The sequence below is a fragment of the Narcine bancroftii genome, unplaced genomic scaffold (genome assembly GCF_036971445.1).
Source record: "Narcine bancroftii isolate sNarBan1 unplaced genomic scaffold, sNarBan1.hap1 Scaffold_165, whole genome shotgun sequence".
In the NCBI taxonomy this organism is placed as follows: domain Eukaryota; kingdom Metazoa; phylum Chordata; class Chondrichthyes; order Torpediniformes; family Narcinidae; genus Narcine; species Narcine bancroftii.
This window is the reverse complement of record NW_027211900.1, coordinates 1,926,751-2,068,624: the sequence shown is the minus strand read 5'-3', so window position 1 is coordinate 2,068,624 and position 141,874 is coordinate 1,926,751. Positions and strand designations below refer to the sequence as shown.

At 42.2% G+C, this 141,874-nt stretch overlaps 4 protein-coding genes across 10 annotated transcripts; 2 read left to right on the top strand and 2 right to left on the bottom strand.

Moving 5' to 3' along the window:
* Nucleotides 1-36,624: 36,624 nt before the first annotated feature.
* On the bottom strand, nt 36,625-65,430 carry LOC138750532 (microtubule-actin cross-linking factor 1-like). Of its 3 annotated transcripts, none has more exons than XM_069912621.1 (8): nt 65,102-65,430; nt 55,669-55,878; nt 51,160-51,388; nt 50,611-50,927; nt 49,580-49,747; nt 44,364-44,487; nt 42,719-42,814; nt 36,625-37,867 (listed from the first exon to the last, which is right to left on the bottom strand). In XM_069912621.1, exons 1-8 carry the CDS (start codon nt 65,297-65,299, stop codon nt 37,860-37,862), a joined length of 1,350 nt encoding a protein of 449 aa, XP_069768722.1. In that variant the 5' UTR covers nt 65,300-65,430; the 3' UTR covers nt 36,625-37,859. The 3 variants fall into 3 exon arrangements, with proteins under 3 accessions (XP_069768722.1, XP_069768724.1, XP_069768725.1); XM_069912623.1 differs by lacking the exon at nt 65,102-65,430 and adding an exon at nt 62,637-63,278; XM_069912624.1 differs by lacking the exon at nt 65,102-65,430 and adding an exon at nt 61,280-61,847.
* Nucleotides 65,431-78,169: 12,739 nt separating this feature from the next.
* LOC138750547 (microtubule-actin cross-linking factor 1-like) lies at nt 78,170-117,043 on the top strand. Of its 3 annotated transcripts, none has more exons than XM_069912637.1 (8): nt 78,170-78,414; nt 93,408-93,617; nt 97,740-97,968; nt 98,183-98,499; nt 99,360-99,527; nt 102,153-102,276; nt 103,782-103,877; nt 108,750-117,043. In XM_069912637.1, the coding sequence occupies exons 1-8, from the start codon at nt 78,274-78,276 to the stop codon at nt 108,755-108,757; spliced, it is 1,293 nt and encodes a 430-aa protein (XP_069768738.1). In that variant the 5' UTR covers nt 78,170-78,273; the 3' UTR covers nt 108,758-117,043. The 3 variants fall into 3 exon arrangements, with proteins under 3 accessions (XP_069768738.1, XP_069768739.1, XP_069768741.1); XM_069912640.1 differs by lacking the exon at nt 78,170-78,414 and adding an exon at nt 87,593-88,079; XM_069912638.1 differs by lacking the exon at nt 103,782-103,877.
* Nucleotides 78,782-87,214, bottom strand: LOC138750546 (endogenous retrovirus group 3 member 1 Env polyprotein-like). 2 transcript variants are annotated; one of them, XM_069912636.1, is made up of 2 exons: nt 87,099-87,214; nt 78,782-81,325 (listed from the first exon to the last, which is right to left on the bottom strand). In XM_069912636.1, exon 2 carries the CDS (start codon nt 81,012-81,014, stop codon nt 79,311-79,313), a length of 1,704 nt encoding a protein of 567 aa, XP_069768737.1. In that variant the 5' UTR covers nt 81,015-81,325; nt 87,099-87,214; the 3' UTR covers nt 78,782-79,310. The 2 variants fall into 2 exon arrangements, with proteins under 2 accessions (XP_069768737.1, XP_069768736.1); XM_069912635.1 differs by lacking the exon at nt 87,099-87,214 and adding an exon at nt 86,377-87,049.
* A 610-nt stretch (nt 117,044-117,653) lies between the features above and the next one.
* On the top strand, nt 117,654-124,723 carry LOC138750536 (uncharacterized). 2 transcript variants are annotated; one of them, XM_069912628.1, is made up of 2 exons: nt 117,654-124,019; nt 124,125-124,723. In XM_069912628.1, exons 1-2 carry the CDS (start codon nt 123,672-123,674, stop codon nt 124,539-124,541), a joined length of 765 nt encoding a protein of 254 aa, XP_069768729.1. In that variant the 5' UTR covers nt 117,654-123,671; the 3' UTR covers nt 124,542-124,723. Both variants share the same exon structure in this region; 1 of them encodes a protein (XP_069768729.1).
* The last annotated feature ends 17,151 nt before the right edge of the window (nt 124,724-141,874 follow it).

The following is a 141,874-nucleotide window of genomic DNA, read 5'->3' as shown; positions in this document are numbered from 1 at the left end:
CCTTCGGCCCTTCCACTTACTACTACCCCAACTATCAAATCATTGGGAAACACAGGATCACTTTGTGCTGGCTCCTGGATTCCTCTGATCTCAAGAAATACATTGTACCCCAACTACAAGGGAGACTATTTATTATCAATCGCTCCTTCATCTTTATTACTGCTTCCAATTTAATAGAGGACATAAGTGTTGTGTCAGCCAGCAGGACCGCCTCGGGGAACCTCATGGAGCAGGCAATCATGGTGAGAAGGCCCCGTTGGAGGCCGGTAGTGACCCTACAATGTCAATGTAGACGTGGCTGAAACTATGTGGTGCTGACTTGAATGTCTGGGGGTGATGCCTTCACGTATGTCTGCATTTTGGTCATCTGGCAGAGTGTGCAGGTCTTGGCCCAGTGACAATCTGTTTCCGGAGTCTCTGCAAGACAAACCTACTGACCACCATTTTGACAGGACTGATGGCTGGGTGCGTTAGGTTGTGCATCTCATCAAAAACTGTCATCTCCATGCTGCCGGCATGATGAGGCAGGGTTTGCCATTGAAATGTCGCAGAGGAATGTCTACTTATCAGGGTCGATGGCAACATCCTCCAGCCTGAGCCTTGAAACTGCTGTGCTGCATGCAAGGATCTCAGGGTCTTCCTGCCATCACCTGCCTAGGGCGAAATAGTCTATTCCCTGGGACAGGGCCTGGACAGACTTGATTGCGAGGTGAGGTAGTGCGTCACCCACGATGTGTTGAATGTCTGTCGTGAACTCAGACTCATATGAGAGGAGTCGCTGCTGCCTGGCCGACCACGGGTCCAACACTTTATTGAAGGCAAAAGTTAACGGCTTCTGGTCCATGAAGACTCTGAATTGTCTACCGTCCAAAAAATACCTGAGTGCCTGACAGCCAGGTACAGCACCAATTGCTCTCAACCAAAGGTGCTGTAGTTGAGTTCAGGTGGCCAGAGGTGTCTGCTAAAGAAGGCCAGGGGCTGCCATTGCCCTTCGATGAATTGCTCCAGTGTGCCTCGTACTGGTGTGCTGGAAGCATCTACTGTGAGAATTTGGGTGTTTCTGGCCTGGCGTGTACCAGAAGGGTGGTGTTGTCCAGTGCGTCCTTGGCCTTCAGGAACCCCTCCAAATCCTCATTGTCCCAGGTAATGTCTTTACCTTTCTCCACAAGATGCGGGCCACTAACGATATGAATCGTTGATAAAAATTAATCGTACCGGTGAATTCCTGCAACCCCTTCACTGTGGGGGGAGGTTTGTGGAAGTACAGAACAGCCTCTACCTTTTTAAGCAGGGGTTTAGTTATGTGCCTATTGATTTGACGCCCCAAGAAGTTGAAAGTTTCCAGCCTGAACTGGCACTAAGCAAGATTTATAGTTAGTCCAAATTCCTGCAGACGGGCGCACAGTCACCTTAGATGGTCTCTGTTTAGCTTCATTGCCACCACTTTGACACCTTGTGGTTACTGCCACCCTCTGCTGTTGGAGAATATCCTCCTTGGTCTCAGTCCCTCAATGTGACTAAGAACCCCTGAAAAGCACCTAATGTTTGGCCTTCATCACCACTCCTGGCAAGGCATTCCTGGCTCCCACAACTCTGGGTAGATACCCCTGATATCTACCCTAAACCTTCCTCCCTTTGCTTTGGGCAAATTTCATCATGTTTGCTACCCCCATCTGGATTTCAGGCAGACCAAAGGGCATCTTTCACCGAGTTTCTGGTCTTCCAGCAGCTCTGGATGCTCTGCTCAGGGAACCACCCCTATGTATCCCATCGAATCCTAGACTCTCTATGTCAGCAATTCTCTGCTGACCATTGCCTGATGCCCTTTTGGTCAAAATTGTTTGTCAATGAAACCATTCCCAGGAAGGTGATGTGGCAAAGTCCTGCTGACTGGGACATTGTGTGGTACCAGGGCCAGACAAATCTTTCGCAACACCTGAACCAGGTAGAACCTCAGCACATAGCAGCTTTTGGTGCCCTTGCTCTTTGGTTCCACGCACAGCCACACACAATCATGGCCATGCCGGTTACAATCTTTCCCCCATTGATTGATGACGAACATGGTCCTTCTCCAGACTCTACCCATTTTGGACCCCCACATGAAGAGGAAGACTGTTTTGGGAATTGCCAGGGTGAAGGTGTGGGGATGGGCCACACCTGCCCCACGTGCAGCAGTACCGAGAGTTCCTTGCACCTTGCACCTTGCACCTGGCACCTGGTTATCAGATTTTCGCCAATTGATAGAGATGGGCATCTCTGTGGTTCTCGCTGTCTCCTGGATCTGGGGGTCTCTGTACTGCTCCTGGTCTCCTGGAGCTGGGGGTCTCCAAAGTGCTCACCATCTCCTTGAGTTGGTGCATTTTTCTCCACCAGCCCCACATGACAACCAAGACCCCTGGATGGAGGGCAGAGGCACAGAGAGATCAGAGCGAACACGGGTAGTTTCAACAGGTTGGGGTCAATCCAGGTGCCTGGTAACGGGAGGAAACCAAGGGGGAAGGAGGATGCAGGTCATTCGATAGCAGGACATTACGAGAGAGTGGATTCCTCGGACTCTTGAGGAGGGAAGGCGCTGGTTGATCCATCGGTTTAGGGGGGGAAGGGTATAGACATGGCAGCTGACTGGAATTGTCAGCGGGGTACTGAGACCTGGTGGAGGAGGGGAAGGAGGGTGCAGTTGTATTCCGACGAGAGGGTGCTAAGGGAGAGGCAACATGGGTGGAACGTCAAGACAAGGGTCCCCTGATTGTTTGCAGGAATGGGATTTGTGAAAAGACTCATAGATATCCAGCACAGAGCATCTTTGTCACCCTGCCATCAGGAAGGAGATGTGGAGGTATAAAAGCAGAGCAGCCAGGCAGGGAAATAGCTTCTTCTCACAGGCCGTGAGATTGACAAGGCAACATGAGCTGGATGGGAGCAAAGAATGAAAAAGGGGAGAGGAATATGGACTGATTACAACAGCCTAGCCAGCAGGAGAGAGGGGCCGAAGGGCCTGTTTGTGTGTTGTCTATCTGGACCAGCCTTTTGTGTTCAAGCTTTAAAAAGCCAACCCATTTTTTAATTTAATAACAATGGTACAGAATGAATCAAGAGACAAGACGTCTGTCCAGCAGCGAGCATCGAAGGCACTTCCTGAAATGGAGGCTCTGGAACCATAGGGAGGTTCTGGCTGCAATGAGGCCTGGCTTCTTCTGCAAGGAGGAGAGGAGAGGCAGGGGAAATGCAGGGGAACAGGTGGTGAGGGAGGGGATAGGGATGCCTTCCTCCATTCACCTCCCATTTCCTCTACTCCGTAGCCCTCCTCATTCCCCTGCCCGTTCCCCTCCCCAACCCCTCAACACCTGGACTGGTCCCAACATCCGAAGCGAGGCAACGACTGCACACTTGTAATAGGTTGTCGGGGCGCCGGTAGCAGGTTCTCCACCTCCCCCGACTGAGACATTGGTTGGAGTCTAGAAGTTCTTCTTCTTGCTGAGAGATATTTCCACCCCTCAGAGAGTCTCAAATCTCAGCAGTGGGACCATGGCTTATATTACCCAAAAGTTTGTTTACTTATAGCTTATCTCTTTGAATAACTGATTTAATTATCTTCAAGGTCTCCTGACAGTCTGTGACCAACAAAAGACAACTGCATCTCTGGGCCTCATGGTGGAATTTAGATCATGTCTTCTGATTCACATGTATACATTCTTGCATAAGCTGGTCGAAATCCTCCATTACAATTCCATAGAATGAATTTGTGATGTGATTTATAACCACTCTCTAACCTTGTTATGTGAGTGAGTCCCACATTCTGAACTTGTTATATCAGTGAGATCGACACTGAAAATGTTATGAGAGTGAGTTCCACAGTATAATCTTGTTTTCTTAGTGAATCCCACATTGTTAACGTTATGTTAGTGAGTCCCACAGTGTAAACTTGTTATGTGAGTTATTTTCGCAGTGTGACCTGGTGATGTGAGTGTGTCCCACAGTTTGACATTGTTGTGTCAGTGAGTTTGATATTGAAAATGTAATGTTAGTGAGTTCCAGAGTGTAACCTGGTTATTACACTAACCTTGCTCTGTGAATCAGTTTAAAGTGTTACATTGTTATGGAAGTGAATTCCTCAGTGTCGTCCTTGTTTAGTTAATGAGTCTCAGAGTGTAACATTGGTATGTGAGTGAGTTCGACAGTATGACCTTGTTATGTGCGAGATTCCCACAGTGTAAACTTGTTATGTGAGTGAGTTCCACATTATAAACTTGCTATGTAGTGAGTTCCACAGAAACTGTAGAAGAAAAACTAGTTGTGAATTCTTTCTTCACTGCTGCAATGTGGAACGCTGGTCAATCGTTCCAGACTGTTGAGTTGAAGTGAATGAATAAACTCCCCTGGATCACGTGATCTCTATTGCCAAATCAGCTTCCTGTAGATCTTTTCAAATCCAACTGCCTGAGTCACCTGACTCCAGGTGCTGCTTTCAGATAAAATCCTTGCTGACATCTGATAAATGATTGATGTATAAAGAATTATACTGAACCAATTTATTTCTTACATTGAGATCCTTATATGGATCTGCCCATATTAGCCAATCATATACAATATTCAGATCCATTACCCACCTTTATCTTGACTCATGAACTCCTCATTTAAAAGTTCCTACTTATAATAAACAGGACATCAGAGAAGTAAATTTTTTAACAATTCGTCTTTATAAGGAATTTCTATTTCAGTACAACATAGTTGGTCCAAACTTATCCTTCAAATATGCTCTTCATTGGAAATAGGAAAAAAGATTGCTATGAGTTATACGATATTTATTTCTCAATTGCTCAAAGGACATTAATTGACCCCTTTCATAACAATCTTCCACATTTATAATCTCCTTACGAAACCAACTATCCAGAAATTGATGATCCTTTGAAAAAGAAGTGAGGATTTTGAATCAAAGCTATTCTGGGTGATGTACATCCACTTACACCAATTTCATCATTTATTTTATTCCATATATTAATCAAATGTTTCAACAATGGTGTATCTTTATCACCAACCATTAATTTCAATTCCCACTTTTATATAAATTCTTCTGCTTTTCACTCTCCTATTTTATTTGATTCTATTTTAACCCTTTCAAAAAAGAACCAAGAAATCTCATTTGAGCTGCTCGATACTAATTTTTTAAATGAGGAAGCTGTAATTCTGTCAATGTAGAATTTGCATTGAGAGAAACGCAGCGGTCTTTAGCGATCTTATTGAATTGGTTAAAATGGCATAACATGAGAGCAAATATTCCGGAGGAGTGTGGGCCACGTAACATGGGATTCACTCGGAAATGGGTTCACATAACATAAAACCATGATGCAGAAGAGGTTGTCTTGGTCTTCCGCATGATATAAATCACAAGATATAAGAGCAGAAGTAGGTCCATCGAGTCTATTCCACCATTCTTCCACTCAGCCCCACTGCCCAACTTTCTCCCCTTAACCCATAATTACTTGACTAATCAAATACCTGTCAATTTCTTCCTTAAATAAACCCAATGACCTCAGTTCCACAGATTCACGACCCACTGACAAAATTTGTTTTAAATCGACACCCTTTTATCCTGAAATTATGCTCTCTTGTTCTAGAATTCCCTACCATGGGAAACATCTTTGCCATATGTACTCTGCTCAGGCCATCCAGCATTTGAAATGCCTCTGAGGTCCCCCTTATCCTTCTGTACTCCAACTAGTACAGTCAAAGTGTCAACAAATGTTCCTCATACACTAACCCTTTCATTCCTGATATCATTCCAGTAAATCATCTCTGAACCTTCCCCAACACCAGCACATCTTTTCTCAAATACGGCACCCAAAACTCTAAATCTGATTGAATGGAAAGGTAATTCTCCAACGACACATAAACAACAATTAAATGATATTATGTCTGTCGAAATTTACAAAAAATTATTAAAGAGTCAAATAATAACTTTCAAAAGATGCCGGAGCCCATTTATGGACAATTATCATAACCTGAAGCTTGGTGCTGTGTTACGAGAACAGAGGATCCCCAAACCCAGCAGCAATAGATATTCACCAAGACAAATGGTTACTTAAACAAGAGTTGATTTTAATTATCTTTAAACATGAAAACAGAATTACACTTTAACTGATCACTATTTTACTACTTGAATTTACTTTATCTAACTTAGCCCCCTTCTAATTCTAAGTGCATGTGTGTGTAATATGTCTGTAAGTTCAGAAAAGTTATTAGGTTCACAGTTCAATCTCACTTCTCATTCCTCCAAGTTCACTGGTTGCAGGCCATTCTTATACTGTGTATAGAATTTAACATATATAAAGTTCACCAGGCTTTGGTGCTCTAAAGGTGAATGATTACCACTCGGAAGGTTCTTGTTGGTTTTCAGAGAGAGTTGTTCAGGGAAGCATTAGTGTTTTTTTTGACAACGTACCAGCATCTGAAGACCGTTATCTCTTCAGAAAAGCTCTGATAGCTTAAGAATGGAGCAGAGCTGAGCCGGGACTTTTCAGGTATTTAAGGGAGTGTGTAGGCAGGGTTTGTTCTGGACCAACAATCTCACCAAATGACTCTGCTTGAAATCAAGATTCAAACCATTTTGAGGAATACAACAGGAATGGTTCAACAAGAACCTGGTGTTCCCTGATGAGTTTTCTTTCAATAGTGGAAATGATTTTTTTTTAAAAGCCCGTTAATTTTCCTGATACAGATCTTTGTGTTTAACTTTCAGGTTGCTATCTGTTGTTAACTTGGAGGCCTTTAATGGGGTGACTGGGTGGAATCTTTGCTTTAACCAAGCAGTTCTATGCAATTTTCCAGCTGTAGGATGAGGTGCAGTTCCTTGCAAGTTTAGCAAGTGGGATTATGATGTAAAACTGCAAGTCACAGCGCCATTTTTGTTTTTGAAAATGCAAATATGAAAATTTTAACTTTGGTCTCCTTGGTTTGCTTAAGTTTACAGAGGGGATGTTGGGTCAAGCTGAGAAGACAGTGTTGGATGATTTGGCGAATCTGCAGGGCAAAACAGAAAGTACAAAACAAGGGACTGAAAAAATAATGAAGCAGACTGAAGAGCTGTTGCAACCAAACCCAAGTAAAGAATTTAATTTTGTGCAGCGTACTTTAGAGACCAAACAATTTCGGCTTTTAGTGGTGACCTATTTAAATGAACAAAATCTTATTAGAATTGAAGTTTATGGAATGTTCAGAAGTTGCCACAAAAAGAAATGAGCATATAAATTAGATATTGTAATTAAGATAAATGAACAATACAATGAGCATGGTGTCACAGTATCTTCCTCACTCTACCATACATTACCGTTAAAATTTCTCCCCAATATGAACCGATGTCAAAGTATATACCAGAATTTATCATACCACACTGTTAAACCTTCTCCGCATTGTGAATCCGGTGTCACAGTATCTGCCTCAGTCCTCCGTACATCACCATTAAACCTCTCCCCAATGTGAACCTGGTGTCACTTTATCTGCCACAGTTTATTTTACATCACCATTAAACCTCCTTCTTACTGTGAACCCAGTGTCACAATATCTTCCTCAGTCATCAATACATCAGCATTAAACCTCTACCCACTGTGAATCTGGTGTCACTTTATCTGCCACAGTTTATTTTTTTAATCACCATTAAACCATATTCCCACAGTAAACCTGGTTTCACAGTGTCTGCCGCAGTTTATTGTATATCATTTTTAAACCATCTCATTACTGAAAATGCGGAGTAACAGTATCTGACTCAGTCTACCGTACATCAACGTTAAACCTTATACCCACTGTGCACCTGGTGTCACAGTATCTGACACAGTTTATAGTATATCACTGTTAAACCTTCTCACTACTGTAAACTCGGTGTCACTGTATCTGCCAAAGTCTACTGTACATGAACGTTAAATTTTCTCCCCACTGTGAACCTGGTGTCACAGTATCTGACACAGTTTATCGGACATTACTGTTCAACGTTCTCACTGCTGTGAACCCAGTGTCACAATAACTGTCTCAGTCTCCCGTACATCATCGATGAACCTTCTCCAACTGTGAACATGGTGTCACTGTATCTGCCTCAGTCTTCCGTACATGACCATTAAATTTTCTCCCAACTGTGAACCTGGTGTCACTGTATCTGCCTCAGTCCTACCATACGTCACTGTTAAACCTTCTATCTTCTGTACACCTGGTGTCACATTATCTACCTCAACATACCATACATCACCGTTAAACCTTCTCCCCACTGTACTCCTGGTGTCACATTATCTACCTCAACATACCATACATCACCGTTAAACCTTATTCCCATGTGAACCTGGTGTTACAGTATCTGACACATTTCATAGTATATGACTGTTAAACCTTCCCACGAATGTAAATCCTATTATAAAATAATGCTCCCCTTCTAAATCTCGCAGTATTCTAATCCCCACCTATTTAAAATATTCCAAAAAAAAGAGAAAAATCAATCCCCAAACGAGCTACTCAAAAGTAGTAGCTCCCTAAAAATCTGGGTGTGGTAAAGTCCACAAGTGGAGGTGACTAAAGGACTCAGTGTCACCCACTCCCCCAGTCAGACTTTCACAAAGTATTGAAACAAAAACATTCAACCCAGTGATTCCAGTCCCAATGATTGTTCCGGATCTTCAATATCGAGAAGACTTTGCGTCAATTCAACTTTTTCATATTCTTTCCATATTTTCCAATCTTCCCATTTCCATTACCATTGACCCTTCTCTTCGGTGACATTGGTGACGATCGCCCATTTCCTTGCATGCATCATGGTCATTTTCAAAAAACTGAGATTGAAAATTCCCATAAAAAGCTTTCAATACTGCCGAGTAGTGAAAAGCAAATTTATATCCCTTTCTCCACAATACTTTTTAAGCCGAATTAAATTCTCAGCATCTTCTGATAATTTCTTGACTCAGATCTGCATTAAAAAAAAACCCTATTATTTTGAACCATCGTTGGAGCCTGATTTTGCCGTGCTTTCTGCACCGCCAATTGGAATATCATCTTCCTGTCTTGATATTTAAAACAGCAAATAAAAACTGCTGGTGGTAATTGGCCTGGAAATGGTTTCTTCCTTAACACTCTATTTGCTCGATCTAATTCCAGTCCATCCGGAAAGAATTCCCAGCCCAACACTTCCGGGATCCATTTCTTAAAAAACTTCACCGGATCCGAACCTTCCATATCTTCCAGAAGACCAACTATCTTAACATTATTTATTCGACTTTGGTTTTCCAATGAGTCAAATTTCTTCAATAATTCCTTCTTCTGAATCCCCCAATCTACAAAAGGATCTTCCACTTTTTCCATTTTTTATCTATGACGCTCCACTTGACTCTTGCATTCAAGAAACCCTCCTCAATCTTTTTAAAATGATCTTGCACAGTATCCACTGATCGTGTCCATCTCGTAACATCACTCTTAACTGCATTAATATCTTCCAGAAGAGTTACTTCTTCACAAACAGAGTTCATTTTAGTTTTCATTTCCGAAAATCCTTGAGTCATCTGATGAGACATCTGCATTGACATATTTGACATATCGTCCATGAGCTGAGCAATCCCTTCCAGAATTGGAAACACAGAATCCAGTCCAGGATCGATCACCTCCCTTGAGGCCGACCTTCTTTTCCCTCAGTCCTGAGTTCTTCAAACTCTAATGAAGTTGCGCTTTCTTCTTCCTCCAAAGCAGTAGGTCCTCTTCCAGTGCGGCTGCAGGTCTGGACACCCAACGACAGTGTGCCAACCTCATCAGCTCACCGTCGCTTGGGCTCCCCCACAGCCCACACCTTCTCCAAAGGTCCGTGGACCCTTGACGCATTGCGCTTGCCCGGTAGGTCTACCCATACGCAGGTGCGTCATCCCCGGACCACCAGGCAATGCTGTGGGCTCGCGGGCCTGTCATGCGCCCGGGTTCACGAATACACGATTCAAAATTGGGCAAACTCAATGCTAAACTGGCGTAATACTTAGCTGGGCAGGAGTTCTCTGAGGCTTGGAGACTCCAGTCGACAATTCTGTTGCTTCAACTTGATAGGTAGGCCTCAATTCTTTAACACTTTTGTAAGGTAATTTCTTCTGTAACTGAGTTTTCGATTTTTTTCACATTTGCAGCCGTTTTGATAGTTCACTATTCCAACGTCTATGAACAGTATTTTAATCACTTTTACAACTTTAAAAATTGACCATTTTATAGTCTAACTGGGGAAGGTGGCTTTTTGTCACAGTAGCTGACACAGTTTGGAGTAAATCACTGTTAAAGCTTCACATTACTCTGAATGCTGTCTCACAGTTTCTGCCTCAGTCTACCGTTCATCAACGTTAAACCTTCTCCCCCTGTTAACTTGGTGTGAAAGTTACTTTTTTAAGTTTACCACACATCACCATTAAACCTTCTACCCACTGTAAACCTGGTGTCACAGTATCTGACATCACTGTTAAACCTTCTCACCACTGTGAAAACTTTCTCACAGTTTCTACCTCAGTTTAATGTACATCTACTTTAAACCTTCTCCCCCTGTGAAGCTGGTGTTACAGTATCTGCCTCAGTTTCCCGTAGATTACCAGTAAATCTTCTCCCCATTGTGAGACCAGTTTTACTGTATCTGCCACAGTTTATCGTACATCACTATTATACCTTCTCATTACTGTGAAATCGGTGTTACAGTGTCTGCCAAAGTCTACCGTACATCACCAGTAAACCTTCTCCCCAATGTGAGCTTGGTGTTACTGTATCTACCACAATTTCTTGTAAATCACCGTTAAACATTCTCCCTTTTGTGAACCTGGTGTCACTATATTCGCCAAAGGTTATCGTACAGCTCTGTTAAACATATTCCCCACTATTAACCCGGTGTCACAGTAACTGCCTCAGTTACCCATACATCACCAATAAACCTTCTTCCCAGTCTGAGCCCAGTATCAACGTATCTACGTAGTCTCCCTTACATCACCATTAACCTCTTCCCCATTGTCAACCAGGTTTCACAGTATCTGCCACAGTTTATTGTAGATCATTTTTAAACCTTCTCACTACTGTAAACCCGGAGTCACCTTATTCTACTGTACATCTCTGTTAAACCTTCTCAGTACTGTAAACACGGTGTCACACTATCTACCAAAGTCTACGGTATATCACCGTTAAATATTCTCCCCATTGTGAACCTGGTGTCACAGAATCTGATACAGTTTATTGAACATTACTGTTAAACCCGCTGGATAAGTTCCAGATAGCAAAAGAGTAGTTCTCGCATCTGCAGGAACTGGGGATCATTCGACGCTCCGACAGTCCTTGGGCTTCACTGCTCCACCTGGTCACGAAAGCCTCCTGTGGCTGGCATCTCTGCAGAGATTATCGATGGCTTAATGACATGACAATACCTGACCGTTACCCCATCCCTCACATTCAGGACTTTACAGCCAATCTGCATGGCGCGAGGGTATTCACCAAGGTCGACCTGGTGTGCGTGCATCATCAAATCCCATTGCACCCGAGGACATCCCCAAAATGACCATCATCACCCCCTTCGGCTTGTTCAAATTTCTACGCATGCCTTTTGGGCTCAAGAAAACCGCCCAGAGCTTCCAGCACCTCATGGATAAGGTGCACAGGGATTTTAATTTTGTGTTCATTTATCTGGATGACATTCTTGTCGCCAGCAGAGACTGGGCACAACACAAGTCTCACCTGCACACCCTCTTCTCCCGACTGCCCAAATTCGGCCTAATGATCAACCCAGCCAAATGCCAGTTTGGAAAAGAGTCCATGCAGTTCCCGGGCCATCACGACCGAAGGAGCTACACCAGCTGCTATGAAGGTCACTGTAATCAGAGAGTTTCCACGTCCAGACAACCTCAAGGAGCTACAAGAGTTTGCAGGTATGGTCAACTTCTATAACCGATTCATTCCAGCCGTTGCACACATCATGCAGCCACTCTTCGCCCTTATCGCGGCCAAGAACAAGATACGCCTGGACTCCAGAGGCGACGAAAGTTGCCCTCGTGAAGACTACCCTACTCGTCCCCCCACACACCGACCTTCCTATGTTGCTCTCCGTCGATGCCTCTGCCACCTCCGTTGGTGCCATCCCAACGGTTAATGGACAGTGAAAACCACTGGAATTCTTTAGCCAACTTCATCGTCCGCCAGAACACGTATAGTGCTTTCAACCATGAGTTGCTGGGCATGTACCTTGCTGTGCCTCATTTGCACTATTTCTTGGAGAGGAGGCCTTCACCATTTATACCTACCCCAAACCCCTCACTCAGGCTCTCGCTATGGCTAGAGATCCCTGGTCGGCCTGCCAACAGCGTCACCTGTCCTTTGTGTTGGAGTTCACCGTCAACATTTGGCACAAGGCGGGGAAAGACAATGTGGTCGCTGACACGCTGCCTGACTATGACCAGCTTGCCCTGGATCAGAAGTCCGATGATGAGATGCAAGCCTTCAGGACGGCCATCACGGGCCAGCAGTTCCAGGTCCTCCCGATTCTTCTCGGTGATTATACCATCCTGTGCGATGTCTTCATGAGCACCCCATGACCAGTTGTTCCCCAGCAGTGGTGCAGGCATGTCTTCCACCATATCCACGACCTTTCCCACCGTTCCATCAGGTCCAAGGTTCATATGGTGGCAGAATGCTTCATTTGGCACGGGCTTCGAAAGCAGATTGCAGACTGGGCCAGAACCTGCACCCATTGCCAGCTTTCCAAGGTACACAGGAACACCAGAGTGCCTGTGCAGGATTTTGAACACGTCCGAGAATGGTTCAGCCACATACATGTGGACATTGTCAGCCCTTTACCCGTTTCCCGAAGTAACCGTTAACTTTTCACGGTGGTAGACTGCACCACTCATTTGCCTGAGGTTATCCAGAAGCCTCCACAGACTCCTGCTCCCGAGCACTTTTGACCGGTTGTATTGCCTGGTTCGGCATGCTGACCCACCTCACCAGCAAACGTGGCACGCAGTTCACCTCTGCACTCTGGGCACAGCTCACCAACAGACTGGGACTGGTCGAACGATTGCATTGCCACCTGAATTCGGCACTTATGGCCCGCCTCACCGGCCCCAACTGGGTGGATGACCTGCCTTGGGCATCTACTTGACACCCAAAAAGGTCTGCAGGCGTTATCGGCTGAGCTGGTCTATGGTGCACCACTAGCCCTGCCTGGTGAGTTTATCAATGCACCTCACAACATGCAACAGGCACCGCATGGTTTACTTACCATCTCCGGGCCCAGTTGGAGTCCTTCACACCCCCACCACCGCCCAGACATGGCACACGCGCCTCTTACCAGCCCAGTGAGCTGTATTCCTCAGAGTATGTTTTTATCAGATGAGACCCTTCACAGCACCCCTTCAAAGACTGTATGAAGGGCTGTACAGAGTCATCCAGCATTCAGGATCCACCTTCACACCAGACATTAATGTAAGAGGGAACTGTTTACTGTGGACAGATTAAAGCCAGCACACCTCAACCCCAATGAGCCAGTGGTCGCAGCTCAACCCAAGAAGCGAGGCTGCCCGACAAAAAAGGCCATTGGCACCAGTTCTGGGGGGGCTGTGTGGCGGCATGCCATTAGGCATGTGATCCAGCCCCTCATGTCATGCATGCGGTGGGGCAGCCGTCCAAAATGGCACCGTCGCGGGTTTCTCCCCTACCTCGGCACCAGGCTCAGAAGCCTGTGAACTGCGGCCCACGTGACCCCCCGGTACGCTTCTCAGCCAAGTCTGGGCTGGGAGCATAAGACCAGCCATGCAAACCTGAATAAAGGAATTTTTGCTCACTGAACTCAACCTGTCTGGTTGTTTCTGCCGCTACAGTAGTATCTTAGTTTCTTTTCCTTTCTTTTCTTTTTTATATATTATCAACATATATTTGTAAGCTCTGTAACATTGTGATTTGATTTTAATTGTTATAACTTTCATATATATGTTGATTTAAATAAAATATTCAATGAAAGAAAATTCTTCAAGAATTGTGCAGAAGAAAATTTGGATGGGATGAAACTATCCCAGAATCCATCGCACAAGATTGGAGAAATTGGATTGAGTGTCTTCAAATACTTGGACGTTTGAAGTCAACAGACTTTGGAGTGGCCACGTTTGCTGTTACACCATTTTGCTGATGTAGTGAAAGTGATTTTGATCCTGTCAGTTACTGAGTCCTGTGAAAACCAAGTGTGAGTACATGGTGGATTTGTAATGGGAAAAGCCAGAGTGGCTCCATTAAAGTCAGTCACCAGACCTTGAATGGAATTGACTGCTGCTACGGTGAGCAAAATGGACACTATGTTAAGCAGAGAATTACAGATGGAGTTAGCAGATTCTGAGTTTTGGCCTGATAGTACATCAGTGCTTAAATATATTAATAATGAAATCATGAGGTTTCATATCTTTGTGACTTACAGAGAGAATGAAAACCTGGACAACAACAAATGTCAGATTTACCACAGGCCAGAGTTTCACCTGATGAATTCCCTTTTACATACGTGGAAGTTGATTATTTTGGTCCTTTTATATCCCAAGATCTTCCCATGATCTTCCAGTTTAGAGTGTAGTGTTACCAATGAAATTGCTGGGTCTGTCAAACATATCAGGACATCATCTGCAAATAGATTAATCTCATCTTCTTCCTGGTTTATTTACCCACGATCCTTTAATGTCTGGATCTCAGTGAATATCTTCCACCAACGGTTCTCGAATCAAAATGAAGAGAGCTGGAGATAATGGGCATCCCTGCCCACTAGACCTGGTTAATGGGAATGCTGAGGACATTTGTCCATTAGGTACAACCCTAACTTTGGGCTTATAATATAATACCCTGATCTAATTTATAAAATTGGACTATTGTCTGATTATTTTAAACCCTTTTCTGTTTATTTAATAAATACATAAAAGCCCTTCAGGTCTGTAATATTTCAATATTATCTATCTATTATAAAAGCCCTCTCTGCTCAGCAAGTTTCTGCCATTAAATACTGGGCCAAAATAACAAATTAAATCTTGCTTTGGATCCTGTTTTTATTGGATCATTTGATCCAAGATAGACCTTTGCTCCAACTATGAACTTTACGGCCTGTGTGAAGAGGGGATAACAGAGCCAGTTCCTTGTTACTAGTTGTAATTCCCCAACTTCTGCTTGGAATGTAATAAATGGAAAGAGTATAGCATTTGGATCAGGCTTGCTTTAGATAATTTTGGAAAAATCAGTGAATCGCCCTTCATGGGCCATGACAGAATTACAGTTTTCCAAAAAAGTTCTACGATATTACCATTTTCCAAATTTGACACATAATCCATGATTGAAAAACTGATTGAGAATTTTGGCCAATTTAGGAACTGTTTTGGGCTAAATGGTTTTTCATTGGGCAACCCTATGATAGATAACCATCTTTTTCCACCATCCTTGTTGGATGTAGATTTCAAGGATGGTATAGAATAGGTATTCAAAGTTTCAATTACCCCTTTATTTCAGTTAATTTTGCCACGTTCTAACAATCATCAACTAAATTTTGAACTTAGTTATCACTCTTTTTTGACATTGAAAAATTAGACATTTTCTTCAATCTAAGATTTTGGATTTTCCGTGAATTTCTAAGACTAATATTCTTCATCTATTTTTTTAAATTTACGGCTTTATGTTCATGGTGGATTAATAGCATGTATTTATAATAATGTATTGGGTTTAAAATCCAAGATTAAGAGCAGTTGTGAATGAGATTTAAATATAAAATTTCCAGAAGTAGCTTGGTATTCTATTCTCAATTGTATTAATGACTCTTCACTTTATGCTAGGCATTGATTTTTACAATTTAAGGTGGTACAGGAATACATATGTCCAAACTGAAACTATCTCGCTTGTATGAAGATGTTGATTCACTATGTGAGAAATTTAAAATTTTCCAAGTCTCTTTAATTCCTCTGTTTTGGGAACGCCCAAACTTAGAGAAATTCAGGAAAGGCATTTTTCAAACTTTATCAATGGTTCTTAAGATCAATTTTGAACTTGTCCGTTAAATTGCTCTGTTTGGTTTTTCTCGTGATCCAGATAAACCATCGTCGGCAGCTCAGAAAAAATTTTGAGCTTTTGCTACGTTAATAGCCAGATGAGCAATGTTATTGAAATGGAAAGATGATTCTTCCCCGACTCATACACTGTGATTACATGATGTAATGTCCTTTTAAGTTTAGAGACAATCATATCTTATATTAAAGATAGAAAGTTCCAATCGATGAAATAATGGGGCACATTCCTAGAATTTTTCTACAATTGGAGGAACTAAATGTGTGGTTTGGCCATTCATCGCCTGTTCTCTGGGGGCTACCAGTGGTTCTACACTATTCTTCTTTTCTTCATTACATAAGATAACTTTGATTAGAGGGAGAGGTTGGATTAGACCTAATTTTTAGGTTTTTTTCGTTTTAGCAGTTAATTTTTTTTCGTTTTAGCAGTTAATTTTTTTTCTTTTTCCCTTCTATTTAATTTATTTCAGTTAATGGGTTTGACGGTGTTCTATAGATTATTTCTGATCAATTGTTTTTGAGGTTAATGAAACAGTTTGCCATTGTGTTCAAGATGGTTAAAGGAGAGAAAGAGTAAACACTCTTTATTCTGAATAAGATGGTATCTAAAGGATAACATGGTTGGTGTGGAAACACCAACACCTTTACAGCACCAATGGTTGGGACCGGACCTGGGTTCGGGTCCTGCACTGTCTATAAAGAGTTTGAAAGTCTTCCCTGTATCTGCGTGGGTTTTCCTCAGGGGCTCTGGTTTCCTCCATCCATTCAAAATGTGCAGGGGGTGTAGGTCAATGGGGTGTAAATTGGGCAGCATGGCTTCAGGGCATGAGATGTTCTGCTACCGTGCTGTATGTCTAAGTTAAAAATTAACCGAATATGCAATATAAACGTAACTCATTTTATGGCATCGCGCGCTCATGTGCCTTCTCATAACATTTACTGGGTGATCTCTAAAATTTCTTGATTGATCAAGAACAGTCTCTACTCCTTTCTGAAACCTCTCATGCCTGGGTTCATCCCGATATCCATGTGTGTGTCCTCTCACCAAATTGTTTAAGAATCAGTGACCATAACTAAATCTTTCAGGTTCACATCCTTCCTCCCAGTTTTGTAGTGGAGTCTAATTCTTTGAATGATATTGCCATTACATGTACAATATAGATGTTGTATTTAAAATATAAAACAATCCACATCAATCATCAAGCTGCCATTTACACCTACCTGAGGGATGTGAGAGGACATCAGTACCCAGAGGAAACCCATGGAGTCAAAATTGTAAGGTTTGGAGTAGAGTGGATGAAAAACCAGAAGGCAATTGATGTGTAATGTTGTCTTCTGTTCAATGGATGAGCCTGGCTCGACATTTATCTCGATGCAGTTTTTTTGGAAGTTTATTTAAGAATTTTACAGAACCAAGAAAAAATACAAAGTTTAATCTAAAACTACCCTCTACTACCTCCCTCCTCCCCCTTCTAATCTATCCCAGCCCCTATAACCCTCACCCCTACGAAGCTTATATTAAAAAACTCAATAGCATCGTCTCATAACAGACTGTTATGGTGTGACATCCATTTACATCTTGCAACACGTATAAGGCTTTTACTTAACATCTCAACCCATACATTCCAAATACCAACTTCACATCTTTATAAAAAAAGAATAATTATTTTGCAAATTATACGTTATTTTCTCTAAGTAAATACATGATTGAATTTCATTGTTCATCTATAAATTCTCAATTCGACATCATTTTTCCAAGTTGCAGCTATACATTTTCTAGCCACTGCTAATTCTAAACGAATATATGCGATTTGAGGTTTCTCCAAGCGTAAATTTGCCATAATTGTATTCATGTATCCCAGTAATCATACCCATGGATCCACATATAAATCTATTTGAAAAGAACTCGCAAAAATGTAATCACTTTTTACCAAAAGGGATTCAACTTTAAACATTCCCACGCTGAGTATAAAAAAAGTACCTGTCTGATCACCAAATCAAAAACACAAATCTGACCCACTAAATCCATATTTTGCCAGTTTTTCAGGAGTTCAATATAACTGATGCAGAAAGTTATAACTAACTAAACTATATCGTACATTAATTAATTTCATAACACTAACGAAACACATGTAAGACCACTCATCCACAGAAATAGGAACACATAAATCCTTCTCCCATTTATCCTTTATTTTAAATATATCTACCTTTTTCATCTTTTCTTGTAATAACACATCATTTCGGAAACAAATCCCTTTTTTCCCCTTATCAACAATTAATCTCTCAAATTTCATTTGACCAGGTTATACTAAAATTTCTACCAAAGCATTCTAATAATAAATCTTGTACTTGATAGTAAGCAAATAAAGTATTTTGTGATATTCCAAATTTCTCTCTGTCTATTAAACCAAAGAAGTGAATCTACTTCAAAACAGTCCTCCAATCATATCACTTCTTTTGATTCCCAATCTTTCAAATAAGAATTATTCATAGAAAATGAAATTGTCTGATTCTGATATAATGGTGTCTTAGCTGAAATCTTACCTTTCGATCCTATAAACTGATTCCATTTATACCATACTCCTATCAAATGTTTCAATACTGTCAGTTGATACTACTGCAAAAGCAGAGGATTCCATTTATATATAAAATAATGTATTGTTCTTTCTTGTATTTGATCCATCTCCACATTCACCCACATCGGAGGTTGGTCAATATCAAACAATCTATTCATAAACTTTAATTGTGCTACTTGATAATAATTTTGAAAATGTGGAATTGATGACCTCCCAAAACATACCTCCATGTCAACTTTTGCATAGAGACTCTAGACAACTTACCTTTCAATAGAAAGAAACAATCTGCTTTATTTAATTCCTGAAAGAACTTTCCCGGTATAACACTCAGAATAGATTGAAACAAATACTGAATGTGTGGATATATACTCATTTTAATACAATTTACCCGTGTTAACAGTGACTCCTTCCATCTATTTAAATCAAACTTAATCTTATTTAATAATGGTACATAATTTAAGCTCTATAAATTTTGATACTCTTTATCCATTATTATGCCCAAATAATTTTATTTGACCATTTAAACTTCATAAGTTGTTTACAATCTGAATAATCTCCATCTGATATTAGTAATATCTCACTTTACTTTATAGCCTGACATTACCCCGTATCTTTTCAACAAATTTTGTAATGGTTCGAAAGAATTCTTAGGTTGAGACAAATATATCAACACATCATCTGCAAACAGATTAATTTTATACTCTTGCCCACCAATTGTAATTCCCTTAATATTCATTTCTTGCCTAATTGCTTGGTTCTATAACTAATGCAAATAAGGCTAGTGACAGCGGACGACCCTGTCTAGTGGATCTAAACAAATTGAATGCCTGCAAAATCTGTCCATTTGTCACCACCCGAGCAGGAGTATTAGTATATAATGCCTTAACCCAACTGGTAAAGAGTGGTCCAAATTTATATTTTTCTAACACCTTAAATAAAAATTCCACTCCACACCGTGGAAAGCCGTTTCCACGTCTAGCGCTAATATCATTGTCTGGTTGAGTTGTCTTGAAGCATTAATTATTGTAATTAATTTAGTAATATTATCAGCTGAATACCTGTCCTTGATAAATCCTGCTTGATCCACATGTACTAATTGCGGTAAAAGGTTAGCCAATCTGTTTGCTAAAACCTTTGCTACAATTTTGTAATCTACATTCAATATTATTATTTATTAATATTAGTCTGTATGACACAACTTTTAATGGATCTCTGTCTTTCTTTGGGATGAGTGTTATTAATGCCCTTGAAAACGATTCTGGAAATAAACCTGTATCAGTGGCAAGCTTCAGTACATCAGAATATTCCAGAAATAACAAATCATAAAAAATTTTCTAAAATTCCAATGTAAATCCATCTTCTCCAGGTGAGTTTCCACTTGTCATAGATTGTAACGCCTCCTTAAGTTCCAAATCAGTAAATGAACCATCCAAAGTCTTAATATCCTCTTCCTCTAATAAAGGTAAATTTAAATTCGACAAAAAACAATCAATCTGCTCCATATCCGAATTCCCTTCAGATAAAGTCCCGATAAAATGTACAAAATTCATCATTAATATCCTGTGGTTTATGTTATCTCTGAATTTCTCCTAACTGCATTCTAGACACTTGTTCAGTTTCCAATTGCTAAGTTAAAACCGTATGTGCTCTCTCCCTCAACTCATAGTAGAGCTGTTTCCATCATTGAATTATTTTTTCACAATTGTATTATAACAAAGCTTCAATTTGGACAACTGTATTTTATTATCCTCAGTTGAATTTTTCTGAAATGTCTTCTCTAATGTTGCAATTTCTTTCTCTAAGTCCTGAATTTCTGCTATATATTGTTTCTTCACTTTTGCTGTGTAAGTAATAGTTTGACCTCGTAAATATCTTTTTTAAAGTATCCCATAACATAAACTTACTTTGAACTGATCCCTCATTCGTTTCTAAAAAAACCTAATCTGATCTCTGACAAGCGTAATAATTTCAGGTTTTTTTTAACAACATTTCATTAAATCACCAACAATAACAAGTTTCCACCATCTCAGCGATACTACGTGAAATTAACAATAATGAGTGATCTGATAGAATCCTACTCTTATACTCAGCCTGTCTGATTCGACCCTGCAAATGGGCTGATACCAAAAAAAAACTATTCTTGAAACCGAATCATGACGTGCAGAATAAAAAAGGAAAAATCCTTTTCGGTCGGATTCCTCCGTTCCCATATTTCCACTAAATTTAAATCCCCCATCAACTCAGTTATTCTTTTCGCCATTTTGGTTTTTTTTTTCACAATTTTTCGAGATTTAATCAACAACGGATCCAAACAACAATTAAAATCTCCTCCAACCATAATATTCTCATTGATTGATTCAAATATAAAAATGCATCAGGAACAAAGTGAACATCATCTTCATTCAGTCCGTAAGAATTCATCCATGTCCAAGCCTCTGAAAATAGTTTCCAATTAACCTTCAAAACCCTCTCTACATGAGCAGAAAAAGATTCTAAAAAGGCACCTTTTTATGTATCTCCCGATAGTTTTTACCTGACCCACCAGGAGTCACTCTTTTCACTTTTGTACATGGTTTTTCATTGTTTGAGAAGATTTTATAATTTGCAATGTTTTCCTGGGAATTTTAACAGCTCTTGGCTAATATTGTGAACTCCGAGTTGCGCACATATTGAAATATGAAAATAAAGTATCTATTTTGAGGAACAGAAGGAAAGGACACTGCTGGTGACACATCTCAAAGAGCAAAGGTGCAGGAAGGGGGAACATTGCAGAGTGCGTCGAAAGAACCAAACACTTGTTGATCCAAACCAAGACTTTTATTAACTAAAAGACTGGAGCATATCATAAGTGGGTCGACCAGTCCAGAATGACCTGGTCTGGCTAGGAGAAATCCTTTAAGACCTGCCAGTAGGTGTGGCTACACTCTCAGCCAATCACAGTCATCCTACACTACACTCTGGACAGATAAACATTGGTGTTAGAATCTGTACTATCAGGGGGAACGACCAGAAGGCAATTGCTGTGTTATGTGGCTTTCTGCAGGTGTGCAGAAATGCTGGGAAACAATTCTGGGGGCCATCTCTTTTTCTTCACCCGTTACAGAGCAGCAGGTAGCTGGGAGAAAACAGCAAGGCTGCAGAGAGACAGATAGATCAGGAGAATGGAAAAAGAAGAGGCCAGTGAATTCCAAAGTAGGAAAATGTTTGGTCATGAACTTTGGGAGAAGGAATAAAAGGGCAGATTATTATTGGATAGGGTGAACATTCAAAATTCTGGGGGAGATGGACCTTGGCATCGCCGTGCAGGATGCCCCATAGGTTAACTTCCATGTTGGTGGTAAATCAGCTGATTGGAATGCTGGTATTCATATCGCAAATAATAGGATATAAGAGCAGGGATGTGATGTTGAGGCTTAAGAAGGCACTGGCGAGGCTGCACCTGCAGTAGCGGAGAGAGTTTTTGGCTCCTTATTGAAGAAAGAATGTGCTGGCATTGCAGAAGATTCACAAGAATGATTCCTGGAATGAAGGGATTAATATATGAGGAAGGTTTGATGGATCTTGGACTATACTCCTTGGTGTTCAGAAGAATGATGAGTGGTAGGGGTCCTCAGAAGCACTTCGAATGTTGAGAAGCCTGGATACAGTAGATGTGGTAAAATTATCTCCCATGTTAGAGGAGTCAAGGACGAGAGAGCACAACTTCAGGGTTGAAGGATTCCCACTAAAAACAGAGGTGCAGAGGGATTTCTTGACACACAGACTGCAGAACCTCTTGAATTTTTTAACTGGTGGCTGCAGTGACCAAATCATTGGGTGCATTTAATGCACTTCAACTCTGTCTGCTGCAACAGGGTGGATCTCCCAGTGGCCACCCATTTCAATGCTTACATGGCTGACCGTGGACTCAAGCACATTTAGATTCTGATGAAAACAATTCATTATATCAGTAAAAGTTCAACCACAGCAACTGCTGGAATATAAGTTATACAAAACTGCTGGAAAAAGCAGGTCAGGAAGCAGAGAAACCAAGAACTGGAGAAGTAAGAAAACAAGTGTATTTGAATTGACAGGCTGGAGAAAACACAGAATAGGTGTTGGGAAATTTGCAAAGAAAGTCCTGGCCAAATAATGTAAGAAGCAGCCAAGTGGAACCACAAGATGCCCCTGTTATGCAATTTTCCCAGGTGGCACATTTTTGTGGCCTTGTCTTGAGATGTGCATCTATATGTTGTGGTTAAAAACCCACCGTTAAGCTGGAGGAGCTCAGCCCGGATTTTCAGTGTCCATAGGAGATCAAGATATATTCCCAACATTTCAGTCCTGAGCCCTTCTTCAAGGAATGAGCCAGATACAGGAACTCTTAGAAAAGGCACTTTCAGGTGGCCAAATGCCCCACTTGTAAAGCCGCATATAATGGCAATATGGGCTGCCGGAAGGCCACCTGAATGCGCAGGATGCGCCTGCCAAATGAACTTGGTAACCCTCCTCCGAGAGGTATAATCGGCACAACACAGAAATGCTGTGGTGCCGGGTGGAGGTGTTTGTTGAGTTTACCATTTTTGTTTTTGTTCTGCGGTGTTCAAGTGTGGAGGGTATTTGCAATGTGATTTGTCCGTTCCATGGTTTACATCTAGTTTAAACATAATGTGAAATGTTTACATTGCTATATGGAACTCAGATATTTAGGAAGCAATAAGATTTATCAAAAAATGTTTTTTATTACATTTTTGACAAGCACACATTACTTCATGAGAACACATAACATGCCAGGCAGTAGGTTCATGTTGTCGCATTGGGTGGGGAGGGTGGAGGGGGGAACAAGTTGTGGAAATTAGGAGCTAGGTGGCAGGGTCATACCCTTACAGGATGGACAAAATGGCAGAATGGATGGCCTGGTGCCCATGGGCCTGCTGATTGCGACAATCTGTGCTAATGGGTGCAGGACCATCTGCTTCAACCAACGTCCGCTCTGACAGAAAGTCTTCCTTGTTAATCTCACATATATTGTGCAGGACACAGCGAGCAAACACAACACCTGGGACTAAGGTGGTAGAGATATCCAGACGCTTGGACAGGCACCACCGGCAGCCATTTAGACGGCAATATGCATGTTCCACCACTATCCTTGCAGAATTAAGGGCCTTGTTAAATCTTTGCTGATCCAGATCCAGTCCTTGGTGCTGTGTGAACCCCTTCATCAGCCAATTTCGTAGTGGATATGCCAGATCACCCACAAGATGCGCTGGAACCTCTACGCTTTTGTCCATTAACATTCTTGGACACCTGCAGGCACAACAATGGAGAATGTTGTTAATTCATACACATGACCGTTGACACAATAAGCATACATAAGATTGACACATGGAGCTTTGTAGGGTGAACACTCACGTCAGGTGGGAAGTGGTATCCGCCCTGGTCCTCTTCCTTTCTATACAGAGGAGAGTTGGCAAGCACTGAGGCATCATGGGTACTGCCCTGCCAACAAAAACATCTGAGAAGCTGTAACGTGAATGGAAAGCACAGTGAAGTTATAGACATTGAGATGTGATGTGATAAAGACCAATAAAGGCTTAGCTCACCAGAATCTGTGGTCGACCACCGCTTGCAGAACCACCCAATGCCAGCCTTTGCGATTGTAGTAGGCTGCAACATGCAAGCTGGGGGCAATAATGGGAATATGTGATCCATCAATGGCACTGGCACACATTGGGTATCCCCTTTGCACCAAGCTGTCATTGGTCTCCTGGAGACGTGTTCCAATGGGCAGGGACATGAGACATTTACCGAGGAACTTCGTCAAGGCGGCCGTCACCTCCTGCACCACCATGCACACGGTGCTGATGCCTATTCCAAAGATGGAACTGATGGATCGATACTCACAAGGGGTGGCATACCAGCGCAGAGCCACAGCTAATCGAAATCCCGGCTCCATGGTTGCTGCGCCTGGTCTATGTGGCTTCAAGTGAGGTTCTTAGAGTTCCAGCATGAAGTGAAAGGTGCCATGCGACATACGAAAGTGTTTCCTCCATTCAGCAACATCAAATTTGGTGAGGTCATTACTCCAGAACTCAGCGCTCTGGGATCAGTTCAACCTCCAGAGAGACCCATGTGTCACTGACAAGCATCATTCACCTTCGTCTGTGAACAATGGTGGGCGAAACCTCTGGGCAGAAACAATTTCAAGCTGGCACTGGAAGGTGTTGTTAAGGTTACTGAACGCTTACTGTAGCTTTTGACAATTCACATCTGATAGGTAATAGACTCAATCAGCTGTGTTTGGACGGGAAACCAATATATGAATGGGCTGCCTTTTGGCAGCTCATTGACTCGATCGATATTCAGTTAGCGCTACTGTGTTAAAAATATTAAGGAAGACATCACAGATTTTGGAGGTTGGGACCCTGTTGGGAAGAATTGATCATTGATCCCTGTCTGGAAGATTTGCTGGCCTAAAGACTTGTATTTTCTCACCCACTCTGGAAGCCTGTGAGTGAGTAAAACCTATACTGGTTGTATTTTCATCGGAATTTATAGCTATCCTATAAACACAAACTTCTCCATGTCCGCCACAAGAGCGGGGATCTCCCAGTGGCCACCTGCTTCAATTCCCCATCCCATTCTCTTGCTGACAGCCTGTTCATGGTCTTGTCGTGGCTGCAAAAGGTGGTGCTACTGAAATGAAGCACCTCCACACAGCATGAAGTGAACCAGTAATTGCCTTTATATGAACCTCTCGTGCTGCTTTTAGGGGACGACCTCATTCCTCTCTGGGGTGCGCTGGTCTAGGGGAGTGATGTCAGTGCGTTGCGGAGTTGCTGCAACCAGGATGTGGCGACATCTCCCAGGCAACATGTGTCACCAAACGCATGCTTCTCGTGAGAAGGGAAGGGGCCAATGCCATCTTGTACCAACTGACTGGGACAGCGATTCGGCCCGCCTGACCACATGGTCGCTCGGCCTGCTATGAAAAACCTCATCCCTATCACATCCAATTAACACCTTTTGTTGGGCTGGATTTGTCCCCTAACCAGAATTCTGAGCCTTTCTGAGATTTCCTGCTTCTGGGTTATTCTGTTTATTCCTTGAAGAAGGGCTCAGGCCTGAATGCTGGAAAGAATAGCTGAGTTCCTTTAGCATGTCGGTGTGTTTGTAACTATAATCACAGCGTCTGCAGACTTCTGTGTTTCACTCATCTTTATTTGTAATACAAAGAACTGATGTTGGCAGTGGTGGTGGGGAGAGTGGGGGGTGGGGAACCACCTGATGGCATCCTCATTAGTACCGGGACCTACCACTTTGTGTCAGCCTATCCCAACAACTGGGAGCTGCAACCCTGCGACAGTTCCCATAGAATTAGAGGACTAACAGTAGATCTGTGTGGAAAGAAGAACCTTAGCTGCTTCTTGCCCTTTCGTGTAAGACTTTATTCGTAATAAATGATCGACCACAAAAAACCCTGTTCCAAGTCTCTTTCAGCCCTTAGTATCATGTCCATACATTCCCATCATTGAACATTTTACATGCGCTCTCTGTTTGCACTCGGATGGTGAGTGGGAGCAGTTCCTTTGGTGCTTCAACCTTCTCCCGACCCTTGCAGAGAAGCTTTTCTTCATCCTGCTGATGCTGGTTCTGATCCTCCTTTCTCTTCCTTGATGGGAGCAGCTGAGAGATGCTGTGGGCTGGGTCAAAGGGCTTCTCCAGGATTTGGCATGGCCTCTTCAGACAAGGATCCTGCTAGATCACACTGATGGGGAAGAGGGAGACTCCAGTGATCCTCTCTGTTGCTCTGAGGGTCCTGTGGATTGACTCCAATCCATTTCTCTGCAAGGACCCTCTCATCCAGTTTAGTTTGTACTTGCGTGATGTTTCAAGGTCCCTCGGCCTGACGGAGATTGCCGATTCTATCGCATCTGCTGATTCCAAACGACCTTAGTTCCTCCGTCCTGTCGGGTCAGTCCGATTTAATGTTTCTCATCTTTTGTTTGATTTTTTAAGACTGTGTAGTGGATGTGTGTGGGGTATAAGTGCATGGGTGCTTGTGGGTGGGTATATGTGTGAGCGTGTGTAAGAAGGGGTGTGAGGGACAGTGTGTGTGTGTGTGTGTGTGTGTGTGTGTGTGTGTGAGGGAGTGGGAGTGTCTGTTGGCATTTGGGTGTGTGTGGTAGTGTGTGTGTGCGTGCATGTATGTGGGGGTTTTATTTACAGTGAAAAAGTAAATACAGAATATTTACAATATATACAGAATATATACAGAAGAGTGAACAAATATATACAAATATATCAACGATCAAATATATACAGAACATATGTACAAAGCACAACATCGACGTCAAATGAAAAGAACTCGACAAAATTATCTCACTTATCGAACACGTCCCTGATATAAAAGCACATCTACCAATTTGCCCCGAAATAGTTGGGGTTGTGTGTGGGATTTGGGATGTGTGTGTGGAGTTGTGTGGAATTGGGTGTGTGTTTGTGGACTGCATGTTCGGGTATTGGGTGTTGGATGGAACGTGTGAGTGGATGTGTGTGGTGTGTGTGGGTGAGATTGTGCGGTGGATGTGTGTGGGTTATATGTGCATGGTTGCTTGTGGGTGGGAATGTGTGTGGGCGTGTGTAAGAAGGGGTGTGGGGGAGGGTGTGTGTGTGAGGGTGTGTGTGCAGATATGTGGGGCTTTTGTTTACAGTGAAAAAATATATACAGAATATATACAATATATACAGAATATATACAGAACAGTGAACAAATATATACAAATATATCAACGCTCAAATATATACAGAACATTTGCACAAAGCACAACATCGACGTCAAATGGAAGGAACTCGACAAAATTAACTTACTTATGGAACACATCCCTGATAGAAAAGCACATCTTCCAATTTGCCCCAAAATCATTGGGATGTGTGTCTGGAGTTTTGAGGGATTTGGGTGTGTGTTTGGGGTCTGCATGTGGGGTTATGGAGGGAATGGGTGAGGGGTTGTGTGTGGGGTGTGTGGGTAGGATTGTGTGGTGGATATGTGTGGAGTGTATGTGCTTGGGTCCTTTTGGGTAGGTATGTGTGTGGGCGTGTGTAAGAAGGGGTGTGAGGGAGGTTGTGTGTATGTATGTGTGCGTGTGGGAGGGTGTGGGAGTGGGTATGTGTGCGTGTATGCATTTCCTTCTTTCCATTTTCCATAAGGGAACAAATATATGCAGACATTTCTACAAAGCACAACATCGACGTCAAATGGAAGGAACTCGACAAAATTATCTCACTGATAGAACATGTCGCTGATATAAAAGAACATCTTCCAATTTTCCCCAAAATAATTGGGGGGACCTATCCTGAATGATTTTCAGAACCTTTCATTCTAAAACCCGACTTCCAGACCCATATTATATTCGTCTAGGAACAAAGTCTACTTTTAATACAAGAATCTGGTTCGGAGACGGGATTAAGGGGAGAGGGAGAAAAGAGATTCTATTGGAGTGTGGATGTGTGTGTGTGGGGTCACTGTGGGAGTTGTCTGAGTGTGTGGATTGAGTGTGTGAGAAGTGGATGTGAGAGGTTTGTGTGGGGTGAGTGTTTGATAAGTGTGGGGATGTGGGGTGTGTGTGTAAGTGGGAGTGTGTGTGGGAAGTGTGTGTAAGTATGTGGGTATGTGGAGTGTGTGTGGGAATTGTGTGTGGTCTGTGTGTTGTGTGGAGTCAGTGTGGAAGGTGTCTGAGTGTGTGGGAAGTGTGTTTGTGGGTGTGTGTGGTGTGTGTTTGTGAGGGATGTGTGTTTGTGGGGGGTGGATGTGTAGGGAGTGGGGTGTGTGGGGGTGGGTGTGTGTATGGTGTGTTAATGTGGTGTGTGTGTGAGGGATGGGTGGGGGAGGGGTGTGTGTGGGAAGTGTGTTTAGATGTGTGTTTGTGAGAATATGTGTAGGGGCAGTGTGGGGGTGTCTGAGTGTGTGGATGTGTGGGTGGTGGGTGAGAGTGTGTGGGATGGGTGGAGAGATGGTGTGGAGGGGTGTGTGTATGAGGGGTGTGGGTTACGTGTGGTGTGTGTGAGGGGTGTGTGTGTGGTTGTGAGGGGTGTGTGCTTGTGGGGGGTGGGTGTGTGGGGAGTGCATCATGGGTGTGTTAGTGTGTGTGTGAGGGGTGTGGGTTTGGGGTGTGTGTGGGGGTGTGTATGTGTGATTGGGTGTGTGTGGCAGGGTGAGTGTGTGTGTCAGTGTCTGTGTGGGGCACCAACGTATATAGGACATGGCAAGCATTGCATGCGCCCCCACCCCGCTTGTCAGCGCTGCTTCCATCCCCATACTTGTCAATGACGACGTCATCTTGCACCCCTTGACACATCAGCGATGGCACCAACCTCCCTCCCTCCATCAGCGATGGCACCAGCCCCCTCCCTCCATCAGCGATGGCACTAACCTCCCTCCCTCTATCAGCGATGGCACCACCCCCTCCTTCCATCAGCGATGGCACCAACCTCCCTCCCTCCATCAGCGATGGCACCACCCCCCCTCCCTCCATCAGCGATGGCACCAACCTCCCTCCCTCCATCAGCGATGGCACCAATCCCCCTCCCTCCATCAGCGACGGCACCAACCCCCCTCCCTCCATCAGTGAAGGCACCAACCCCCCTCCCTCCATCAGCGACGGCACCAACCCCCCTCCCTCCATCAGCGACGGCACCACCGCCCTCCCTCCATCAGTGATGGCACCAATGCCCTCACCCACACCTCCCCATGGGTCAGCGACTGCACCAATGCCCTCACTTCCACCATGGGCGCTATTTTGGCGTTTGTGTGTGTGGGGAATTTGGGTAAGTCTCTGATGTTTGGGGATGTGAGTATTGTATGTATGTGTGGTGGGTTAGTGTGTGTGGTGGGTTTGTGTGTGGGGTGGATTTGAGTGTGGGGGTTGTTTGTGTTTGTGTGGGGTTTTTGTGTGTGAGTTTGTCTGTGTTAGGGGTTTTGTGCTTGTGTGGTGTTTATGAGTGGGGTTTGTGTGTGTGTGGGATTTGAATATAGAAGGTGTGTGTGTGGGTATGGGATGTGTGGCTTGTGTGGGGTTTGCATATGGAGGGTTGGTGTGTGTGTGTGTGTGTGATATACGTGGAGGGAATGTGTGTGTGTGAGCGCATGAGTGTGGGGGAAATATGTGTGGGGTGGTGTGGGTGCGTGGATTTGCGGGTTTGTGTGTGTGGGGGTTGTATGAGGGAGTGTGTGTGTGGGCGTATTTATGGGGTGTGTGTGTGTAGGGGTATGTGGTTCGGGATGTGTGTGTAGGGCCATGTGAGTGGGAGTGCATGTGTGAGGGACTTGTGTGGGAGGGTGTTTGTGCAGGGTCGCATTAGTGCGTGTGCATGGTGGGATTTGTCTGGCAATGTTTGTGTCAAGGGTGTGAAGGGTGTGTGTGCGGAGAAATATGTGTGGCAGTGCATGCGAGGGAGGGAGTGTGTAGGGGGCATGATTGGGAATGGGTTTGTGTGTGGGTTGTGTGTGCAGGGGTGTGAGTGTAGGGGTTGCAAGTGTGGAGGGTGCGAGTGTGTGGATGTGAGTGCAGGGGTGTGTGCAGGGGTGAATATGGAGGGGCGTCCATGTGCTGGGTGTGTATGTGGGGTATGTGTTTGGGGGATGGGTGGAGGTCTATGAATGGGTGTGTGTGCGGTTTGTGTTGGGTTTGTGTGGGACGGGTATGTTATTGTATTTGTGGGGAAGTCTGTTGGGTTATGATTGTGTGGGATGTGTATGTGGGGGTGAGTGAGGGATGTGCATTGGGGCCATGTTTTTGGGGCAGATGTATGGGGTTGTGTGCATGGTGGGATGTGTGTGTGTGGTAAATATTTTGGAGTGGCTGTGTGTGCATGTATTTGTGGGAGTGTATGAATGTTAGGGTATGTTCTAAGGTATGTGTGGTGGTGCATATGGGGGGATGGGAAGTATGTATGTGGATATGGGGTGTGGGTGGGTGTGTGTGGGGGGGACTGTGTGTGTGAGAGGATGTGTATACTGGTATGTGTGTGGGAGGTTTATCTGTGTAGGGGTTGTATTGTGTGAGTGTGCATGTATGTGTGTGTGTAGCTGGGTGTTGATTTTGTGTTGGTTGTGTGTGGGAGGTGGTCAAGTGTGAAGGTGTGTATGTTTGGGGGTGTGTGTGAGAGGTATATGGGGTGTGGGTGGGTGTGTGTGGGGGGGATTGAGTGTGAGAGGATGTGTGTACGGGTATGTGTGTGGGAGGTTTATCTGTCTAGGGGTTGTATCGGGTGAGTGTGAGTGTGCGTTTATGTGTGGGATGTGTGGCTGGGAGTTGATTTTGTGAGTTGTGTGTGGGAGGTGCTCATGTGTGAAGGTGTGTGTGAGGGGTGTATGTGGGCGGTGTTTCTGGGTTGTGCGTTGGGGTATATGTGTAGGTGTGGTGTGTGGGAGAGGGACTGTGGGTGCATTGGGTGTTTGTGGAGTGAGGGTGTGGAAGGTGTGTATGAGTGTCGGAGGGTGTTTGTGTATATCTGTCAGAGGTTGTGTGTGGGGGAGTATGTGTATGGGGGATATGTGTGTGTGTGTGTGTGTGCGCAGAGTGTATGTGTGGGAGTTTATGAGCGTGAGGGTGTGTTCCTGGGATGTGTATGTGTGTGTAGGGTGTGCATGTGGGAGGTGTGTGATTGTGGGGGGTGTTAGTCGGGCCTTGTATGTGTGGAGTGTGTGTCTGGGGATGTGTGTTGGGGGTTGTGTGTAGGGTGTGTGTGTGGGAGGTGTGTGATTGTTGGGGTATGTGTCTGGGCTATGTGTCTCGAGTGTGTTGCAGTTTTTTCGGGGGGGGGGATTTAAGTGTTTTTTGTTGTTGTTTGAGGGTTTTTGTTTAAGTTAATTGTGAAAGATTGGGTGCCATTCTGAAAGTTGTAATAAGTAATTTAAGTTTTACAATTGTTAATGTTAAGGGTTTAAATCACCCAATAAAAAGGCAATGTGTGATAGATTATATTAAGAAGCTAAAAGTCGGGATCGTGGCAAGATAGCGTAGAGTCTAGACATGTAATCTCGACCTCTCTGGCCAGATTTTTAAATACCTGTTTTTAAACCTTTGTTTTCAAGTTTAAACGTTTTAAATTTTAGTTTAAAGTATCAAGGAATTATTATGGCCACTAATGGTAAAAAGATTAAACCTCAAGTTGATAAGAATATACATTTTCGAAGTGCTGAGGATCTGGGGCCTAGACGACCTGAAACAGCCCCTGGCTCAATTTCTTCATTGCCTAGACCCCAAAGATTTCCTGTGCGGGCTGAAAAAAAATCTATTGCTACCAAATGAAGGATGGCTGGAATTACCCATTCCCCGGAAGAAGGTGCGTGTTCCCAAGAAGTGGAAAGCCTTTTGATTTCAATGGAGGGAGCACACAGGAAAATGTCTCCATTGTTGGAAATGCATCAGGTCGACATCGATTCAATCCAGTTAAAGAAGTTTTGTGGCATAAAGGTTATAAGTCTACTTTTCGTTACCCTGCAGTGTTGAAGGTGTTTTACGGAGTCTGTCAATTTTGGTTTTTTGAAACTGATTGTGAAGCAATGATTTTTGCTGACTCATGGCCAGATATAAGAGGACAAAGACATAGTCCAGCATTATCTCCTAAAGAAAAATTTGGTAGCTCTGGAAAAGGAAGAAATGGCAAAAATGGGAAAAAAACAGGAATGGAAAGAGTCCAACTTCTGAAATGGGATTTTCGAGATTGGAGTCTTTTGGGTAAAAAGAATTTTCTTATTCTATTTTTTCTTTTGTTCTTATAATATTTTGATGTTACTGACTGTTTGGCTGGGCAAGGAGAGATTTGGACTTTCTTTACTAGTCATCAGCCACTGGTGGGTGACCCACACCCAATTTTTGTTTAGAGGATTACTACCTTTTGGTAGTTTTTTTGGGGGGGGGGATTTTCTTTTTTTTTCCTTTTTCTTTATTTTTTTATTTTTTTTTATTTTTTATTTTTTTTAGTTTTTAATTTGTGATTTTTTTATTGGAGGGCCTATATACATTAATTTGAGTTTTTATATAAAGATATTATTGGTATTTAGTAATAATAGTAGATATGTCAAAGTTGAGGTTTGCTACTTTTAATGTTCGAGGATTAAATAGTTAGATTAATATACGTGGGTCTTGGCGTATATTAAGAAAATGAAAATTGATATTGCTTTTTTACAAGAAACACATTTGAATGTGAATGAAAGCGTGAAATTAAAAAGGAACTGGGTTGGGCATGTATATTCTTCATTTAATTCTAAGGCTAAAGATGTAGCTATTTTGATACGTAAAAATGTATCTTTTGAATTACAATCAATGGAGAAAAAGGCAGAAAAAATAAAAATTTAAAGAAGCTAAAAGTAGATATTGTATTTTTGCAAAGGACTCATTTGACAGAAAAAGAACATGTGAAGTTGAAGAGAGATTGGTCAGGACATGTAATTTTGTCTACATTAAACTCTAAAACTAGAGGCGTGGTGATATTAGTTAATAAAAAAAAACTTTTTGCTGTGGATTTTTTTTTTGCTAATGTTGGAAGAGTACTGATTGTTAACTGGAAGATTTTTTTCTGAAAGTTGGACTTTAATGTATGTTTATGCACCAAATGAAGATGATCAGACATTTATTTCAGGGACATTTTTAAATTCGAATCAGGCATATGGGAATGTGTTAGTCGGAGTAGATTTTAACTGTTGTTTGGATCCCTTGTTGGACAAATCTCCAAAAATTGTTGAAAGAACTAAAATGGCAAAAAGACTGTTTAAGATGATGGAGGATTTAAATTTAGTGGAAATTTGGAGGAATTTAAACCCAACTGAGAAAGATTATTCACTTTATTCAGCTCGGCATAATTCTTTTTCTAGAATAAATGTATTTTTGATTTCTGTGCATTTACAAGGTAGATTTAATTTTGCAGAAGATAAAAGTAGGTTATTCTCATATCCTTCATTAAATGTTTACGGACTGAATTAACTGAGACAGCTTATCGTTGGAGGTTTAATGAAAAGTTATTGAAGAGACCAGATTTCATTTAGTAGATGAGAGATCAAATTATTTTTTATTTACAAATGAAAGAAAATTCAGTTCAAAGTAAATTTATTTTGTGGGATGCTTTAAAAGCATATTTGAGGGGACAAATTATTAGCTATACAACTAAGAGAGAAAAAAACTATTTATTCGTAAGTTTAAATTTGGAAAAGGAAATCGAAGGCTTGGAGAAAAAATTAAAAAAAAAATATACAGAGGATGAAAAGATAAATTTATCTAAAGTGAAATTACATTATAATTTACAAACGTATAAATGTGAGAAAATGATTTTGCAGTCTAAACAATGTTATTATCAATTGGGAGTAAGAGTGCATATGGTTTGGCATGGCAACATAAAACTGAGCAAGTATCAAGGACAATTAATGCTATTAGGAAGAATGGAGAAATTACATAAATGAATACTGATGAATTTTTAAAATTTTATGAAAATTTATATATGTCAGAGGGTTATAAAAAAATGGATCAAATTGATTTATTTTTATCTAGTTTAAATTTGCCAGTGTTGAATGAATTTGAGGTAAAGAATTTAGATATTTTATTTACCGAATTAGAATTGAGAGAAGCTTTGCAATCGATGCCTGATCGGAAATCTCCTGGAGAGGATGGATTTAAGGTGGAGTTTTATAAAAAATTTAATGATTTATTATTTCCATTATATAAAGATGCTTTGAAACAAGCAACTGAAATGGATGTATTTCCAGAATCTTTCTCAAAAGCATTGATTACAGTTATACCTAAAAAAAGAAAGGAACTCTTTAAAAGTGTCACCTTACAGACCGATATCATTATTAAATGTTGATTATAGATTGGTGTCAAAAGTTTCAGATAATAGGTTAGTGAATTATTTGCCAAATTTTTTTACGTAACAATCAGGTAGGGTTTGTCAAAGACAATATAGTTAAATTGTCATCAGATAATATAGTTAAATTGATTTCATTAATTAATGCTAAAAACAACAAGATAATCAACCAACGGATATATCTTTGGATGCTGAGAAGGCATTTGATCGAGTTGAGTGGAAGTTTTTGTTTAAAGTATTGGAAAAATTTAATTTTGTTCCATTTTTTAGGGGTTGGGTTAGGGCTTTATATGCAGAACTTATGACAAGGGTAATAACGAATGGTGAGATTTTAAAATCTTTTAATTTATCTTGTTTTACAAGACAGGGTTTTCCTCTTTCACCTGCTTTACTTGCTTTGGTGACAGAACCTTTAGCTCAGGCTGTTTGACATGATTTTGGTGTTAGAGGACTTAAAGTGAGAGAAAATGAAAATAAAATTAGCTTATTTACACATGATGTTTTTGTATATTTAACTAATCCAAAAACTTCACTAAAATTATCACAGGACTTGTTGAATAAGTATGGTAAATTATTGGGATATGAGATTAATTGGGAAAAGAGTGAGGTTTTACCAATAGCAGAAGAAGATTTTATGGATTGTAGACAAATTACTAAATTTAGATGGTCAAATAAAATTAAATATTTAGGAGTAGTTGTAAATAAAAATGATCATGAATTATTTATTTTGCATTATGTACCTTTATGAAATAAGGTTAAAATTGATTTAGATAAGTGGAAAGATTTATCACTGACCTTAATACGAAGAGTGAATTGCATAAAGATGAACATTTATGCTCGAGTACAATACTTTTTTCAATCTATTCCTTGCATAGTTGGGTTATTCTTATGGAAAGGTAAATTATCGAGGGTTTCTTTCCAAAAATGGACTTGGCATTATAAATTGGGTGGTTTGCAATTACATTGTTTTTATAATTATTATGAGGTGGCACCGATGAAGTTTATTAATTGGTTATTTGATAATCAACAATCTCCTAGGTGGGCAAAGATAAAGATGGCTCAGATTTTGGAAAATAATATTAATAATTTAATTTATAAATGGAATCCTTTATTGTTACAAGAATTTAAATTATCCGTTTTTCGACATATAATGAATATTTGGTAAAGTCGCAATTTAATTCTTGATTCTATCGGAATAGTTTCGATAAGATCACCATTATATCAGAATAAATTAATTCCCTTTTCATGATAGAATCCTTACTTAAAAGATTGGGAAATTAAAGGATTAGTGAATGTAATAGATTGTTTTGAAGCAGGGAGGTTTTGTTCATTTAAAAGGTTGCAGGAAAGATATGGTATTGCATCAAATTCTTTGTTTATTACCAACTTTGAGATTATTTAAAGAAGAATTATGGGAAGGAAATAAATTTACCAGGTCAAAAGAAATTTGAATTATTAATTGCAGATAAAGGTGAAAAATGCTTTATTTCTGATATGTATAGGTTGTTGCAGGAGAAAATGGAAAAAGACAAATGGGAAAGAATTAAATATTATTTTGACATGGGAGGAATGGTCAAAACTGTGTGTTGACGGTGTTACCAAGTTAATTAATGTGAGGTATACTATGGTCAATTAGAATTTTTTGCATCAATTATATTCAACCCCTGAGAAATTGAAGAGATATGGGTTCAGTTTAACAGATTTCTGTTTTAGATGTAGAGAGCAGAAAGTTACTTTTGTACATTCAGTTTGGTCGTGAAAGAAAATTAAGCATTTTTGGGAGGAAATTATAAAATTTTTGAGGGATTTGTTTCAAAGGGATATTTAATGGATCCAAAAATATGTTTGTTGGGTTATGTTAATGTTCCATTTGTTGATTCAAAATGCCTAAACCATATTTGGCTTTGTTAAGATTTGGGTTAGCAGTAGCGAGAAAATATATAGCTGTCACATGGAAGAATATAAACTTGCAAAGATGGCATAACGGATTGCACTCTTGTCTATATTTAGAAAAATTAACATATAATGTAAGTAATTACTCTTTTTTATTTATATGTGGTGTTTATATTTGAAACACATGGCTATAGAAATTAAATCAATGTTGTAATGTTGGCAGACCAATCAGGGAATATTTGATACATTTCTCTAAGGTTTTGGGGGAGGAGAGGTTGTTTTTTTTTTCTTTATTTTGGTTATTTTTTTCTTTTTTTGGTTTTTATTGTATTAGTAAGGGGGAGGGGATGTAGTTTACAGTTATTTTATGTGTATTTGATTTTCTTTATGTAATTTGAGAATATTAAATAAAATCTTTCAAAGAATCGAGTGTGTATGTGTGTGTGTGTGTGGGGCGTGTGCGTCAGGGTTTGTGTGTGTGGGGGTGTGGTAGGAACTGCCGCTGATCCCCGAGTCCTCCCCACTGCCGCCGCTGATCCCCGACCCCTCCCCACTGCTGCCTGACACATCGATTCCTCCAGACGCTCGAGATTCCAGCCGGCTTCTCTGAGCAGGGTGTCACGGTTGATGTAGTGGTTAGGGCAATGCCTTTACATGGCCAGTGGTCAGGACTGGACCTCAGTTTGAATTCTGCGCTGTCTGTCAGAAAGTTCTCCTCCTCGTTGCTATCAAGTGGCTTCTGTGTTCAATCTTGCCTTTGAAAGTTCTTCTGCATTCAGGACAGGTTGTTCCAGATGGCAGATCAGGCTTGGGTTGGTACGGCCTCTCCTCTCATCTTCTTCTATTTCTGCACATCTGCTGGCTTCAAAGGTTGCTGTTCCCTCTCAGATGATGGTTTGCCAGACCTTTCTGTCCATGGTTCATCCACCCTTTGACAGGTCTTGTTTTTCATCCTGCAGGGTGTCTAGCCACCCTCCTCACCAGGCAAGCCTGGTGGGGGAGCCGGTTTAGTCGCCGACCACTCGACCATGCGACAGGTAGTACTGGGTTACATGGTACCAGTAGCACTCAGGCGAGTGACCTGACACAGATCCTTGTTTACTCTTCACTTCATGCAAAAAGGCTCCCAAGTACTCATGTTGACCATGACTGTGGCCAATATGCCTTTGTTGAAGAGCCTCAGGATCCGTACTTCCATTTCAGTTAATCTAATACTAGAAGGGGTGTCCTATAGTTGTTTCCTTGATGCAGAGTTAAAGGCTTTGGTGTGGGTGATGAATGACGTGTACAAAAGTTGGATCTGTTCACTACATTTTTTTGGAGTTGTCGAATTTTTAGGTGTTGGCAGAAATCTCGCTTGAACTTTGTTGAGATCCTCCAGGACTGGATGTAGAAATACCTGAACATGTTGATTGTGTTTCCAAGTGTGGCTGCCTTATTGACTGTTGGTCCTGCTACCAGCTCGACTTCCAGCACAAGTTGTTGTCCTCCCTTCTGCGCTTCACGAATCTACAAGCAATGGAAACAAAAGTCATTCAAGGGAAGAGATGAACAGAGTTGAGGAAGATCACGCGAAGACGACCAATGGTCTTCAGCTCAAAATCATCTTCACTTTTTCGTAAAGATTCAGAGACAATAGAAACCCATTAATCCCCTATCCCTCTATCCCTCCCCCTTCGTCGACAACTCTTCCTCCCTCTCCCTCCCTCTCCTTCCCCTCTAACTCTCACTCTCTACGAATATCCCTCTCCATCCTCAAAAACTCTCCTTTCCTCTCCCTCTCCTTTTCCCCTCACCCTCTCCCTCTATCCCCTTTCCTCGACAACTCTCCCTCCCTCTACTTTCCTCTCCCTCTCCCCTCACCCTCTCCCAAATTCCCTCCCCTCAAAAAATTTCCCTCCCTTTCCTCCTCTTTCCCCTCTCCCTCTCCTTCCCCTCTCCCTCTCCTTCTCCTGCCCTCACTCTCTCCCTATATCCCTCCCATTCCTCAAAAACTCTCCTCTCCTTTCCTCTCCCTCTCCTCCTCTTCCCCTCACCCTCTCCCAAAATCCCTATCTCTTCCTCAACAACTCTCCCTCCCTCTCCCTTTCCCCCTCCTTCCCCTCCCCACCCTCACCCCATTACTCCCCCTTCCTCGAAAACTCTCCCTCACTCTCCTTTCCTCTCCCTCTCCTTTCCCTCTCCTCCTCTTCCCCTCACCCTCAGCCTATATCGCTCCCCCTTCCTCACCAACTCTCCCTCTCTCCTTTCCTCTCCCTCTCCATCTCTTATCGCTCTCCTTCTCCTCTTACCCTCACACTCTTCCCTATATCCTTCCCCATTCCTTGACAAGTCTCCCTCCCTCTCCATCTCCTTCCTCTCTCCCTCTCTTTCTTCTCACCCTCCCACTATCCCTCCCCTTCCTCGACAACTCTCCCTCCCTCTCCCATTCCTTCCACTTTCCATCCTCTTCTCCTCCCCCACTCTCTCCCTATATCCCTCCCCCTTCCTCGATAACTCTCCCTCCCTCCCTCTCCTTCCCTTCCCCTCACAATCTCCCTATAACCCTCTGCCTTCCTTGACAACTATCCCTCATCCTCTTTCCCTTCTCCTTCTCCTTCCCCTCACCCTCTCCCTATATTCCTTACCCTTCCTCGACAACTCTCCCTCCTTTCCTCTTCCTCTCTTTCCCCTATCCATCTACTTCTCCTCTTCCCCACACCCACTTCCCCTATCCCTTCCCTTCTTTGACAACTCTCCCTGCCTCTCCCTCTCCTCTTCCCCTCTAACCCACCCCCTTCTTCGACAAGTCTACCTCCCACTCCATTCTTCTCTCTCTCCTTCCCCTCTCTTATGCCCCTCACCCTCTCCCTATATTCCTCCCCCTTCCTTTACAACTCTCCCTCCCTATCCTTTTCTCTCCCTCTCCTTCTCCACTTCCTCTCCTTCTCCTCAAACTCTCCCTGTATCCTTCCCCCCTTCCTCGACATTTCTTCCTCTCTCTTCTTCCCCTTTCCCTCTCCTCCTCTTCCACTTACCCTCTCTCCCTCTATCCCACTGCCTTCCTTGACAACTCTCCCTCCCTCTCCTTCCCCACTCTCTCTTTTTCCTCTTCCCTTCACCCTCTCACTATATCCCTCCCCCTTCCTCGACAACACTCCCTCCCTCTCTTTTCCTCTCCATCTCCTTCCCCTCTCCCTCCTCTTCCCCTCTCCCTCCCCTGAGTGAGGTGCTGGATTTGGGAGGGGGGGAGGTCAAATGCATGGGAAAGACTACAATATATCTTTTCTAGCATTGATGAAGAGAAGGATTTTGAGCTGAGCGCTCTCTGCTCCCTGAAAGAGACAACATGGTGGAGAGGATGGTAAAGAAACATCCAGCCTGCTGGATTTCTTGATTTGGGGCACTGAGTGTAAAAGTTGGTGAGTCAAGTTACAGCTGTATAAAATTTTGGTTTGCCGCATTTGGAATATTACGTAGTGTTCTGGTCCCTGAATTCACGGAAGGATGTCGAAGATCTTGTAGACCTCTATCACGTCTCCTCTAATCCTTCTACACTCCAGCTCTGCGAACCTTGCCTCATGAGAATTGTTTCCCAATCCAGGCAGCATCCTGGTAAATCTCCTCTGTCCCCTCTCCTTCCTATAATGAGGTGACCAGAACTGAACATAATATTCTAAGTGAGTCATACCAAAGATTTATAGATTTGCAACATGACCACTCTACTCCTGAATTCAAACCCCCTATGAAGGAATCACAGCACACCATAATCCTTGTTCACTCTCCTATCAAACTGTGCGGCAACCTTGAGAAATGTGTAGATTTGCAACCTAAGGTTCCTCTGTTCATCCACACTCTTAAGTAACCGACCATTAACTCTGGACTCAGCCTTCTGGTTTGTCCTTCCAAAATGCATCAACTCTCACTTATCTGGATTGAAATCCATCTACCACTTTTCTGCCTAACTCTGCAACCCACCTTCATCATTTTGTAACCTTCAACAGCCTTCATCTCCATCCACAACTCCTCCAAACCAACCTCCGTGACTTCCGCAAACTTACTGACCTATCCATCCGCCTCTTCATCCAGGTGACATGAAAATCACAAAGACTAGGGGTCGCAGAACAGATCCCTGCAGCACCAACCTCCAGGCAGAATACTTTCTTTCCACTACGACTCTCTGCTTTCTTCCGACATGACAGCTTTTATTTCATGCAGGTAATTTTTCGCTCATCTCATGACTCATGACTTTCTGAAGGAGTCTCCTGTGACTGACCTTGTCAGATGCCTTGCTAAAATCCTCGTAGACCACATCTATTACCCTACCCTCATTAATTTCTTTTGTAACCTCCTCCAAAGACTGAGTTAGATTTGTGAGGCCCAAGCTTGCCTTCACAAAGACATGCTGACTATCCTTGAGTAGAGTGTATTTCTCCAGATCTTCATAGATCCCATCCTTAAGAATCCCTTCCATTAGTTTACTCACCAATAATGTAAGACTAACCCTAATTCCCAAGATTCTCCCTATTACCTTTTTTAAACAAGGGGACTCCATTTACCATTCTCCAATCCACCCGAGTCGCGCTGCTGTCTATCTCCCTCCTTGCCCACGTGAGTGGTGCTGCTGTCTCACCCCCCCCCCCACACATCTGGGTCACGCTGCTGCCTCTCCAACCCACCCCCCCCACCCCTTCACCAAGGGTCGATATCGACTACTTTGGAGACCCCTAATATGTTATTTAAAGTAACTTAATGTCACTTTATTCGATTCAGCAAAGAGTGGGGCAGGGAGGCAAGGTTAGGGGGGCTTTACTAAAGCTCTGCCTGGAGTGGTAGTTAATCCGCCACAGTTGACATGGCGTTGCAGTCGTGCTCCAATCTTCAAATATGCCTGGATGCAGCAGGCATGGATAATTGCCGATGATTTGCCACAACCCATTTTTTATACACTTGTGGATGCATGAAACTATGCACCAGCTTTGATCTTTTTCAAACTTCGAACATGCGAGGCAGGAGCTTTAATAGTAAGAACCCATTTACTTGTTTCAGATGGTGAAGAGAAGCAACATCCACGTCATTCTGTGCATTTCTAAATGGCACATTGGGGAAGTAGTGAAATCAAATTGCATGAGTGGATGCAATTGGTTTGGATGAGACCTTAAACCACATCCTATATGGTTTTTAAAGAACATACAAGATTCTATCGTACAATAGATACGATAGTCGGTTCGAGCAGCGAGTCGGAGGAGATGGAGACCAGAGTTTGGGCAGTGTTCGGAGGAGGAGCGAGTTGAGAGTGACAGGTTTAATTGGTCAAGGCCAATAAAAGGAGGGAAAGGCAAAGGAGAAACCAGAGAGGAGTGGCCCAATGAGAGAGTGGCCTGGTGAAAGAGTGGGGCTTCGAGGCTTTGGCTCGAGAGGCTTCACCGTGTAGGGGCTGAGGTCGAGTATCTAGATTAAGGTAAGACTATATTTTTTTGTTATTTTCTCTTTTTAAGGTGAGGGGGAGAGAGAAGGGTTGAGTGTGAGAGCAGTTTGCTCTTTTCAGTGTCAGATGTGAAAGGTCCTGGAGTCTTCGACCTCCTGGACATCCACAATTGCACTAGGTGTACTGAGCTGCAGTGTCTCAGGGACCGTGTTAGGGAATTGGAGCTGCAGCTCAATGACCTCGACCTGGTCAGTGAGAGTGAGGCCGTCATAGATAGGAGCTATAGCCAGGTGGTCTCAACAGGGCCACAGGAGGAGGATCAGTGGATTACAGTGAGGAGAGGGAAAAGGGAAGAGACAGATACAGGAGGGGGCCCCTGTGACTGAAGCACTCAACAAATGGTACTCCTCCTTGAGGAACATTCAGGCTGGGGAAGGAATCAGTGGCTGTATCTCTGGCATAAGGTCGGCCTCTGTTGCCCAAAAGGGTAGGGAAAGGAAGAGGAGGGTAATAGTTATAGGGGATTCGATGGTCAGGAGGACAATTTGTGGATTCTGTGGATACGATTAAGGAAACAGATTGGTAGTTTGTCTCCCTGGTGCCAGGGTCTGGGATGTAACTTCTTGTGTCATTTCAGAACAAGTTGGATAGCTGCATGGATGTGAGGGGATTGGAGGGATACGGACAGGGAGTGGGTAAGTGGGGCTAGAGGAGCTCACTTAAATCGGTTTGGACTCGAGGGGCCGAGAAGTCCTGTATCCGGACTGTAATTGTCCCAGCCAAGATTTATCTTGCAATCAACATCATTAGGGACCAGCATCATTGCTATTAGGGACCAGTTATGTGAGCAAAATAGCAATGTTTCTCAACTAGGTCTACGACCCTGCTTCATCAATCCAGAAATAAAACATTTCCAAAATCGCAGTGGTGAGAAGTGCCAGGTAAAAGTAAACCTTCGAGATCTTCCACTTGGACATTTGTCCGTTCCAATGTCCTCTTCTGCTCTGATGTTTCCTCACGCAAAAGCTGGAATCTCTGTTCGATGGTAGCTAAAATGAACACAAGGTTCTGTTACACATACATTTAAAAGTGTCTTCAAAGATTTACCACAAGGTTCCGGTGTTTTCATCCCAACAAACACATTTTTTGTTTTGGAGAAAGGAGAACTGTGGGTTTAGTAATATTTAAAGCAATGCAGAACAGAAGATGACGAGCAACAAGTAGGGGCAAAAATGTGAGCAAGGAATGAAAAAAGTTTGGAGGGAATCAGCGTGAAATAGCAGATGAGTGAAATGAGGAACAGTGAAAAGGAAGGGACATTTGCAAAAGGAAATGGAGAGAGAAAGAGAGGGACAGTTGTGCAACTCTTTGTTGAAAACATGTTGAATTCAAGGTCTTTTACTCATCGAGAGGAGCAGGTGAAGTGGGGGGGAGCTGGGGCCGTGGAGGAGCAGGAACAACAATCAAAGCTGAATAGAGAAGACTCTGAGAGCAGCTGCAACCGTTCTCACCAGAACTGTATCCCGCCCTTCGGGTGCTCAGATGCATGGATCTTCAGTGCCCTCCCAGCACAGCATGAGAAATCCCCTCTCATTGGGGAGTCTTTGAGACATCACAGCCCTAAACACTTCCTTGGCTGCATGTTTGCCAGATGTTCACACTTGGTAAATGGCCGCTGCTTAACCTTCTACCATTTCTACATACCCTCTATTTCTAGTAATAACTGATCAACAAGACAAACACACTCTTCAGAAAATATAGAATTTCTGAGATTTAGGAAAGAAAACAAAAATGTAGAAAAATAAATGAGCTGATAGAGCATCTGGAAAAAAGAAAAGCAACATTAACATTTCGATGGAGCTCGTGACTTCACCGTCATGCTGGCATATTGTAACATTTGTTTCCTATTTCCAGTCTTGTTTCTATGATTGGAAGATATCTGGTTTCCAATCATTCAATCTCCTCTTCAATTGATGAGCCACGGACAAGTATGCATGACTGGAGCCTGGCTGCTTTATTAAATAATCGCAGAGCATCACTTTCAACGAATTCACTGTAAGAATTCCCATTTGCCGTCATTTTCATTTCCAAGGCTCCAAATATGGTTCTTAATTCAGTACCTTTAATGCAACAATTTTATAAGACCCAACACTTCTAAGATGCACCACTTGAGCAGAAATTTCATTCAATAAACACACATTTTGCAATACTATTGTGATTCTGGCCTACGAGTCTGAATCACTGACCACAATTCACTGGAGAAAGTTCTATTGAACTTTCTTAAATACTGCATTTTATTCAAACATTTATTGAAGTGTGCACAGTTCTTTAGTAAATGGTCTTTCCATTAATTTTAGAGTTTTCAGAGCTTTTTATGAAATGATAGCCTATTTATGACGTGCTAGGTAAAGATGATTCAACATTTGAAATCCAATCAATTGCAAGAAATATTTTAGAATAGTTCAAAGAGGTTGGTGGGTCCCCACTGGTAATTTGCACATTTTGAAAATGTCTAATTTTCCAGCTGGAAGCATCACTTGTATTTGTTGGAATTAGAGAACCATTTTTTGATCTAAGCAGCAAATGTTGAAATGGTACCTGTGGTCTTTCGAAGCTGGAGTACATTTGGAACAACGTCAATGCTCAAGGACAGCAGGCACTTTGCTGCCTCCTGTAACTTTTCGACACCATCTTCATGTTCAGAAATTTCTCCCTGAAGGACCTGTGATTTCAAAATGACACAATGACTCATTCACAATAAAATTAATATTTCTTTCTGTATATCTTAGATTCGCCGATACTTTGGTTAATTTCGATATTGTCTTGGGGTCAATGAGATAAACAGCCTGTGAAGACGATTCTATAAATTATCATAAATACCAACAACTCTCTGCCCTGCTTTGGGGTGAGGAGGCGAACATTTTCAAGGACCCAATAACCACAGGATATTGGAATTTTCTCAAACAACCAGCTCAAACTTTCTATTGATCATTACTCATTACTCATTAATGCTTCGAGGTATTTAATACGCCTGATGTTTGAGCATTTTCTGATTCTGTTGAGCTCATCATCTTTATCTTGTCTACATCTCTTGACCGGCCCTGAAGTCCCCTTGCAAACCATCAAGGTCACAAGAAAATATTTAAAAATGTTCTGATGCTTAGATATACATCAGCATTGATAAAATAATGCTGAAGAACTCATTTGGCTTTTCACCACTAATGGACATAGATTTGGCTGCAGAGGGTTATTCTGCATTATCGCTTTTCGGCCTGTCCGTCTACTTTTACTCCGGATGACCCCTCTCCCCAATCCATCATCCTTCAAAAGTAAATATGTGTTCTCCCTCAGCAATCTGACCCATTTGCAACTCCTATTCCCACGAGCACTTAATGGACCACAGCTTTTCTCTTTTATTTTTTAATTTTTTTTATTTTTCACACCCTAAATCACATTAGCCATGATATACACTATTTCTTTTTCACACATATACAGTGACTTTTTCTCCCCCCCCCTCCTCCCAAGCCACCCCCCCACCCCCCCCCTCATCCATTTTAGGTATACAATCTAGGTTGCATTAAGCCAGTCAGACAATGTTGTCATTCAACAAAAATACACCAGAAATTCTACTGAGTCCATTCTTTTCTTTCCTTCTCCTTCCATCAACTTAGGTAATGTTTGTCCCCGGTAGGTTCTCACTATTGTATTTAATGTAAGGCTCCTATACTTGTTCGAATATTTCAATATTATTTCTTAACCTATATGTTATTTTTTCTAATGGAATACATTTATTCATTTAAATTTAGTAGTTTCTTCCTTTTAATTTGGTTATGTATTCCATTAATATTTAAAGTCATATAGTTCAGCGTAGCCCTTTTATATTTTGTTTATCTTCTCTTTCCGTTTTTCCATCATTACCTTTCCTCCTTTTCCATTTCTGTTTTCTTATTTTCAACTCTTTATAAGACAACATTCCTACAACATCCAACATTTTCCTTATTCTCCTATTTCTATCTTATTTATCCCCAATCTCCCCTTCCCCTCCTGAGTTGTCCTTTATCCCTTGTCGGACAACCACATCTCCCCTCTCCATTTGGATTTGCGAATCCACTCGCAAGCGTCAACTGATTTTGCAGTGACCGCTATTTCCCCCCACCCCGCCCCCCCCAGAAAAGATTTCACTTTTCATATGTCACAAAGGTCACTCTTTTAATTCCCTCCTTATTCTCTCTATTCCATTACCTTCCCTTATTAATTCTTGTCTATACTATCTATATTTTCCTCTAAGTACAGATACATTCACGTATGCACATTGTCTCTATTCACTCTTATACCTCTTTACCCGCATACATATCAATCGTGATCATTTTTACTCTCATTACCCGTCTTCATCCCTCAGTCTATTTTTGTCTTTACCCACATACATATCAATCGTGATCATTTTTACTCTCATTACCCGTCTTCCTCCCTCAGTCTATTTTTGTAATTGTTCTGCAAATTTTCGTGCTTCTTCTGGATCCGAGAATAGTCTGTTTTGTTGTCCTGGAATAAATATTTTCAATACCTCTGGATGCTTTAGTATAAATTTATACCCTTTCTTCCATAAAATCGTCTTTGCTGTATTGAACTCTTTTCTCTTCTTTAGGAGTTCAAAACTTATATCTGGATAAATGAAGATTTTTTGCCCTTTATACTCCAGTGGTTTGTTGCCCTCTCTTACTTTTTCCATTGTCTTCTCCAGTACCTTTTCTCTTGTAGTATATCTTAGGAATTTTACTACAATAGATCTTGGTTTTTGTTGTGGTTGTGGTTTAGAGGCCAATACTCTATGTGCCCTTTCTATTTCCATTTCTTGCTGTAGTTCTGGACATCCTAGGGTCTTAGGGATCCACTCTTTTATAAACTCCCTCATATTCTTGCCTTCTTCATCTTCCTTAAGGCCCACTATCTTTATGTTATTTCTTCTGTTATAATTTTCCATTGTATCTATTTTTTGAGCTAGTAGTTCTTGTGTCTCTTTAGTTTTTTTATTAGATTCCTCCAATTTCTTTTTTAAGTCTTCTACCTCCATTTCTGCTGCTACTGCCCGCTCTTCCATCTTGTCCATTTTCTTTCCCATTTCTGTTAAGGTCATCTCTATTTTATTCATTTTCTCTTCTGTGTTGTTTATTCTTTTTCTTAAATCATTAAATTCCTGTGTTTGCCATTCTTTAAATGACTCCATGTATCCTTTAATAAGAGAAAGTACCTTCTTTATCTTGCCTTTCTTTTCTTCTTCTATTTCACTGTACTCTCCCTCTTCCTCTTCTTCTTCCTCTGGGTTGGCCATCTGTTGTTTCTTTTTTGCCCTTTCCTTTTCTTTCTTGTTTCTATTGTCTTCTGTGGTCTCTTCTTGCTGCAGGTGTTCTGCAGCTGTCGTTGCCGGCTGTGGAGATCGACACCCCAGCTGGTCCCCCCTCCCGTCGGTGTGTTTTTTTCATTCGCATCGCGCATGCGCACTTTTACTCGGCTCAGCGAGCCATTTTTGTAGTCCATTATTTACCGACCTGAGGGAGCGAGTTTCTCTCTCCGCAGCGGGCCTCTTCGGACAGGTAAGGCCTTCACCTTTTTCCTCCTTTGTCTTCTCTTCCTCTCTTCTTACCGTTGCTTTCAATTTTTCTTTTTTAGTCGCCATCTTCTTTCCACCTTTATACTCACTTTTCTGTAACTTTTATTTCTGTTCCTTTGTGTTTTCCTTTGTTTTTCCCGACTTTTCTGGAGAGGGCTGGAGTTCACCGTCCGGCTACTACTCCATCACGTGACTCCTCTCGACCACAGCTTTTCTCCATGACCATCAATCCCAGGCCATTTACTGCAATAAATGGTCCGACTTTTCTCTGACTGCATGAGCAGAAAAGCCCTCCACTTCAAAAAAGCAAAACTGGAACTAGTGATTTGTCTTTCTGATTCAAATTCCAATTCCTCAAACATCAACTCCAGTCAACATGATGCCATTAGTTTAGTTAATGATGGAGAAGGATAGGTCTGGGACTCGGATTGAGGTTCTAAATTGCAGAAAGGCCAATTTTGAGGAAATGAGAAAGGATTGAGAAGGTGTTGACCTGGAAAAGTATATGCGGGGTCAGTGGAAGACCTACAAAGGTGAAATTTGGAAAGTACAGACTTTGCATGTTCCTGTCAAGATTAACAGGCTTAGGAATCATTTGGAAGTAGAGAGGTGTGCAGCAGGTATAGACATCACAGAGCAAATGAGGTGCTTGAAGAGTATAGAAAATGCAAGAAAAATCCTCAATGAAGTTATCCTCAATGAAGATAGAAAGGCTATCTGGTTGATAATGCGGTAAATTGGATCAGCAAGTTTGCAGGTGACACTAGGATTGGAGGTGTTGTGGACAGCAAAGAAGGTTTTCAAAGCTTGCAGAGGGATCTGGACCTGTTGGAAACATGGGCTGAAAAATGGAAGATAGAATTTAATGCAGATGAGTGTGAGGTGTTGCATTTTGGAAGGACAAGCCAAGAAAGGACATACATGGTAACCAGTCGGGCAGTGAGGAGTACGATAGAACAGAGGGATCTGGGAATACAGACACCTCATTCTCTGAAAATGGTGTCACATGTGGATAGGGTTGCAAAGAGAACTTTTGGCACATTGTCCTTGATCAATCAAAGGATAAAGTCTAATTTTCATTGGTGAGACCCAATTTGGATTATTGTGTGCAGTTTGGATCACCTAACTGCAGGAAGGATGGCAATTGTGCAGAGATTGACTTGGATGTGGCCTGGACGTCAGGAGCAGAGTTGTAGGAAAAGGTTAAACAGGTTATGATTTTATTCCCTGGAGTGTAGAATGAGGGAAGAATTGAGAGAGAGATTTAAAATGATGTGGAGGACAGAGTAAATATAGGTAGGCTTGTTCCACTGAGAGCAAGTGAAATACAAACCAGAGGACATGGGGTAAGGGTGAAGGGGATAAATTTAGGGGGAACATGAGGGAGAACGTCTTCACACAGAGTGAAGAGGTGGGAGAGTGGAACAAGCTGTCCGTTGAAGTGGTGACTGTGGGCTCAATTTTTAATTTGAAAAGAATTTGGACTGGTACATGGATGGGAGAGGTATGGAGGGCTATGGACTGGGTGTGTCAGAGGGCCTCGGCAGAAAAAGGGTTCGGAACAGACAAGAAAGGCCAAAGGGGCCTGTTTCTGTTCTGTAATATTGTAAGGTTCTATGGTTCGAATACTTCTTTGGAATAAATCAATCTCTGCCACTTTGCAAACAAATCTTACCTCCAAATGTGCTCCAAATCACCACTTTCCTCCCACCTCCCTTCCCCTGTTCCTGAAACCCCCATCTATGGAGTTATCGTCTCTGCACCTGATGATCCCATTAATGATTTGCTGAGATTTTTTGCTCTGCTGTTATAATCTTGGAGGTCATCCAAAATTCTGCCACCATATCCTTAGTCACCAGGCCCCCATTAAACATGGATAAGGTCTGAGGAAACCCATACTGAAAATAGACACACAATGAGAGCAGAACTGTTTGGCTTCTTTGTTACAGTTTCCAATCTTGCCCCCACCATCTGGAAGCAAATTGGCTGTTGGATCTTCATCAGGCTCCCATTAAAACCTGATCAAGGTGGAATGAATGGAGCTCAACTTCCTATTTCAGGTGCCAAACTTACAACCTCCCATGTGGCCTTCACCACTGTTATTGGATGTGCACATTAACATTATTTCAAAGCATTAATTATTCTACTCGTAAATTAGATTAAGCAACATTACACAGTGATTTATGAAATAACAACTTTAATTTACCATGATATTTTCAAGTTCTTGCTGCAAGATTTCTGGATTAGAGATGGCCTCCAGCTGAACCATTCGTCTTTCTGTTTCAATTCTCTCTAGCCACAAACGCAGCTCATCTGCCTTCTCTTGCCATTGTTCAAACAACTTTTTGCCAAGACGGGATCCAAGTCCAATGCACTATAGAGTGAAAGAAATGAATGAGTATGTGGATTTTTAAAATGTACGATTTTGTGATGCTATCAAATATCGAGTGTCCAATCGATCCAAAATGAGTCAAGCGATACATTACTGGTCCATCACTTATGCCAACTATCATTTTTTTGTTCCCTGCATCAAGTTTTTTGAGGGTCACAGACAAAAAGGCAATGTTCACTTCTCACCAAAGGTGAAATGCCTGTTACCCTGCCGTACTGTTCCATTTTCTTATTATGTCAATAAATCTTTTAATTAATATTTTGAGTTTGCTTTCAAAATAAACTGATAGTCAGGAATATATCAGAAGCATTGAAAACCTTCACAAATTTAGTGTGTCAGTGAAGATTAGACAGAAATTCTTTTGGGGCTGGGCTTGTTCCAGCCGAACACGCTGCATTTCTGTTATGCCATTCAAGCCTCACCGTTGAGTTTAGGAATATTGAACCAGCGATGTGACCTTTGTGGATTGGACACATTACACCTTGTTCAGTGACAAATACACGTGGGAGGCCAGTCTGGAAAATCTTCGCCAATTATGATCTGTTCGACATTTGATTTTATTAAAAGGAAATGAGATCACGACTTATTTTCTGCAATGGTCTCTGTCCAACTTGAGTGAGTACGGCCACCAAGAGAGCTCCACAATACTGGAAAGATTTAATCATTGTTCCTGTTCTTCATGGGTATTATTAATAACAGCCGCAAACCTTTTCCAGAGCCACTCTTCTAAGACTAAAACTTACACAAGTTGCTCAGTCTATCAAAATGCTCTCAAGTTACTGATCTTAAGTAAAATTGGAGTTTAAATGCTATTAATCTAAAAAAAAAATGAAGATATGTCATACTTCTGATCGAAGTGTGTTTAAGCGAGCATCGGCGCTCTCAACCGTCTCCTCCACATGTTGGCTTATGGCATCAGGATCAATTTGGATCTTGTAGCTTTCAATTGCATTCCTGATTTCAAAGTGAAAGGCAGCATCGATGACACTTTTCCAAGATCGTCTGAGGTGTCTTAGATCCCCTTTGTGAAATTGAAGATCTTTGAAGAGGAATTGCTGCTTCTTAAGTTTGAATGTCAATGACGTGGAGTCAAATTCCCCAGCTTTAATCTTTGTTAGTTCCTTCTCCAAATGACTCATGAATGTTTCAAATTCATCGTGATCTGTTTAAAGGAATATAATGGTCAAATAGTTAAATGTTTTAAAGCATTCAAAATGGTCAAAAAATACCAGATTATATAGACTTTGATACATTGACAGGATCCTGTAATAATTACAAGTTGGGGTTATTCCAAACCACATGTAGCTTTCTGTTGTCTTACTTAGAATTCTTTTCAACTCTCAGTAAATAGTATTTTATAGTAATCTGGAAAATAAATGAATACTTTCTCTCACCTTTTCGGAACTTCTGCAATTCTAGATGCAGATCCTCAATCACGTTTAATTGAGAATCTGCACTTGATAAAGCGGATTCGTACTCCTCCATCAAGACATTCAAGATCTCCTGCAGTGCAACTTCCTCGTCTCGCAAAGGGTCCTGGACATTTTGTTCCAGGAAAGTCTGAGCTGCCTCTGTGGCCAAAACCAACTCTTGCTCTTTCCGGGACAACTTTTGGTGATGTTCCTAGAAAAGAAACAATCCTAGGTTCATTTTTATTGCTCCAAGTTGTCTTGGGGGAGGTAAGGTTTCTATTTATTGCATTTGCAATTGAAATAAAATATTCAGGTTTCCCAATTTATTAAAAATCAGGGTACCAAAACACCCTTAAATACACACAGGAAACGTATTTCAAGTCAAGAAACCTAAACGGTTTTATCCTTTCGGAGGTTTAATCAACTACCGTGATCTACAATTCTTTGCTTGTGTCAAAGGATGAATCCTGCTGAGATGGAATAGAATATATTCCATATTTAATTTGACTGACAAGAAAATAAATCCTCTCCTTCAGTATTTGTACACAGTCCCTTCCCCGTCAAACAGACTTACTTTAAACTTAAGCACATTAAACTTTTGTCATTTGAATGATCTCATCCTTATCTTTCCATTCAGGGATTTAATATTCTTTCATGATTTAAAAGAGAACACGTGAAATCTAACTAGAGTTGACTGTGATCTAGTCAGGAGAATGTGAACTAATTTGTAACTGTGTAAGAATACACCCTTCTCACTGTAGTAACTGTCGTGCACCACTGTGGGGTGGATGTCTATGTATATGAGTGTGTGAACAGTTTCAAGAGATGGTGGATCTTCTTGTCTTTTTTTCTTCACTGGTATCACTGTTTCCTTCACCCCAGACTTGCACATCTTCGCCCAGTGGTTTGCTATGCCGTAGGCTCCACATTCAGAACCATATGCGGGGCAATCATTTTGGTCACGGAGGGGTGTTGTCTGCTGCCCTTCCTACAGGTCCTGGGGGTGGCACTTTTCTGATTGTATTTTTTATAGCATCAACCCTTCCTTCACTTTGCTGTGGGTGGGTCTGCATTGATAGGGATTTCATTTGTGACCTCGTGGATTCGAAGACTCTGCCTGTTTCTATATCTTTGGCCAGTTTCAAGCTATCCTTCCCTATAAGAGACTTTTGCATTCAGGATGGGCATATTAGTGGATCAGCTAATCTTTCCTCTATATCCTTCCATCTGCATTTTGCAGCATTAGTTTTTGGTGTAGTAAGGAAGTTAGTAACAGTCTCATCAGTCTCTTACACAAAACCTTGAAATTCATTGCATTCAAGTCTAGGATTAGAGCTGAGTTCAAGGTGAGAAACAACCTTTGCAAATATCTGCTCTGGATCATTTTTCTCCACCCCGTAAGCTCTCAGCTATTAAATAAGTCACGGCCTGGCTCCCCTATCCAGACATGTATAGCACTAACCTTCTCCTCGCTGTTGCATTTTTAAAATAGCTTTTCACTGCTAAATTGTACATCTGCTGAAACGTTTTCAACGATTCAACAATATCTTCAGCCTCCCGTCCATCACTGGGTGAACTGCTGTTGCACCAGCCATTCATTTTCAGGTGTACTTTTTCTCTTCTTCCCCTTCAGATTTCAGTCACTTCCAATCCATTTTATAGTTTTATTCTTGTTCTCTCAGACCGACCACTGCCAACATGTTCTGTCTCCGTGTTACCTGGGAGGATTCTTAAATAACTTAGAGATGCAAGATTCAAATAACAGAAGGGAGTTTACTTACTGATGCCTTCTACCATCTCAGGAAACTGTTCACACTCATACTCATGTATAGGTGCCCCCCAGTAGTGCACGACGGTTACCACAGTGAGAAGGGTGTATTCCTAGGAAGTTACAAAAGAGTTCACATGATCCTAACGAGATAACACACCCGTCTCACTGTCGTAAATGTCGTGCACCAATGTGGGGTGCATGTCTATGTGAGTATGAACATTTCCTGGCATGGTGGAAGGCATCAATAAGTAAAATCTCTTCTGCTATTTGAATCTTGCATCTCTAAGAAGATGCAAGATTCAAATAGCAGAAGAGATTTTACTTCTGCTATTTAAGAAGCCTCCCACACAGAGACATAACAGTGACTTTATTGTATTTATCTTTACCATTTTGTTCAACATCCTTTGGACTTGACAAGACTTTATTCAAGTCGCCTTATTCCAAAACAAACCAGGTTGTCAAGCACACACAGGGCAATAATTTGCATACATGTTAAGCAATGCTTTACGAAAAGAAGATAACACCAATTGGTAAATGTTTAAAGATCTTTGCACTTTTTTAACGATGAAAATCTGACTTGAGCACTGCATATTAAGGAATGACAAACATGAAAATCTATCCCCATTTTAGTGAAAACATTCTGGGTAATTATCATTTTCACATTAGTACTTCAAGATGCAGGTGTCCCTGCCAGGGCCCAAACTGATTAGTTCTGCCTCACTGCCGGCAATGTCATCATGGACCACCTTCTTGAATAGCTGTCATGCTACTTGTCAAGGTCTTTCTACAAAGTTGTAAGGTTGGGAGTTCTGAATTTAGCCCCTGAGAAGGGATAGGAGTGTGGAGGGGAATCAGCAGGTAGTAATGTTCCTACAGACCTACCGCACGTCCCTGTCCATGTCAGGTGGCACCTCTTTGGACATATTCTTGGAGTCGAGTAGATGTCGTTCACTCCGTTGATAGGATACAGGACCACCTCAGTGGAGAGAATGAATGGAGGGCCAATCAAGCCAACTGCTTTGCTCTGCTGTTAGGGTCCTTGGGCCCTTTGGGAATTGTGCTCATCCAGTCAAGTGCGGAGCAAAGGTTCGCCACCTACTGCTTGACAGGTAGCCTCTGATCTGCTTTGGTAATTACAGTACTCAAAATGGCTGGTCTATGTTAGGACCACAGTGAGAAGGAGACCTGGAGTCATGTGACAACACCCAAATGAAGTACCATTATGCAGGTTATTGGTGAACAATGCCACTTTATGTCACAGTGTGTGGGCCACACTTTCCATCGGGCAGCTGATTATTAAAGTATGGCTCTGTCCTGCTTTTGGTAGATGGACCAGATACCAGAAGAATTTGCCACTTTGTCAGAAGGATGTCAGTGCATCAACTGTGACAAGAGGTGCAAAAAAATCTAGACTGAACTTCTTCAGTACTTCGAATGTGATGGAGTCTGGTCCTATTTGCACTTGGTGTTCCAAAGTAAAATAAATGGGGTGAAAGTGATTTCTGTGATGGTGTCGGAAGAACCTGATGGAACATGCTAGAAAGTGTCTTAACCCCAACTTTGTTATTCAGAAGCTGAGGACTACCTCCACTGAGAATGAGGAGACCCTTGGTCCCTCTTTTCCTGTTTACTGTTCATGATCCAGCCGGAAGGATGACAGAGCTCAAATTTCATCAGCGGTTAATTCTGTCTTTGGAATGTTATTTTTTTTTCTGCATTGCCTGCCCACTGTCCAATGTTGTAAGATTATCAGTCTGGCACTTCATGTGCATCTGCATTCCCTATTAAACCATGGTGATGACTTGTCTTGGTTGTAATGGGAGAACTAACGATGGTAAGTAACACTTTCCTGCTGCAAATGTTAAAGGCCCATCGTACCTTTTGGCCACTGTGATTCCAGCTGTCAATTTATTCTGAATCTATCCCATTTAGCACAATGGTGCTACCACACATCAGAATTGAGGGAGCCCCTGGAGAAACATGGGATGGATCTTTCTGCTCCTGCTGTCACCAACAGTTGCTTCAACAACAGGAAAATTGTGGTAGTGAGGGGTTGTAGCCTTACTCACTCTCTTTTCCAAACCAATCCCTAGATCTGCACAAGGATCTGGCCTGGTTGAGTGGACGAACAGTGACGTTGCTACGCCAGAATTCATTCCGGTGGTGTATGCTTCCTCAACCCTTTTTGGTTGTGAATAGCTTGCATGGCCCATTCAATGGGTTATAAAGAGTTAATCACATGAGTGGGTGCTGGAGTTACCAAAATAGGGGAGGAGGTTCTTCCCTTTACAACATCAATATCCACATTATATTAGAAAACTGCATTACTGAGGTGAAGAGATTTTGTTAAGAAGCTGCCATGGTGAGATTGTTAGTGAAGGGCCTCTGTGACCATCGTCAATCACTGCCCCTTCACTAGTAAGATAATCATATTCCCGTCATCTCTCATCACTTGCGTGACTGGGCCAGAGCAAAGAACAGAAAGTATGACTGAGTTAGAAAGAGGATCTGCTAGATCTTTGAATAGGATTGGGAGAAGATCGTCAAAATTCAATTCAACCTCATTTGGAAATTGTGTTAGTCATTATTTAAGTGAAATTTAGTCAGTCGCCTTTCATCAAATCTGTACTGATCAGAGGTTCTGATGAAAAGTCCAATCCAAAATATTTTTACAATTATTCGAATATACATTTATCCAAAACACCTGGAAGTGTTCATACCTTCAGGCCTTGCTGGTGGTCATTCAGTCTTTCGCCCATCTCAGCAAATGACCCCATCGCATCGTCCTCTTCCTCCATCTGGAAACCATCACCTAATGCGTAGAATTCGTCTTCGGTGATATGAACTCCATAGTGACCCTCGACTGCCAACCATTTCAGAAGATCACCTACTGTCTTCTTATGTTTTTGTAGGTGATCTTCTGTTGTTTCCTACAAATTGCAAAATCCTGTTAGTTTGAAGACGTGTTGTACTTTCCTGGCAGCAATTCCATATTCCCTCATCTATTTGCAAACCCTTGGGATTGAGGAGGATGTGAAACCACTTGAGTGGAAGATGCCTGTTTATAAACAGGGGCCATTCCACACCATTTCATCGGAATATGCACATGGGCAACACGTGGTCTTGCCCAGTCTTCGATCAATACGAAAAGGATGGAAAATACTAAAGACCAGCCTCCTATACACACACACGGGCATCGACGGAATTCCGCTTCATCATTTCCCTGCTCATGTCTCCCTAACACTGCCTTCATTTCTCGGGCCCCTTCGTCTAATCCCTCCCCTTTCATTTCAAAGGCCTTCTCTGCGTCTAAAGCAACTGCTACTGTTGGCGCTTTACTCCCTTCTACTGCATGAATTAAGTTAATAAATTTACAAATATTGTCTGTTGTGCGTCTTTTTTTAATAAATCCAGTTTGGTCTAGATTTACCATTTTAGGTACATATTCTGCTAATCTGTTTGCTAATAGTTTAGCTATTATCTTATAATCTGTGTTAAGTAATGATATTGGTCTATATGATGCTGGTGCGAGTGGATCTTTCCCTGCCTTTGGTATTACTGTAATTATTGCTGTTTTACATGAATCTGGTAAGCTTTGTGTTTTGTCAATCTGGTTGATTACTTCCAGGAGGGGAGGAATTAATAAATCTTTAAATGTTTTATAGAATTCTATTGGGAATTCATCCTCTCCTGGTGTTTTATTATTTGGTAGTTTTTTTTAATTATCTCTTGTATTTCTACTATTTCAAATGGTTCTGTTAATTTATTTTATTCCTCTATTTGTGATTTTGGTAGTTCAATTTTAGTTAAAAATTCATCTATTTTGCCTTCTTTCCCTTCGTTTTTAGTTTGGTATAATTGTTCATAGAATTCTCTAAAGTTTTCATTGATCTCCGTTGGATTATATGTGATTTGTTTGTCTTTTTTCCTTGATGCCAATACAATTTTCTTAGCTTGTTCTGTCTTAAGCTGCTATGCTAGGATTTTGTGCGTTTTTTCCCTTAGTTCATAATATTTCTGTTTTGTCTTCATTATGTTCTTCTCCACCTTATATGTTTGTAGTGTTTCATATTTTATTTTTTGATCTGCCAATTCTCTTCTTTTAGTTGTATCTTCCTTCATTGCTAATTCTTTTTCTATATATACTATTTCCCTTTCCAACTGCTCTGTTTCCTGATTATAGTCCTTCTTCATCTTGGCTACATAACTTATTATTTGCCCTCTAATGAACGCTTTCATTGCATCCCATAGTATAAACTTATCTTTCACTGATTCCGTATTTATTTCAAAGTACATTTTAATTTGTCTTTCAATGAATTCTCTAAAATCCTGCCTTTTAAGTAGCATGGAGTTTAATTTCCATCTATACATTCTTGGAGGGATGTCCTCTAACTCTCTTGTCAATATCAAGGGTGAATGGTCCGATAATATTCTAGCTTTATATTCTGTTTTTCTTACTCTATCTTGCTTACGAGCTGATAACAGAAATAGGTCTATTCTTGAGTATGTTTTATGTCTACCCGAATAATATGAATATTCCTTTTCCTTTGGGTGTTGTATCCTCCATATATCCAAAAGTTGCATTTCTTGCATCGATTTAATTATAAATTTGGTTACTTTGTTCTTTCTGTTAATTTTTTTCCCAGTTTTATCCATATTTGAATCCAAATTAAGGTTGAAATCCCCTCCTATTAATATGTTCCCTTGCGTATTTGCTATCTTCAAAAAAATATCTTGCATAAACTTTTGATCTTCTTCGTTAGGGGAATATACATTGAGTAGATTCCAAAACTCCAAATATATCTGACATTTTATCATTACATATCTCCCTGCTGGATCTATTATTTCCTCTTCTATTTTAATTGGTACATTTTTACTGATTAATATAGCTACTCCTCTTGCTTTTGAATTGTACGACGCTGCTGTTACATGTCCTACCCAATCTCTCTTTAATTTCTTGTGCTCCAATTCAGTTAAATGTGTTTCTTGCACAAATGTTATATCAATTTTTTCTTTTTTCAGTAAATTTAGCAGTTTCTTCCTTTTGATTTGGTTATGTATTCCGTTAATATTTAAAGTCATATAGTTCAACATAGCCATTTCATACTTTGTTTATCTTCCCTTTCCGTTTCTCCATCATCACCTTTCCTTCTTAACCATTTCTGTTTTCTTGTTTTGAACACTTTATAAAACAACATTTCTAAAACATCAAAAATTTTCCTTATTCTCCTATTTAAAACTTCTTTAACCCCATTCTCCCCTCCCCCTCCTGAGTTGCCCTTTATCTCTTGTTGGGCAAACACATCTCCCCTCTCCATTTGGATTTGCGAATTCACTCGCAAATGTCAACTGATTTTGCAGTGACCATAACTCATCCCCACCCAGCCCCCCACCGGAAAAGATTTCAATTTTCATATGTAACAAAGGTCACTCTTTTAATTCCCTCCTTATTCCCTCTATTCCCTTTCATTCCCTTATTAATTCTTATCTATACCCTATATATTTTCCTCTAAATACGTATACATTCATGTATACACACACATACATACACATCTACATATATATATATATATATGTATATATTATATATATATATATATATATATATATATATAATATATACATACATATACCCATATACACACATACATATAGTTCGTGGTCATTTTTACTCTCATTACATGTCTTCATCTCTCTGCTTGTTTTGTAGTTGTTCTGCAAATTTTCGTGCTTCCTCTGGATCCGAGAATAGTCTGTTTTGTTGCCCTGGAATAACTATTTTAAGTACCGCTGGGTACTTTAACTTAAATTTATATCCTTTTTTCCATAAGATCGTTTTTGCTGTATTGAACTCCTTCCTCTTCTTCAGGAGATCAAAACTTATGTCTGGATAGAAAAAAAATTTTTGACCTTTGTATTCCAGTGGCTTTTTGTCTTCTCTTATTTTCTTCATTGCTTTCTCCAATATATTTTCTCTTGTTGTATATCTTAAAAATTTTACTAAAATGGATCTTGGTTTTTGCTGCGGTTGTGGTTTCGGGGCTAATGTTCTATGTGCCCTCTCTATTTCCATTTCTTCCTGTAATTCTGGTCTTCCTAGGACCCTGTTTATATTATTTCTTCTAATGTAGTTTTCCATTATATCTGTCTTCTGAGCTTACAGCTCATGTGCCTCTTTAACTTTTTTATTAGATTCTTCTAATTTCTCTTTTGTCCTCTACTTCCATTTCTACGATTATTTCTCGTTCTTCCACATTCTCCACTCTTTTTCCTATCTCTGATATGACCATTTCTATTTTATTCATTTTTTCTTCTGCATTCTTAATTCTTCTTTTTATCTCATTAAATTCTTGTAATTGCCATTCTTTCACTGATTCCATATATTCTTTGAAAAAAGATACATCCATTGTCTTGCCTTTCTCTTCTTCTTCCACTTCTTTCTGTTCTTCTTCTTCTTCTTCCTCTGGATTGACCATCTGTTGTTTCCTTCTTTTCTTTTTACCTTCTTCTTTCTTGTTGTCGTTATTGTCTCTGTTCTGCACCAGCTGCTGTGCTGCAGGTGTCTCTCTCAGCTGTGGAGATCGACTCCGCAGCTGTTTCCCCCTCCCGTCAGTGTGTTTTTTTTCTTGCGCGGTTGCGCACTTTTACTCGGATCTGCGAGCCATTTTTGTAGTCCCGAGCCCGGGACTTCCACTGACCTGAGGGAGCGGGCTTCTCTCTCCGCGGCGGGCCTCCTCGGACAGGTAAGGCCTTCACCTTCTTCTTCCGACGTTCTTTCTTCTTCTCTTCTTCCCGTTGTTTTCGACATTTCTCTCTTCGCTGCCATTTTCTTCTCACCTTTATTTTTACTTTGTTTTAAATTTTAATCTTGTACCTTTGTGTTTTGTGCGTTTTTTTTTAACTTTTCCGGAGAGGGCTGGAATTCCCTGACCGGCCACTACTCCATCACGTGACTCCCCCAACTGGATCATCTTCAGCTGTCATGATTTTCTTAGTCACAGACCTAGTTACCGCACATGCAGGATATATCTCACCATCCTCTCTAACCACATCCTTACTAGGCCAATTTGTCAATCTTAAAACTGACCCAACTTTATTCTCTGACAAATCATTCCCCAGCAAAAACGAGACACCTTGCATGGGTAACTCCTACTACAACAGTTCCTTTGACTAATTCTGAATTTAGCACAACCTTGTGAAGCAATATTGACCCTACCTCATCTCCAACACCTTTAATCAAAGTTGTCTCCTCTGTGTCTGTCCTTTGATCCACAGTTAAAACGGTTTCTAACAACAATGACTGAGCAGCCTCAGTATCTCTAAGAATGTTAACTGGAACCTGTGGTTCTCCCTCCTTTATTGAGACAAAGCCCTCTGACACAAAAGGCTTGAAAACATCCATGACCTACTGATCAGCTTATGCACCTCTGCTCTCCTTAAATTCCACTGTTTCTGTATACATGGTTCTGGTTAAACCTGTTTTTACCTTTTCTGTTTCAAGACTAGACAGTCACACGACCAGCTTTCTTACACAAATGGCATATAAATACAGAAGTTCTGTCCTTTCCTACCTTTCCTTCATCTTTTTACTGAACATTTTCTCCAGACTTTATTTCAGCCCTACTATCCTGCTCCATCCTAACCTTATGAACAGGTTTATTAATCTGGTCCACATGAGCTCTCTGAAAATGCCTATTATTCTGGAATGTCCTTTTGTGAGTCTTCCTCAACAAATTTTCCTTCACATGTAATATTTCACTATTATAATCCTCTACGTTTGTACTTTTCTCATCCAATGTTTAACTTCAACAATTTTCAATGCCTCAGAAATAGCCATCAGTTCCTATTTTCTCACCTTCTGCAGTTCTGCAGGTGATGGTTGTAACAAAAATGTATCAACATCCATTGCTGCAGTTTTTCCAGACACAAGCTTTCTGTTAGCTTGTAAAAATAGCCTGCAAAAACATCCCAATCAACTAATAAATCATGAAACTGCAATGTTCAAATCCTAAAGGGACCCGCACATTAACAAAAATGACCCCAAAAACCAGTAGCAATAGATATGCACGACAACACAGGGTTATTTAAACAAAAGTAGTTTAGAATTTTATTTGAACATGAAAACAGAATTGAACTTTAACTTATTACTTAACCTACCTAACCCACTTAATCCGCCCTCAAATACTAAGTGCAGGTGAGTGTAATGTGTATTGAAGATTAGAAAAGTTCTTTGGATCACAGTCCTGGTTGCAGGCAATTCTTGCAACAGTGCTCATACATTAGCATTAACAAAGTTCACCAAGCTTTGGTGTTTAACAGACAAATGGTTACCACTCAGAAGGGCTCTTGCTGGTTTTCAGAGAGAGAGATTCCATTTCCAGAGCATCTGCAACTGATTTCTTCTTAATTAGTCTTTCTGACAGAACTTTCCCCCTTCAGGGTTCTCCGGATGATCCTTTTTCTTTCAGGTCATCTTTCAGACCACCAGTCTTCTCCTTTGACCAGGCAGCCTTCCAAAGTTTGGCAGCTTGTCCCTCTGGAACAGATTTCTCTGACTCCTTCTCTCTCACTCCCTCCCTCTCTGAGAGCAAAGCTGTTCTAACTCTGCCTGCTAACGCCACATGCTCTCCTAGGCAAGCTGTATGTGGATACTTTGTTGCTCCTTTGCAAAAAGCAGGATGCAATAATCCTGCTAAAATTCTGGCTTTTCAAATGTGTGTGTGTGGAAGCTGCTCGAGTAATTCATTCCAAGCTACCTCTAAAACTCTTGTCACACTGCACATTCAGAGATCTGAGAAGAACCCTTGGCCGAGCCAACTTTGCTTGAAAGTAAACAACAATCACTAGCGATCTGTGGTCGTCTCAGCCTTCCTTAAGATAGGTTGCAGACACCACCTTATCAATTAGTGCATTGGATCAGGTAGTGCCGGAAATGCACAGAGAAGCCGCTGTGTGGAGATTTCACAGAAATACAGTTTAGAAGCAGGAAAGGATCAGATGTTATTGAACAACAATGAAAGGAACTATTAGCATGTGGTCTACAAAGTAACCTTCTTTTTGTATACTTTATTTAAAATCAAATTCAAAATCCACAATAAAATACATCATATTAACATACAAAAATTTCCCCCATATATACCCCCCTCCCACCCCCTCTCTTAGCTCCCTCCCATCCTCTACAACCTCAAACTAAAGAAACAAACCATCATAGTCGGGTTTGATGTCACCAATCAACCATGACATATTTAGACCCATACACTTCACAGAGGGACCCGCACATTAACAAAAATGGTAGACGGATGGCGTAAATTGTAAGTTATCTTTTCCAATGGAATACATGATTGCAAGTCCATGTGCCATCTCTGAATACTTAATTCAATTTCATCTTTCCAGGTTATAGCTTTACATTTTCTCGCTACTGCCTATTCCAACTGAATAAATGCAATTTGAAATGTATCCAATTTCATTTCCAAACTCCATTTTACTTCATATGTCCCAATAAAAATTCCATAATTCCATTCAGAAAGGGTTTCACCTGATCACCTCACCATACTGAATGTAAAAAAGACCCTATCTATTCCCCACATTGAAAACACATATCCAAAGAGATAAATCTATACCTCTTCAACTTCTCAGGTGTTAAGTAAAGTTGATGAATAAAATTATAATGAACGAATCTTTATCTTACGTTTACTGGCTTAGTCACACTGTCCTCACATAATGTCATCCAATCATCCTGAGAAATTAAAACCGACAGATCCTTCTTCCTTTTACTTCTCACTTTATAAATATCCGACTTAGGCATCTTATTTTGTAATAAAGCATACATTTGTGTAATCAATCCCCTTTCCCCTCCTTCAATAATTGAACATTCAAATCTCTTCCTTCGAGGTAATCTCAAACTGTGTCCAAAATTATCTAGTAACAAAGTTACTAAGCATGGACCTGATCCATTTTTTCATTCTATCACTGATATGAAACAAAATTTCCAGCTTCATAACAATCTTCGGCCAAGATAATACCTTTCTTTTCCCAAATATTCAGGAATACGTGATTTATTTTTATACAAAGCTTATTTTAATACAAAGGGTTTTAGCCGAAATTTTGCCCTCAGCACCAATAGCAACGTTGGTCCGATACCATATTTCCATGAAATGTTTTAACACCGGTAAAGGATAATTTTGGAAAAGTTGAGCATTCCATTTATAAATAAACTGTTGCATTCTTTGTTCATGAAGCTGAGCCATTTGGATTTTAGCCCAACGTAAAGATTGTTGTGATCCAACCATTCTATTAATAAACTTGAATTGTGCCGCTTCATAATAATCCTGAAAATGTGGTAATTATAAAACTCCAAGTCAATTTTTGTATAGATACTCTTGCCTATTTACCTTTTCATAATAAAGATCTTCCCAGCACATGGAAATCCTTAAAACCTTTTAGGAATCCCACATGTAATTGATTGACAAAAATACTGAATACGGGGGAAAAAATTCATTTTAAAACACTGTCGTGCTGGACACAACCAAGAAAGACTCAGCCACCACATTGAAAGCCATTAATGATGTTTTTATTCAAATTCAGCCCGCGCCCTCTTAAGGGCAGCCTAAGCTCAGTCACCTCGTGCATTGTGATATCAGAATCGCTGCCCCAGGCGTGCGCTGGGCAGGTGAATTGAGGCAGGGAGAAAACCTTGACAGCGCCATCTTCCCATGGCTGCTCCGCCATGTGGCGTTATACACCATGAGAGACTGTGCCAACACAGCGCCCTATTAAAGTTATCGGTAAATCTTTCCACCTATTTAAATCTTATTTAATTTAATGTAATAATGGTCTATAATTCAACTCATATAAATGATTATAATTATCATCTACATTTATCCCGAAATACTTAATTTTATCCAACCACTTAAATGTAACAATATCTCTGCAGTTTGCATAATCCATTCTTGTCAAAAGCATCATTTCACTCTTATCCCAATTAACCTTATATCCTGATAATGCACCACACTGTTCCAACCTTCCAACTCAATAAAAACATTTTACCAAGAACAAGCATGTGGTCTTGAAGGTAAAAATCACAGTTAAAACTTAATGACTATTTTCAAATCCACTGCGTCATGTGAACCATGGCAGTGAACAGAACAAAAGTATCTGGAAAAAGCAAGGCAAAACACCTTTCAGGATTGGCCCAAGGCATTGCAAATGAACACATGGCACAGGGTCAATCCCCAGAGACATTCAGATTTCACACCTATACACTCAAGGCTGAGGTTTCTGACTTGAATTTGATGAAAGGCAAACCACAGATTCTTGGTGCATCTTTACGAAGAACACTCTTGTTTTGATTTCAGCCACAAAACCAGGACTCCAGTCTCTCATCTCATCTCATTCCAGGGCAGAAACCAAAGGAAAGGGCACATTCTTCTGGGGGTCCTTGGTTAATATTTACTCTTAAATCACCACGGCAGAAACACAGAACATAGAACACTGCAGCATAGTACAGGCCCTTCAGCCCTTGATGTTGTGCCAACCCATATATTCCTTCCTAAAAAAAGCACTAAACTCTCCCTACCCCAAAACAATAAAGAGTATTTAATTCCTGCCTTTGACAGCCAATTGTTCCCAGAAGAAATATTAAAAATAATTATACTTCAAATGTAACAACAGAAAATGTTGGAAATAGTCAGCAGGTTGGTCACCTCCTGACTTGCTGGGAGTTTCCAGCCTTTTCTGTTCTTATTGAAATATCCAGTAATTCCAGTTTTATCATTTACACTTTAAACCTTGGGGATCCTTTGTCCTGTGAAAGGAAAGAGAATGTTTTTCATTTTAATTTACAAAAATAAGACTATCTGGACCCATTTATTAAGTAGGAATGTATAAATTCCAAGTAGGATTCACTTGTTGAAGACCTTGTTTAAGTTTCAGAATAAATGAAGCACCCAATCTGTAGATGCTTTGGAAAAAGATAAGACAAAGCATAAATGATTTACTAACACTGAATTGGAGATAATTAGCTGCGAAACACCAAACTCTCCTTATAGGATGAGTGTCTGATGTTTACGTGAGTAATGAACCTTGTGCACACAGTACAACTTATGTTCATTTCGACATTGCCTCATAGAAGGTTTCACACGTGACCGAGAGTACCTGCTGCGTGTTTTCTTCCCTGCGGTCGACATTGAAGTCTGACGATTCCTCCGCAGCAACTCGGGAATGAAACCACCTGCCTCTGATCTTCTTGCAGCAGTTGCACGTCATTCTTTTCCGAGGAGTGAGGGATCTCCTACTCTGCTCCTCTTCCCCAGCCACTCGTGCCACTTGTAGACAGCACAAGGCATTGCCCATTCTCCTGCAAGTCACACGCGAGGTGTTTCCAGTGACGTGTGATGTAGTAATTCAAATACGTCACCACCGTGAGCCTCACTTGGCCAAAAAGCCCTGGTATTCGGCAAATACTGTGCCAAGCGCTCGCACCACGTTCAACCCTCACAATGAACACGACTGCAGTCTCAGCAACTGGGTTTGCTGGCTGTGTGATGTCATCAATGGGTTTATTGTTACACAATAATACAGAAAGACAAGTGAAACCATGGTAATCTCCCAATATTTACTCTCTCGCTATGATGTCACAATGAGACCCCAACCCCCCCCACATTCTCGGAATGAATGTACTCAAGGGGCAGTTTATATTTGAGGGTCTCCCGCCAACCATTGTTGTCGGGGCAGCCAGGTGGACTCCTCTTGTCATTGCCCCTCCCTCCCAGGTAGTCTGCACCCACCTGGATCGGGTGCCAGGGGGCTATAAGGAGATCGGGGAAGTGATTGATACCCTCCTCTATGAGGGACTGTGATAAGACCCGCCGTGCCCCCCAAAAACACCCCATTCTGGCCTGTCTGTAAGAAAAATGACACGTGGTGAATGTTATTGCAAATTGGACAAATTCACTCCCCTCCTCAACTCACTCTTGCTGTGGTCGTTTCCGATGTGGTTGAACCACTTCATTGGATTCCAGATGATGGAATGTTTATTTGACACCATTACATCTCCCAAAATCATTAAACTGCTCTGGGAGGGGAAAAAAAGTTTGGTATCAGAGATGATTTTTCTGGGAAAACATGGCACCATAAGAGTGACCCAACTTATCAAAGGCTTGTTTCATGGAGCTAGGATCGCAGATGTTTAATTCACATTAGTTAGATCAACAGGGGTTAGGAAATGGCCTTGTCTTTGTCACATTATGAAAGCTCCAAATCCCAGAATATTCCCTAACTAAAGTCACTTTTGGCAACAGTGCATTGAAAAGGTTTCTTTTGCCATGTCCAGACGTGTAAAACATCTGACATTTCCAATTTCGGATTTCAGATTTTTTGTCAGAGTTCATACATGACGTCACATCCATCCCTGAAATTATTTTTGCTGTGGGCCATGCAGAATTAACCCTTCTTGGCAATGCCATATAAAGCTGACTCAACACTGAGATGTAAACAAATAAAGAAATTTAAACAAACCGACTGTACGATACAGAGAGAAAAACATCAATAAAGTGTAAAAGTACCCTCCTTACATAAGTCCCTGAACTGAGTTTGTTGTTGAGGAGTCTGATGGTAGCAGCTGTTCCTGAACCTTGTGGCACCGATATCTCTTTCCTGAGTGTGTGCTGCGTGGTGTGGATTCTTGAACATTGATGCTGCCTTCCGATGGCAGAGTTCCAGATGTTTTCGTTGGTGAGGAGGGTTTTGCCTGTGATGTCTTGGGCTGTGTCCACTTCCTTTCAGAGGGCTTTTCAGTCAAGGGTATTGATGTGCCTATACCCAACTGGGATGGAGCCGATCAGCACACTTTCTACCACACCTCCGTAGAAACTTGCCAGGGTTTCCGATGTCGTACCAAAGCTCCGCAAATCCCTGAGGAAGTACAGGTGTCGACGTCTTTTTTTCACAATGCCATTTGTGTGTTGGGTCCAAGATAATGACTTTCAAGATCTGAAATTTGCTCACCCTCTTCACCACTAATCCCCTGATGATCACTGAACCATACAACTCTGGATTTCCCTTCCTGACATCCACAATCAGCTCCTTGGTTTTGGTGGCATTGAGTGGGAGTTGGTTGTTCATGCACCATTCAGCCAAGTTTTCATTCTCCCTTCTGTATGCTGTCTCATCGCCCCATTATATACAATCCACTACCATGGTAGCATCAGTTGCATTGGCTTTGTTGTACTGAGCCACGCAGTCATAAGTTTATAGAGAGAAAGCAGGGACTAAGAACACAGCCCTCTGGTACTGGTGGAGATTGTAGAGGAGATGTTCTTACTGATCCTCACTGATTGTGGACAGGAGGAGAGGGAAATTCAGCATCCAATTACACAGTGGGGTGTTGAGTCCCAAGGTCTTGGAGTTTGATGATCAATTTTGAGGGAATGATGGTGTTAAATGGCAAACTGTTGTCGATAAAAAGCATCCTGAAGTATGCATCTTTGCTGTCCAAGAGTTCCAGGGCTTTGTGTAGTGCCAGTGAGATGGCATCCACCATAGACCTACTGCTACGATTGCAAATTGGAACCGATCCATTTCACCGCTCAGAGAGGAGCTGATAGGCTTCAGCACCCAGCCTTTCCAAACAGCTCCTCACTTCTGACTGAGGTTCAAGGTTCAAGACTCCTTTTATTTTAGGCAGACGGAGAGTCACCACTTTGTCCAGCTCCCCTTGCAGAAATGAGGCCCCAGCAAGGAATGGTTGACAAGGCCAGTGCTCTAAGCACTGAGCTATTGGAGTAGAAAGGGAATCAAAACAACCTCTGTTCAGAGCCACGGTCTGTGAATTCTCCTCCTATGCTCCCTCAGCCTCTGCGGCTGCACAGTCTCCTGTTTAATTCATTGACAACATCGTGGCCCATCCCTTCGCAAGTGAACATGAACACAGTGTCTTGTTGCTCTTCTGCCCTCACGGAACTTTTTGTAGTCGTTGGCACATTGTGATGTTCCACTGCGAATCGCAGACGCCATGCAGTGCGATTTTTTTGGTGAGGTCCCCCCAGTCAGTATGGTTGACATGGAATGACTGGAGATTGCACTTGATTACGTCTTTGTAGTGAAAACGTGGGCGGCCAACATTGCGGGGAGCATCTGGTAGCCCACCGTAGAGGACATCTTTGGGCAATCGGCCATCCTGCATACAGACAATGTGGCTAGCCCACCGCAGGCAGTGAGCGCGAATGATTGAGTAGAGGTCCGTACCTCCAGTCTTCTCCAGGACTTGGACGTTTGTGACTCTGTCGTGCCATGAGTAGCCTAGGATGGATCTGAGGCAGCAGAAATGGAATGCGTTAGGCAGTGTTCATGCTTTATGTATGTGACCCAGGGTTCAAGGCTGTAGAGAAGCATACTCAGCACGCAGGCCTCGTAGACTCGGATTTTCAACTTGGTGGAGAGGTGGCAGTTTTCCCACACATGGGCATGGAGACAATGGATGCTTTTCCCAGGCTTGTGTCCAGTTCTGCATCAAGTGAGTTCGTTGTTGTCACAGTGAAGCCTCAGTAGCAGAATTTGTCTATGTTGGCGAGCACTGACCCATTGATCGTAACTGATGGAGTGTCGTGGGTTTGTTGGCTAAAGATGCCCGTCTTGCCCAGGCTCATTTTCCGACCAAATTCAGTGCAGGCAGATGCAAATGCATCACACAATACTTGCAGCTCTGGCTGGGAGTGAACCATGAAGGCAGCATCATCTGCATAGAGCAGTTCTCAAATCATAACTCTTCTGATTTATGTCCTGGCCCGGAGCCGTGACAGATTAAAAAGTTTTCTGGAGCTCCTTGTGTGCAGCGCTGTGCCTGAAGCTTCTGGAAAGGCATGGCGCAGAAGAGCAGAGATGAAAATGCCAAACAGAACTGGAGCGAGTACGCAACCCTGTTTTATGCTGCATTGGATTGGGAACTCTTCTGATCTCAAGCCATCGAATTGGGCAGTGGCCTCTATGATGTTGTGAAACTGGACGATGATGGACAGTAGTGTGTCAGGGCAGCCAAGATGTTTTAAGACATGGAATAGATGTGAGTCAAAGGCCTTGGTCAGGTCGATGAAGCACATATAGAGAGGTTTGCGTTGTTTAATGCATCTCTCTTGCAGTTGTTGGAAGTCGAAGGCCAAATCGACGTGGGGGTGGGGGGGGGGGTTGAATGGGATTGCACAACAGAGTATGTTGTCTACAAGGCTGAGCAGTGAGATGCCATGGTAGTTACTGCAGTCTTGGTGGTCACCTTTGTTCTTGGAAAGGGTCACAATATTTGCGTCCCGCAGATCTTTGGGGATGTAACGGTGGAGCCAACATGTTTTGAATAGTATTGTGAGCTCGGAGGTAAGTGCTTCGCCACCAATCTTCAAGATCTCAGAAGAGATACCATTGATTCCAGGTGATTTGTTATTTTTCATGCAATGGACTGCTTTTATGACATCGGTGATGGTAAATTCAGCATCTAGCTCCGCTAGGACAGGTAGTTGCGGCAGTGTGTTGTTGATGATGTCAGGGTCCACAACGATTGGTGTTGTGTAACACAAGCTCCAGATCCAAACCTCCGACATGATCAGGAAGCCTTCAGCATCCGAGACCCTTCAGAAGCCCTTTTTGCCCTCAGCACCCTCTCGTATCCCATTTCCTACGGGGATTCCCATGAGCCAGTCTCCAGCAGCCCGCAGCCTGAGCGGTTCCCATGAACATAACTCATGTGCAGCCTGTGTGGCTCCTTTAGCCGCTGAACCCATTTCTGATCCACTGTTATGGTCACTGGCCGGTGGAATCATATCCCAAGCTTCACCTTCTTAACAGGGATGTTCTCTTCATTTCTGGTGCCCTGCTCCCCAGAGTATGCTGAGGGGGTGTAGGGCTTCCCATCGGTTGCAGGGTGGGAATATGATGATTGGGTGTAGGGCTTCCCGTCAGTTGCAGGGTGGGAGTATGCTCAGAGGGTGTAGGGCTTCCCATTGGTTGCAGGGTGGGAGTATGCTGAGGGGGTGTAGGGCTTCCCGTCAGTTGCAGGGTGGGAGTATGCTGAGGGGGTGTAGGGCTTCCCATTGGTTGCAGGGTGGGAGTATGCTGAAGGAGTGTAGGGCTTCCCGTCAGTTGCAGGGTGGGAGTATGCTGAGGGGGTGTTCCCATCGGTTGCAGGGTGGGAGCATGATGAGGGGGTGTGTAATGGAAGATTTAAACCATGTTTCTTACTTTTGCAGCCTTTGCTCCTGCAAGGCTGAGAACCTGCTTGTTGCATATGAATTAGTAGACATTATCTAAATTTACACTATGGGGCCCAGGGATGCATATGAATCAGTAGACATTATCCAACTTCCCTCATGAGGCCCAGAGATGCAGTTGTCTTTTGTTGGTCGCAGACTGTCAGGAGACCTTGAAGATAATTAAATCATTTATTCAAAGAGATAAGATCTGAAGTAAACAACTTTTGGGGTAATATAAGCCATGGTCCCACTGCTGAAGTTTGAGACTCTCCAAGAGGTGGCAACATCTCTCAGCAAGAAGAAGAACTTCAAGAATCCAGCTAACGTCCCGGTCAAGGGAGGTGGAGAAGCTGCTACCAGCGCCCCGACAACCTTCTACAAATGTGCAGTCGTTGCCTTGCTTCAGCAGTTGGGACCAGTCCAGGTGTTGATGTATAATTGGGAAGGGCTTGCATATTGTAGTGTGAATTCAGATTTAAATTTAGTAATAAAGCCTTGTATAAACTGAACTGCTCTCGGTGTGTGTGTGTCTATTTTCTTTTGGTAGCTCAAACACTGTGACCAATCTAAAACGAACAAAATGAGAGGTATAAGTTTACCCAAGACGGTGTAGGGCTTTCCGTCGGTTGCAGGGCGGAAGTATGCTGAGGGGGTGTAGGGCTTCCCGTCGGTTGCAGGGTGGGAGTATACTGAGGGGGTGTAGGGCTTCATGTCAGTTGCAGGGTGGGAGTATGCCGAGGGGGTGTAGGGCTTCCCGTCAGTTGCAGGGTGGATGTATGCTGAGGGGGTGTAGGGCTTCCCATCGGTTGCAGGGTGGGAGTATGCTGAGGGGATGTAGGGCTTCCTGTCGGTTGCAAGGTGGGAGTATGCTGAGGGGGTGTAGGGATTCCTGTCGGTTGCAGGGTGGGAGGGGGTGTATGGTTTTCTGTACGAGTACTGGTTGTTGGGAGTGTATTGTTTGGCGGGGCCCTTTGGGGTGATGTGATGGTTGGCTGTCCTAGTGTCTGTTGCCTTCATGCTGATCCATAGGGGACTGTGAGTCTCCCACATTGTCCACGATTGCAACCGGTGCAAAGTCCCTGGTGGCCACCGAGTCTTCCCGTCCGTCCCTGAATGTGACAAATGCATAGTGGGGATTCGCCTGGCTCAACTCCACTGGGTCCACCCGTGGGTCCATTTTGTGGGGCTGGGCAGTGCTTCCAGAGGAGTGTTGGTCCCAGTGTCATCAACCATCTAGGCAGCACTGTGCCTGTCGCGGCTTTCCTCGTAAAGGAAAACATATGGTCATGTGGTGTTGTGTTAGTGGTGGTACACAATAACGAGCGTATAGAATGTAAAGCCTCTGGTAACACATCTTGCCATCTTGTCACGAGTAGGTCTTTTGCCTTTCAGATCAACAGGATGGTTTTCCAGAGAGAGGCATTTTCCCTTTCTACTTGCCCATTTCCCCTGGAACTGTAGCTTGCGGTGCAGTTGGTGGCAAAACCTCTGTCCTGTAGGTACTGGGTCGACTTCGGCATTCATAAAGCGGAACCCCTCTTTGTGTACATAGCTGGAGTACTCACACATGCTGAAAATGGATTGCAGGCACTTTACTACTGTGGCTGCCGATACGTGGGGACATGGGATTCCAAAAGATCAGTGGGAGTATTCGTCTATGGCATTAAGGAAATAGACATTCCTGTCGTAGGAAGGGTGCGGGCCTTTAAAGACAAGGCTGAGGTGCTCAAAAGATCTAGTAGCTTTCATAAGTGTAGCTTTATCCGGCCAGTACAATTGTAGTTTGCATTCCGCACAGATGGGACAGCCCTTGTTTACTGTCCTTACTTCCTCTCCCGAGAATGGGAGATTTTGGGTCCTTTTGAAGTGAAACAGTCTAGTGACTCCCGGGTGGCCCAGCTCATTGTGCAAGCTCTGCAGTTGGGACATGTGGTTGAGGGCCTCACAGTTGTCCCTGGACAGTGTATCTGAGGGCTCATTGAGCCTCCCTGGATGGTAAAGAATGTCGTAATTATATGTAGTCAATTCTATCCTCCAGCACAAGATTTTATTGTTTTTTTATCTTCTCCTGTTCTGGTTGGCGAACGTAAAAGCCATAGATCATTGGTCCTGACAAGGTTTCCATGCCAGATAATCTCTCCAGTGCCTTACTGCTTCCACAATGGCTTGAGCCTCCTTTTCCACTGCTGAGTCTCTCACCTCTGACCACTGTAGGGTCCATGAGAAAAAGGCTACCGGTCGCCCCTCCTGGTTCAGTGTAGGAGCTAGCGCTACATCTGATACATCGGTCTCCTCTTGGAATGGGATCGTCTCATCTATGGATGGCAGGATTGCTTTTGCAGTCAGGTCCTTAATATCTGTGAAGGCTTTGACAGCTGCTGGGCAGGTTGGGAACCGGAGGCTTTTATCAGTGGGCAAGCCCTGTCCTCATAGTTGGGGACCCACTGTGCATAATATGCAAAATGTCCCAAATATCTCTTTAAGGTTTTCTGTTAGTGTGGGACTGGGAGGTCTGGGAGCAGGTGCATGCGGACAGGGTCTGGGCTGATTTTCCCCGTTCTGTACCACATATCCCAGGATGGCCAGTTACCTAGTGCTAAAGACACACTTGTCCCTATTATACATTAGATTGAGTTCCTCTGCTGCCTGAAAACAAATGGAAGGTTAATGTCATGGTCAGATTGTGAGTGGACACCTACCAACTGATCCCTTCGCCATGCGGACACTCGGTCCTGGGCAAGCGTGTGCACCCTGTGGGACATTGGGGTTGGCTAGGGGTGTCTCAGAGTTAGCAACCCATCCAGGAGATCCTGGTAGTAGATCATGATCAGGAGGGCGACTTGTCGTACGCCTTCTGCCCGTGCTTGTCGCGATCCTTAATTGTAAGTCAGAAACCCAGGTGGTTGCACGGCCAATCCCGGTTCCGTTGAATTAACTAACAGGCGGAGCTGTATATATATATGTATATATATATAAAATATATATATATATTAGTCTATTAAATTGTGACTAACATCAACCACATTAGACAGAGTCCAAGTTAAATGCTAGTTTTAATAGACAAGTATATAAAGCAAGTTCTTGCCTCTGTGCAAGCCCAGGTCAGAATGGAGGAGCCTAGGATTGGTCGGCTTTATATATGAGGTTGTCAGGTGGTGGTGCTGGTGACCTAGAGGAGTAATAGCATATCACCACAGTATATTCTCCACTTATATAAATGCAGAACATTTATAAAGAAGGGCAAGACAGGTCAGGTGCCTATTCTTTGAAGGTGAAAAGAATGATGTCATTAGAACATAGAACACTACAGCACAGTAGAGGCCCTTATGCCCTTAATGTTGTGCAGACCCATATATTCGTTCCAAACTAAAATACTAAAGTCTTCCTGCCTTGTGACCCTCTATTATTCGCTAATCTAGGTGCCAGTCTAAGGGTCTCTTAAATGCCCATAGAGGGGAGGCAGCACCCACTTTGGGAATCACTATGCGATGTTAACTTTTGGTTTACGGTATCTTGACCTTTTCTCCAGCACGGTGAAGGATGTGAATGTGTCGTAACGGCTCTTTGTCACAGAATTTACTATCTTCCATTCATCTTCACGTCCAACCAAAACTGTACTCTCCGAATGTGATCTTCCCAGCAAGAAGCCAGTGCAATCCTCTGGTGTTCCATAAATGGAAGAGAGGTATTTCAGCCCCTGAATGCTGCTGTCCTGGTCAACCTGCCCGAAGGGCAGTGCCCACAGAACACCTGTGTAGGATTCCACTATTGTCCTGGGAGTTGGGGCTTAATGGGTTAGAGAAGAACACATTGTCGATGTTGACCACGGCATACCAGGGTTTGTCGCCCCTGCCCGTGATATCCTCCACCAATTTAACCACATCGAAAACGACCGCAGCAAGAGTGAGTAGGGGGGGGGTGGGGGTGGGGGGGTGGGGAGTGAATTTGTCCAATTTACAGTATCATACACCACGTGCCATTTTTATTACAGACAGGCCAGATTGGGCTGTCTTATCACACCCCCTCATAGAGGAGGGTATCAATCACTTCCCCGATCTCCTTATAGCCCCCTGGCACCCGATCCAGGTGGGTGCAGACTACCTGGGAGGGAGGGGCAATGACAAGAGGAGTCCACCTGGCTGCCCCGACAACAATGGTTGGCGGGAGACCCTCAAATATAAACTGCCCCTTGAGTACATTCATTCCGAGAATGTGGGGGGGTTGGGGTCTCATTGTGACATCATAGCGAGAGAGTAAATATTGGGAGATTGCCATGGTTTCACTTGTCTTTCTGTATTATTGTGTAACAATAAACCCATTGATGACATCACACAGCCAGCAAACCCAGTTGCTGAGACTGCAGTCGTGTTCATTGTGAGGGTTGAACGTGGTGCGAGCGCGTGGCACAGTGTTTGCCGAATACCAGGGCTTTTTGGCCAAGTGAGGCTCACGGTGGTGACGTATTTGAATTACTACATCACACGTCACTGGAAACACCTCGCGTGTGACTTGCAGGAGAATGGGCAATGCCTTGTGCTGTCTACGAGTGGCACGAGTGGCTGGGGAAGAGGAGCAGAGTAGGAGATCCCTCACTCCTCGGAAAAGAATGATGTGCAACTGCTGCAAGAAGATCAGAGGCAGGTGGTTTCATTCCCGAGTTGCTGCGGAGGAATCGTCAGACTTCAATGTCGACCGCAGGGAAGAAAACACGCAGCAGGTACTCTCGGTCACGTGTGAAACCTTCTATGAGGCAATGTCGAAATGAACATAAGTTGTACTGTGTGCACAAGGTTCATTACTCACGTAAACATCAGACACTCATCCTATAAGGAGAGTTTGGTGTTTCGCAGCTAATTACCTCCAATTCAGTGTTGGTAAATCAGTTATGCTTTGTCTTATCTTTTTCCAAAGCATCTACAGATTGGGTGCTTCATTTATTCTGAAACTTAAACAAGGTCATCAACAAGTGAATCCTACTTGGAATTTATACATTCCTACTTAATAAATGGGTCCAGATAGTCTTATTTTTGTAAATTAAAATGAAAAACATTCTCTTTCCTTTCACAGCACAAAGGATCCCCAAGGTTTAAAGTGTAAATGATAAAACTGGAATTACTGGATATTTCAATAAGAACAGAAAAGGCTGGAAACTCCCAGCAAGTCAGGAGGTGACCAACCTGCTGACTATTTCCAACATTTTCTGTTGTTACATTTGAAGTATAATTATTTTTAATATTTCTTCTGGGAACAATTGGCTGTCAAAGGCAGGAATTAAATTCTCTTTATTGTTTTGGAGTAGGGAGAGTTTAGTGCTTTTTTTAGGAAGGAATATATGGGTTGGCACAACATCAAGGGCTGAAGGGCCTGTACTATGCTGCAGTGTTCTATGTTCTGTGTTTCTGCCATGGTGATTTAAGAGTAAATATTAACCAAGGACCCCCAGAAGAATGTGCCCTTTCCTTTGGTTTCTGCCCTGGAAGAAAGACTGATGAAAGACTGGAGTCCTGGTTTTCTAGCTGAAATCAAAACAAGAGTGTTCTTCGTAAAGATGCACCAAGAATCTGTGGTTTGCCTTTCATCAAATTCAAGTCAGAAACCTCAGCCTTGAGTGTATAGGTGTGAAATCTGAATGTCTCTGGGGATTGACCCTGTGCCATGTGTTCAGTTGCAATGCCTTCAGCAACCCTTGAACCAATGTTCATTGGGCCAATCCTGAAAGGTGTTTTGCCTTGCTTTTTCCAGATACTTTTGTTCTGTTCACTGCCATGGTTCACATGATGAAGATAATGCTTTGCAGTGGATTTGAAAATAGTCATTAAGTTTTAACTGTGACTTTTACCTTCAAGACCACATGCTTGTTCTTGGTAAAATGTTTTTATTGAGTTTAACATATAAGCATACATACAGAAATCTGAAAACCACGTGACAATTCATTCCATTACGAGTAAGGACACGCGAAGAAAACAAAGTTAATGAAACTACATTCAGGATGACTTGTTAACCTCCAAAACAATTACACTCCAACTCCAATCATCCAAAATCAGATTCGCTGAAATCCTCATTTATCCAAAAGTTTACAAAAATTCAAATAAATGAAGATATCCAAAACAAATCAGGAATCTGCATTTATCTGAAATATTTTTCAGAGACAAACTAACCTCTCAGGTTGAAAAAAAAATTATTGCACGTGAAATTAGAACATCGATTGTTCTCGTTTCAGGTAACTCCCTCCCCTCTCTTTTTCTATTCCTTCTTTACCTTCCCCTATTGACTTTTCTCTCCAACTCTCCCATCAAACTGCATACCACTCACTCCCAGCAAGTGGTTGGAAGAATCCCTTGTCCTGCCGTCATCCAGGAGAGCGGCCTCTCGGCAGCAGCCGGTTGGTCACAGCCCTTTCAGATAATCGAAGTTGTAATGTAATAAGAAATAATCTATATGGTGAACCCATTTATTGAAATAAATTGTACAAAATAAAAGAATAAAAAGAAAAAGAAAACAACTCGAAAAATTAAATCTAAAAAATACATCTAATCTAATGCCTCTCTCTAATCAAGGTTACCTTGCAGACAGAGTAAAATGGGGATTTTTGTTTAAGGTATTGGAAAAATTTAAATTTGGGCCACTCTTTATTGGTTGGGTGAAGGCCTTATATAAAAATCCATTGGCTAGAGTGGTGACAAATGGACAAGTATCTTCTTCGTTTATATTATCTAGATCAACTTGACAGGGTGTCCTTTGTCACCGGCTTTATTTGCTTTGGTTATTGAACCGTTAGCGCGAATGATTAGACAAGATGGTGATATTAAAGATATTAAGGCAAATGAGGAAGAGTATAAAATGAATTTATTTGCCGATGATGCTTTGATATATTTAACAAATCCTACGCAGTCGTTAGGAAGGTTACATGCAAGGTTGGAACAGTGTGGTGCATTATCAGGATATAAGGTTAATTGGGATAAGAGTGAAATGATGCCTTTGACAAGAATGGATTATGCAAACTGCAGATATTGTTACATTTAAGCGGTTGGATAAAATTAAGTATTTTGGGATAAATGTAGATCATTTATATGAGTTGAATTATAGACTATTATAGCATAAAATTAAATTAGATTTAAATAGGTGGAAAGATTTACTGATAACTTTAATAGGGCGATGTGGCGGCGCAGTCTCCCATGGTGTATAACGCCACATGGCGGAGCAGCCATGGGAAGATGGCGCTGTCAAGGTTTTCTCCCTGCCTCAAGTCACCTGCCCAGCGCACGCCTGGGGCAGCGATTCTGATATCACAATGCACGAGGTGACTGAGCTTAGGCTGCCCTTAAGCGGGCGCGGGCTGAATTTGAATAAAAACGTCATTAATGGCTTTCAATGTGGTGGCTGAGTCTTTCTTGGTTGTGTCCATCACGACAGTGTTTTAAAATGAATGTTTTCCCCCGTATTCAGTATTTTTGTCAATCAATTACATGTGGGATTCCTAAAAGGTTTTAAGGATTTCCATGTGCTGGGAAGATCTTTATTATGAAAAGGTAAATTGGCAAGAGTATCTATACAAAAATAGACTTGGAGTTTTATAATTACCACATTTTCAGGATTATTATGAAGCGGCACAATTCAAGTTTATTAATAGAATGGTTGGATCACAACAATCTTTACGTTGGGCTAAAATCCAAATGGCTCAGCTTCATGAACAAAGAATGCAACAGTTTATTTATAAATGGAATGCTCAACTTTTCCAAAATTATCCTTTACCGGTGTTAAAACATTTCATGGAAATATGGTATCGGACCAACGTTGCTATTGGTGCTGAGGGCAAAATTTCGGCTAAAACCCTTTGTATTAAAATAAGCTTTGTATAAAAATAAATCACGTATTCCTGAATATTTGGGAAAAGAAAGGTATTATCTTGGCCGAAGATTGTTATGAAGCTGGAAATTTTGTTTCATATCAGTGATAGAATGAAAAAATGGATCAGGTCCATGCTTAGTAACTTTGTTACTAGATAATTTTGGACACAGTTTGAGATTACCTCGAAGGAAGAGATTTGAATGTTCAATTATTGAAGGAGGGGAAAGGGGATTGATTACACAAATGTATGCTTTATTACAAAATAAGATGCCTAAGTCGGATATTTATAAAGTGAGAAGTAAAAGGAAGAAGGATCTGTCGGTTTTAATTTCTCAGGATGATTGGATGACATTATGTGAGGACAGTGTGACTAAGCCAGTAAACGTAAGATAAAGATTCGTTCATTATAATTTTATTCATCAACTTTACTTAACACCTGAGAAGTTGAAGAGGTATAGATTTATCTCTTTGGATATGTGTTTTCAATGTGGGGAATAGATAGGGTCTTTTTTACATTCAGTATGGTTAGGTGATCAGGTGAAACCCTTTCTGAATGGAATTATGGAATTTTTATTGGGACATATGAAGTAAAATGGAGTTTGGAAATGAAATTGGATACATTTCAAATTGCATTTATTCAGTTGGAATAGGCAGTAGCGAGAAAATGTAAAGCTATAACCTGGAAAGATTAAATTGAATTAAGTATTCAGAGATGGCACATGTGTCAGAAATAAAACTTCTCACACATGAGTCTCTTTAAAACTGATGACACGACAAGCTTTATTTACAAGTCTGCAGAGTTGGACTCAACTGGTTTCTCACCAGTTAAGCCCCGATACATACAGTGCATTGATTTTTATACCTTTATTATTTGCCCTTCCCCTTCTTATTAATACTGTTTTAATTGGTTAGTATTACAAAAACATTCTGAGTATAACTGCATTATTAATTATCACGTTCGTTACGTACGCTGTGAACTCTACATTCACTGAATTCTGTTTCTCACACTTCTTATCAATCCTTTGTCTCCTGCATGTCTCTCATTATGACCATGAAAAGATAGGTTTAAAAAAACATATTCAGCAGCTCCTTCTGTCCTTGACTGCTAGTAAACTCTCTGTCCGTTCTGGCTTCCCTGTTTATGATTAATCATCACATTTTAACTTAAGTCTTTTTAACCTAAATTCTCTATATCACAATCCACCCCTTTCTCTCTTTAAAATGTGTTGAATATATGTATAGATATGAATGGGGATTCTAAGCTAGGGAAGATAAATGTTTTATGATACATTAATCTCACGCTGAAATAAAAGTCTTACAGGGTCTCCCATCCCCCCTGGTTGCATAGCTTGTTCGACCATGGAAATCACCAGGCTGCGTAGACAGGGAATAATACAGGGCAAAATAAGTAGGAGGAATAAAATACCTCCGATGACCCACAAGAAGGTACGCCACCAGGTTCCTCCAAACCATTTGTCCATCCAATTAAATTGTGGGAAAGGATGCCAGGTTTGAACCGGTACATGGGACAATGTACGAATATTATCAGCGATTTTACGAACAGCTTTTCCATTATCATCAATCTGTAAGCAGCAGTTAGTCAAATTAAGTTTGCCACATACACCTCCTTCCGTGGCTAGGAGATAGTCTAGGGCTAGACGGTTCTGATATATAGCAGAGCGCATCTGACCTTGCTGGGATGCAAGTAATTGCAGGGCTATAGCTGTTTGATTTGTAACAATTTCAAGCACTGCTTGTAAGCGAATTATGCGATTTAACATATATATAGGAGTACGATAACCCCAAGATCCATCTTGAGCCCATGTAGCGGGACCATAATATTGAATTATGCGCTCTGGAGGCCAATCATCTCTCCATTCTCCCAAATGTACCGTGGTAGAGCGGGGTTCACGATGTAATGTATCAAAGACCTTCACGCCTAATTTATGACCGTGATCATGGGGTAGAAGGAAAAATTCTGGGCGGATTATTCCTAGGAAACAAGTTCCACTCCACTGTGAGGGAAGACGAGTATAAGCTTTATTACCACATACCCAGAATAATCCATTTGGGGATACTCCATACCCCCTTTCCCAAACTCTTTTAAGAACAGGATTTGATTGGTATGGTCCTGTGATGGTGGAAGTGGTACAATTCCAAAACTGAATACTGCTATTAGACAGGGGTAGGCAATTAGTTTTAAAAACAGTGGATAAGAACCAAGTCTGAGGTTTAGGAAACCAAGTGAAAACACCAGGTGAAATGCGAATCCATACAGCCTTGCAGGGACTTTCTCCTACTGGGTATTTGCCGGCTCGTGAGAGACAATAAAAACCAGAGGGGACGTTAGAGAGAGACCAGGTTTCTCTTGATCTCGTTCGGTTAGTTGTCCAAATGCGGGAAATCATGGTCAATGAATTGAGAGGTTCTCCCCACCAAGGCCATTGTTCTGACATCCGTGGACCCCCGCAGACCCAACAATTAGTTACATTAAAAGTTCCTGCAATTTTAGTTGCCAGATCTACAAAAAGGTTATCTCCTCCAATTGCATTACCGAAACTTACATGGTTATTTGGATGGACTCTAACTAAGTCCGGCTGTCTTAAAGGGACAGGCAATTTCAAGTGTGGAGTGTAACTTTTCATTGGAACAGTACGTTGGTGTATGCAAAACCAGAGTCCATCAGGGCATGGTGGGCTTGAGTCACATTTCCAACCGTTAAGAGGGAAAGGAGTGGTATTAGGAATCTGTATATAATGACCCATATTATTTCCTTCTTTTTCCACACAAGGGGTATATGGATGTTGGGTGGTATTTTCTGCCCAGCATTTCTCAGGAACTGAGGTATGGGAAATGAAATTACCTTCCTTTCTTCCCCAAATGTGGTCCTGAAATAGGACCACTGTATCTCTGCATTTCTTACATTTCACACCTGATAAAGACATAGGCAAACTAAGAAAAATCAAAGAACATAACAATAACATTGTGAATTAAGTCTTTTTGCGAAATCGTAAGGTAAGAGGTTTTTCTCCAGGAATACAAGTCCAATCTGAGTTCGTATCAGGGTCCTGTGGCGCCTCTACAGGTCCCTTAAATCTGGATGCGTGTGTCCACCCCTTCTCTCTTGTTTGTGCTGCAGCTTCTGTAGTTAAGAGAACTTGGTATGGACCTTCCCACTGGGGCTGGAGCTTTTCAGTCTTCCAGGTCTTGATAAGAATCCAGTCTCCTGGTTCCACTTTGTGTAAAGAAAAGTCTAGAGGCGGTGTTTGTGCCAATAGTCCTCTCTTTCGTAAATCTGTAAGAGAGCGTGACAGTGCCTGTAAATAGTTCCTAACAAATATATCCCCTTCCCCCAAGGTGGGACACCCCTCAACTGTACTCCAGAAGGGAAGCCCAAACATCATTTCATAAGGGGACAGCCCTACATCTTTTCGTGGGGCAGTACGAATTCTTAATAAGGCTAGGGGCAGACACTTTATCCAAGGCATTTTAGTTTCCACCATTAACTTTGTCAATTGGATTTTTAGTGTTCCATTCATACGTTCGACCTTCCCTGAGCTTTGTGGATGCCAAGGGGTATGTAATTTCCAAGAGACCTGTAATGCATCACAAATCAATTGCTGGATTTTTGAAGAAAAATGTGGACCCCTGTCTGAGTCTATAGAATCCATTATACCATATCTGGGGATTATCTGCTCTAGGAGGAGACGAGCTACTGTAGAGGCTGTAGTATTTATTGTTGGGAAGGCTTCTACCCATCGGGTAAAGTGATCTATTATCACCAACAGATATTTCCATCTTTGAACGAGGTAACTCTGTGAAGTCGATCTGGATACGTTGAAAAGGGCGTATGGCTAATGGTTGACCTCCCATGGTCCCTGTCCTCATTATCTTTTTATTAATTTTTGTGCATAGGTAACAATTTTGCACCTCTTGTTGGGCCAAGGTGTAGATTCCCTTACACACATATTCTCGAAGCGCTGTGTCACATAAGGCTTGGGTGCCCCAGTGGCTCTGTTGATGCAGGTGTTTTAAAATATTGCGAGTTATTTCTTTATTTAGAACAATTCTTCCATCTGGTGTTTTCCATGTTCCATCAGGTAACTGGCTTGCGCCCAGCTGATCCATGTTCTTTTCTTCCTTAGCAGTGAAAATGGGAGCTGTCTTTATGCCTTGTCTTATTGGGATTAAAGTCAGCAAACGGACTTCTTGTTGCATGGCTGCTCTTTTGGCTTCTTCATCAGCCAGTCTGTTTCCAATTGCTGTCGGGTTATCTCCCCTTTGATGGCTTGGTATGTAGACTACTGCTATTTCTTGGGGTAATGTTAAGGCTTCTAAAGTCAGAGTAATCATCTGTTCGTGTGCCAATTCCTTTCCTCTTGATGTAATTAGACCACGCTCCTTCCAGATCTTACCAAAGGTATGCACTACCCCGTATGCGTATTTGGAATCTGTGTAAATCGTTCCAATTTTCTTTGCCAGTATTCTGAGGGCTCTCTGCAAGGCATATAGTTCACAGGATTGTGCTGACCAGCTTCCGGGTAGTCTCGTGGATTCTACTACTTTCCAAGTATTTCCTTCTATTATAGCATACCCATTTCTTCTCATTCCGTCAACACATCTGGCGGAGCCGTCAATGTAGAATTCATATCCTTCTCCCAGCGGAGTATCGCAAAGGTCTTCTCGGGTCTTGGTCTGAAGATCTGTCAACTCGACACAGTCATGCTCCACCTCTTTCTCTGTTTCACTGCCGTATAAAAATTGAGCTGGGTTGCAGCTATTAATTTTTGCAAACTGTAAATCTTCTCCAACCATTAAAATGGTTTCATACTTTAATATGCGAGAATCAGTCAGCCATCGATGGGCAGTTTGTGTTAATAAAACACTCACAGAATGGGAGGTGTACACAGTCATCTTTCCTCCAAAAGTAAGTTTACGTGCTTCCTCTACCAACAGAGCAGCAGCCGCTACTCCCTGGATACACGTCGGCCATCCGCGAGACACTGGGTCCATCATTTTGGAAAGGAAAGCTACTGGGTGTCGCTGACCGCCTTTTTCCTGTGTTAAAACTCCCACAGCTGTTCCTTGGTTATGAGTGACAAATAGCTGGAAGGGCTGTTTTAAAGAGGGCAGAGTGAGCACTGGGGCTCGTGTTAGGCGATGTTTCAAGTCCTCGAACCATCCCTCCTCCTCCTGGGTCCATTTCAATGGATAGTCATTTTCATTTGTCAGTTTATCATACATAAACTTCACCAAAGCTGAGTAGTCCTCTATCCATAACCTACAGTATCCTAAGAGTCCCAGGAATTGTCTTATTTCCTTCTTATTACGGGGTAAAGGCATTCTAGTGATTCCCGCAATTCGTTCAGGGGTAATTCGTTTCTGTCCTTTATTTATCTGGTGTCCCAGATATATCACAGTTTTCTCAACAAACTGTAACTTGTTTCTGGACACCCGTAGACCCTTTTTCCCCAGATAATTCAAGAGTCTAATGGTCTCTCCCCTCATTTCTTGTTCCTTGGGTCCTGATAATAGTAAATCATCCACATACTGCATTAGTTGGGAATCATCAGATTGTGGATAGTCCATCAGGATTTGTTCTAGCATTTGTCCAAACAGGTTTGGAGATTCAGTGAACCCTTGGGGCAATACAGTCCACCGAAACTGTCTCCGTCTACCTGTCCATGGATTTTCCCATTCAAACGCAAACATATCTCTACTTTCTTCTTCTAACGGACAAGTCCAGAAGGCATCCTTCAAGTCGATAACACTAAACCACTCATGGTCTGGGGGAATCCGACTCATAATAGTATAGGGATTAGGCACCACTGGGTGGCGGGTCTGAACAATAGCATTCAAACTTAGATCCTGAACTAGGCGATAGGATCCATCTGACTTTTTTACTGGGAGTATAGGGGTGTTATAAGGTGACATGCATTCTTCTAATAGTCCGTCTCGTATTAAAGTCTCAATTACCGGCTGTAGCCCTTTTCTCCCTTCCAAAGAAATAGGATACTGACGTTTCCTTACCGGCTGATGACCTGGTATTAATGTGACATGTAAAGGTGGGATGTCCAGACCTCCTCGATTTCCCTCCTTATACCAGACTCTCTCGTCAATCTGCCGTTCATCCTCTTCCTTTAAAGCGCAGAGGTGGACTCGCACTTCTCCGTCCACAGGGAGAGCACCCAAACCTAGGAGAGTCTGTAAGTCCCTTCCTAGGAGGTTAAATCCAGCCGAAGGTAATAACAAGAGGTCTTGTACCCCTTCTCTTTCTTCCAGTTTCACTGTTACTTGGGGAATTATTGATACCATTCTGGGAGCCCCTTCTATCCCAGAAATTGTCAAATTACTTTTTATAGGCTCAGTTCCGATTGGCACAGTTATTACACTACTTCGTTCCGCTCCTGTGTCCACCATAAACACCACCTCTTCTCCCTTGGGACCAATTTTTAGTTTTACCAGGGGTTCCCTCTTATATTTGGTCCCTAACATTTGGAACCCCTGACACCCCTAATCTTCTTCCATAAGTTCGAGGGCACGCAATTCCCTCTTGTATCGGGGGCATTCCCTCTTAAAGTGTCCTTCCTCATTGCAGTAATAGCACTTAACGAACCTCCGGGGTCTTCCCTCTCTTGGATATTTTGGATTGTTTAGAGGAAGGTTTTGTTTTCTTTCCCCTCTGGATTCAGCATTCATCTGTCGGATAGTCTGTACCATAACCTTTGTCGCCTTCTTTTGATCTTCTTCTTCTCTCTGCACATATACTTTTTGTGCCTTTTTTAACAGTTCACTTAGGGGTTTTTCACTCCAGTCCTCCTCCTTTTCTAGTTTCTTTCTAATGTCTTGCCATGATTTGGAAACAAATTCAATTCGAATAAGCTGTTCACCCATTGGTGTACTAGGGTCCACACCAGCATACTGTTGGACATTCTTTCTCACCTTCTCCAAAAAATCAGTAGGGGATTCATCTTTCCCCTGGTGGTTCCCAAATGCCTTGGTAAAATTGTGACCCTTTGGCACAGCCTCCCGTATCCCTTTAATTGTCCACTCTCTATATTGTCTCATACTTGCCAATCCCTCGGGTGTTCGTTTGTCCCACCTGGGTTCATTTAAGGGATATTTTTGTTCATGGGGTCTAGGGTCCCCAGGTTGTTCATATTCCCACATGAGGAGGGCAGCCTGTCGAATCATCTGCCTCTCCTGGGGTGAAAATAATGTTCCCATTATTGCCTGCATCTCTTCCCACGTATATGTGTTTGGTCCCAAGAATTGGTCAAGCTGTTCAGCCAGTCCTATAGGATCTTCCAATAACTTTTTCATTTCTTTCTTAAATCCCCGCACCTCTGTACTAGTTAGGGGAACATTCACATATCCCGTTCCCCCTCCCGGTCCTCCCATAGGAACTTCTCTCAGGGGATTTAGGTTTATTGAAAACTTTGATGGTCCTGGACCAGTCTGGGATCTTGTCCAGGGTCGGTTTACCGGTGGAAGTTTAGGGTCCGACTCCCTTAATTCATCCTTTTTATCCCGGCCCCCTTCGGGGCAATCAGATTCATCACCTTTCCCCTCCGGTAATAAGCTTTCCTCGGGCGCAGTAGGCACCGGGGGAATATAAGGAGGGGGAAGGTTGTCCAGAGGTTCCCATTTCTTTTCTCCTGCCACTCTCAATTTAAAACATTCTGTTAAGGATCCTGGCCAGGGAACCCAACAAAATGCATATGCTGACTCTTCTTGATTCACCTTTGGTCTCGAATTTACATATATGTTTAATGCTTGTCTAACCCAATCCTCATCAGATCCAAATTTCGGCCACCAGACCGAGGAACCTTTAATAGGTTGTTTTGACCAAAGGAGACAATATTGGACCATCTTTTTCTTGTTTTTGTCCCGATATCTTTTACTATCCCAATTTTCAAACATTCTCCCCAAAGGGCTGTCAAGGGGTACTCCCAGGAATTGTCCTGAATTTTCAGACGAGCCCTTAGATTTTGATCCTCCCATTTTCCCACCTAGATCTGTTTATCGTTGCTGAGGACCCTCTCGCTCTGGACCCTACTCCCTTCCTCTCAGACGCCTCGTCGGAGGTGCTGTCCCTCCTTCGGTTACCGCTGAGGTTTTCCTGGGGTTGACCCCTCTCTTCTCGGCACTTCGTCGGAGGTGCTGTCCCTCCTTCGGTTACCGCCGAGGTTTCCCTGGGGTCTATCCTAGAGTCCCGCGACAGGGTCCTCACACAACGACAAAAGATCTATACTTAATCTATTCCGTTAGGTTTTTATCCAAACAGGTGTATCCCGTTACACCTGTTACCCAATCCCCACACCACAATCGTAAGTCGTCACTTACCGGTGTCTTCCCGGGGATTGAACCGTCACCCTTCTCCTCTCCGTCTTGTCGTGTCACCCTGTCCGGATACCACTCGCTCAAGCCGCCCGAAGCGACGAGCAAGGGACTAGGAGCCGCTGAACTCAGCGGGGTGCACCGCCTCCGATGTCCCTCTTCTCGCCTCCCCTCACGGCCGGAGTGTGGATCCCGGACGAGCCCCCATTTGTCAGAAATAAAACTTCTCACACATGAGTCTCTTTAAAACTGATGACACGACAAGCTTTATTTACAAGTCTGCAGAGTTGGACTCAACTGGTTTCTCACCAGTTAAGCCCCGATACATACAGTGCATTGATTTTTATACCTTTATTATTTGCCCTTCCCCTTCTTATTAATACTGTTTTAATTGGTTAGTATTACAAAAACATTCTGAGTATAACTGCATTATTAATTATCACGTTCGTTACGTACGCTGTGAACTCTACATTCACTGAATTCTGTTTCTCACACTTCTTATCAATCCTTTGTCTCCTGCATGTCTCTCACTATGACCATGAAAAGATAGGTTTAAAAAAACATATTCAGCAGCTCCTTCTGTCCTTGACTGCTAGTAAACTCTCTGTCCGTTCTGGCTTCCCTGTTTATGATTAATCATCACATTTTAACTTAAGTCTTTTTAACCTAAATTCTCTATATCACACATGGACTTGCAATCATGTATTCCATTGGAAAAGATAACTTACAATTTACGCCATGCGTCTACCATTTTTGTTAATGTGCGGGTCCCTCTGTGAAATGTATGGGTCTAAATATGTCATGGTTGATTGGTGACATCAAACCCGACTATGATGGTTTGTTTCTTTAGTTTGAGGTTGTAGAGGATGGGAGGGAGCTAAGAGAGGGGGTGGGAGGGGGGTATATATGGGGGAAATTTTTGTATGTTAATATGATGTGTTTTATTATGGATTTTGAATTTGATTTTAAATAAAGTATACAAAAAGAAGGTTACTTTGTAGACCACATGCTAATAGTTCCTTTCATTGTTGTTCAATAACATCTGATCCTTTCCTGCTTCTAAACTGTATTTCTGTGAAATCTCCACACAGCGGCTTCTCTGTGTATTTCCGGCACTACCTGATCCAATGCACTAATTGATAAGGTGGTGTCTGCAACCTATCTTAAGGAAGGCTGAGACGACCACAGATCGCTAGTGATTGTTGTTTACTTTCAAGCAAAGTTGGCTCGGCCAAGGGTTCTTCTCAGATCTCTGAATGTGCAGTGTGACAAGAGTTTTAGAGGTAGCTTGGAATGAATTACTCGAGCAGCTTCCACACACACACATTTGAAAAGCCAGAATTTTAGCAGGATTATTGCATCCTGCTTTTTGCAAAGGAGCAACAAAGTATCCACATACAGCTTGCCTAGGAGAGCATGTGGCGTTAGCAGGCAGAGTTAGAACAGCTTTGCTCTCAGAGAGGGAGGGAGTGAGAGAGAAGGAGTCAGAGAAATCTGTTCCAGAGGGACAAGCTGCCAAACTTTGGAAGGCTGCCTGGTCAAAGGAGAAGACTGATGGTCTGAAAGATGACCTGAAAGAAAAAGGATCATCCGGAGAACCCTGAAGGGGGCAAGTTCTGTCAGAAAGACAGAATTAAGAAGAAATCAGTTGCAGATGCTCTGGAAATGGAATCTCTCTCTCTGAAAACCAGCAAGAGCCCTTCTGAGTGGTAACCATATGTCTGTTAAACACCAAAGCTTGGTGAACTTTGTTAATGCTAATGTATGAGCACTGTTGCAAGAATTGCCTGCAACCAGTGAGATTGGACTGTGATCCAAAGAACTTTTCTAATCTTCAATACACATAACACTCACCTGCACTTAGTATTTGAGGGCGGATTAAGTGGGTTAGGTAGGTTAAGTAATAAGTTAAAGTTCAATTCTGTTTTCATGTTCAAATAAAATTCTAAACTACTTTTGTTTAAATAACCCTGTGTTGTCGTGCATATCTATTGCTACTGGTTTTTGGGGTCATCTGGACTCCGTAACATTTTATGGGGGCTCATCCTTTAGGATTTGAACATTGCAGTTTCATGATTTATTAGTTGATTGGGATGTTTTTGCAGGCTATTTTTACAAGCTTACAGAAAGCTTGTGTCTGGAAAAACTGCAGCAATGGATGTTGATACATTTTTGTTACAACCATCACCTGCAGAACTGCAGAAGGTGAGAAAATAGGAAGTGATGGCTATTTCTGAGGCATTGAAAATTGTTGAAGTTAAACATTGGATGAGAAAAGTACAAACGTAGAGGATTATAATAGTGAAATATTACATGTGAAGGAAAATTTGTTGAGGAAGACTCACAAAAGGACATTCCAGAATAATAGGCATTTTCAGAGAGCTCATGTGCACCAGATTAATAAACCTGTTCATAAGGTTAGGATGGAGCAGGATAGTAGGGCTGAAATAAAGTCTGGAGTAAATGTTCAGAAAAAAGATGAAGGAAAGGTAGGAAAGGACAGAACTTCTGTATTTATATGCCATTTGTGTAAGAAAGCTGGTCGTGTGACTGTCTAGTCTTGAAACAGAAAAGGTAAAAACAGGTTTAACCAGAACCATGTATACAGAAACAGTGGAATTTAAGGAGAGCAGAGGTGCATAACCTGATCAGTAGGTCATGGATGTTTTCAAGCCTTTTGTGTCAGAGGGCTTTGTCTCAATAAAGGAGGGAGAACCACAGGTTCCAGTTAACATTCTTAGAGATACTGAGGCTGCTCAGTCATTGTTGTTAGAAACCGTTTTAACTGTGGATCAAAGGACAGACACAGAGGAGACAACTTTGATTAAAGGTGTTGGAGATGAGGTAGGGTCAATATTGCTTCACAAGGTTGTGCTAAATTCAGAATTAGTCAAAGGAACTGTTGTAGTAGGAGTTACCCATGCAAGGTGTCTCGTTTTTGCTGGGGAATGATTTGTCAGAGAATAAAGTTGGGTCAGTTTTAAGATTGACAAATTGGCCTAGTAAGGATGTGGTTAGAGAGGATGGTGAGATATATCCTGCATGTGCGGTAACTAGGTCTGTGACTAAGAAAATGATGACAGCTGAAGATGATCCAGATGGGGGGAGTCACGTGATGGAGTAGTGGCCGGTCAGGGAATTCCAGCCCTCTCCGGAAAAGTTAAAAAACGCACAAAACACAAAGGTACAAGATTAAAATTTAAAACAAAGTAAAAATAAAGGTGAGAAGAAAATGGCAGCGAAGAGAGAAAAGTCGAAAACAACGGGAAGAAGAGAAGAAGAAAAAACGTCGGAAGAAGAAGGTGAAGGCCTTACCTGTCCGAGGAGGCCCGCCGCGGAGAGAGAAGCCCGCTCCCTCAGGTCAGTGGAAGTCCCGGGCTCGGGACAATAATGACAACAAGAAAGAAGAAGGTAAAAAGAAAAGAAGGAAACAACAGATGGTCAATCCAGAGGAAGAAGAAGAAGAAGAACAGAAAGAAGTGGAAGAAGAAGAGAAAGGCAAGACAATGGATGTATCTTTTTTCAAAGAATATATGGAATCAGTGAAAGAATGGCAATTACAAGAATTTAATGAGATAAAAAGAAGAATTAAGAATGCAGAAGAAAAAATGAATAAAATAGAAATGGTCATATCAGAGATAGGAAAAAGAGTGGAGAATGTGGAAGAACGAGAAATAATCGTAGAAATGGAAGTAGAGGACAAACGAGAAATTAGAAGAATCTAATAAAAAAGTTAAAGAGGCACATGAGCTGTAAGCTCAGAAGACAGATATAATGGAAAACTACATTAGAAGAAATAATATAAAGATAGTGGGCCTTAAGGAAGATGAAGAAGGCAAGAATATGAGAGAATTTATAAAAGATTGGATCCCCAGGGTCCTAGGAAGACCAGAATTACAGGAAGAAATGGAAATAGAGAGGGCACATAGAACATTAGCCCCGAAACCACAACCGCAGCAAAAACCAAGATCCATTTTAGTAAAATTTTTAAGATATACAACAAGAGAAAATATATTGGAGAAAGCAATGAAGAAAATAAGAGAAGACAAAAAGCCACTGGAATACAAAGGTCAAAAATTTTTTTTCTATCCAGACATAAGTTTTGATCTCCTGAAGAAGAGGAAGGAGTTCAATACAGCAAAAACGATCTTATGGAAAAAAGGATATAAATTTAAGTTAAAGTACCCAGCGGTACTTAAAATAGTTATTCCAGGGCAACAAAACAGACTATTCTCGGATCCAGAGGAAGCACGAAAATTTGCAGAACAACTACAAAACAAGCAGAGAGATGAAGACATGTAATGAGAGTAAAAATGACCACGAACTATATGTATGTGTGTATATGGGTATATGTATGTATATATTATATATATAAATATATATATATATATATATATATATATATATATGTAGATGTGTATGTATGTGTGTGTATACATGAATGTATACGTATTTAGAGGAAAATATATAGAGTATAGATAAGAATTAATAAGGGAATGAAAGGGAATAGAGGGAATAAGGAGGGAATTAAAAGAGTGACCTTTGTTACATATGAAAATTGAAATCTTTTCCGGTGGGGGGCTGGGTGGGGATGAGTTACGGTCACTGCAAAATCAGTTGACATTTGCGAGTGAATTCGCAAATCCAAATGGAGAGGGGAGATGTGTTTGCCCAACAAGAGATAAAGGGCAACTCAGGAGGGGGAGGGGAGAATGGGGTTAAAGAAGTTTTAAATAGGAGAATAAGGAAAATGTTTGATGTTTTAGAAATGTTGTCTTATAAAGTGTTCAAAACAAGAAAACAGAAATGGATAAGAAGGAAAGGTGATGATGGAGAAATGGAAAGGGAAGATACACAAAGTTTGAAATGGCTACGTTGAACTATATGACTTTAAATATTAACGGAATACATAACCAAATCAAAAGGAAGAAACTGCTAAATTTACTGAAAAAAGAAAAAATTGATATAACATTTGTGCAAGAAACACATTTAACTGAATTGGAGCACAAGAAATTAAAGAGAGATTGGGTAGGACATGTAACAGCAGCGTCGTATAATTTAAAAGCAAGAGGAGTAGCTATATTAATCAGTAAAAATGTACCAATTAAAATAGAAGAGGAAATAATAGATCCAGCAGGGAGATATGTAATGATAAAATGTCAGATATATTTGGAGTTTTGGTATCTACTCAATGTATATTCACCTAACGAAGAAGATCAAAAGTTTATGCAAGATATTTTTTTGAAGATAGCAGATACGCAAGGGAACATATTAATAGGAGGGGATTTCAACCTTAATTTGGATTCAAATATGGATAAAACTGGGAAAAAAATTAACAGAAAGAACAAAGTAACCAAATTTATAATTAAATCGATGCAAGAAATGCAACTTTTGGATATATGGAGGAAACAACACCCAAAGGAAAAGGAATATTCATATTATTCGGGTAGACATAAAACATACTCAAGAATAGACCTATTTCTGTTATCAGCTCGTAAGCAAGATAGAGTAAGAAAAACAGAATATAAAGCTAGAATATTATCGGACCATTCACCCTTGATATTGACAACAGAGTTAGAGGACATCCCTCCAAGAATGTATAGATGGAAATTAAACTCCATGCTACTTAAAAGGCAGGATTTTAGAGAATTCATTGAAAGACAAATTAAAATGTACTTTGAAATAAATACGGAATCAGTGAAAGATAAGTTTATACTATGGGATGCAATGAAAGCATTCATTAGAGGGCAAATAATAAGTTATGTAGCCAAGATGAAGAAGGACTATAATCAGGAAACAGAGCAGTTGGAAAGGGAAATAGTAAATATAGAAAAAGAATTAGCAATGAAGGAAGATACAACTAAAAGAAGAGAATTGGCAGATCAAAAAATAAAATATGAAACACTACAAACATATAAGGTGGAGAAGAACATAATGAAGACAAAACAGAAATATTATGAACTAAGGGAAAAAACGCACAAAATCCTAGCATAGCAGCTTAAGACAGAACAAGCTAAGAAAATTGTATTGGCATCAAGGAAAAAAGACAAACAAATCACATATAATCCAACGGAGATCAATGAAAACTTTAGAGAATTCTATGAACAATTATACCAAACTAAAAACGAAGGGAAAGAAGGCAAAATAGATGAATTTTTAACTAAAATTGAACTACCAAAATCACAAATAGAGGAATAAAATAAATTAACAGAACCATTTGAAATAGTAGAAATACAAGAGATAATAAAAAAAAAACTACCAAATAATAAAACACCAGGAGAGGATGAATTCCCAATAGAATTCTATAAAACATTTAAAGATTTATTAATTCCTCCCCTCCTGGAAGTAATCAACCAGATTGACAAAACACAAAGCTTACCAGATTCATGTAAAACAGCAATAATTACAGTAATACCAAAGCAAGGGAAAGATCCACTCGCACCAGCATCATATCGACCAATATCATTACTTAACACAGATTATAAGATAATAGCTAAACTATTAGCAAACAGATTAGCAGATTATGTACCTAAAATGGTAAATCTAGACCAAACTGGATTTATTAAAAAAAGACGCACAACAGACAATATTTGTAAATTTATTAACTTAATTCATGCAGTAGAAGGGAGTAAAGCGCCAACAGTAGCAGTTGCTTTAGACGCAGAGAAGGCCTTTGAAATGAAAGGGGAGGGATTAGACGAAGGGGCCCGAGAAATGAAGGCAGTGTTAGGGAGACATGAGCAGGGAAATGATGAAGCGGAATTCCGTCGATGCCCGTGTGTGTGTATAGGAGGCTGGTCTTTAGTATTTTCCATCCTTTTCGTATTGATCCAAGACTGGGCAAGACCACGTGTTGCCCATGTGCATATTCCGATGAAATGGTGTGGAATGGCCCCTGTTTATAAACAGGCATCTTCCACTCAAGTGGTTTCACATCCTCCTCAATCCCAAGGGTTTGCAAATAGATGAGGGAATATGGAATTGCTGCCAGGAAAGTACAACACGTCTTCAAACTAACAGGATTTTGCAATTTGTAGGAAACAACAGAAGATCACCTACAAAAACATAAGAAGACAGTAGGTGATCTTCTGAAATGGTTGGCAGTCGAGGGTCACTATGGAGTTCATATCACCGAAGACGAATTCTACGCATTAGGTGATGGTTTCCAGATGGAGGAAGAGGACGATGCGATGGGGTCATTTGCTGAGATGGGCGAAAGACTGAATGACCACCAGCAAGGCCTGAAGGTATGAACACTTCCAGGTGTTTTGGATAAGTGTATATTCGAACAATTGTAAAAATATTTTGGATTGGACTTTTCATCAGAACCTCTGATCAGTACAGATTTGATGAAAGGCGACTGACTAAATTTCACTTAAATAATGACTAACACAATTTCCAAATAATGTTGAATTGAATTTTGACGATCTTCTCCCAATCCTATTCAAAGATCTAGCAGATCCTCTTTCTAACTCAGTCCTACTTTCTGTTCTTTGCTCTGGCCCAGTCACGCAAGTGATGAGAGATGACGGGAATATGATTAACTCACTAATGAAGGGGCAGTGATTGACGATGGTCACAGAGGCCCTTCACTAACAATCTCACCATGGCAGCTTCTTAACAAAAACTCTTCACCTCAGTAATGCTGTATTCTCAGATAATGTGGATCTTGATGTTGTAAAGGGAAGAACCTCCTCCCCTATTTTGATAACTCCAGCACCCACTCATGTGATTAACTCTTTATAACCCATTGAATGGGCCATGCAAGCTATTCACAACCAAAAAGGGTTGAGGAAGCATACACCACCGGAATGAATTCTGGCGTAGCAACGTCACTGTTCGTCCACTCAACCAGGCCAGATCCTTGTGCAGATCTAGGGATTGGTTTGGAAAAGAGAGTGAGTAAGGCTACACCCCCTCACTACCACAATTTTCCTGTTGTTGAGGCAACTGTTGGTGACAGCAGGAGCAGAAAGACTCATCCCATGTTTCTCCAGGGGCTCCCTCAATTCTGATGTGTGGTAGCACCATTGTGCTAAATGGGATAGATTCAGAATAAATTGACAGCTGGAATCACAGTGGCCAAAAGGTACGATGGGCCTTTAACATTTGCAGCAGGAAAGTGTTACTTACCATCGTTAGTTCTCCCATTACAACCAAGACAAGTCATCACCATGGTTTAATAGGGAATGCAGATGCACATGAGGTGCCAGACTGATAATCTTACAACACTGGACAGTGGGCAGGCAATGCAGAAAAAAAAATAACATTCCAAAGACAGAATTAACCGCTGATGAAATTTGAGCTCTGTCGTCCTTCCGGCTGGGTCATGAACAGTAAACAGGAAAAGAGGGACCAACGGTCTCCTCATTCTCAGTGGTGGTAGGCCTCAGCTTCTGAATAACAATGTTGGGGTTAAGACACTTTCTAGCATGTTCCATCAGGTTCTTCCGACACCATCACAGAAATCACTTTCACCCTATTTGATTTACTTAGGAACACCAAGTGCAGCAGACAAATAGGACCAGACTCCATCACATTCGAAGTACTGGAGAAGTTCAGTCTAGATTTTTTTGCACCTCTTGTCACAGTTGATCCACTGACATCCTTCTGACAAAGTGACAAATTCTTCAGGTATCTGGTCCATCTACCAAAAGCAGGACAAAGCCATACTTTATTTAATCAGCTGCCCGATGGAAAGTGTGTCGCACACACTGTGACATAAAGTGGCATTGTTCACCAATAACCTGCATAATGGTACTTCAATTGGGTTTTGTCACATGACTCCAGGTCTCCTTCTCACTGTGGTCCTAACATGGACCAGCCACTTTGAGTACTGTGATAACTAAAACAGATCAGAGGCTACCTGTCAAGCAGTAGGTGGCGAACCTTTGCTCCGCACTTGACTGGATGAGCACAATTCCCAAAGGGCCCAAGGACCTCAACAGCAGAGCAAAGCAGTTGGCTTGATTAGCCCTCCATTCATTCTCTCCACTGAGGTAGTCCTGTATTCTATCAACGGAGTGAACGACATCTACTCGACTCCAAGAATATGTCCAAAGAGGAGCCTTCTGACATGGAGAGGGACGTGCATTAGGTCCGTAGGAACATTACTACCTGCTGATTCCCCTCCACACTCCCCTCCCTTCTAACTGGGAAAGATATTGCCGTTCGTTCAGTTTGGGCCCTGGCAGGGACACCTGCATCTTGAAGCACTAATGTGAAAATGATAATTACCCAGAATGTTTTCACTCAAATGGGGATAGATTTTCACGTTTGTCATTCCTTAATATGCAGTGCTCAAGTCAGATTTTCATCGTTAAAAAAGAGCAAAGATCTTTAAACATTTACCAATTGATGTTATCTTCTTTTCGTAAAGCATTGCTTAACATGTATGCAAATTATTGCCCTGTGTGTGCTTGACAGCCTGGTTTGTTTTGGAATAATGCGACTTGAATAAAGTCTTGTCAAGTCCAAAGGATGTTGAACCAAATGGTAAAGATAAATACAATAAAGTCACCGTTATGTCTCTGTGTGGGAGGCTTCTTAAATAGCAGAAGAGATTTTACTTATTGATGCCTTCCACCATGCCAGGAAATGTTCATACTCACATAGACATGCACCCCACATTGGTGCACGACATTTACGACAGTGAGACGGGTGTGTTATCTCGTCAGGATCATGTGAACTCTTTTGTAACTTCCTAGGAATACACCCTTCTCACTGTGGTAACCGTCGTGCACTACTGGGGGGCACCTATACATGAGTATGAGTGTGAACAGTTTCCTGAGATGGTGGAAGGCATCAGTAAGTAAACTCCCTTCTGTTATTTGAATCTTGCATCTTTAAGTTATTTAAGAATCCTCCCAGGTAACACGGAGACAGAACATGTTGGCAGTGGTCGGTCTGAGAGAACAAGAATAAAACTATAAAATGGATTGGAAGTGACTGAAATCTGAAGGGGAAGAAGAGAAAAAGTACACCTGGAAATGAATGGCTGGTGCAACAGCAGTTCACCCAGTGATGGACAGGAGGCTGAAGACATGGTTGAATCGTTTAAAACGTTTCAGCAGATGTACAATTTAGCAGTGAAAAGCTATTTTAAAAATGCAACAGCGAGGAGAAGGTTAGTTCTATACATGTCTGGACAGGGGAGCCAGGCCGTGACTTATTTAATAGCTGAGAGCTTACGGGGTGGAGAAAAATGATCCAGAGCAGATATTTGCAAAGGTTGTTTCTCACCTTGAACTCAGCTCTAATCCTAGACTTGAATGCAATGAATTTCAAGGTTTTGTGTAAGAGACTGATGAGACTGTTACTAACTTCCTTACTACACCAAAAATTAATGCTGCAAAATGCAGATGGAAGGATATAGAGGAAAGATTAGCTGATCCACTAATATGCCCATCCTGAAGTGCAAAAGTCTCTTCTAGGGAAGGATAGCTTGAAATTGGCCAAAGACTCTGACACAGCCAGAGTCTTCAAAGCCACGAGGACGCAAATGAAATCCCTATCAATGCAGACCCACCCACAGCAAAGAGAAGGAAGGGTTGATGCTATAAAAAATACAATCAGAAAAGTGCCACCCCCAGGACCTGTAGGAAGGGCAGCGGACAACACCCCTCCGTGACCAAAATGATTGCCCCGCATACGGTTCATAATGTGGAGCCTACGGCATAGCAAACCACTGGGCGAAGATGTGCAAGTCTGGCGTGAAGGAAACAGTGATACCAGTGAAGAAAAAAGACAAGAAGATCCACCATCTCTTAAAAATGTTGACACACTCATATACATAGACATCCACCCCACAGTTACTTCAGTGAGAAGGGTGCATTCTTACACAGTTACAAACTAGTTCACATTCTCCTGACTAGATCACAGTCACCTCTCGTTAGATTTCACGTGTTCTCTTTTACATCATGAAAGAATATTAAATCCCTGAATTGAAAGTTAAGGATGAGATCATTCAAATGACAAAAGTTTAATGTGCTTAAGTTTAAATAAAAGTAAGTCTGTTTGACAGGGAAGGGACTGTGTACAAATACTGAAGGAGAGGATTTATTTTCTTGTCAGTCAAATTAAATATGGAATATATTCTACTCCATCTCAGCAGGATTCATCCTTTGACACAAGCAAAGAATTGTAGATCAAGGTAGTTGATTAAACCTCCGAAAGCATAAAACCATTTAGATTTCTGGACTTGAAGTATGTTTCCTGTGTGTATTTAAGGGTGTTTTGGTACCCTGATTTTTAATAAATTGGGAAACTTGAATATTTTATTTCAATTGCAAATGCAATAAATAGAAACCTTACCTCCCCCAAGACAACTTGGAGCAATAAAAATGAACCTAGGATTGTTTCTTTTCTAGGAACATCGCCAAAAGTTGTCCCAGAAAGAGCAAGAGTTGGTTTTGGCCATAGAGGCAGCTCAGACTTTCCTGGAACAAAATGTCCAGGACCCTTTGCGAGACGAGGAAGTTGCACTGCAGGAGAACTTGAATGTCTTGATGGAGGAGTACGAATCCGCTTTATCAAGTGCAGATTCTCAATTAAACGTGATTGAGGATCTGCATCTAGAACTGCAGAAGTTCCGAAAAGGTGAGGGAAAGTATTCATTTATTTTCCAGATTACTATAAAATACTATTTACTGAGAGTTAAAAAGAATTCTAAGTAAGACAACTGAAAGCTACATGTGGTTTGGAATAACCCCAACTTGTAATTATTACAGGATCCTGTCAATGTGTCAAAGTCTATATAATCTGGTATTATTTGATCATTTTGATTATTTCACCATTATATTCCTTTAAACAGATAATGATGAATTTGAAACATTAATGATTCATTCAGAAAAGGAACTACAAAAAATAAAAGCTGAGGAATTTGACTCCACGTCATTGACATTCAAACTTAAGAAGCAGAAATTCCTCTTCAATGATCTTCAGTTTCTCAAAGGGGATCTAAGATACCTCAGACGATCTTGGAAAAGTCTCTTCGATGCTGCCTTTCTCTTTGAAATCAGGAATGCAATTGAAAGCTACAAGATCCCAATTGATCCTGATGCCATAAGCCAACGTGTGGAGGAGACGGTTGAAAGCGCCGATGCTCGCTTCAACGCACTTCGATCAGAAGTATGACATATCTCCTTTTTTTTGACTAATAGCATTTAAACTCCAATTTTACTTTAGATCAGTAACATGAGAGCATTTTGATAGACTGAGCAACTTGTGTAAGTTTTAGTCTTATAAGAGTGGCTCTGGAAAAGGTTTGCGGCTGTGATTAATAATACCCATGAAGAACAGGAACAATGATCAAATATTTCCAGTATTGTGGAGCTTTCTTGGTGGCCAAACTCACTCGAGTTGGACAGAGACCACTGCAGAAAATAAGTCATGAACTCATTTCCTTTTAATAAAATCAAATGTCGAACAGATCATAATTGGTGAAGATTTTCCAGACTGGCCTCCCACGTGCATTTGTCACTGAACACGGTGTAATGTGTCCAATCCACAAAGGTCACCTCGCTGGCTCAGTATGTCCTAAACCCAAGGGTTAGGCTTGAATGGCATAACAGAAATGCAGAGTGTTCGGCTGGAACAAGCCCAGCCCCAAAAGAATTTCTGTCTAATCTTCACTGACACACTAAATTTGTGAAGGTTTTCAATGCTTCTGATATATTCCTGACCATCAGTTTATTTTGAAAGCAAACTCAAAATATTAATTAAAAGATTTATTGACATAACAAGAAAATGGAACAGTACGGCAGGGTAACAGGCATTTCACCTTTGGTGAGGAGTGAACATTGCCTTTTTGTCTGTGACCCTCAAAAAACTTGATGCAGGGAACAAAAAAATGATAGTTGGCATAAGTAATGGACCAGTAATGTATCGCTTGACCCATTTTGGATCGATTGGACACTCGATATTTGATCGCATCACAAAATCGTACATTTTAAAAATCCACATACTCATTCATTTCTTTCACTCTATAGTGCATTGGACTTGGAATCCGTCTTAGCACCAAGGTATTTGAACAATGGCAAGAGAAGGCAGATGAGCTGCGTTTGTGGCTAGAGAGAGTAGAAAGAGAAAGACGAATGGTTCAGCTGGAGGCCATCCCTAATCCAGAAATCTTGCAGCAAGAACTTGAAAATATCATGGTAAATTAAAGTTGTTATTTCATAAATCACTGTGTAATGTTGCTTATTCTAATTTACGAGTAGAATGATGAATGCTTTGAAATAATGATAATGTGCACATCCAATAACAGTGGTTAAGGCCACATGGGAGGTTGTAAGTTTGGCACCTGAAATAGGAAGTTGAGCTCCATTCATTCCAACTTGATCAGGTTTTAATGGGAGCCTGATGAAGATCCAACAGCCAATTTGTTTCCAGATGGTGGGGGCGAGATTGGAAACTGTAACAAAGAAGCCAAACAGTTCTGCTCTCATTGTGTGTCTATTTTCAGTATGGGTTTCCTCAGACCTTATCCATGTTTAATGGGGGCCTAAGAAAATGGTGGCAGAATTTTGGACGACCTCCAAGATTATAACAGCAGAGCAAAAAATCTCAGCAAATCATTAATGGGATCATCAGGTGCAGAGACGATAACTCCATAGATGGGGGTTTCAGGAACAGGTGAAGGGGGGTGGGAGGAAAGTGGTGATTTGGAGCACATTTGGAGGTAAGATTTGTTTGCAAAGTGGCAGAGATTGATTTATTCCAAAGAAGTATTCGAACCATAGAACCTTACAATATTACAGAACAGAAACAGGCCCCTTTGGCCCTTCTTGTCTGTTCCGAACCCTTTTTCTGCCGAGGCCCTCTGACGCACCTAGTCCATAGCCCTCCATACCTCTCCCATCCATGTACCAGTCCAAATTCTTTTCAAATTAAAAATTGAGCCCACAGTCACCACTTCAACGGACAGCTTGTTCCACTCTCCCACCTCTTCACTCTGTGTGAAGACGTTCTCCCTCATGTTCCCCCTAAATTTATCCCCTTCACCCTTATCCCATGTCCTCTGGTTTGTATTTCACTTGCTCTCAGTGGAACAAGCCTACCTATATTTACTCTGTCCTCCACATCATTTTAAATCTCTCTCTCAATTCTTCCCTCATTCTACACTCCAGGGAATAAAATCATAACCTGTTTAACCTTTTCCTACAACTCTGCTCCTGACGTCCAGGCCACATCCAAGTCAATCTCTGCACAATTGCCATCCTTCCTGCAGTTAGGTGATCCAAACTGCACACAATAATCCAAATTGTGTCTCACCAATGAAAATTATACTTTATCCTTTGATTGATCAAGGTCAATGTGCCAAAAGTTCTCTTTGCAACCCTATCCACATGTGACACCATTTTCAGAGAATGAGGTGTCTGTATTCCCAGATCCGTCTGTTCTATCATACTCCTCACTGCCCGACTGGTTACCATGTATGTCCTTTCTTGGCTTGTCCTTCCAAAATGCAACACCTCACACTCATCTGCATTAAATTCCATTTGTCAGCCCATGTTTCCAGCTGGTCCTGATCCCTCTTCAAGCTTTGAAAACCTTCTTTAGTGTCCACAACACCTGCAAGCTTACTCATCCAATTTACCCCATTATCATCCACATAGCCTTCCTGGTTTCTTTCTTGAGGTTTTTTCTTGCATTTTCTATACTCTTCAAGCACCTCATTTGCTCTGTGATGTCTATACCTGCTGCACACCTCTCTTCTTCCAAACCAGATTCCTAAGCCTGCTAATCTTGACAGGAACATGCAAAGTCTGTACTCTCCAAATTTCACCTTTGTAGGTCTTCCACTCACCCCGCACATACTTCTCCAGGTCAACACCTTCTCATTCCTTTCTAATTTCCTCAAATTGGCCTTTCTCCAATTTAAAATCTCAACCCGAGTCCCAGACCTATCCTTTTCTATCATTAACAAAACTAATGGCATCATGTTGACTGGAGTTGATGTTTGAGGAATTGGAATTTTCATCAGAAAGACAAATCAGAAAGTTTTGCTTTATTGAGGTGGAGGGCATTTCTGGTCTTGCAGTCAGAGAAAAATCGGACCATTTATTGCAATAATGGCCTGGGATTGATGGTCATGGAGAAAAGCTGTGGGCCATTAAGTGCTCGAGAGAATAGGAGTTGCAAACGGGTCAGATTGCTGAGGGAGAACACATATTTACCTTTGAAGGATGATGGATTGGGGAGAGGGGTCATCTGGAGTAAAAGTAGACAGGGAGAAAAACGCTAATGCAGAATAACCCTCTGCAGCCAAATCTATGTCCATTAGTGGTGAAAAGCCAAATGAGTTCTTCAGCATTATTTTATCAATGCTGATGTAAATCTAAGCATCAGAACATTTTTAAATATTTTCTTGTGACCTTGATGGTTTGCAAGGGGACTTCAGGGCCGGTCAAGAGATGTAAACAAGATAAAGATGATGAGCTCAACAGCATCAGAAAATGCTCAAACATCAGGCGTATTAAATACCTCGAAGCATTAATGAGTAATGAGTAATGATCAATAGAAAGTTTGATCTGGTTGTTTGAGAAAATTCCAATATCCTGTGGTTATTGGGTCCTTGAAAATGTTCGCCTCCTCACCCCAAAGCAGGCCAGAGAGTTGTTGGTATTTATGATAATTTATAGAATCGCCTTCACAGGCTGTTTATCTCCTTGACCCAAAGACAATATCGAAATTAACCAAGGCATCGGCAAATCTAAGATATACAGAAATAAATATTAATTTTATTGTGAATGAGTCATTGTGTCATTTTGAAATCACAGGTTCTTCAGGGAGAAATTTCTGAACATGAAGATGGTGTCGAAAAGTTACAGGAGGCAGCAAAGTGCCTGCTGAATTTGAGCAATGACGTTGTTCCAAATATAGTCCAGCTTCGAAAGACCACAGGTACCATTTCAACATTTGATGTTTAGATCAAAAGGTGGTTCTCTAATTCCAACAAATACAAGTGATGCTTCCAGCTGGTAAATTAGACATTTTCAAATTGTGCAAATTACCAGTGGGGACCCACCAACCTCTTTGAACCATTCTAAAATATTTCTTGCAATTGATTGGATTTCAAATGTTGAATCATCTTTACCTAGCACGTCATAAATAGGCTATCATTTCATAAACAGCTCTGAAAATGACCATTTACTAAAGAACTGTGCACACTTCAATGTTTGAATAAAATGCAGTATTTAAGAAAGTTCAATCGAACTTTCTCCACTGAATTGTGGTCAGTGATTCAGACTCGTAGGCCAGAATCGCAATAGTATTGCAAAATGTGTGTTTATTGAATGAAATTTCTGCTCGAGTGGTGCATCTTAGAAGTGTTGGGTCTTATAAAATTGTTGCATTAAAGGTACTGAATTGAGAACCATATTTGGAGCGTTGGAAATGAAAATGGCGGCAAATGGGAATTCTTGCAGTGAATTCGTTGAAAGTGATGCTCTGCGATTATTTAATAAAGCAGCCAGGCTCCAGTCATGCATACTTGTCCGTGGCTCATCAATTAAAGAGAAGATTGAATGATTGGAAACCAGACAACTTCCAATCATAGAAACAAGACTGGAAATAGGAAACATATGTTAAAATATGCCAGCAAGGCGGTGAAGTCACGAGCTCCATCGAAATGTTAATGTTGCTTTTCTTTTTTCCAGATGCTCTATCAGCTCATTTATTTTTATACATTTTTGTTTCCTTTCCTAAACCTCAGAAATTCTATATTTTCCGTTTGTCTTGTTGATCAGTTATTAATAGAAATAGAGGGTATGTAGAAATGGTAGAAGGTTAAGCAGCGGCCATTTACCAAGTGTGAACATCTGGCAAACATGCAGCCAAGGAAGTGTTTAGGGCTGTGATGTCTCAAAGACCCCCCAATGAGAGGGGATTTCTCATGCTGTGCTGGGAGGGCACTGAAGATCCATGCATCTGAGCACCTGAAGGGCGGGATACAGTTCTGGTGAGAACGGTTGCAGCTGCTCTCAGAGTCTTCTCTATTCAGCAGGGTATTCTTTGTTGTTCCTGCTCCTCCCCGGCCCCAGCTCCCCCCCACTTCACCTGCTCCTCTCGATGAGTAAAAGGCCTTGAAGTCAACATGTTTTCAACAGAGTTGCACAACTGTCCCTCTCTTTCTCTCTCCATTTTCTTTTGCAAATGTCCCTTCCTTTTCACTGTTCTTCATTTCACTTGTCTGCTATTTCACGTTGATTCCCTCCAAACTTTTTTCATTCCTTGCTCACCTTTTCTCTCGTCATCTTCTGTTCTGCATTGCTTTAAATATTACTAAACCCACAGTTCTCTCTCCAAACCAAAAAAATGTGTTTGTTGGGAAGAAAACACCGGAAACATGGTAAATCTTTGAAGACATTTTTAAATGTATGTGTAACAGAACCTTGTGTTCATTTTAGCTACCATCGAACAGAGATTCCAGCGTTTGCGTCAGGAAACATCAGAGCAGAAGAGGACGTTGGAACGGACAAATGTCCAAGTGGAAGATCTTGAAGGTTTACTTTTACCTGGCACTTCTCACCACTGCGATTTTGGAAATGTTTTATTTCTGGATTGATGAAGCAGGATCGTTGACCTAGTTGAGAAACATTGCTATTTTGCACACATAACTGGTCCCTAATAGCAATGCAGGATTGACCAGATGATGTTGATTGCAAGATAAATCTTGGCTGAGACAATTACAGTCCAGATACAGGACATCTCGGCCCCTCGAGTCCACACCGATTTAAGTGGGCTACTCTAGCCCCACTTACCCACTCCCTGTCCATAACCCTCCAATCCCCTCACATCCAGGCAGCTATCCAACTTGTTCTGAAATGACACAGGAAGTTACATCCCAGACCCTGGCACCAATCTGTTTCCTTAATCGTATCCACAGAATCCACAATTTGTCATCCTGACCATCGAATCCCCTATAACTATTACCCTCCTCTTCCTTTCCCTACCCTTTTGGGCAACAGAGGTTGACCTTGTGCCAGAGATACAGCCACTGATTCCTTCCCCAGCCTGAATGCTCCTCAAGGAGGTGTACCATTTGTTGAGTGCTTCAGTCACAGGTGCCCCCTCCTGTATCTGTCTCTTCCCTTTCCCCTCTCCTAACTGGAACCCACTGATCCTCCTCCTGTGGCCCTGTTGAGACCACCTGGCTATAGCTCCTATCTATGATGGCCTCACTCTCACTGACCAGGTCGAGGTCATTGAGCTGCAGCTCCAATTCCCTAACACGGTCCCTGAGATGCTGCAGCTCAGTACACCTAGTGCAATCGTGGATGTCCAGGAGGTCGAAGACTCCAGGACCTTTCACATCTGACACTGAAAAGAGCAAACTGCTCTCACACTCAACCCTTCTCTCTTCCCCCTCACCTTAGAAAGAGAAAATAACAAAAAAAATATAGTCTTACCTTAATCTAGATACACTCGACCTCAGCCTCTACTCGCTGAACCCTCTCGAGCCAAAGCCTCGAAACCCCACTCTTTCACCAGGCCACTACTCACTGGGCCACTCCTCGCTGGCCTCTCCTTTGCGTTTCCCTCCTTTTATCGGCCTTGACCAATTAAACCTGTCACTCTCAACTCGCTCCACCTCCGAACACTGTCCAAACTCTGGTCTCCGCCTCCTCCGACTCACTGCTCGAACCGACTAGGCCCGAGGCCGGGTAAAGAACAGAATTTATTGTACGATAGAATCTTGTATGTTCTTTAAAAACCATATAGGATGTGGTTTAAGGTCTCATCCAAAGCAATTGCATCCACTCATGCAATTTGATTTCACTACTTCCCCAATGTGCCATTTAGAAATGCACAGAATGACGTGGATGTTGCTTCTCTTCACCATCTGAAACAAGTAAATGGGTTCTTACTATTAAAGCTTCTGCCTCGCATGTTCGAAGTTTGAAAAAGATCAAAGCTGGTGCATAGTTTCATGCATCCACAAGTGTATAAAAAATGGGTTGTGGCAAATCATCGGCAATTATCCATGCCTGCTGCATCCAGGCATATTTGAAGATTGGAGCACGACTGCAACGCCATGTCAACTGTGGCGGATTAACTACCACTCCAGGCTGAGCTTTAGTAAAGCCCCCCTAACCTTGCCTCCCTGCCCCACTCTTTGCTGAATCGAATAAAGTGACATTAAGTTACTTTAAATAACATATTAGGGGTCTCCAAAGTGGTCGATATCGACCCTTGGTGAAGGGGTGGGGGGGTGGGTTGGAGAGGCAGCAGCGTGACCCAGATGTGTGGGGGGGGGGTGAGACAGCAGCACCACTCACGTGGGCAAGGAGGGAGATAGACGGCAGCGCGACTCGGGTGGATTGGAGAATGGTAAATAGAGACCCCTTGTTTAAAAAAGGTAATAGGGAGAATCTTGGGAATTAGGGTTAGTCTTACATTATTGGTGAGTAAACTAATGGAAGGGATTCTTAAGGATGGGATCTATGAAGATCTGGAGAAATACACTCTACTCAAGGATAGTCAGCATGTCTTTGTGAAGGCAAGCTTGGGCCTCACAAATCTAACTCAGTCTTTGGAGGAGGTTACAAAAGAAATTAATGAGGGTACGGTGATAGATGAGGTCTACGAGGATTTTAGCAAGGCGTCTGAGAAGGTCGGTCACAGGAGACTCCTTCGGAAAGTCCTGAGTCATGGGATGAGCGAAAAATTACCTGCATGAAATAAAAGCTGTCATGTCGGAAGAAAGCAGAGTGTCGTAGTGGAATGAAAGTATTCTGCCTGGAGGTTGGTGCCGCAGGGATCTGTTCTGCGACCCGTGCTCTTTGTGATTTTCATGTCACCTGGATGAAGAGGCGGATGGATAGGTCAGTAAGTTTGCGGATGTCACGGAGGTTGGTTTGGAGGAGTTGTGGATGGAGATGAAGGCTGTTAAAGGTTACAAAATGATGAAGGTGGGATGCAGAGTTAGGCAGAAAAGTGGTGGATGGATTTCAATCCAGATAACTGAGAGTTGATGCATTTTGGAAGGACAAACCAGAAGGCTGAGTCCAGAGTTAATGGTCAGTTACTTAAGAGTGTGGATGAACAGAGGAACCTTGGGTTGCAAATCTACACATTTCTCAAGGTTGCCGCACAGTTTGATAGGAGAGTGAAGAAGGATTATGGTGTGCTGAGATTCCTTCATAGGTGGTTTGAATTCAGGAGTAGAGTTGTCATGTTGCAAATCTATAAATCTTTGGTATGACTCACTTAGAATATTATGTTCAGTTCTGGTCACCTCATTATAGGAAGGAGAGGGGACAGAGGAGATTTACCAGGATGCTGCCTGGATTGGGAAACAATTCTCATGAGGCAAGGTTCACAGAGCTGGAGTGTAGAAGGATTAGAGGAGACTTGATAGAGGTCTACAAGATCTTCGACATCCTCCCGTGAATTCAGGGACCAGAACACTACGTAATATTCCAAATGCGGCGAACCAAAATTTTATACAGCTGTAACTTGACTCACCAACTTTTACACTCAGTTCCCCAAATCATGAAGTCCAGCAGGCTGGATGTTTTTTTACCATCCTCTCCACCATGTTGTCTCTTTCAGGGTGCAGAGAGCTTTCAGCTCAAAATCCTTCTCTCCATCAATGCTAGAAAGGATATATTGTAGACTTTCCCTTGCATTTGACCTCCCCCCCTCCCAAATCCAGCACCTCACTCAGGGGAGGGAGAGGGGAAGAGGAGGGAGAGGGGAAGGAGAGGGAGAGGAAAAGAGAGGGAGGGAGTGTTGTCGAGGAAGGGGGAGGGATATAGTGAGAGGGTGAAGGGAAGAGGAAAAAGAGAGAGAGTGGGGAAGGAGAGGGAGGGAGAGTTGTCAAGGAAGGCGGTGGGATAGAGGGAGAGAGGGTGAGTGGAAGAGGAGGAGAGGGAAAGGGGAAGGAGAGAGGAAGAAATGTCGAGGAAGGGGGGAAGGATACAGGGAGAGTTTGAGGAGAAGGAGAGGAAGTGGAGAAGGAGAGGGAGAGAAAAGGATAGGGAGGAAGAGTTGTAAAGGAAGGGGGAGGAATATAGGGAGAGGGTGAGGGGCATAAGAGAGGGGAAGGAGAGAGAGAAGAATGGAGTGGGAGGTAGACTTGTCGAAGAAGGGGGTGGGTTAGAGGGGAAGAGGAGAGGGAGAGGCAGGGAGAGTTGTCAAAGAAGGGAAGGGATAGGGGAAGTGGAAGAGGAGAAGTCGATGGATAGGGGAAAGAGAGGAAGAGGAAAGAAGAGGGAGGGAGAGTTGTCGAGGAAGGGTAAGGAATATAGGGAGAGGGTGAGGGGAAGGAGAAGGAGAAGGGAAAGAGGATGAGGGATAGTTGTCAAGGAAGGCAGAGGGTTATAGGGAGATTGTGAGGGGAAGGGAAGGAGAGGGAGGGAGGGAGAGTTATCGAGGAAGGGGGAGGGATATAGGGAGAGAGTGGGGGAGGAGAAGAAGATGGAAAGTGGAAGGAATGGGAGAGGGAGGGAGAGTTGTCGAGGAAGGGGAGGGATAGTGGGAGGGTGAGAAGAAAGAGAGGGAGAGAGGAAGGAGATGGAGAGGGAGGGAAACTTGTCGAGGAATGGGGAAGGATATAGGGAAGAGTGTGAGGGTAAGAGGAGAAGGAGAGCGATAAGAGATGGAGAGGGAGAGGAAAGGAGAGAGGGAGAGTTGGTGAGGAAGGGGGAGCGATATAGGCTGAGGGTGAGGGGAAGAGGAGGAGAGGGAAAGGAGAGGGAGAGGAAAGGAGAGTGAGGGAGAGTTTTCGAGGAAGGGGGAGTAATGGGGTGAGGGTGAGGAGGGGAAGGAGAGGGAGGGGAAGGAGGGGGAAAGGGAGAGGGAGGGAGAGTTGTTGAGGAAGGGATAGGGATTTTGGGAGAGGGTGAGGGGAAGAGGAGGAGAGGGAGAGGAAAGGAGAGGAGAGTTTTTGAGGAATGGGAGGGATATAGGGAGAGAGTGAGGGCAGGAGGAGAGGGAGAGGGGAAGGAGAGGGAGAGGGGAAAGAGGAGGAAAGGGAGGGAAATTTTTTGATGGGAGGGATTTTGGGAGAGGGTGAGGGGGAGAGGGAGAGGAAAGTAGAGGGAGGGAGAGTTGTTGAGGAAAGGGGAGAGATAGAGGGAGAGGGTGAGGGGAAAAGGAGAGGGAGAGGAAAGGAGAGTTTTTGAGGATGGGGAGGGATATTCGTAGAGAGTGAGAGTTAGAGGGGAAGGAGAGGGAGGGAGAGGGAGGAAGAGTTGTCGACGAAGGGGGAGGGATAGAGGGATAGGGGATTAATGGGTTTCTATTGTCTCTGAATCTTTACGAAAAAGTGAAGATGATTTTGAGCTGAAGACCATTGGTCGTCTTCGCGTGATCTTCCTCAACTCTGTTCATCTCTTCCCTTGAATGACTTTTGTTTCCACTGCTTGTAGATTCGTGAAGCGCAGAAGGGAGGACAACAACTTGTGCTGGAAGTCGAGCTGGTAGCAGGACCAACTGTCAATAAGGCAGCCACACTTGGAAACACAATCAACATGTTCAGGTATTTCTACATCCAGTCCTGGAGAATCTCAACAAAGTTCAAGGAGATTTCTGCCAACACCTAAAAATTCGACAACTCCAAAAAAATGTAGTGAACAGATCCAACCTTTGTACACGTCATTCATCACCCACACCAAAGCCTTTAACTCTGCATCAAGGAAACAACTATAGGACACCCCTTCTAGTATTAGATGAATTGAAATGGAAGTACGGATCCTGAGGCTCTTCAACAAAGGCATATTGGCCACAGTCATGGTCAACATGAGTACTTGGGAGCCTTTTTGCATGAAGTGAAGAGTAAACAAGGATCTGTGTCAGGTCACTCGCCTGAGTGCTACTGGTACCATGTAACCCAGTACTACCTGTCGCATGGTCGAGTGGTCGGCGACTAAACCGGCTCCCCCATCAGGCTTGCCTGGTGAGGAGGGTGGCTAGACACCCTGCAGGATGAAAAACAAGACCTGTCAAAGGGTGGATGAACCATGGACAGAAAGGTCTGGCAAACCATCATCTGAGAGGGAACAGCAACCTTTGAAGCCAGCAGATGTGCAGAAATAGAAGAAGATGAGAGGAGAGGCCGTACCAACCCAAGCCTGATCTGCCATCTGGAACAACCTGTCCTGAATGCAGAAGAACTTTCAAAGGCAAGATTGAACACAGAAGCCACTTGATAGCAACGAGGAGGAGAACTTTCTGACAGACAGCGCAGAATTCAAACTGAGGTCCAGTCCTGACCACTGGCCATGTAAAGGCATTGCCCTAACCACTACATCAACCGTGACACCCTGCTCAGAGAAGCCGGCTGGAATCTCGAGCGTCTGGAGGAATCGATGTGTCAGGCAGCAGTGGGGAGGGGTCGGGGATCAGCGGAGGCAGTGGGGAGGACTCGGGGATCAGCGGCAGTTCCTACCACACCCCCACACACACAAACCCTGACGCACACGCCCCACACACACACACACATACACACTCGATTCTTTGAAAGATTTTATTTAATATTCTCAAATTACATAAAGAAAATCAAATACACATAAAATAACTGTAAACTACATCCCCTCCCCCTTACTAATACAATAAAAACCAAAAAAAGAAAAAAATAACCAAAATAAAGAAAAAAAAACAACCTCTCCTCCCCCAAAACCTTAGAGAAATGTATCAAATATTCCCTGATTGGTCTGCCAACATTACAACATTGATTTAATTTCTATAGCCATGTGTTTCAAATATAAACACCACATATAAATAAAAAAGAATAATTACTTACATTATATGTTAATTTTTCTAAATATAGACAAGAGTGCAATCCGTTATGCCATCTTTGCAAGTTTATATTCTTCCATGTGACAGCTATATATTTTCTCGCTACTGCTAACCCAAATCTTAACAAAGCCAAATATGGTTTAGGCATTTTGAATCAACAAATGGAACATTAACATAACCCAACAAACATATTTTTGGATCCATTAAATATCCCTTTGAAACAAATCCCTCAAAAATTTTATAATTTCCTCCCAAAAATGCTTAATTTTCTTTCACGACCAAACTGAATGTACAAAAGTAACTTTCTGCTCTCTACATCTAAAACAGAAATCTGTTAAACTGAATCCATATCTCTTCAATTTCTCAGGGGTTGAATATAATTGATGCAAAAAATTCTAATTGACCATAGTATACCTCACATTAATTAACTTGGTAACACCGTCAACACACAGTTTTGACCATTCCTCCCATTTCAAAATAATATTTAATTCTTTCCCATTTGTCTTTTTCCATTTTCTCCTGCAACAAACTATACATATCAGAAATAAAGCATTTTTCACCTTTATCTGCAATTAATAATTCAAATTTCTTTTGACCTGGTAAATTTATTTCCTTCCCATAATTCTTCTTTAAATAATCTCAAAGTTGGTAATAAACAAAGAATTTGATGCAATACCATATCTTTCCTGCAACCTTTTAAATGAACAAAACCTCCCTGCTTCAAAACAATCTATTACATTCACTAATCCTTTAATTTCCCAATCTTTTAAGTAAGGATTCTATCATGAAAAGGGAATTAATTTATTCTGATATAATGGTGATCTTATCGAAACTATTCCGATAGAATCAAGAATTAAATTGTGATTTTACCAAATATTCATTATATGTCGAAAAACGGATAATTTAAATTCTTGTAACAATAAAGGATTCCATTTATAAATGAAATGATTAATATTATTTTCCAAAATCTGAGCCATCTTTATCTTTGCCCACCTAGGAGATTGTTGATTATCAAATAACCAATTAATAAACTTCATCGGTGCCACCTCATAATAATTATAAAAACAATGTAATTGCAAACCACCCAATTTATAATGCCAAGTCCATTTTTGGAAAGAAACCCTCGATAATTTACCTTTCCATAAGAATAACCCAACTATGCAAGGAATAGATTGAAAAAAGTATTGTACTCGAGCATAAATGTTCATCTTTATGCAATTCACTCTTCCTATTAAGGTCAGTGGTAAATCTTTCCACTTATCTAAATCAATTTTAACCTTATTTCATAAAGGTACATAATGCAAAATAAATAATTCATGATCATTTTTATTTACAACTATTCCTAAATATTTAATTTTATTTGACCATCTAAATTTAGTAATTTGTCTACAATCCATAAAATCTTCTTCTGTTATTGGTAAAACCTCACTCTTTTCCCAATTAATCTCATATCCCGATAATTTACCATACTTATTCAACAAGTCCTGTGATAATTTTAGTGAAGTTTTTGGATTAGTTAAATATACAAAAACATCATGTGTAAATAAGCTAATTTTATTTTCATTTTCTCTCACTTTAAGTCCTCTAACACCAAAATCATGTCAAACAGCCTGAGGTAAAGGTTCTGTCACCAAAGCAAGTAAAGCAGGTGAAAGAGGAAAACCCTGTCTTGTAGAACAAGATAAATTAAAAGATTTTGAAATCTCACCATTCGTTATTACCCTTGTCGTAAGTTCTGCATATAAAGCCAAAACACAACCCCTAAAAAATGGAACAAAATTAAATTTTTCCAATACTTTAAACAAAAACTTCCACTCAACTCGATCAAATGCCTTCTCAGCATCCAAAGATATATCCGTTGGTTGATTATCTTGTTGTTTTTAGCATTAATTAATGAAATCAATTTAACTATATTATCTGATGACAATTTAACTACATTGTCTTTGACAAACCCTACCAGATTGTTACGTGAAAAAATTTGGCAAATAATTCACTAACCTATTATCTGAAACTTTTGACACCAATCTATAATCAACATTTAATAATGATATCGGTCTGTAAGGTGACACTTTTAAAGAGTTCCTTTCTTTTTTTAGGTATAACTGTAATCAATGCTTTTGAGAAAGATTCTGGAAATACATCCATTTTAGTTGCTTGTTTCAAAACATCTTTATATAATGGAAATAATAAATCATTAAATTTTTTATAAAACACCACCTTAAATCCATCCTCTCCAGGAGATTTCCCATCAGGCATCGATTGCAAAGCTTCTCTCAATTCTAATTCAGTAAATAAAATATCTAAATTCTTTACCTCAAATTCATTCAACACTGGCAAATTTAAACTAGATAAAAATAAATCAATTTGATCCATTTTTTGATAACCCTCTGACATATATAAATTTTCATTAAATTTTAAAAATTCATCAGTATTCATTTATGTAATTTCTCCATTCTTCCTAATAGCATTAATTGTCCTTGATACTTGCTCAGTTTTATGTTGCCATGCCAAACCATATGCACTCTTTCTCCCAATTGATAATAACATTGTTTAGACTCCAACATCATTTTCTCATATTTATACGTTTGTAAATTATAACGTAATTTCACTTTAGATAAATTTATCCTTTCATCCTCTGTATATTTTTTTTTTAATTTTTTTCTCCAAGCCTTCGATTTCCTTTTCCAAATTTAAACTTACGAATAAATAGTTTTTTTCTCTCTTAGTTGTATAGCTAATAATTTGTCCCCTCAAATATGCTTTTAAAGCATCCCACAAAATAAATTTACTTTGAACTGAATTTTCTTTCATTTGTAAATAAAAAATAATTTGATCTCTCATCTACTAAATGAAATCTGGTCTCTTCAATAACTTTTCATTAAACCTCCATCGATAAGCTGTCTCAGTTAATTCAGTCCCTAAACATTTAATGAAGGATATGAGAATAACCTACTTTTATATTCTGCAAAATTAAATCTACTTGTAAATGCACAGAAATCAAAAATACATTTATTCTAGAGAAAGAATTATGCCGAGCTGAATAAAGTGAATAATCTTTCTCAGTTGGATTTAATTTCCTCCAAATTTCCACTAAATTTAAATCCTCCATCATCTTAAACAGTCTTTTTGCCATTTTAGTTCTTTCAACAATTTTTGGAGATTTGTCCAACAAGGGATCCAAACAACAGTTAAAATCTACTCCGACTAACACATTCCCATATGCCTGATTCGAATTTAAAAATGTCCCTGAAAAAAATGTCTGATCATCTTCATTTGGTGCATAAACATACATTAAAGTCCAACTTTCAGAAAAAAATCTTCCAATTAACAATCAGTACTCTTCCAACATTATCAAAAAAAAATCCACAGCAAAAAGTTTTTTTTTATTAACTAATATCACCACGCCTCTAGTTTTAGAGTTTAATGAAGAAAAAATTACATGTCCTGACCAATCTCTCTTCAACTTCAAATGTTCTTTTTCTGTCAAATGAGTCCTTTGCAAAAATACAATATCTACTTTTAGCTTCTTTAAATTTTTATTTTTTCTGCCTTTTTCTCCTTTGATTGTAATTCAAAAGATACATTTTTACGTATCAAAATAGCTACATCTTTAGCCTTAGAATTAAATGAAGAAGAATATACATGCCCAACCCAGTTCCTTTTTAATTTCACGCTTTCCTTCACATTCAAATGTGTTTCTTGTAAAAAAGCAATATCAATTTTCATTTTCTTAATATATGCCAAGACCCGCTTACGTTTAACCTAACTATTTAATCCTCGAACATTAAAAGTAGCAAACCTCAACTTTGACATATCTACTATTATTACTAAATACCAATAATATCTTTATATAAAAACTCAAATTAATGTATATAGGCCCTCCAATAAAAAAATCACAAATTAAAAACTAAAAAAAAATTAAAAATAAAAAAAATTAAAAATAAAGAAAAAGGAAAAAAAAAGAAACCCCCCCCCAAAAAAAAAAACTACCAAAAGGTAGTAATCCCCTAAACAAAAATTGGGTGTGGGTCACCCACCAGTGGCTGATGACTAGTAAAGAAAGTCCAAATCTCTCCTTGCCCAGCCAAACAGTCAGTAACATCAAAATATTATAAGAACAAAAGAAAAAATAGAATAAGAAAATTCTTTTAACCCAAAAGACTCCAATCTTGAAAATCCCATTTCAGAAGTTGGACTCTTTCCATTCCTGTTTTTTTCCCATTTTTGCCATTTCTTCCTTTTCCAGAGCTACCAAAGTTTTCTTTAGGAGATAATGCTGGACTATGTCTTTGTCCTCTTATATCTGGCCATGAGTCAGCAAAAATCATTGCTTCACAATCAGTTTCAAAAAACCAAAATTGATAGACTCCGTAAAACACCTTCAACACTGCAGGGTAACGAAAAGTAGACTTATAACCTTTATGTCACAAAACTTCTTTAACTGGATTGAATCGACGTCGACCTGATGCATTTCCAACAATGGAGACATTTTCCTGTGTGCTCCCTCCATTGAAATCAAAAGGCTTTCTACTTCTTGGGAACACGCACCTTCTTCCGGGGAATGGGTAATTCCAGCGCCATCCTTCATTTGGTAGCAATAGATTTTTTTTCAGCCCGCACAGGAAATCTTTGGGGTCTAGGCAATGAAGAAATTGAGCCAGGGGCTGTTTCAGGTCGTCTAGTCCCCAGATCCTCAGCGCTTCGAAAATGTATATTCTTATGAACTTGAGGTTTAATCTTTTTACCATTAGTGGCCATAATAATTGCTTGATACTTTAAACTAAAATTTAAAAAGTTTAAACTTGAAAACAAAGGGTTAAAAAACAGGTATTTAAAAATCTGGCCAGAGAGGTCGACATTACATGTCTAGACTCTACGCTATCTTGCCACGATCCCTACTTTTAGCTTCTTAATATAATCTATCACACATTGCCTTTTTATTGGGTGATTTAAACCCTTAACATTAACAATTGTAAAACTTAAATTACTTATTACAACTTACACAATGGCACCCAATCTTTCACAATTAACTTAAACAAAAACCCTCAACCAACAATAAAAAACACTAGACCCCCCCCTGAAAAAACTGCAACACACTCGAGACACATACCCCAGACACATACCCCAACAATCACACACCTCCCACACACACACCCTACACACAACCCCCAACACACATCCCCAGACACACATTCCACACATACAAGCCCCGACTCACACACCCCACAATCACACACCTCCCACCTGCACACCCCACACACACATACACATCCCAGGAACACACCCTCACGCTCACAAACTCCCACACATACACTCTGCGCACACACACACACATATCCCCCATACACATACTCCCCCACACACAACCTCTGACAGATATACACAAACACCCTTCGACACTCATACACACCTTCCACACCCTCACTCCACAAACACCCAATGCACCCACAATCCCCTTCCCACACACCACACCTACACATATAGCCCGACGCACAACCCAGAAACACCGCCCACATACACCCCTCACACACACTTTCACACATGACCACCTCCCACACACAACGCACAAAATCAACTCCCAGCCACACATACCACACATACACGCACACTCACACAATACAACCCCTACACAGATAAACCTCCCACACACATACCCGTACACACATCCTCTCACACTCAGTCCCCCCCACACACACCCACCCACACCCCATATACCTCTCACACACACCCCCAAACACACACACACCTTCACACTTGACCACCTCCCACACACAACCAACACAAAATCAACACCCACCTACACACACACATACACGCACACTCACACAATACAACCCTACACATCTGCCCCAAAAAACATGGCCCCAATGGACATCCCCCACTCACTCCCCACATACACACCCCACACAATCATAACCCTACAGACTTCCCCACAAAAACAATAACATACCCGTCCCACACACACCCAACACAAACCACACACACACCGATTCATAGACCTCCACCCATCCCCCAAACACATACCCCACATACACACCCAGCACATGGACGCCCCTCCATATTCACCACCGCATTCACACCCCTGCACACACAACCCACGCACAAACCCATTCCCAATCATTCCCCCTACACACTCTCTCCCTCGCATGCACTGCCACACTTATTTCTCCGCACACACACCCTTCACACCCTTGACACAAACATTGCCAGACAAATCCCACCATGCACACGCACTAATGCGACCCTGCACAAACACCTTCCCACACAAATCCCTCACACATGCACTCCCACTCACATGGCCCTACACACACATCCCGAACCACATACCCCTACACACACACACAAGCCATAAATACGCCCACACACACACTCCCTCATACAACCCCCTCACACACAAACCCGCAAATCCACCCACCCACACCACCCCACACATATTTCCCCCACACTCATGCGCTCACACACAGACACACACACATTCCCTCCACGTATATCACACACACACACACACACACACACACCAACCCTCCATATGCAAACCCCACACAAGCCACACATCCCATACCCACACACACTCTCTATATTCAAATCCCACACACACACAAACCCCACTCATAAACACCACACAAGCACAAAACCCCTAACACACACAAACTCACACACAAAAACACCACACAAACACAAACAACCCCCACACTCAAATCCACCCCACACTCTAACCCACAACACACACTAACCCACCACACATACACACCATACTCACATCCCCAAACATCAGAGACTTACCCAAATTCCCCACACACACAAACCCCAAAATAGCGCCCATGGTGGAAGTGAGGGCATTGGTGCAGTCGCTGACCCATGGGGAGGTGTGGGTGAGGGCATTGGTGCCATCGCTGATGGAGGGAGGGGGTGGTGCCGTCGCTGATGGAGGGAGGGGGGTTGGTGCCGTCGCTGATGGAGGGAGGGGGTGTGGTGCCTTCGCTGATGGAGGGAGGGGGGTTGGTGCCATCGCTGATGGAGGGAGGGAGGTTGGTGCCATCGCTGATGGAGGGAGGGGGGTGGTGCCATCGCTGATGGAGGGAGGGAGGTTGGTGTCATCGCTGATGGAAGGAGGGGGGGTGGTGCCATCGCTGATGGAGGGAGGGAGGTTGGTGCCATCGCTGATGGAGGGAGGGAGGTTGGTGCCATCGCTGATGGAAGGAGGGGGGTGGTGCCATCGCTGATGGAGGGAGGGAGGTTGGTGCCATCGCTGATGGAGGGAGGGAGGTTGGTGCCATCGCTGATGGAGGGAGGGGGGTGGTGCCATCGCTGATGGAGGGAGGGAGGTTGGTGCCATCGCTGATGGAGGGAGGGAGGTTGGTGCCATCGCTGATGGAAGGAGGGGGGGTGGTGCCATCGCTGATGGAGGGAGGGAGGTTGGTGCCATCGCTGATGGAGGGAGGGAGGTTGGTGCCATCGCTGATGGAAGGAGGGGGGTGGTGCCATCGCTGATGGAGGGAGGGAGGTTGGTGCCATCGCTGATGGAGGGAGGGAGGTTGGTGCCATCGCTGATGGAGGGAGGGAGGTTGGTGCCATCGCTGATGTGTCAAGGGGTGCAAGATGACGTCATCATTGACAAGTATGGGGATGGAAGTAGCGCTGACAAGCAGGGTGGGGGCGCATGCAATGCTTGCCATGTCCTATATACGTTGGTGCCCCACACAGACACTGACACACACACTCACCATGCCACACACACCCACTCACACATACACACCCCCACACACACCCCAAACCCACACCCCTCACACACTCCCCATACACACATCCCCCACAAACTCACACCCCTCACAACCACACACACACCCCTCACACACACCACACATAACCCACACCCACACCCCTCATACACACACCCTCACACATGCCCCACAACACACACCCCTCCACACCATCTCTCCACCCATCCCACACGCTCTCACCCCCCACCCACACATCCACACACTCAGACACCCCCACACTGCCCCCTACACATATTCTCACAAACACACATCTACACACACTTCCCACACACACCCATCCCTCACACACACACCACATTAACACACCATACACACACCCACCCCCACACACCCCACTCCCCACACACCCACTCCCCACAAACACACATCCCTCACAAACACACACCACACATAACCCACACACACTGCCACACACATACCCCACAACATACACCCCTCCACAACACCCACCCACCCATCTCACACACACTCTCACCCCCCACCCACACACTCAGACACCCCCACACAGCCCCTACACTTATCTTCACAAACACTCATCTACACACATTTCCCACACACACCCCTCTCGCACCCATCACTCACACACACACACCCCACACTAACACACTATACACACACCCACCCCCCACATACCCCACTCCCTACACATCCACCCTCCACAAACACACATCCCTCACAAACACACACCACACATAACCCACACCCACACCCCTCATACACACACCCTCACACATGCCCCACAACACACACCCCTCCACACCATCTCTCCACCCATCCCACACACTCTCACCCCCCACCCACACATCCACACACTCAGACACCCCCACACTGCCCCCTACACATATTCTCACAAACACACATCTACACACACTTCCCACACACACCCATCCCTCACACACACACACCACATTAACACACCATACACACACCCACCCCCACACACCCCACTCCCCACACACCCACTCCCCACAAACACACATCCCTCACAAACACACACCACACATAACCCACACACACTGCCACACACATACCCCACAACATACACCCCTCCACAACACCCACCCACCCATCTCACACACACTCTCACCCCCCACCCACACACTCAGACACCCCCACAGAGCCCCTACACTTATCTTCACAAACACTCATCTACACACATTTCCCACACACACCCCTCTCGCACCCATCACTCACACACACACCCCACACTAACACACTATACACACACCCACCCCCCACATACCCCACTCCCTACACATCCACCCTCCACAAACACACATCCCTCACAAACACACACCACACATAACCCACACCCACACCCCTCATACACACACCCTCACACATGCCCCACAACACACACCCCTCCACACCATCTCTCCACCCATCCCACACACTCTCACCCCCCACCCACACATCCACACACTCAGACACCCCCACACTGCCCCCTACACATATTCTCACAAACACACATCTACACACACTTCCCACACACACCCATCCCTCACACACACACACCACATTAACACACCTTACACACACCCACCCCCACACACCGCACTCCCTACACATCCACCCCCCACAAACACACATCCCTCACAAACACACACCACACATAACCCACACACACATACCCCTCATACACACTCCCACACACATACCCCACAACACACTCCCCTCCACACCCCCATCCACCCATCCCACACACTCTCACCCCCCATCCACACACTCAGACACCCCCACACAGCCCCCTACACTAATCCTCACATACAACCCACACACTCCCACTTACACACACCCCACACACACCTCTCACACACACCCACAAACACACTTCCCACACACTCAGACACCTTCCACACTGACTCCACACTACACACAGACCACACACAATTCCCACACACACCCCACACACCCACATACTTACACACACTTCCCACACACACTCCCACTTACACACACACCCCACATCCCCACACTTACCAAACACTCACCCCACACAAACCTCTCACATCCACTTGCCACACACTCAATCCACACACTCAGACAACTCCCACAGTGACCCCACACACACACACATCCACACTCCAATAGAATCTCTTTTCTCCCTCTCCCCTTAATCCCGTCTCCGAACCAGATTCTTGTATTTAAAGTAGACTTTGTTCCTAGACGAATATAATATGGGTCTGGAAGTCGGGATTTAGAATGAAAGGTTCTGAAAATCGTTCAGGATAGGTCCCCCCAATTATTTCGGGGCAAATTGGAAGATGTTCTTTTATATCAGCGACATGTTCTATCAGTGAGATAATTTTGTCGAGTTCCTTCCATTTGACGTCGATGTTGTGCTTTGTACAAATGTCTGCATATATTTGTTCACTTATGGAAAATGGAAAGAAAGAAATGCACACACGCACACATACCCACTCCCACACCCTCCCACACGCACACATACATACACACAACCTCCCTCACACCCCTTCTTACACACGCCCACACACATACCTACCCAAAAGGACCCAAGCACATACACTCCACACATATCCACCACACAATCCTACCCACACACCCCACACACAACCCCTCACCCATTCCCTCCATAACCCCACATGCAGACCCCAAACACACACCCCAATCCCACAAAACTCCAGACACACATCCCAATGATTTTGGGGCAAATTGGAAGATGTGCTTTTCTATCAGGGACGTGTTCCATAAGTGAGTTAATTTTGTCGAGTTCCTTCCATTTGACGTCGATGTTGTGCTTTGTGCAAATGTTCTGTATATATTTGAGCGTTGATATATTTGTATATATTTGTTCACTGTTCTGTATATATTCTGTATATATTGTATATATTCTGTATATACTTTTTCACTGTAAACAAAAGCCCCACATATCTGCACACACACCCTCACACACACACCCTCCCCCACACCCCTTCTTACACACGCCCACACACATTCCCACCCACAAGCAACCATGCACATATAACCCACACACATCCACCGCACAATCTCACCCACACACACCACACACATCCACTCACACGTTCCATCCAACACCCCAATACCCGAACATGCAGTCCACAAACACACACCCAATTCCACACAACTCCACACACACATCCCAAATCCCACACACAACCCCAACTATTTCGGGGCAAATTGGTAGATGTGCTTTTATATCAGGGACGTGTTCGATAAGTGAGATAATTTTGTCGAGTTCTTTTCATTTGACGTCGATGTTGTGCTTTGTACATATGTTCTGTATATATTTGATCGTTGATATATTTGTATATATTTGTTCACTCTTCTGTATATATTCTGTATATATTGTAAATATTCTGTATATACTTTTTCACTGTAAATAAAACCCCCACATACATGCACGCACACACACACTACCACACACACCCAAATGCCAACAGACACTCCCACTCCCTCACACACACACACACACACACACACACACACACACACACACACACACACACACACACTGTCCCTCACACCCCTTCTTACACACGCTCACACATATACCCACCCACAAGCACCCATGCACTTATACCCCACACACATCCACTACACAATCTTAAAAAATCAAACAAAAGATGAGAAACATTAAATCGGACTGACCCGACAGGACGGAGGAACTAAGGTCGTTTGGAATCAGCAGATGCGATAGAATCGGCAATCTCCGTCAGGCCGAGGGACCTTGAAACACCACACAAGTACAAACTAAACTGGATGAGAGGGTCCTTGCAGAGAAATGGATTGGAGTCAATCCACAGGACCCTCAGAGCAACAGAGAGGATCACTGGAGTCTCCCTCTTCCCCATCAGTGTGATCTAGCAGGATCCTTGTCTGAAGAGGCCATGCCAAATCCTGGAGAAGCCCTTTGACCCTGCCCACAGCATCTCTCAGCTGCTCCCATCAAGGAAGAGAAAGGAGGATCAGAACCAGCATCAGCAGGATGAAGAACAGCTTCTGTGCAGGGGTCGGGAGAAGGTTGAAGCACCAAAGGAACTGCTCCCACTCACCATCCGAGTGCAAACAGAGAGCGCATGTAAAATGTTCAATGATGGGAATGTATGGACATGATACTAAGGGCTGAAAGAGACTTGGAACAGGGTTTTTTGTGGTCGATCATTTATTACGAATAAAGTCTTACACGAAAGGGCAAGAAGCAGCTAAGGTTGTTCTTTCCACACAGATCTACTGTTAGTCCTCTAATTCTATGGGAACTGTCGCAGGGTTGTAGCTCCCAGTTGTTGGGATAGGCTGACACAAAGTGGTAGGTCCAGGTACTAATGAGGATGCCATCAGATGGTTCCCCACCCCCCACTCTCTCCCCACCACCACTGCCAACATCAGTTCTTTGTATTACAAATAAAGATGAGTGAAACACAGAAGTCTGCAGACGCTGTGATTATAATTACAAACACACTGACATGCTGAAGGAACTCAGCTATTCTTTCCAGCATTCAGGCCTGAGCCCTTCTTCAAGGAATAAACAGAATAACCCAGAAGCAGGAAATCTCAGAAAGGCTCAGAATTCTGGTTAGGGGACAAATCCAGCCCAACAAAAGGTGTTAATTGGATGTGATAGGGATGAGGTTTTTCATAGCAGGCCGAGCGACCATGTGGTCAGGCGGGCCGAATCGCTGTCCCAGTCAGTTGGTACAAGATGGCATAGGCCCCCCTTCCCTTCTCATGAGAAGCATGCATTTGGTGACACATGTTGCCTGGGAGATGTCGCCACATCCTGGTTGCAGCAACTCCGCAACGCACTGACATCACTCCCCTAGACCAGCGCACCCCAGAGAGGAATGAGGTCGTCCCCTAAAAGCAGCACGAGAGGTTCATATAAAGGCAGTTACTGGTTCACTTCATGCTGTGTGGAGGTGCTTCATTTCAGTAGCACCACCTTTTGCAGTCACGACAAGACCATGAACAGGCTGTCAGCAAGAGAATGGATGGGGAATTGAAGCAGGTGGCCACTGGGAGATCCCCACTCTTGTGGCGGACATGGAGAAGTTTGTATTTATAGGATAGCTATAAATTCCGATGAAAATACAACCAGTATAGGTTTTACTCACTCACAGGCTTCCAGAGTGGGTGAGAAAATACAAGTCTTTAGGCCAGCAAATCTTCCAGACAGGGTTCAATGATCAATTCTTCCCAACAGGGTCCCAACCTCCAAAAGGCAGCCCATTCATATATTGGTTTCCCGCCCAAACACAGCTGATTGAGTCTATTACCTATCAGATGTGAATTGTCAAAAGCTACAGTAAGCGTTCAGTAACCTTAACAACACCTTCCAGTGCCAGCTTGAAATTGTTTCTGCTCAGAGGTTTCGCCCACCATTGTTCACAGACGAAGGTGAATGATGCTTGTCAGTGACACATGGGTCTCTCTGGAGGTTGAACTGATCCCAGGGCACTGAGTTCTGGAGAAATGACCACACCAAATTTGATGTTGCTGAATGGAGGAAACACTTTCGTATGTCGCATGGCACCTTTCACTTCGTGCTGGAACTCTAAGAACCTCACCTGAAGCCGCATAGACCAGGCGCAGCAACCATGGAGCCGGGATTTCGATTATCTGTGGCTCTGCGCTGGTATGCCACCCCTTGTGAGTATCGATCCATCAGTCCCATCTTTGGAATAGGCATCAGCACCGTGTGCATGGTGGTGCAGGTGGTGACGGCCGCCTTGACGAAGTTCCTCGGTAAACGTCTCATGTCCCTGCCCATTGGAACACGTCTCCAGGAGACCAATGACAGCTTGGTGCAAAGGGGATACCCAATGTGTGCCGGTGCCATTGATGGATCACATATTCCCATTATTGCCCCCAGCTTGCATGCTGCAGCCTACTACAATCGCAAAGGCTGGCATTCAATGGTTCTGCAAGCAGTGGTCGACCACAGATTCTGGTGAGCTAAGCCTTTATTGGTCTTTATCACATCACATCTCAATGTCTATCACTTCACTGTGCTTTCCATTCACGTTACAGCTTCTCAGATGTGTTTGTTGGCCGGGCAGTACCCATGATGCCCGAGTGCTTACCAACTCTCCTCTGTATAGAAAGGAAGAGGACCAGGGCGGATACCACTTCCCACCTGACGTGAGTGTTCACCCTACAAAGCTTCATGTGTCAATCTTATGTATGCTTATTGTGTCAACGGTCATGAGTATGAATTAACAACATTCTCCATTGTTGTGCCTGCAGGTGTCCAAGAATGTTAATGGAGTAAAGGTTCCAGCGCATCTTGTGGGTGATCTGGCATATCCACTACGAAACTGGCTGATGAAGGGGTTCACACAGCACCAAGGACTGGATCTGGATCAGCAAAGATTTAACAAGGCCCTTAATTCTGCAAGGATAGTGGTGGAACATGCATATTGCCGTCTAAATGGCTGCCGGTGGTGCCTGTCCAACCGTCTGGATATCTCTACCACCTCAGACCCAGGTGTTGTGTTTGCTCGCTGTGTCCTGCACAATATATGTGAGATTAACAAGGAAGACTTTCTGTCAGAGTGGACGTTGGTTGAAGCAGATGGTCCTGCACCCATTAGCACAGATTGTCGCAATCAGCAGGCCCATGGGCACCAGGCCATCCATTCTGCCATTTTGTCCATCCTGTAAGGGTATGACCCTGCCACCTAGCTCCTAATTTCCACAACTTGTTCCCCTCTCCACCCTCCCCACCCAATGCGACAACATGAACCTACTGCCTGGCATGTTATGTGTTCTCATGAAGTAATGGTTGCATATAAATGAGACTTGTGTGCTTGTCAAAAATGTAATAAAAAACATTTTTTGAGAAATCTTATTGCTTCATAAATATCTGAGTTCCATATAGCAATGTAAACATTTCACATTATGTTTAAACTAGATGTAAACCATGGAACGGACAAATCACATTGCAAATACCCTCCACACTTGAACACCGCAGAACAAAAACAAAAATGGTAAACTCAACAAACACCTCCACCCGGCACCACAGCATTTCTGTGTTGTGCCGATTATCCCTCTCGGAGGAGGGTTACCAAGTTCATTTGGCAGGCGCATCCTGCGCATTCAGGTGGCCTTCCGGCAGCCCATATTGCCATTATATGCGGCTTTACAAGTGGGGCATTTGGCCACCTGAAAGTGCCTTTTCTAAGAGTTCCTGTATCTGGCTCATTCCTTGAAGAAGGGCTCAGGACTGAAATGTTGGGAATATATCTTGATCTCCTATGGACACTGAAAATCCGGGCTGAGCTCCTCCAGCTTAACGGTGGGTTTTTAAGCACCACATATAGATGCACATCTCAAGACAAGGCCACAAAAATGTGCCACCTGGGAAAATTGCATAACAGGGGCATCTTGTGGTTCCACTTGGCTGCTTCTTACATTATTTGGCCAGGACTTTCTTTGCAAATTTCCCAACACCTATTCTGTGTTTTCTCCAGCCTGTCAATTCAAATACACTTGTTTTCTTACTTCTCCAGTTCTTGGTTTCTCTGCTTCCTGACCTGCTTTTTCCAGCAGTTTTGTATAACTTATATTCCAGCAGTTGCTGTGGTTGAACTTTTACTGATTTAATGAATTGTTTTCATCAGAATCTAAATGTGCTTGAGTCCACGGTCAGCCATGTAAGCATTGAAATGGGTGGCCACTGGGAGATCCACCCTGTTGCAGCAGACAGAGTTGAAGTGCATTAAATGCACCCAATGATTTGGTCACTGCAGCCACCAGTTAAAAAATTCAAGAGGTTCTGCAGTCTGTGTGTCAAGAAATCCCTCTGCACCTCTGTTTTTAGTGGGAATCCTTCAACCCTGAAGTTGTGCTCTCTTGTCCTTGACTCCTCTAACATGGGAGATAATTTTACCACATCTACTGTATCCAGGTTTCTCAACATTCGAAGTGCTTCTTAGGACCCCTACCACTCATCATTCTTCTGAACACCAAGGAGTATAGTCCAAGATCCATCAAACCTTCCTCATATATTAATCCTTTCATTCCAGGAATCATTCTTGTGAATCTTCTGCAATGCCAGCACATCCTTTCTTCAATAAGGAGCCCAAAACTCTCTCCGCTACTGCAGGTGCTGCCTCGCCAGTGCCTTCTTAAGCCTCAACATCACATCCCTGCTCTTATATCCTATTATTTGCGATATGAATACCAACATTCCAATCAGCTGATTGACCACCAACATGGAAGTTAACCTATGGGGCATCCTGCACGGCGATGCCAAGGTCCATCTCCCCCAGAATTTTGAATGTTCACCCTATGCAATAATAATCTGCCCTTTTATTCCTTCTCCCAAAGTTCATGACCAGACATTTTCCTACTTTGGAATTCACTGGCCTCTTCTTTTTCCATTCTCCTAATCTATCTGTCTCTCTGCAGCCTTGCTGTTTTCTCCCAGCTACCTGCTGCTCTGAAACGGGTGAAGAAAAAGAGATGGCCCCCAGAATTGTTTCCCAGCATTTCTGCACACCTGCAGAAAGCCACATAACACAGCAATTGCCTTCTGGTCGTTCCCCCTGATAGTACAGATTCTAACACCAATGTGTATCTGTCCAGAGTGTACTGTAGGATGACTGTGATTGGCTGAGAGTGTAGCCACACCTACTGGCAGGTCTTAAAGGATTTCTCCTAGCCAGACCAGGTCATTCTGGACTGGTCGACCCACTTATGATATGCTCCAGTCTTTTAGTTAATAAAAGTCTTGGTTTGGATCAACAAGTGTTTGGTTCTTTCGACGCACTCTGCAATGTTCCCCCTTCCTGCACCTTTGCTCTCTGAGATGTGTCACCAGCAGTGTCCTTTCCTTCTGTTCCTCAAAATAGATACTTTATTTTCATATTTCAATATGTGCGCAACTCGGAGTTCACAATATTAGCCAAGAGCTGTTAAAATTCCCGGGAAAACATTGCAAATTATAAAATCTTCTCAAACAATGAAAAACCATGTACAAAAGTGAAAACAGTGACTCCTGGTGGGCCAGGTAAAAACTATCGGGAGATACATAGAAAGGTGCCTTTTTAGAATCTTTTTCTGCTCATGTAGAGAGGGTTTTGAAGGTTAATTGGAAACTATTTTCAGAGGCTTGGACTTGGATGAATTTGTACGGACTGAATGAAGATGATGTTCACTTTGTTCCTGATGCATTTTTATATTTGAATCAATCAATGAGAATATTATGGTTGGAGGAGATTTTAATTGTTGTTTGGATCTGTTGTTGATTAAATCTCGAAAAATTGTGAAAAAAAAACAAAATGGCGAAAAGAATAACTGAGTTGATGGGGGATTTAAATTTAGTGGAAATATGGGAACAGAGGAATCCGACCGAAAAGGATTTTTCCTTTTATTCTCACGTCATGATTCGGTTTCAAGAATAGTTTTTTTTGGTATCAGCCCATTTGCAGGGTCGAATCAGACAGGCTGAGTATAAGAGTAGGATTCTGTCAGATCACTCATTATTGTTAATTTCACGTAGTATCGCAGAGATGGTGGAAACCTGTTATTGTTGGTGATTTAATGAAATGTTGTTAAAAAAAACCTGAAATTATTACGCTTGTAAGAGATCAGATTAGGTTTTTTTAGAAACGAATAAGGGATCAGTTCAAAGTAATTTTATGTTATGGGATACTTTAAAAAAGATATTTACGAGGTCAAACTATTACTTACACAGCAAAAGTGAAGAAACAATATATAGCAGAAATTCAGGACTTAGAGAAAGAAATTGCAACATTAGAGAAGACATTTCAGAAAAATTCAACTGAGGATAATAAAATACAGTTGTCCAAATTGAAGCTTTGTTATAATACAATTGTGAAAAAATAATTCAATGATGGAAACAGCTCTACTATGAGTTGAGGGACAGAGCACATACGGTTTTAACTTAGCAATTGGAAACTGAACAAGTGCCTAGAATGCAGTTAGGAGAAATTCAGAGATAACATAAACCACAGGATATTAATGATGAATTTTGTACATTTCATCGGGACTTTATCTGAAGGGAATTCGGATATGGAGCAGATTGATTGTTTTTTGTCGAATTTAAATTTACCTTTATTAGAGGAAGAGGATATTAAGACTTTGGATGGTTCATTTACTGATTTGGAACTTAAGGAGGCGTTACAATCTATGCCAAGTGGAAAATCACCTGGAGAAGATGGATTTACATTGGAATTTTAGAGAAATTTTTATGATTTGTTATTTCCGGAATATTCTGATGTACTGAAGCTCGCCACTGATACAGGTTTATTTCCAGAATCGTTTTCAAGGGCATTAATAACACTCATCCCAAAGAAAGACAGAGATCCATTAAAAGTTGTGTCATACAGACTAATATTAATAAATAATAATATTGAATGTAGATTACAAAATTGTAGCAAAGGTTTTAGCAAACAGATTGGCTAACCTTTTACCGCAATTAGTACATGTGGATCAAGCAGGATTTATCAAGGACAGGTATTCAGCTGATAATATTACTAAATTAATTACAATAATTAATGCTTCAAGACAACTCAACCAGACAATGATATTAGCGCTAGACGTGGAAACGGCTTTCCACAGTGTGGAGTGGAATTTTTATTTAAGGTGTTAGAAAAATATAAATTTGGACCACTCTTTACCAGTTGGGTTAAGGCATTATATACTAATACTCCTGCTCGGGTGGTGACAAATGGACAGATTTTGCAGGCATTCAATTTGTTTAGATCCACTAGACAGGGTCGTCCGCTGTCACTAGCCTTATTTGCATTAGTTATAGAACCAAGCAATTAGGCAAGAAATGAATATTAAGGGAATTACAATTGGTGGGCAAGAGTATAAAATTAATCTCTTTGCAGATGATGTGTTGATATATTTGTCTCAACCTAAGAATTCTTTCGAACCATTACAAAATTTGTTGAAAAGATACGGGGTAATGTCAGGCTATAAAGTAAAGTGAGATATTACTAATATCAGATGGAGATTATTCAGATTGTAAACAACTTATGAAGTTTAAATGGTCAAATAAAATTATTTGGGCATAATAATGGATAAAGAGTATCAAAATTTATACAGCTTAAATTATGTACCATTATTAAATAAGATTAACTTTGATTTAAATAGATGGAAGGAGTCACTGTTAACACGGGTAAATTGTATTAAAATGAGTATATATCCACGCATTCAGTATTTGTTTCAATCTATTCTGAGTGTTATACCGGGAAAGTTCTTTCAGGAATTAAATAAAGCAGATTGTTTCTTTCTATGGAAAGGTAAGTTGTCTAGAGTCTCTATGCAAAAGTTGACATGGAGGTATGTTTTGGGAGGTCATCAATTCCACATTTTCAAAATTATTATCAAGTAGCACAATTAAAGTTTATGAATAGATTGTTTGATATTGACCAACCTCCGATGTGGGTGAATGTGGAGATGGATCAAATACAAGAAAGAACAATACATTATTTTATATATAAATGGAATCCTCTGCTTTTGCAGTAGTATCAACTGACAGTATTGAAACATTTGATAGGAGAATGGTATAAATGGAATCAGTTTATAGGATCGAAAGGTAAGATTTCAGCTAAGACACCATTATATCAGAATCAGACAATTTCATTTTCTATGAATAATTCTTATTTGAAAGATTGGGAATCAAAAGAAGTGATATTATTGGAGGACTGTTTTGAAGTAGATTCACTTCTTTGGTTTAATAGACAGAGAGAAATTTGGAATATCACAAAATACTTTATTTGCTTACTATCAAGTACAAGATTTATTATTAGAATGCTTTGGTAGAAATTTTAGTATAATCTGGTCAAATGAAATTTGAGAGATTAATTGTTGATAAGGGGAAAGAAGGGATTTGTTTCCGAAATGATATGTTATTACAAGAAAAGATGAAAAAGGTAGATATATTTAAAATAAAGGATAAATGGGAGAAGGATTTATGTGTTCCTATTTCTGTGGATGAGTGGTCTTACATGTGTTTGGTTAGTGTTATGAAATTAATTAATGTACGATATAGTTTAGTTAGTTATAACTTTCTGCATCAGTTATATTGAACTCCTGAAAAACTGACAAAATATGGATTTAGTGGGTCAGATTTGTGTTTTTGATTTGGTGATCAGACAGGTACTTTTTTTATACTCAGCGAAGGAATGTTTAAAGTTGAAGCCCTTTTGGTAAAAAGTGATTAAATTTTTGCGAGTTCTTTTCAAATAGATTTATATGTGGATCCATGGGTATGATTACTGGGATACATGAATACAATTATGGCAAATTTACGCTTGGAGAAACCTCAAATTGCATATATTCGTTTAGAATTAGCAGTGGCTAGAAAATGTATAGCTGCAACTTGGAAAAATGATGTCGAATTGAGTATTTATAGATGACACAATGAAATTCAATCATGTATTTACTTAGAGAAAATAACGTATAATTTGCAAAATAATTATTCTTTTTTTATAAAGATGTGAAGTTGGTATTTGGAATGTATGGGTTGAGATGTTAAGTAAAAGCCTTATACGTGTTGCAAGATGTAAATGGATGTCACACCGTAACAGTCTGTTATGAGACGATGCTATTGAGTTTTTTAATATAAGCTTCGTAGGGGTGAGGGTTATAGGGGCTGGGATAGATTAGAAGGGGGAGGAGGGAGGTGGGAGGTAGTAGAGGGTAGTTTTAGATTAAACTTTGTATTTTTTCTTGGTTCTGTAAAATTCTTAAATAAACTTCCAAAAAAACTGCATCGAGATAAATGTCGAGCCAGGCTCATCCATTGAACAGAAGACAACATAACACATCAATTGCCTTCTGGTTTTTCATCCACTCTACTCCAAACCTTACAATTTTGACTCCATGGGTTTCCTCTGGGTACTGATGTCCTCTCACATCCCTCAGGTAGGTGTAAATGGCAGCTTGATGATTGATGTGGATTGTTTTATATTTTAAATACAACATCTATATTGTACATGTAATGGCAATATCATTCAAAGAATTAGACTCCACTACAAAACTGGGAGGAAGGATGTGAACCTGAAAGATTTAGTTATGGTCACTGATTCTTAAACAATTTGGTGAGAGGACACACACATGGATATCGGGATGAACCCAGGCATGAGAGGTTTCAGAAAGGAGTAGAGACTGTTCTTGATCAATCAAGAAATTTTAGAGATCACCCAGTAAATGTTATGAGAAGGCACATGAGCGCGCGATGCCATAAAATGAGTTACGTTTATATTGCATATTCGGTTAATTTTTAACTTAGACATACAGCACGGTAGCAGAACATCTCATGCCCTGAAGCCATGCTGCCCAATTTACACCCCATTGACCTATACCCCCTGCACATTTTGAATGGATGGAGGAAACCAGAGCCCCTGAGGAAAACCCACGCAGATACAGGGAAGACTTTCAAACTCTTTATAGACAGTGCAGGACCCGAAACCAGGTCCGGTCCCAACCATTGGTGCTGTAAAGGTGTTGTGCTAATTTCCACACCAACCATGTCATCCTTTAGATGCCATCTTATTCAGAATAAAGAGTGTTTACTCTTTCTCTCCTTTAACCATCTTGAACACAATGGCAAACTGTTTCATTAACCTCAAAAACAATTGATCAGAAATAATCTATAGAACACCGTCAAACCCATTAACTGAAATAAATTAAATAGAAGGAAAAAAGAAAAAAAATTAACTGCTAAAATGAAAAAAACCTAAAAATTAGGTCTAATCCAACCTCTCCCTCTAATCAAAGTTACCTTATGTAATGAAGAAAAGAAGAATAGTGTAGAACCACTGGTAGCCCCCAGAGAACAGGCGATGAATGGCCAAACCACACATTTAGTTCCTCCAATTGTAGAAAAATTCTAGGAATGTGCCCCATTATTTCATCAATTGGAACTTTCTATCTTTAATATAAGATATGATTGTCTCTAAACTTAAAAGGACATTACATCATGTAATCACAGTGTATGAGTCGGGGAAGAATCATCTTTCCATTTCAATAACATTGCTCATCTGGCTATTAACGTAGCAAAAGCTCAAAATTTTTTCTGAGCTGCCGACGATGGTTTATCTGGATCACGAGAAAAACCAAACAGAGCAATTTAACGGACAAGTTCAAAATTGATCTTAAGAACCATTGATAAAGTTTGAAAAATGCCTTTCCTGAAATTCTCTAAGTTTGGGCATTCCCAAAACAGAGGAATTAAAGAGACTTGGAAAATTTTAAATTTCTCACATAGTGAATCAACATCTGCATACAAGCGAGATAGTTTCAGTTTGGACATATGTATTCCTGTACCACCTTAAATTGTAAAAATCAATGCCTAGCATAAAGTGAAGAGTCATTAATACAATTGAGAATAGAATACCCAGCTACTTCTGGAAATTTTATATTTAAATCTCATTCACAACTGCTCTTAATCTTGGATTTTAAACCCAATACATTATTATAAATACATGCTATTAATCCACCATGAACATAAAGCCGTAAATTTAAAAAAATAGATGAAGAATATTAGTCTTAGAAATTCACGGAAAATCCAAAATCTTAGATTGAAGAAAATGTCTAATTTTTCAATGTCAAAAAAGAGTGATTACTAAGTTCAAAATTTAGTTGATAATTGTTTGAACGTGGCAAAATTAACTGAAATAAAGGGGTAATTGAAACTTTGAATACCTATTCTATAACATCCTTGAAATCTACATCCAACAAGGATGGTGGTAAAAGATGGTTATCTATCATAGGGTTGCCCAATTAAAAACCATTTAGCCCAAAACAGTTCCTAAATTGGCCAAAATTCTCAATCAGTTTTTCAATCATGGATTATGTGTCAAATTTGGAAAATGGTAATATTGTAGAACTTTTTTGGAAAACTGTAATTCCGTCATGGCCCATGAAGGGCGATTCACTGATTTTTCCAAAATTATCTAAAGCAAGCCTGATCCAAATGCTATACTCTTTCCATTTATTACATTCCCAGCAGAAGTTGGGGAATTACAACTAGTAACAAGGAACTGGCTCTGTTATCCCCTCTTCACACAGGCCGTAAAGTTCATAGTTGGAGCAAAGGTCTATCTTGGATCAAATGAACCGATAAAAACAGGATCCAAAGCAAGATTTAATTTGTTATTTTGGCCCAGTATTTAATGGCAGAAACTTGCTGAGCAGAGAGGGCTTTTATAATAGATAGATAATATTGAAATATTACAGACCTGAAGGGCTTTTATGTATTCATTAAATAAACAGAAAAGGGTTTAAAATAATCAGACAATAGTCCAATTTTATAAATTAGATCAGGGTATTATATTATAAGCCCAAAGTTAGGGTTGTACCTAATGGACAAATGTCCTCAGCATTCCCATGAACCAGGTGTAGTGGGCAGGGATGCCCATTATCTCCAGCTCCCTTCGTTTTGATTCGAGAACCGTTGGTGGAAGATATTCACTGAGATCCAGACATTAAAGGATCGTGGGTAAATAAACCAGGAAGAAGATGAGATTAATCTATTTGCAGATGATGTCCTGATATGTTTGACAGACCCAGCAATTTCATTGGTAACACTACACTCTAAACTGGAAGATCATGGGAAGATCTTGTGATATAAAAGGACCAAAATAATCAACTTCCACGTATGTAAAAGGGAATTAATCAGGTGAAACTCTGGCCTGTGGTAAATCTGACATTTGTTGTTGTCCAGGTTTTCATTCTCTCTGTAAGTCACAAAGATATGAACCCTCATGATTTCATTATTAATATATTTAAGCACTGATGTACTATCAGGCCAAAACTCAGAATCTGCTAACTCCATCTGTAATTCTCTTCTTAACATAGTGTCCATTTTGCTCACCGTAGTAGCAGCAGTCAATTCCATTCAAGGTCTGGTGACTGACTTTAATGGAGTAACTCTGGCTTTTCCCATTACAAATCCACCATGTACTCACACTTGGTTTTCACAGGACTCAGTAACTGACAGGATCAAAATCACCTTCACTACATCAGCAAAATGGTGTAACAGCAAACGTGGCCAATCCAAAGTCTGTTGACTTCAAACGTCCAAGTATTTGAAGACACTCAATCCAATTTCTCCAATCTTGTGCGATGGATTCTGGGATAGTTTCATCCCATCCAAATTTTCTTCTGCAAAATTCTTGAAGAATTTTCTTTCATTGAATATTTTATTTAAATCAACATATATATGAAAGTTATAACAATTAAAATCAAATCACAATGTTACAGAGCTTACAAATATATGTTGATAATATATAAAAAAGAAAAGAAAGGAAAAGAAACTAAGATACTACTGTAGCGGCAGCTACAACCAGACAGGTTGAGTTCAGTGAGCAAAAATTCCTTTATTCAGGTTTGCATGGCTGGTCTTATGCTCCCAGCCCAGACTTGGCTGAGAAGCGTACCGGGGGGTCACGTGGGCCGCAGTTCACGGGCTTCTGAGCCTGGTGCCGAGGTAGGGGAGAAACCCGCGACGGTGCCATTTTGGACGGCTGCCCCACCGCATGCATGACATGAGGGGCTGGATCACATGCCTAATGGCATGCCGCCACACAGCCCCCCCAGAACCGGTGCCAATGGCCTTTTTTGTCGGGCAGCCTCGCTTCTTGGGTTGAGCCGCGACCACTGGCTCATTGGGGTTGAGGTGTGCTGGCTTTAATCTGTCCACAGTAAACAGTTCCCTCTTACATTAATGTCTGGTGTGAAGGTGGATCCTGAATGCTGGATGACTCTGTACAGCCCTTCATACAGTCTTTGAAGGGGTGCTGTGAAGGGTCTCATCTGATAAAAACATACTCTGCGGAATACAGCTCACTGGGCTGGTAAGAGGCGCGTGTGCCATGTCTGGGCGGTGGTGGGGGTGTGAATGACTCCAACTGGGCCCGGAGATGGGAAGTAAACCATGCGGTGCCTGTTGCAAGTTGTGAGGTGCATTGATAAACTCACCAGGCAGGGCTAGTGGTGCACCATAGACCAGCTCAGCCAATAACGCCTGCAGACCTTTTTGGGTGTCGAGTAGATGCCCAGGAGTACCCAAGGCAGGTCATGCACCCAGTTGGGGCCAGTGAGGCGGGCCATAAGTGCCGACTTCAGGTGGCAATGCAATCGCTCGACCAGTCCCAGTCTGTTGGTGAGCTGTGCCCAGAGTGAAGAGGTGAACTGCGTGCCACGTTTGCTGGTGAGGTGGGTCAGCATGCCGAACCAGGCAATACAATCGGTCAAAAGTGCTCGGGAGCAGGAGTCTGTGGAGGCTTCTCGATAACCTCAGGCCAATGAGTGGTGCAGTCTACCACCGTGAAAAGTTAACGGTTACTTCGGGAAACGGGTAAAGGGCTGACAATGTCCACATGTATGTGGCTGAACCATTCTCGGACGTGTTCAAAATCCTGCACGGGCACTCTGGTGTTCCTGTGTACCTTGGAAAGCTGGCAATGGATGCAGGTTCTGGCCCAGTCTGCAATCTGCTTTTGAAGCCCGTGCCAAATGAAGCATTCTGCCACCATATGAACCTTGGACCTGATGGAACGGTGGGAAAGGTCGTGGATATGGTGGAAGACATGCCTGCACCACTGCTGGGGAACCACTGGTCATGGGGTGCTCATGAAGACATCGCACAGGATGGTATAATCACCGAGAAGAATCGGGAGGACCTGGAACTGCTGGCCCGTGATGGCCGTCCTGAAGGCTTGCATCTCATCATCGGACTACTGATCCGGGGCAAGCTGGTCATAGTCTAGGCAGCGTGTCAGCGACCACATTGTCTTTCTCCGCCTTGTGCCAAATGTTGATGGTGAACTCCAACACAAAGGACAGGTGATGCTGTTGGCAGGCCGACCAGGGATCTCTAGCCATAGCGAGAGCCTGAGTGAGGGGTTTGGGGTGGGTATAAATGGTGAAAGGCCTCCTCTCCAAGAAATAGTGCAAATGAGGCACAGCAAGGTACATGCCCAGCAACTCATGGTTGAAAGCACTATACGTGTTCTGGCGGACGATGAAGTTGGCTAAAGAATTCCAGTGGTTTTCACTGTCCATTAACCTGCTGCTGCAGGATGGCACCAACGGAGGTGGCAGAGGCATCGACGGAGAGCAACATAGGAAGGTCGGTGTGTGGGGACACGAGTAGGGTAGCCTTCACGAGGGCAACTTTCGTGGCCTCTGGAGTCCAGGCGTATCTTGTTCTTGGCCGCGATAAGAGCGAAGAGTGGCTGCATGATGTGTGCAGCGGCTGGAATGAATCGGTTATAGAAGTTGACCATACCTGCAAACTCTTGTAGCTCCTTGAGGTTGTTTGGGCGTGGAAACTCTCTGATTACAGTGACCATAGCAGCTGGTGTAGCTCTTTCGGTCGTGATGGTATGGCCCGGGAACTGCATGGACTCTTTTCCGAACTAGCATTTGGCTGGGTTGATCATTAGGCCGAATTTGGCAGTTGGGAGAAGAGGGTGTGCAGGTGAGACTTGTGTTGTGCCCAGTCTCTGCTGGCGTCAAGAATGTCATCCAGATAAATGAACACAAAATTAAAATCCCTGCGCACCATATCCATGAGGTGCTGGAAGCTCTGGGCGGTTTTCTTGAGCCCAAATGGGATGCATAGAATTTGAACAAGCTGAAGGGGGTGATGATGGTCGTTTTGGGGATGTCCTTGGGTGCAATGGGATTTGATGATACACGCGCACCAGGTCGACCTTGATGAATACCCTCGCGTCATGCAGATTGGCTGTAAAGTCCTGAATGTGAGGGATGGGGTAACGGTCAGGTACTGTCATGTCATTAAGCCATTGATAATCTCTGCAGAGATGCCAGCCACAGGAGGCTTTCGTGACCAGGTGGAGCAGTGAAGCCCAAGGACTGTCGGAGCGTCGAATGATCCCCAGTTCCTGCAGATGCGAGAACTACTCTTTCGCTATCTGGAGCTTATCCGGCGGGTTTAACAGTAATGTACAATAAACTGTATCAGATTCTGTGACACCAGGTTCACAATGGGGAGAATATTTAACAGTGATATACGGTAGACTTTGGTAGATAGTGTGACACCGTGTTCACAGTACTGAGAAGGTTTAACAGAGATGTACGGTAGAATAAGGCAGATTCTGTGACTCCGGGTTTACAGTAGTGAGAAGGTTTAAAAATGATCTATTGGAAAATATGGAAAGAATGGGAAAAAAGTTGAATTGACGCAAAGTCTTCTCCATATTGAAGATCCGGAACAATCATTGGGACTGGAATCACTGGGTTGAATGTTTTTGTTTCAATACTTTGTGAAAGTCTGACTGGGGGAGTGGCTGACACTGAGTCCTTTAGTCACCTGCCACTTGTGGACTTTACCACACCCAGATTTTTAAGGAGCTACTACTTTTGAGTAGCTCGTTTGGGGATTGATTTTTCTCTTTTTTTTGGAATCTTTTAAATAGGTGGGGATTAGAATACTGTGAGATTTAGAAGGGGAGCATTATTTTATAATAGGATTCACATTCGTGGGAAGGTTTAACAGTGATATACTATGAAATGTGTCAGATACTGTAACACCAGGTTCACATGGGAATAAGGTTTAACGGTGATGTATGGTATGTTGAGGTAGATAATGTGACACCAGGAGTACAGTGGGGAGAAGGTTTAACGGTGATGTATGGTATGTTGAGGTAGATAATGTGACACCAGGTGTACAGTGGGGAGAAGGTTTACCGGTGATGTATGGTATGTTGAGGTAGATAATGTGACACCAGGTGTACAGTAGGTAGAAGGTTTAACAGTGATGTAAGGTAGGGCTGAGGCAGATACAGTGACACCAGGTTCACAGTTGGGAGAAAATTTAATGGTCATGTACGGAAGACTGAGGCAGATACAGTGACACCATGTTCACAGTTGGAGAAGGTGCAAAGATGATGTACGGGAGAGTGAGACACTTATTGTGACACTGGGTTCACAGCAGTGAGAACGTTGAACAGTAATGTCCGATAAACTGTGTCAGAAACTGTGACACCAGGTTCACAGTGGGGAGAAAATTTATTGGTCATGTACATTAGACTTTGGCAGATACTGTGACACCGAGTTTACAGTAGTGAGAAGGTTTAACAGTGATATACTATAAACTGTGTCAGATACTGTGACACTAGGTGCACAGTGGGTATAAGGTTTAACATTGATGTACGGTAGACTGAGTCAGATTCTGTTACTCCGCATTTTCAGTAATGAGATGGTTTAAAAATGATATACAATAAACTGCGGCAGACACTGTGAAACCAGGTTTACTGTGGGAATATGGTTTAATGGTGATTAAAAAAATGAACTTTGGCAGATAAAGTGACACTAGATTCACAGTGGGTAGAGGTTTAATGCTGATGTATGGAAGACTGAGGAAGATATTGTGACACCGGGTTCACAATGGGGAGAAGGTTTATCAGTGATGTACGATAAGCTGTGGGAGATACTGTGACACATGGTTCACAGTAAGAAGAAGTTTTAATGGTGATGTAAAATAAACTGTGGGAGATAAAGTGACATCAGGTTCACATTGGGGAGAGGTTTAATGGTGATGTACGGAAGACTGAGGCAGATACTGTGACACCAGATTCACAATGGGGAGAAGGTTTAACAGTGATGTACGATAAATTCTGGTATATACTTTGACATCGGTTCATATTGGGGAGTACTTTTAACGGTAATGTATGGTAGAGTGAGGAAGATACTGTGACACCATGCTCATTGTATTGTTCATTTATCTTAATTACAATATCTAATTTATATGCTCATTTCTTTTTGTGGCAACTTCTAAACATTCCATAAACTTCAATTCCAATCAGATTTTGTTCATTTAAATAGGTCACCATTAAAAGCCCAAATCATTTGGTCTCTAAAGTACGCCTCACAAAATTAAATTCTTTACTTGGGTTTGGTTGCAACAGCTCTTCAGTTTGCTTCATTATTTTTTCAGTCCCTCGTTTTGTGTTTTCTTTTTTGCCTGTTCAGCTTCACCAAATGGGCATCCAACTCTCTCTTCTCAGCTTGACCCAACGTCTCCTCTGTAAACTTAAGCAAACCAAGGAGACCAAAGTTAAAATGTTCATATTTGCATTTTCAAAAACAAAAATGGCGCTGTGACTTGCAGTTTCACATCATAACCCCACTTGCTAAACTTGCAAGCAACTGCACCTCATCCTACAGCTGGAAAATTGCAATAGAACTGCTTGCTTCAAGCAAAGTTATTATTTGACTCTTTAATAATTTTTTGTAAATTTCAACAGACATAATATCATTTAACTGTTGTTTATGTGTCGTTGGAAAATTACCTTTCCATTCAATCAGATTTAGAGTTTTGAGTGCCGTATTTGAGAAAAGATGTGCTCCTGTTGGGGACGGTTCAGAGATGATTTACTGGAATGATATCAGGAATGAAAGGGTTAGTGTATTGTAGAGCTCGTCGAAAGAACCAAAGACTTGTTGATCCAAACCAAGGCTTTTATTAGCAAAAGACCGGAGCTCTTCACAGGTGGCCGACCAGTCCGGAATGATCCGACCTGGCTAGGGACACAACCCTTTAAGGCCCAAACAATAGGTGTGGCTTAGCTCTCAGCCAATCGCTGTAAGCACAGTCTAGATACAGTAACTATATACACTATGTACATTGGTGATAGATCTGTACTATCACATTCACCCCTTCTTGGAGAATTGACCCGGGGAAAAAAAAACAAAAACGAGGGAGAGAATGAAAAGGGGTAGGTCAAGGATTGTAGCGGTCAGGGGGTCTGACCATCCGGCGTGACCGCCGTGGTGCCGGGATTGGGGTCGCTGGAGTGGTGTCACCAGCGGGCTCATCGGGTGCGACTGCTCCGTCGCTCAATTCCCCAGTCGTTTTGTCGGCAGGGTGGCCCGAGTCATTGGGGTGCTGTTGGTCCTTCTGTTGCGGCACGGGGCCTGGAGCATAAGGAGTTGGGGGGTTTGCTGGGTCTACCGCGTCCTGAGCTAGGTCCCGCACCGAAACAGTGTCCTCCCGCCCGTCTGGGAACTCCACGTATGCGTAATGTGGGTTCGCGTGGAGTAGAGTCACTCGGTCGACCAAGGGGTCATTCTTTGAGTGCCGGACGTGGCGTCGCAAAAGGACGGGGCCAGGGACGGTGAGCCATGCCGGTACAGTGGTTCCCGATTCGGATTTCCTCGGGAAAAGGAACATCCTTTCGTGGGGGGTGGCATTTGTTGCAGTACATAGGAGGGAGCGGATGGAGTGTAAGGCACTAGTGAGAACCTCCTGCCAGTGAGAGGTGGGGAGACCTTTAGACCGGAGAGCCAGTGTAACCGCTCTCCATATGGTGGCATTCTCCCTCTCGACCTGGCCATTACCGCGTGGGTTATAGCTCGTGGTCCTGCTTGAAGCAATGCCACACTCCAGAAGGTACTGTTGCAGCTCTGAACTCATGAATGAGGACCCCCTATCACTGTGGATGGAATTGGGGTACCCGAAGATGGTGAAAATACTGTGAAGGGCCTGTATCACTGAGGTGGCAGTGGTGTCTGGGCAGGCCACAGCGAATGGGAAGCGGGAGTATTCGTCGATGGCCGTAAGGATGTAGGTATTACGGTTGGTCGACGGTAGGGGTCCCTTAAAGTCTACGCTAAGACGCTCGAAGGGGCGGGTGGCTTTGATGACGTGGGAGTTATCCGGACGGAAGAAGTGGGGCTTGCATTCGGCGCACACCGAACAGGCTCGGGTCATGGAGCGGATCTCCTCAATTGTGTAGGGTAAGTTGCGCGCCTTGACAAAGTGAGCAAACCTAGTGACCCCTGGATGACAGAGCGCCTCATGGAGTTTCCGTAGTCTGTCCATCTGTATGCTGGCGCACGTCCCCCTGGAGAGCGCGTCAGGCGGGTCGTTGAGCTTACCAGGCCGGTACAGGATGTCATAGTTAAAGGTGGAGAGTTCGATTCTCCATCTGGCGATTTTGTCGTTTTTTATCTTACCACGCTGGGTGTTGCTGAACATGAAGGAGACCGCGCGTTGATCAGTCAACAGTGTAAAGCGCCTCCCAGCGAGGTAATGTCTCCAACGACGTACCGCTTCAACTATGGCCTGGGCCTCCTTCTCGATCGAGGAGTGTCTACTCTCCGGACCCTGGAGGGTTCTGGAGAAGAAGGCTACAGGCCGACCGGCCTGGTTCAAGGTGGCTGCCAGGGCGAAGTCGGATGCATCGCTCTCGACTTGAAACGGGACAGACTCATCGATCGCGTGCAGCGTCGCAGCAGCGATGTCAGATTTGATTCGATCGAAAGCCGCTGTGGCTTCGGTCGAGAGGGGAAAAGAGGTGGTCTTGATAAGAGGACGTGCCTTGTCGGCGTAGTTTGGAACCCATTGTGCGTAATAAGAGAAAAGGCCCAGGCAGCGTTTGAGAGCTTTCTGGGTATGTGGGGGGGGGTAAGTCCATTAAGGGACGCATGCGGTCAGGATCTGGCATGACTATCCCGTTTTCCACCACACAACCTAGAATAGCGAGTCGTGTGGTCCGGAAAACACACTTGTCCAAATTGTAAGTCAGGTTTAGCTGACGGGCAGTTTGAAGAAATTTGTCTAGGTTGGCGTCATGGTCCTGCATGTCGTGGCCGCAGATGGTGATATTGTCCAGATACGGGAAGGTAGCGGTTAGCCCGTTCTGGTCCACCATCCTGTCCATTTCCCGCTGGAAGACCGCGACACCATTTGTGACCCCGAATGGTACCCTGAGAAATTGATATAGCCGCCCATTCGCTTCAAAGGCCGTGAATGGTCGGTCCTCGCAGCGGATCGGGAGCTGGTGGTAGGCCGAACGTAGGTCAATAGTGGAGAAAATGCGGTACTGGGCGATCTGGTTCACCACATCCGTGATGCGTGGCAGGGGGTACGCATCTAGGAGTGTGAAGCGGTTAATGGTCTGGCTGTAGTCGACCACCATCCGTAGTTTTTCCCCATTCTTGACAACCACCACCTGGGCTCTCCAGGGGCTTGAACTGGGTTC

Excerpts from the sequence above, each read along its gene's own strand:
- LOC138750532 (XM_069912621.1), bottom strand. The coding sequence starts at position 65,299 with ATGGGCAATGCCTTGTGCTGTCTACAAGTGGCACGAGTGGCTGGGGAA. Across the intron at positions 51,389-55,668 it reads ACCACCAGCAAGGCCTGAAG|GAACATCACCAAAAGTTGTC; the intron begins GTATGAACACTT and ends TTTCTTTTCTAG. Across the intron at positions 50,928-51,159 it reads ATTGCAGAAGTTCCGAAAAG|ATCACGATGAATTTGAAACA; the intron begins GTGAGAGAAAGT and ends TCCTTTAAACAG.
- LOC138750536 (XM_069912628.1), top strand. The coding sequence starts at position 123,672 with ATGACAGCTTGGTGCAAAGGGGATACCCAATGTGTGCCGGTGCCATTG. Across the intron at positions 124,020-124,124 it reads GATACCACTTCCCACCTGAC|GTGTCCAAGAATGTTAATGG; the intron begins GTGAGTGTTCAC and ends TTGTGCCTGCAG.
- LOC138750546 (XM_069912636.1), bottom strand. The coding sequence starts at position 81,014 with ATGTTATTGTTATGTTCTTTGATTTTTCTTAGTTTGCCTATGTCTTTA.
- LOC138750547 (XM_069912637.1), top strand. The coding sequence starts at position 78,274 with ATGTATGCTTTATTACAAAATAAGATGCCTAAGTCGGATATTTATAAA. Across the intron at positions 78,415-93,407 it reads GTGTGACTAAGCCAGTAAAC|GAAACAACAGAAGATCACCT; the intron begins GTAAGATAAAGA and ends TGCAATTTGTAG. Across the intron at positions 97,969-98,182 it reads ACTGCAGAAGTTCCGAAAAG|ATAATGATGAATTTGAAACA; the intron begins GTGAGGGAAAGT and ends TCCTTTAAACAG.